At 40.1% G+C, this 121,896-nt stretch overlaps 4 protein-coding genes across 10 annotated transcripts in view; 2 read left to right on the forward strand and 2 right to left on the reverse strand.

The window, feature by feature from the left end:
* Positions 1-3,116, forward strand: part of LOC131231158 (probable E3 ubiquitin-protein ligase BAH1-like 1) — a 9,636-nt gene extending 6,520 nt beyond the window's left edge. The window contains exons 4-7 of one of the 2 annotated variants that reach the window (XR_009164222.1): positions 765-902; positions 1,098-1,156; positions 1,548-2,920; positions 3,058-3,116. Coding sequence is in view for 1 of the 2 variants with exons in the window: in XM_058227264.1 (XP_058083247.1) it covers positions 765-902; positions 1,098-1,156; positions 1,548-1,653 (303 nt within the window). In the remaining variant the exon portion in view is untranslated. Of the gene's footprint in view, positions 1-764; positions 903-1,097; positions 1,157-1,547; positions 2,977-3,057 lie in introns of those variants that run through there. The other variant, XM_058227264.1, reaches the window with a different exon arrangement.
* A 44,896-nt stretch (positions 3,117-48,012) lies between these two features.
* LOC131231461 (kinesin-like protein KIN-13A) lies at positions 48,013-72,200 on the forward strand. The gene is made up of 14 exons (XM_058227654.1): positions 48,013-48,258; positions 48,383-48,457; positions 48,544-48,788; positions 49,551-49,766; positions 52,585-52,770; positions 53,446-53,550; positions 56,925-57,002; positions 57,292-57,373; positions 57,935-58,097; positions 68,340-68,669; positions 68,910-69,128; positions 69,229-69,826; positions 70,046-70,111; positions 71,482-72,200. Exons 3-14 carry the CDS (start codon positions 48,600-48,602, stop codon positions 71,662-71,664), a joined length of 2,415 nt encoding a protein of 804 aa, XP_058083637.1. The 5' UTR covers positions 48,013-48,258; positions 48,383-48,457; positions 48,544-48,599; the 3' UTR covers positions 71,665-72,200.
* A 1,678-nt stretch (positions 72,201-73,878) lies between these two features.
* On the reverse strand, positions 73,879-81,747 carry LOC131230999 (nucleolar protein 16). Its single transcript, XM_058227047.1, has 4 exons — positions 81,593-81,747; positions 81,220-81,425; positions 74,211-74,332; positions 73,879-74,115 (listed from the first exon to the last, which is right to left on the reverse strand). Exons 1-4 carry the CDS (start codon positions 81,715-81,717, stop codon positions 74,002-74,004), a joined length of 567 nt encoding a protein of 188 aa, XP_058083030.1. The 5' UTR covers positions 81,718-81,747; the 3' UTR covers positions 73,879-74,001.
* A 3,683-nt stretch (positions 81,748-85,430) lies between these two features.
* On the reverse strand, positions 85,431-111,161 carry LOC131230283 (ubiquitin-like-specific protease ESD4). Of its 6 annotated transcripts, none has more exons than XR_009163969.1 (10): positions 110,045-111,160; positions 97,392-97,471; positions 97,200-97,293; positions 96,929-97,027; positions 96,579-96,671; positions 96,364-96,483; positions 95,225-95,328; positions 94,759-95,092; positions 87,017-87,089; positions 85,935-86,001 (listed from the first exon to the last, which is right to left on the reverse strand). XR_009163969.1 is itself a non-coding variant. In XM_058226121.1 (9 exons), the coding sequence occupies exons 1-9, from the start codon at positions 110,804-110,806 to the stop codon at positions 85,939-85,941; spliced, it is 1,503 nt and encodes a 500-aa protein (XP_058082104.1). In that variant the 5' UTR covers positions 110,807-111,161; the 3' UTR covers positions 85,431-85,938. The 6 variants fall into 6 exon arrangements, 4 of the variants coding, with proteins under 4 accessions (XP_058082104.1, XP_058082103.1, XP_058082105.1 ...); XR_009163968.1 differs by having other exon boundaries at positions 94,759-95,047; positions 95,174-95,328; XM_058226121.1 differs by lacking the exon at positions 94,759-95,092 and having other exon boundaries at positions 85,431-86,001; positions 95,174-95,328; positions 97,392-97,435; positions 110,045-111,161.
* Positions 111,162-121,896: the final 10,735 nt, after the last annotated feature.

A 121,896-nucleotide genomic window follows, 5' to 3' on the forward strand; every position in this document is an offset into this window, starting at 1 on the left:
GGGATCCAATATGCACATACGGTAGTTCCCCGGGTGGATGGGTCCTGTCCTTAATAATCAGGCTGGCCCACTCATCAGGGAGCGATGCATTCATGTGGATTGTGGACTGTTGATTATCATTTTTCCATCTGGCCATTTCTTTGCAAAATGAGTTGCCTACCTGATAAAATGGACCGGCTGGTTTTTTTAGCCAAGAGATACCCACCACCGGAACCAACTAACAGACACCAAGGTGTTCCAAAACAGTAACGGTGGCCGTAATGGCCACCACCGTTAGCATTATTATACGGGCCATTATGGCTCCCACGGCTGTTACGGCCCCGTATTGGCCGTTACAGCCCTTTTTTATTTTTTGCAAAAAAATTGTTACAAGACTGTTATGGCCTGTTTTTTCTATAACGGCCGTTACAGCCGTTTCGACCCCGTAACGCGTAACAGTTATGACCATTACCGTTACGTAACGGCTGTTACGTAACTGATTTTGAATACCTTGCCAGACACTGCACAAATGGGCCACATTGGTACTTGGTGCCGTTTTGTGCTCGGAACTTGAATATGGGGCGCCCACAATCGGCATTCCTCTCTTTTGAAAGGAATTGGGAGTGCACCCACATTCACAGAAAACACGTACTCATGCACACACACACAACGGAAATCGTTCAAACTGATTTATGGATTGAAGGCAGTTTGATTATCAGGCAAAACTGCTGCCCGTGATAAGGATGATAAATCTGTTTTCATTATATTTTCATTTGGATTTTCAGGACACAGTATTCGATCCGGTTTCTCTTACATGTGGCCATATCTTTTGCTATATGTGTGCTTGTTCTGCTGCATCAGTGACCATTGTTGACGGATTAAAGTCCGCAAAACCCAAATCAAAATGTCCTTTATGCCGTCAGGTAAGTAATCCCCATCTGTTTCAGTCTTTTCATTTTTTTTCACTCTAGGATGTGTTTGGTTGTAGCAAATATCATGAAATTTATGATTATTTGGTGCCAAATTTCATGATATTCATGAAATTTGGTGCATCCAAACACCCCCATGATTCCATATTCATATACAAGTATCCATTGCATAATGTACATATGTTTCAGGAAGGAGTATATGAAGGTGCTGTGCATTTGGAGGAGCTGAGCCTTTTATTGAGTAGACGGTATCTTTCTGTGGGGAACTATATTTTACATGTCCCGCTTCAATTTTAAGAAGTGGGCCCGATCCAGACCATTGGTCTGTTTTGTCCCACTATGGATGAACCATGCCTTGAGAATATTCCAGATAGGAAGATCCCAATGATCATTCTTTGGATTTTTTTTGTTTTTGTTTTTCTGGTGTTGGTATTATCTCTCCATAACCATGGCCACAAATCGAAAGGTTAAAGTTGTCCTATTGATGAGATTTTGGGGCTGTATTCCATCCCTGGTGGGAGCAACAGAGCAATTGTCTGGATTACCTATGGCCCACTTATCAGAATTGCAAGCACACACCATGTTGCTTCCATTCGGTTATGATTACCTTTCCTTACCGCATGGCGCATCTTGTAACAGCTGCCACGAGTATTGGGAGCAACGGCTGCAAAGAGAGAGAGTAGAGCGTGTTCAGCAGGCAAAGAAGCATTGGGAATCCCAGTGCCGAGCATTCATGGGCGTATGAGAGAATTCAACACCATCCGGGCATGTTTTTCTTGTACAAATATTACCAGTGGGAAATGATATGATTAGGATGTCTCTATCATATTACAATGTGGCCTCCCTTCCAACATTCATGTGGTAGGAGCAAGGTGTTCCGTAACGGTAACGGTGGCTGTAACGGCCACCACTATTACCTTTACGATACAGGGCATAACGGCTGTTACGGCCCCATAACGGCCGTTGCGGTCTCTCTCTTTTATTTTTTTATTTATTGAAAAAAAACCCAGAAAAACCTATATCTGCCCTGTAATGTTGATTAAAAATTATGAAAAACCTGTATATGTCCCATAATAGACCATTGCGGGGCTATTATGGCTTTTATAAGGGATGTAACGTGCCGTTAATAGCAATTACATTTCATTGTTTTTTCATAATAGCCATTACGGCCGTTACGACCCCGTAATGTGTAATGGTTGCCACCGTTACCTTTACGTAACGGCCTTTACGGCACACCATGGGTAGGAGGGATGGTAGATCAGGACTGTCCATGTAGTGGGCCCCACCACATGTATGGTCAATGGTTCAAAAGTCACTGAATTAGGGTGATTCTGGATATTTAATTGGTAGCCTAAAAACAATGGAGAAATCCGAGGAAGTGATAACTAGGATTGTCATGGATTTTGAACCGTGGACCATCCACAATAGGGCCCACTAGGTGGACGGTCCCAAATCACCATCAAGGTATTCAAAATCGGTTACGTAATAGCCTTACATAACGGTAACGGTCATAACCGTTATGCATTACTGGGCCGAAACGACCGTAATGGCCGTTATAAAAAAAATAGGTCATAATGGCCCTGTAATGTCCCGTGATGGCTCGTAACGGTTCTGTAATAGTTTTTTCAAAAAATAAAAAGCAGCTCTAATGGCTGATACATGGCCGTAATGGCCGTTACGGCCCGTATCATGACGGTAACGGTGGTGGCCATTATGGCCACTATTACCGTTTTGGAACACCTTGATCACCAGAGTGGAAGGTGATCTATATTATTATATGATAGAGACAATCATTTCCATTTATCGGGAGCCCTCGATGTAGGGCTCTTGTGATTTGCTAAGCTAAAACCATCGAAGAAGATAGTATGAATTGACTTATCAACTGTTGCATTCTACCCTCTTCGTTTGTCGTCGCTGCTGCTTTGTTGCTTCTATATTTTCTTCTCAACCAATCACAGAACTGTATATATTTTGCCCGAACGGATGCAGCGGCAGTGAAGGAATTAGAAAGTGTAAGTAAGATGTTTCTACTTGGTTTGTGATATAAAATAGATTAGCTTCTGTTTGAGTTTTCAAAATCTTTCCTATTCATTTTGCATGCATTTAGGCTTTTCAGGTGTTTTAATGTATCATTTGCTTGAATCTTCAGGCCGTGTTTGGATGCACCATCGAATTGAATTGTGATAATTATGGGTGTTTTTCTTCTTCTTCCTTTTTTTTTTTTGTTCTTGTTGTTTTTGTTGTTGTTGTTGTTTCCTTTGATTGAACTGACTGTTCTTGTGACTGATCTTATTCACTACAGATTGTATGAACCATACAGTTGTAGGGGTAACGGTCGTATGCGTTTGAACAAATGATTCATTCCATACATTTGAGCTGTGGGGCCCACCGGCGATGTATATGTACAATCTAAGCCGTGCATCCTCTGTGAATCCTTGCAATGTACCCAAAGAACCATACTGATCTAAAACTCAAGGTGGTACACACCACAGAGCAATGTACAATCATGCCTAAAACCTTTATTTTCAAGTGGTGTGGCTCAGTTGAGTTTTTGGAGTGGCTGGAGTTGTGGTGTGTCCCTTCATTCTTGTGGGGCTCACCTGATTAATGGGTTGGATGGCATAGTCGCAATACGTGGACCCCATATTTCATCTGGAAGTGTCTATGGTTGGTGTCACTCTCTCCAATCTCTCTGATTTGTTCCCTTTTGTGTGGCCCTCCTGATTTATGGATGAAGCTCTTATTTGGGATCCAGGCCTAACATTAGGAGACACATCTGATCTAATGGATGGCTTGGATGGCATTCGAACATCAGGGTGGACTCCAAACAGCTCAAATGTATGGTTATTGGCACATCTGATCTAATGGATCGCTTGGATGGCTTGGATGGCATTCAAATATCAGGGTGGGCTCCAAGCAGCTCAAATGTATGGTTATTGGCACATCTGATCTAATGGGTGGCTTGGATGGCATTCAAACATCAGGGTGGGCTCCAAACAGCTCAAATGTATGGTTATTGGCACATCTGATCTAATGGATGGCTTGGATGGCATTCAAACATCAGGGTGGGCTCCAAACAGCTCAAATGTATGGTTAGTGGCACATCTGATCTAATGGATAGCTTGGATGGCATTCAAACATCAAGGTGGGCTCCAAACAGCTCAAATGTATGGTTATTACCATGAGTCCGAATTGCTCAATCTCGTTAGTGACTGACTCATTGCTGTGGTACATTTTGTCAATATATGGTGTGATTGGAGCCGTTGATGTGGTGGGCCACTGCATGAATGGGCTGTTTCAGGACAAAAGGCACAGTAATTGGACAACAACCATTCAGCTACTAGTTTTGGTTGTATGCTCCGTTCCTTCGTTTGAGCTGATTTGTCCCTTTCTCAGGCTGCTGATAGGACAAGGCCATCCGTGTGGTGGCCCACCATATGAACAGCATGATCATGGCAAATCATTTTCACGTGGACCATCAGCATTGGATGCTGACACGTGGCATTTCTTTGTTGGTTGGGAGAATGGGCTTGTAGTTGCTGTCAACCGTTTCCACACCCAACCGTAGTTTGAAGACTGGGATGACTCGTTGGGTACTGAGTCGAGTTGGTACTCGCACGAGTCTGGGCTGATTCGACCAGACCCGACTGAGACCGCGGGGACTTGGGTATGCACATGAAATCCAATCCATCCATCATCTGCATCCCCTCATTTCATCCATGGAGCCCAAATATCAGGCTAACACAGAACTCGGATGGGCCACACCATGAAATATCAGCCAAAAACCTCTAAAATCATGTGGTGTGCTCCACCCGTGTTTTGGAATGGCCTGATTTTTTGGGTTTCCTTTCATCCTCCTTTCATCCTGTTGGGACACGTGTTCTGAGTGAATTGGATGGAATTTATAAAATAAGGTGGCGCTGCACACGATCGGAAGGATCTTAGTAATGGCGTCTCCATCAATTGGTTAATGATGTGGCCCACCTGAGTTTTGGATGTTCCTGATTTGTGGTTTCAAGGATGAATTTAGGGGCCTCACATTATGGACGGTTTGGATGTCATGCACACATTGGGGTGGGCCCTACACACAGCATCTACAAAGCTTCACAGTGGATCCACTGCTGGTACGGATATACTTGCAAGTTGTACGCGTGTATTAACTGCATGGGACGCGAGTTGCGTGTGCCCCCGCCTACACGGACGCGGATTTCCTGCAAAGCCATTCGCAGGAAGTTCCTGCGCAAGGATGCTGGGTGGGTCCCACAGAGATGTTTGTGACAAATCCACCCCGTCCGTCCTTTTTTGCGAGCTCATTTTAGGACGTAAGACCAAAACTTTGGTGTATCCACCACTAAAGTGGGCCACACGAGAGGAAACAGTGGGAATTCAGTGAGCACCGTTGAAGCATTCTTATGGCCGTAAAAGTTTTGTATCAAGCTATATTTTTGTTGTTTTCACTTCATCGCATTGGGAATGACCTTATAAAACGGTTTGGATAGCATATAAGCATCAAGGTGGAGCTCAGGAAGGTTTCAACCGTTTGGATAGCATATAAACATCAAGGTGGAGCCCACCGTAATATTTGTGAGATATCTAACCCGTCCATCCTTTTCTCCAACTCATGACAGTACATCAGACAAAAAATGAAGCTGATCCAAAACCCAATCGGGCCACACGATGGAAAAAAGTGGGAATCGTTGAAACATTCATGGGGCCCATCATGATATTTATATGCCATCCAAATGGTTATAAAGTCATTTCCATGGGTGTGGAGTGAAAAGATAAATGTTAGCCCGATAAAAACCTTCCGTGGCCACAGGAATGTTTCAATGGTCGGCGTTTATTCCTTTCCGTGGCCCACTTGATTTTGTATCTGCCTCATTCAGGAGGCGCGGCTTCGGTTGATCTCCGGATCCACCGAGGAGGGTGGGATCCTTGAATCTGGAGCCCACCGTCATATATATTAATTATACCTATGCTTCCTATCCGTTTTGACAACTCATTTTAGGGAATGATTCCAAAAATAAAGAAGATCTAAATCTTAGGAAATCAATGGTGATTAATACCATCATTGAAATTTTCTTGGAGGGCCACTGGAACGTTTATTTGTCATCAAACCTGTTGATAAGGTCAAAGAGCTTGGGTGAAGGGAATACACTAATATCAGCTCAATCCAAAAAATTTGTGGCCTGCGATGAGTTTTAAATGGTCAATTATTACTATTTATTGTGGTGTGGTCCACATGAGATTTGGATATGCTTTGTTTTTAGGATCATGGTATAAAATGAGTTGTCAAGACAGATGGACGATGTGGATGAATGTTTTATTACCCGTTAGGATCATTGTGTGGGAATGTTATTTAGCTTTATTTTATTTATTTTCAATAACATTGTCACATCCGTGGATTCACTTCTACGAGCTTCCAGCGTCCTTTTATCCATTCCCACGAGGTTCTAGTTATTTCTTTTAAATTTTCAGCCATCATTTTTATTCATTCCCACAAAGTTTTAGTTATTTCTTTTAAATTTTCAGCCGCACTCTCAGATGTAGAAATTATAATACCCAAATGTACCTATAGGTTATAATAATAGTGACTTGTGTGTGCGTGCTCGTTTTGAATATCAATTATACGGGTTTGTGAAAGGAATGAGGGTTTGTAGTTTCTTTTATAATTGTTTTTTTATGGGTATGATTAGCAGGAGAATAGATGAGTGTGATGAATGCTTAAATGAATAAATTATTGGAGATGAAGAATTTTGAAATTGATGAATAGTCATAACCATCAAAACTCTCTATGGGTTGCAGATCCCATGAAAACACTTATAAATCCCTCATTACACGTCTAATTTAAGTGATCTTATACTTATTGTAAAAATAATTTGATGATCTTTCAAATGTCTTTAAAATCACCTCATTTAGATATCATTTGATTAGTTAAAAATGCCACAAAGTTATTATGGTTTGCGGATACTCATTGTGGATCACCAGTACTCACCAAGGATTATTTGTCTCACAAAATGGTCATAACTCCTTCTTTATATGTCCGATTTATGTAATCTTGTACTCATTGGAAAGGTAATATGATAAACTTTCTAATACTTTTAGAAATACATCATTTGACCACCATTTGATCACTCAAAATTATGCCTAAATTTATTGCGGTTCATCAATACTCATTATGGATTGTCAATACTCGGTATAGATCGTTGATCCCACAAAACGGTCATAACTCCCTCATTACATGTTCAATTTGGGTTAACTTGCACTCATTGAAAATATAATTTGATGAATTTTCAAATGAATTTACAATCACTTCATTTAAACACCATTTGATTGCTCAAAAGTGAGCATAAATGTTGATTTCTAGGCAAAGATTGCACCCTGCGTATCCCTTGATACCTGGCTTCTAGAATTAAGTTGTCATTCTCACGTTCAAGATATCTGAAATCTATCAGTGGGATGAAATTCATACATCCTGGACAAGAATATATTTAGGCCATCTAAAATCTACCAGTATAGATAAATTTCACACATTTTGTGTTAGACTAAGGATAAGAATAGGTGGTGCATTTCGTCGTAAGGGAAGTATATGTGGCACTGGCTGAACTGGTGGTACATGAAACTTAAAGAATCATTAAACCCAGGTGATTCCCTTCTAGCATGGGTTAGAGGGAACTAGAAAAACACAACTACATGGCAAATAGAAAACAACAAGAAAGCAAGAAAAAATTAAGAAAGATTTTAAAATTTGTAAAGAAAAACAATTTCTAAAACTATAAAACTTGAGAGCTCTCTAAAAACCCTAGATATGCTCTCTAAAAACTCTAAATATCCCGAGAAGTCTTTAAGAAACCCATATTTATAGCCTTATTTGCATAGATTCACAAAACCGCTTCAAATTTACGCAGTTCGCGTAAAATCTGCGTAACAGTTCGATGTCATCGAAGAATGCATGTAGTTTGTCTAGCAACTAAATTTGATTTTTCTATAATTCTTCAATGTTATTGAAACTCCTTCGATGACATATAAGCTTAAATTCTGTGAATTTCTGTATTAATTTTGGTACTTCCTTCCTTCTGCACTTGATTTTCTTGAATTTTGGGGTCTTGAAATCTTTCATCTTGGTCTCTAAAGATCCATTCTTTGCCTTGGTGATTCTTGAACATCAAATCCATGCTTTGAACATTGTTTTCAATCCAAGCTCTTAAACTCACATTGCAACACAAGCATCTATAAAATATACCATTAAGCATTATCATGTTTATAAAACCAAGATATAAATGAAGGAAAATATGCAATATTTGAGTCTCAACAGTGCTCTTTCAACATATAAAATTATCAATCGATTCATGCTCTTAGTCTAGCTAACCATTCACATGTTAAAGGCTTCAATCTAAACTCTCGAGTGTTCAACCTGAATACTTGATAATTTTGCGATGTGTTAAATCCTTCATTGCATATCTATCATCCCGGCTGATATAATCTCAAGCAGTTCAACCTGCAATGTCAATGGCTTACCTGGATTCGGTGGAATAGTTTTCGTACTAAGTGGTGGATTTCCTTGCTCAGGCACCTATTGAACTTGCAACTCATCGTCATGAGCAGAAGGCTCGTTGGCTACAATAGCATTAGTAATGATTATTGAAGCATTATGATCACTTCTTCGACTCATGATTCCGAAAAATTATTGCACCGATAAGTATATTGGTGTGCCAAAAATCATTCTTTTTGTACAATCGGTGTAAACTAATTAAAAATAACAATAATTTTAAAAAAACTAACGACATCCAAGTAGTTTTTTTAGTCCCATCGAGCATACCAAAAATGTTGGCACTCGCCAAAATTATTGCACGGCCAATGCACAATGAATATTTATGGAAAGTAGTTTGTAATTCCACCAGGCATGCCAAAATATTTGTACTTCATAAAACTATTGCATTGTCATGCACAATGTATATTTATGACAATCAGGTAGTTTGTAGTCCCACAAGGCATGCTAAAAATGTTGGCACTTCAAATTGTTTTATGTTGCGTGTGGTATGCGTGTGCATGACAAAATTGATAAAGCAACTCGATCTAAATTGATCAACTTGAACCCCAAGCTCCAAAATAAAAAGATACATTTGATATGAACGTAGATGACTAGATTTTGAGAAAATCAATCGCTTACTCAGCCACTTGCTGAGTTTTATAACGATACGGGGATAATCGGAAGGTGGGGTTCTTTATCTGAAAATGGATTGCTTTATGCCTTCCATAAGAAATGACTTTCGGAATACTGATGAAATCAAACAAAAAGAAAAACTCACAATTAATCACTAGGAATAACTACAAGAATGCGTCTCTTCAAAGAATTGTGTGATATTGGATAGAGAACAAATCTAAAGTATGAGCATAAATTTATATTACAACTAAAAACTATAGTTAAGAATTATTGTTACTGGACTATTGCTACTCCTATGATAAGCTGTGATAAAGTAAATTGATATATTTGTTTGGTTTGATTGGATTTATAGATTATTGTTGGGTTGTTTGCTCAGTTGAATTCCTCTGCCATTTATAAAGTTTTGTTACATCTTATTCTTCCAAATCCTTCTCTTCATTACTGTAATAGTTACAACAATCGAAAAACCTTTTTCTAGATCCTTCTTTTTGTTACATTTCTCTTTTGCAAATGTTCTTCTTTTGTCGCCCAAGCTTTGTTCCTCTCAATTGTCTTTTGTATATCGAACTGCTCGACCACGTTTCTCTATTCACGCGTTAGACTTTTGAGTAACTTAACCACATCATTTCGTAAACCATCCACTCACATGTAAAATTGGATGTACTCTAACTTTTTCTACTTACGTGGCTCACCTGAGTTTTAGATATGCTCATATGCCTCATTTTGGGAGCATATTAGGTAAGACTTGGACTCACCCAAAATAGTGCAGTGCTTACCATGGGGCCTATCTTGATGTTTGTATTTTATATTCACACTATTTATTCGTTTTTATATATCATTTTAGGGCATAATCCCAAAAATGATGCAGATACATTCATCAAGTGGGTCATACTATAAAAAACAGTGGTGGTTACCATTAATGGGCCGCAAAAGTTTTAGATCAAGCTGATATTTGTTTTCTTACCTCTATCCAAGCTTATGTGACCTTATAAAACAATTGCATGGCAAATAAATGCGGTGCACCCTAAGAAGTTTTTAATGGTAGGACGTTCAATCACCCCTGTTTCCTATGATATGGTTAAGTAATAATTAGATTTATTTCATTTTTTAGATAATACCTTTAAATAATTTGAAAAACAAATGGACATCATGAATACAAAATACATAGATCAAGGTGGGCCCCACGAGAAGGGCCACACCGTGTTGGGTGAGGCCGGGGTCTCACCCAATTAGGGCGGTCGACAGGTAGGGTTGGGGTAGGTCTTGGCCCAGACTTTCAACTATTTCGTTCCGAGCCATTGGGCTAGCCCTATTGAAAACTCTGATTTTTATGGCCCGAGCATCACCCATTGACACCCCTACACATAATCCGCTCCCAAGCCTCACCCAAGACGGTGTGGCCTTTACCATGGGTTACTATGGGCCCACCTTGATGTACCTATTATGCATCTACGTTGTCCATTCATTTTTCTATATCATTTTAAGGCATTATCCAATTATGAAGTGGATTATATCTAAAAAACAATATTGATTGACAATTAATAAGTCATAAAAGTTTTGGATAAGTTAATATTTGATTTTTCCCTTCATCCAGGCTCACATCACGGATAGCCGCCCCCACTAGGGAACCGATACCAAAGCCTCAGTGTTAAAAGAGGTATCTTTCACTCAGTCTACCTCTTGAGCTATGAATTAGGGCGTTCATCCTGGCCTTTGTGACCTTATCTTAAACACTATAGAAATATTAAGAAGCTTTTAATAGTAGGGCAGCCAATTACCACTGTTTCTCATGGTGTGGTCCACCTGATGATTAGACATGCTTCATTTTTTAGATCACGTTGTAAAATGATATAAAAAAACCAATGGATGGCGTAAATACATGATGCATACGTCAAAGTGGCCCCCACAGTAAGGGTGCCACTGTACCACGCTCCTAGATGAACCGGGTGAATTTCTCACAAACATCATGGTGGGCCCCACCTAGTTTACCGTTGCAGTTAATCGGCTACCGGTAACACCTAATTGGCAACCACATAGCAGTGGTCCGAATTACTTAATAATGCGTTTTCACTTGTCAGAGTCGGACACGTCAGCATAGCGTCAAATGCAGCCAGCGTGTTTCCTACGGTTCCGTGCCTTCCGCACCTGTCACATTTCAAATTTCAAATAAGCCAGACAAGTGTCTTTTTTACTCGTCCGCGGGATGTCGTGGGACTGTAATTTTTGGAAGCTGAGATGTTGATGGGCTATGGTACAAAAATTCTACTAATTGAAGAATCCAGTGGACCACTTAAAATTAGGAAAGCCTTTTTAACTTTAACATCTGTTTGAAGGTGATGGTGGACCTCCTAAACCAGGGTGCCGCTTTGGTGGATTCCTCTCTGTGGAGCCCACCATGAGCGAGCATGATCCAGAAATGAAATAAATTTAAGTTTCATGTGGATTAAAATATAGGAAATGTTAGTGATTGATCATTAAAATTTTGATGTATAAAAGTTTTGAATTGAGCTGAAATTTGTGTGGTCCGTTCACTCGGGTCTTTGTGACTTTATAGGCAGGTTGGATGGAAAATAAACTTTTCACTTGACCTTTGAGGTGTTCTTAATAGCGGGTATTTAATCACAACCGTTTCCTATGATGTGGTTCACGTAAGATTTGGATTTGCTTTATTATTGGAACAGTGCAAATGAGTTGCCAAAGATGATGGATGGTGTGGATGCAGGGAACATACATCATGATGGGATCCGCAGTCAGGTATACGAGGGCAGATTAGGTGAGACCTGTGACAGTGCGGCCATTACCATGGGCGCCACCTTGATGTATGTATTATGTAACCATGTTATCCATTGTTTCTTCATATCATTTTAGGGGCATTATTTCAAAAATGAAGTACATCCAATCATCACGTAGACCACATCACAAGAAACAATGGTGATTGGCCGTTATCTTGGATCGACCTGATATCTGAGTTTTTTTTTTTTTTCATTCATCCCGGCTTGTATGACCTTATCAACATATTAGTTGGTAAATAAACATTACTGAAACATTAGGGTGTGCCTGAAGAAGTTTTTAATGGTAAGATAGTCAATCACCACTGTTTCTTATAGTATGATCCACCTTATAATTGAAACTGTTTCATTTTTGGGATTATTCATTAAAATGATCCGGGAAAATGGATGGACGGCGTGGATACATAATACATACATCAAGGTGGGGCCCCACAGTAATCTCAGGGTAAGGGCCGCTCCATCGTTGACCCGGGTCTCACTTAATCCGCTCTCCTGGGATCCACCCACCTCATGGATCCACTGAAGTCGTGCCCCCCAAATCAATTATTTTGCATCGTATCCATTCAATCCTTTGGGTTGGATTACTATTAGCTTGCATCGCATATCCAGCCAGGCGGGTGCGACCCCGGCCATAGGGTGACCTCAATGTATGCATTGTATATTCATTCATGCATTCTATTTTTCCCCTCAGTTTAGGACATTGTCCCAATAATAAAGCAAATCCAAATCTTAGGTGGACCACACCATAGGAAAATAGTGGCGATTGAACACCCACCAATAAAACGTTATAAGATCCATTGTAATGTTTATTTGCCATCGGGCCTATTGATTAGGTCACACAAACTTGGATGGAGGAAAAACATAAATAGGAACTTTGATCTAAAACTTTTGTGACTCTCATAAGTTTTTCATGTTTGGAAATCAATCCCTATTGTATGGTCCACCTAAGATATGGATCTGCTTTGGACCATACTCTAAAATGAGCTGCCAAAATGGATGGATTAGGTTAGGGTCGCACCCACTTTTCTGTATCCGGGTCGCAGCTCCTCCGCATCTCTGATCACAGAGGGTGGACCCCCTGTCTGCTGTGGTTTGAACGGAACCATAGATTACTCACTTTCACTACACTCTTTGGACAGTTTAATTTGAATTACTTGTACGCCATGAATGAAATTTCTAAGTGCCTGTGTATCATCCATGACACTCTCCCAGAGCACTTGAGTTTTTCTCTTTCACCACCTAATTGTGTGATGTTATTCCTCAACTTTAAAATGTCCAAATCCAATCCCAATGGTTCCGAATTCCCGGCCCCACTTACTACAAGCTTGTAAGTGGGCCTCACCAAGGTGTATGTATGTCATCGAACTGTCCCAAATGGTGAAAGTGGGATGTTTGAAATAAATCACCCCAAGTTATCATGTGGACCACCATATGACTTTGAAAAATCTTTTAAGCAGCGGTCTACTATTTTCTAGCATGGGGCGTTTGTGCTGGGCCCCACATCTCGAGCCTATTCAACAATTTTCTTTTGCTAGGCCTAAGCCCGGCCTACCAACTTGAATGGCATAAAAACAATAAGATGTGCCACACACCTTAGAGGATAATGGACCACCACCCAAAGCTTCCCATTTGAATTGTGGCCTATGTGATGGTTGGATTATTTCGATTTTGAGGCTATACGTCTATTTACAGGTGGGGACCCTTTTCTATGGGTTGGATACCGTTAAATATCACAGTGGGCTACATGTGGGAGAGTTGTAAAAATAGCTTATTCTACAAACATTGCAGAGGATCCAGCTTCCTGTACAAACACCATTGGATCTCAAAATGCTTGAACCCATTAGATTGTAATTCTAAAGAGTGGCGTAAGGGCCACATTCAATCATGCAATTGCAGCCATTGATTTCTCACCAACCACACACAATTAAACTAGCAATCATGCATTGCACATGTTTCCTTTCCTCATCCATGGATGGTGCATTTTCCGTGCGGCGACACGCACATGTGCCAATCATACATCTAGTTACCTTTCAATCATATGCAATTGCAGCCGTTGATTTCCTACCTACTACGCACGATTAGACTTGCAATCATACATTGCACACGTTTCTTATCTTCATACATGAACGGTGGATTTTCAGCTCGGAACAAGCAACGGCCCACCTTGAATAGCATGCCGGAAGAGTGTAAAATGCCCAAATTTCCACGATTATTAGCATCATAACCATTAGTATTGAGAAAGGAACCGAATCGTAGCCGTACATTCGTATACTAAACAGGATGCTCCACACGTGCCAACATGGCACACCTACATGAGATCTGAGCCGTGCATCGTACTATGGTCTGAAGTGCAAAAATCTATCTGGTCTACTCATTCGTTATAGCACAAATTCGCATTCAATATTCACCATTGATTACCTTCTTTCTAAGTGTGGCCCATCTGTTGGGTGGGCCAGGTAGTTTTTTGACCTAACGTACATTCCAAGTGTAGTCCTGCCAGATGAACGGCACTGATCTTGCATGTAGGCTACTTTTTACACTATGCAAATACAAAACCTTAAAGTAAGATTTTCCTTTTCAATGATGAGCTCAATACAAGCTTAAAAAGGGATATAATACCTAATAAAAAGAAGTTTAAATGATTATATTTTAATTAAAATTCACCCACCATTTTTTGATGAGTCTCTCAACCTACATGCTTTTAGCCAAAGCAAAGCTTTGTTCAAAAGAGTGCCCCACAAGGCATCATGTGATAGAGCTACCACCAAAAGAGGGTTTGGTGGGCCCCACTTTGAGATCCTTCCCAAGCATCCTTCTCTTATTGTGGGGCCCACAACAAAACCCTAAAAAAAATTTGCCACGTGGGAGGGCTTGGGGTGCACCAACTTCCAAAGAAGCAGCCAAATGGAGGAAATGATGATTAGACAGGGCTAAAAATGTCATTTAAAACAGCACATAAGTCAAGTAGAAGAAATCAAATACCCTCTCATCAACAACTAATCCAAGTCATTATCAGAAGCGGATTGCCATGAGACAACTGACCTGTCTCTGTGGGACCCACCTCGATGTATGTGTTTGATCCATGCTATCCATCCATTTTGCTATTATTTTAGACAGGAGCCCAAAAATGAGACAGGCCCATAGCTCAAGTGGGCCACACCATAGGAAAGAGTAAGGATAATGATATCGACCGTTGAAATCTTATTAGGGCCCACCATGATGTTTTTATTACATTGAACTTGTTTGTAAGGTCACACAAGGCCTGGATGAATAGCTTGATCCAAAACATTTTTTTGGTCCCACGGAAGTTTTCAACGGTGATTATTCAATCATCGGTAAATGCATAAAACACAGTGGGCCCCACAGAGTCAGGTCACTCCACGGTAAAATGTCTCGAGTCAATCTGCGTCCGTCGTTATCATCACTGACCAAAGTAAATTACCAAAGTGACCTCTGGCTTTTTTGAATGGCAAACCTGCCGTTTTCTAACAACCATAGCAAAACATGATCTAACCACGGTCCGGATCATTTCCTAATCATGGTCATGGATTAGCTGGTGATGGGATTCATCCACAGCGAATGTTGCTGTGGGTATTCTCGACCAATCCACCAACAGCCCGGATTAGGTGAGGCAGGGGTAACAGCTTAGTATTAGATCATACCAGATTAGTATCAGATCATTTCCTAATAAGGGGCGTTGGGGGCATAGTATTAGATGGGATTAGGTAAGATAGAATTGTATCAGGTCATACCATCAAATCTGGCATTTGGAGAGGACAGGAAAGGTTGAAATTAGGTGGGATGGAATTTTATTTAGTCCAATGGAATTACATTTATTCCCATGCTGGATTCATAAATCCACTACATATGTGGGCCCCTCATTGATCCATGGTTTGATTCATGCTACTCATCCATATGCACTATTTATGTGTGACATTCTGATTATAAACATGTACAATTGAACAGCGTCCATTTTGAATTTGGCTGTTGATTACAATTTTGTGGTCTACCAAACATGATTTTGCTTAATCCAGTGTCTTCTTGTCGTGAAAATTTTATCCCAAACATGGAATTGGATGGCTATAATAATGATATTAATCCCATCTAATACAATACAATACCATCCAATTCCACAGACCAAACACAGCGGGCCCATCCATCTGTTTTGCCAGCTCATTCTTGGGCAAGATCCAAAAAATAGAAGAAGATGAAAAGTTCAGGTGTACTACACCAAACGAAAACAATGATGATTGAAAGCCAACCATTAAAAACATCCCATGACCCACTGTAATATTTATTTGCCATCCAAAATGTTGATAAGGTCACACAGGCCTTTGATCTAAAACTTTGGTAGCCCCAAGAAGCTTTAATGGTAAGAATTCAATCCCTTGGATCTACCTCATTTTTAAGACCATGCCCTAAGATGCGATGTAAAAATGGATGGACAGTGTGGATGTACAAAAAATACATCTGCGGCCCATGGTCAAGGCCTCACTCCAAGCTACAACCCCTGCATCACTCAATCCGTGCCCCATCCACCAGATCCTCCGGAGAAGGAAACCAAGGATGCTCAGTCACCGTGAAACTGTAGGACAGCAGTGGTGTGTTGATGTGTTGGGTGCCGTGGGCCCAATGTGATGAACTTATTTTATATTCACAGAGTCTATGTTTTGTCCTCTCATCTTAGGGCATGGACCAAAAATACAAGCAGATCTAAAGCTTAAGTGGACCACACCACAGGAAAATAGTGGGGATAATAGCACACATGACAAAACTTTTCTAGGGCCCACTGTAATATTTATTTGTCATCCAAATTATTGATAATATCACTAAAGCCTGAACGAAGGGAAAACACAAATATCAGCTTGATCCAAAACCTCCGGTGGCCCATAAGAAGTTTTTAATGATGAACGTTCAATCACCAACGTTTCTTGTGGTGTTGTCCTCTTGAGCTTGGACTGATCGTGGTTATTAGGTTCATGCCCTAAAATGAAGGGGGAAATGGATGGAAAATGTGGATATAAAACATGCACATTGGGTTGGCCCCACAATTCCCAACACACCAACATATTGTAGTTGAGATGCGGGTTTCCGGTGAAAGGCTTTCGCAGAAAGTTCTCATGCTGGGATGCTAAGTGGGGCCCACCATGATGTTTGTAAGAAATTCACCCCCGTCAATTCTTTTTGAGATTTCATTTTAGGACATGCGACTAAAGATACTTTCACATATCCGTATAGCCACGACCCCGATTGATCATCAGTGACCATCGATCTAAGTTAGGGCCTTCCTGGTTAATCGGCACGCCCAATCATCAACGTTTGTGTCTAAACATAGATTGTCTTATGGGACACCCATGCTATGACTTAGATTGACCAATATGTCTTTCATTGGGTCCCATTAGTGGGAAACAACTCCCTATTGAGTTAATATAATGAATAAAGAGCCATTGAGGCCATTTTTATATCATCTGGCACTATAAATGCCATTTCATTTCACACACTTTCTCCCTATACGAATTTTCTCTAGAAATTAGGGGAAAAGAGATAAAGGGAGAAGGAAATAAAAAGAGAGGAAGAGAGAGAGAGAAAGAGAGAGAGAGAGAGAGATTCTTGGTGTTTACTTGCACCGGAATTCATTCAACAAAACCTAAGCTATTACCGTTTTCCTCTGTCGAATTCACTGCTACACACGATCGGAGATAAGAAATGCTTCATACCTCCTGTTTAAATTATCTCATCTTAAATTCTTTAAATATATTCTTACCTAAGTTTTCTTTGATTTGATTAGGAATTTGTGTTTTTCCCTAAAATCCCAACCTTAGAGGCTCCAAGTTTGACGAATTATTGCAAAGGTGCAGACCATTATTTATAGGTTATCTTTTATCGACCCTTAAGGGTCTTAGATAATGATTAGATGCTTGTAAATAAATTTGTGCATGCTAATATGTTAACATTTTAATTTTGCTATAATATATGTTATTGGTTGGATATGGATGCTCACATGCTTGATGAAATGTCTAAGTGATATAATGTGTTGCTTTATCGATGCTCACATGCTTGATTTAATGTTTAAGTGATTGTATTACTTTATACATGTTTATATGTTTGATTTAATACTTTAGTAAATGTAGTACCCTATGGATGCTCACATATTTGATGAAATGCTTAGGTGGTTGTGTAGTAGAACATATGATACAATTTCGTGATGTAGTGTTTATTCCATAACGATGCTTAGGATTGCTACAATGTTAGGTCAGTTGGCTAACTGCCTAAACTAAATGGGTGGCCTGAGTTGGGCGGTCATCCTAAACTTGTTCGATCGACCCGGGTTGAATACGGACAACCAATAGTAGCGGGACTATATGTGATGTTTGCACCCAATGCCAGTTGCAACAGAGTTCTCTCGGGTTAATCAAATTAGTCCACTAGTCAACTAATCATGTATGTTCATAATATATGACGTGACCAAATTGAATCTAGGATACCTTATTCCCAATGGATAAGTCCATTAATAACCGTTAGCACGATACGATCCCATTAAGACGCATAAGTCGGGCATGGTGGTATGGGACACCGTGTCTGAGCTCTCGACCTACGCCGGGGTGACGAGCCTCCTCGTAGTGATCAGTAAACATTAATATAGGTGATAAATCATTATTCAAACGGCCCCCCCGTCAAATTACCTAGCCGATGGTTCCGTGACAGAGTACCATTCGAACGACTCGGGCATGAATGGAATTGGGTGACAAGCCATTTTTCTTATGGTGATTTAATTTTATGTGATATGCCCGCACCTCAGAGCTGAGTGATCATATTGTAGCTCGTATAATCTCCATTTTAGGCGATCATCACTATTGAAATTGTATTTTTGACTCTTAGCCCTATATATATGAATTTTTATTATCTCTACCTCGTTTTGGTTCCGCTAAGTTAAATTGTATAACTCTGATCATTCATGTATGAAATGAATGTGAATCTGAATGAGAACACATGTGTATTTTATTTGGTTAACACCTGGAAACTCGGGATTGGAGTATATATACTCGGGTGCCGATTTTTGAGGCATTACAGTTCCCTCTTGACTTTTATTTCTGATGGGAGTAGTAAATGTTTGATCTGACTATGATGTGAAAATGTGTTTGATTTGGAGTCACCATTAGCCAAATAAAATTTAAAATAGATGGGCGGCTAAAAACCATAGTCGCTTAAAGGTAAATGAATCATGAGATCCTTCTGCTTAAGTGACTCCTGCAATAGATGTAGGACTGTATATTTCAAGTTATGGTTTATGCATTATTTTTTGTCTACACCACATGCAATCTCTACTTTACAGGATTTATCAAATTCTTTTTATAGATTCAATGAGATTTTAACTTTATTACATCTAATCGTACTTCATAGAATTTGAGACTCCTAATAAGCAAAATAAAATAAAAGAGAAAAGAAACGAATATGGGAGTTGTAGAAATAGATAAAAGGGTGAGTGTGCATGTAATTGGTGTTCTAAAATATGTAGATTGAAATGGAATTTGAATTGAGATATGAGAACACAAATGGTAAACCAAACACCATTTTTTCACAAAGATATAATCAGATGTCGCCGATTCAAACTCTACATTTTACTTAAGTAACTTCTTCTGCTGGGAATATTTATTCTTCAGTTGGGCAGGGCGATGTCATGATCTGATTTTTTCAAACTAGGTGCGGACTCGAGTAGATTTAAAATGTGCAGCAGACACTTGGCCATCATACAATTACTCCCCGACCTTAGTTCTCCCTTTAACCAATGCAACCGCTTCTTATAACTCCTTGTTGCGCCATTTTGATGGCTCGTTATTGTGTTGCTTAAATAAACCTTTAACCAGTCATTCAAGGGCCAGTTGTAAGCCATATGTGCTCTTTATGCGCTTCAAGACTTTTTGGGTTAGGTAATCATGATCTAACCACCAACAGTTGCTTTACCAACTGGCCCTTGAAGGGCCTGGTGTAGAATTTATCTTTTTCTATACAACAAATAATATGTAAAAGGTTCTAACGCTTTGGGCGTGGGGACGGGTGAGCACGATTTACTCTTTACCCGGTTTGTTACTGACTGATTAAATCTAGTGATCACTTCTAAAAGGTCTTGGGAATCCTTCTGACCTAACTCGTTTGGATTTTTAGTACCTTTGGAGTCTAGCAAATGTGAACTGATCAAAGTTGTGTGTGGCTAAATTTTCTAAACAACTTGGACAATTTGACGATATCCGTTACTGGCAGCTTGTGGGCCTGCCAATTCAGCTCATTAATCATTCTTGGTCATGCCAAAGCCCCTTTCTATCCAGTCCATATGGATTTTTATATCCTTTTATATTGTTTGAATGCGGCTTATTGAAGCAATGTGCATTTTGAGTCTTCAAGGGGCCTCAGCAGTTTGTTCAATATTGGATTGGGCAAGGTCTTGATTTGCCAATCAGGTCCATTAGTTGTCACGAGATTTGCTTGAAGTATACCTTGCCCACCAGAGATGTATTATCAAGAATCCTATGCAACAAAGGTTCTATTGGGCCCATTGTGATGACTATAGCAAGCTAGTTTGCGCATCTATTTGTCACGTTCAAGTTAAGACCTTAGCAAAAATACAAGACAAATCTAATGCATGAGTGCGCTAAAACACCAAAAGAAGTTAGGATGATTAGTCTACCGTTGAAACCACTATAGCGGTTATCGAAAAATGTTAGGATGGATCCTCTACTATTAAAACTACTTTAGTGGTTCTCTTTTTCTCCCTCTGTGTGTAGCCACACCTAATGGCACCATGTTTGTGTGTAATTAGAATCAACTACCTAGATCGTGACTCTCAGTCTATATAGATTTTAAAAAAATTTAAAAAAAAAAAAAAAAAAACTACACCTATTTAATTATCCAATGAGCTCTTTAATGGACATTTAAAGTGGTAAAAAATTCAATGGATCGATTACAATATAAAAGAAAATACTTTCGAAAAACCCAAATTCAAAATGATGACATATTTATAGCTAGTCTTGCAAATTTGACATTTTATTTGAGTTAATTTATGTCACATATACAAATTTTTAGTACTTGTGTACCAACCATTACATTTTTCAGAGTATGAAATTACTCTCGTTATAGTATGCTTGACACCAGGTGGTTATTTAGCAACTTGGATTTTTTGGAACACTTGGAACTAGAATCCAAATTCGGGCCAAGATATAGTGTTCGGCAATGAGAAATTTTGGGGATTTTGTTGTGCAGATGCCTTGCATATTGTAGGGCACGGTCGACTATGAGAATCCACGGTCGACTATGAGAATCGACGGTTGACTATGACTCACTATGATGTTCACAATCGGTCATGGAATTCCACGGTCAACCGTGACTCGTTGTGATGTTCACGACCGATTGTGATGCGACCGTCAAGTTTTACGATTTACGCGAAACAGGGTATTTAAATCCGATTTTTTCATTAGGGATATATTTTATAGAAGTGTTTTCTTTTAAAGGGCTAGGGTTTGCCAAGGGGGAGAGTTTACTAAACTTGTAAAGGGCTTGGGAAGGATTTCTCAAGGGATCTAAGGCTTTCTTATAGGTGTGCATGCAAGGGGAGATCGGGTACATCTGTAATCGAAGAAAGTAAGTCTACACAACTCCAAAGTTTTAATTATAGTGTATCTCTGTCACTTTATGTCATGATTTTTTCACAAAAAAATTCCACATAAAATATCATGTGTTTGTAAATTGTTTATTTTTATTTAGTTATCATGCATTATTATATTGCTTTATCTTTGTTTATCATGCTTCTGCAAAGCACACAGATTGGTGGTGGTGTTAGGTTTGAATTTCTAGCATCTAGGGTTTTATCTGAGTTTGTTGTTGGCCCGGGTTCACATCATTGTTGTGTGATATAGAGTAGGTGTTGTCAAAACAGATGTCTTAAATCTATCCGGTCCGTGATGCTCGACCAGTTGAGGGGCTGGCTCAACTAGCAAATGTGCCCTTCTACTAGTCGAAGCCCACTTAACTCGAAGTCCAGCCACAATGTTTCTATAAATCACAAGATCCTCGACCAGTTGAGGGATAGGCTCGACCGGTCGAAGGGGTCCTTCGACCAGTTGAGGGTTACGCAGATGGTGCGTGGATTCTGCGTGGACTACATAAATTTGAGGTGGTTTCAGAGAGGTGCGTAAGTAGAGTTTCTAAAATGTAAATAGGGGTCCCTAGGGTCTTTGTAAGTAGTGTTAAGGCTTTCTAAAGGGGTTCCAAGGGTTCCTAAAAGGGTTTTAGGGTTTCTAAAGGGTGTAGCAATAGTGAGATTCAAGGTTGTTCGAATCGGGTAAGTCTTCTCTCTTTATAATTTCTATTTTTATAGTGGAATTCTGTCGCTTTGTGCCGTAGTTTTTTCCTGCAAGGGTTTTCCACATTAAATCTATATGTTCTCTTGTGTTTGCTTGCTACTCTTGGATTGCTATCATAGATCCATATCTGTGATTCCACAGTACAAATCCCAACAAGTGGTATCAAAGCAATCGTTGGGGCACAGATCTGAATCTGAGGGATAGGCAATAATGGTAAGCACTAGGTATGAGATTGAAAAGTACTCGGAAAAAAATAATTTTGAGTTATGGAAGATCAAGATGATCATTTCCTTAATCAAGCAAGGCGAAGATAGTACTCTTGAGGAGCGAAAGTCTACTATGACTGATGATGATTGGAATACTCTTGATAAGAAAGCCTTATCATCGAACCATTTATGTCTCACGGATAAGGTTCTCTGCAATATCATGAGAGAGAAAATTACGGCTAAGTTATGGGCAAAGTTAGAAAAGTTTATGCGAAAAAATCCTCTGAAAATCGCCTACACTTGAAGCGACAGTAATATAACTTCAAGATGGCAGAGGGTGGAGATCTGGAGGCTCACATCAGCAACTTTAATAAATTGGTTTGCAAATTGTTGGATATGGAGGAAGTGATGAAAGATGAAGAACAAGTATGTATGTTGTTGAATTCTCTTCCGGTGTCGTATGAGTCATTCAAGGACACAATGTGTACCACGAATAAAACCCCGAGTGTCGACACCGTTATCTCAACCCTTCAAGGGAAGGCCATGAGAAAGCTTAACGGTGACATGGGGACATCTTCTGATGCACTGTTTACTATGAGCAGAAATTCTAAATAAGGTACAAGATCTTCAAGTTCTGAATCTGAATCTAAATCCAATGGTAAGGGCAAAGGGAAGTTAAAGTGTTGGAACTATGGGATGGAAGGACATGTGAAGAAGGATTATACAAATCTTAAATCTAAGAGAGAAGAATTTGAGGCTTCGTATAAGGAAGTCAATGCTGCCACATCAGATGGATCGAGTGGATGTGATGGTGATGTTTTGTCTATGTCGACGATCAGACACTTTTACGATGATCGAAAGAGCGAGTGAATTCTAGACACAGGGGCATCTTTTCACATGACTCCTCATTGGAGTTGGTTCGCTAGCTACAGGAAGTGCGATGATGGACAGGTATTTATGGGCAATGACAGTGCCTATAATGTTGTGGTTGTTGGTACGATGCGTATCAAGATGTTTGATAGGATAGAATATACCCTGACTAAGGTGAGGCACGTTCCTGACATGAAAAAGAGCCTAATTTCTCTCAGTGCACTCGAAGCTATAGGGTACAAGTTCACAAGTATTGATGATGTCCTTAAGGTATCTAAGGGGGCACGGGTAATTATGAAAGCACAATGACTCAATAATGTTTACAGGTTGATCGGGAGCACTTCAAAAGGTGGAGCTGCAGTGGTTGTTGCGGATTGCACCTCTGCACGTGTGTGGCATGTTAGGCATGGCCACATAAGCGAACAGGGCATGAAGGCTGAGACATGCGGAGAAGGATATAGAGCGGGTGGAGCAGCCACCTGTGAGAAGAATCATACGGCATAATCGCAAGATATCGGCGAGGTACATGGACGACTCCAATATCGCAGGGGATTCGTCCTCTATTCAGATGACTCTAGGTGAGCCTGGTGCCGAGAAGTGGAAGGTGACTATGAGCGATGTGATGGACTCATTGTACCAGATCGATACATGGGAGCTGGGGGAGCTTCTAGTGGGCCGGAAAGTGGTTGGATGTAGGTGGATCTTCAAGAGGATACATCATAGATATAGAGCGAGGTTAGTAGTGAATGGTCATACTCAGAGAGAAGGGATTAGTTTCTCAGAGATATTTGCGCCGGCAGTATAGCAGGTGTCTATTAGATCCGTATTGGCACTGGTTGGCCAGTGCGATCTTGAGTTGGAAAGGATGGATGTGGAGTCTGCACTTCTGTATGGAAAATTGGAAGAGCAGATCTATATGAAGCAACCAGAGTGGTTCAAAGTTTATAGGTGCTAAGAAAAAAGTTTGCAGGAGGTCGTGATACGACCATCGTCCAGGCAGTGGTTTGATTCCTTCATAGTGAGTCAGGAATTATATGTTGATGACATGTATATCGCCAATTTTGACATGTCTGAAAGCAATGTACTAAAGACTCAGTTAAGTGGGACATTCAGGATAAAGGATTGGGGGCTGCAAAGATGGTTCTCGGTATTGAAACTGGAAGAAGAGAAAGTTTTGGTAATCACAGATAGAATACCTTATGTAGGTATTGATCAAGGATATGATGGACCAAGCAAAGCCAGAGAGCGGTCCCTACGCATCTCTCCTCAAGTTTTCCTTAGGTCATATCTCAAAACAAATGAGGAAAAGCAGGATTTGTCTCATGAGCCTTATTCGAATGCGGTTAGTAATACATGTCATGGTCTGTATTAGACCGGTTATTTCACAGGCTATCGGTGTCGTGAGCAAATACCCCAGCAAGAAATATTGGGTAGCAGTGAAATGGTAAGAAGACTACGTCTTTACTTTTTGGAAGACAGGGATAAAGTTGGTTAGGTATGTGGATTCAGATTACGCGGGCAGTGTAGATTCCAGAAGGTTGACTTCAGGTTACTCGTTTGTACTAGTGGATGGAGCAATTAGTTGGATGTCCATGTTATCCGATAAGTTCTTGAGGAAGGAGACGTAACACTGGAGAAGATTCACACCAACGTGAATCCAGCAGACATGCTCACCAAGGTCATTCCTAAAGAGAAGTTCAATTTTTGTGCAACTTCTCTGGGCTTGGCAATGGTATAAAAGAAAGGTCGAGTATGCACGAGAAGCGTTGATTGAAGTTATGATGCGATGCAGAAATAAGAAATGGGGTCAATGAACTACACGATTGAAGATTGAAGACATGATGGAGATTGTTGTCAAAATAGATGCCTTAAATCTGTCTGGTCTGTAATGCTTGACCAGTCGAGGGGCTGGCTCGACTAGTCGAAGGTGCCCTTCGACCGGTCGAAGCCCTCTCAACTCGAAGTCCAACGACAATGTTTTATAAATCCCAAGGTCCTCGACCAGTCAAGGGATAAGCTTGACCGATCAAAGGGGTCCTTTGACCAATCAAAGCCCAGGCTTGACCAGTCGAGGGTTACGCAAATGGTGCATGAATTCTGCGTGGACTGGGTAAATTTGAGGCAGTTTCAGAGAGGTGTGCAAGTGGAGTTTCATAAACTATAAATAAGGGTCCCTATGGTCTTTCTAAGTAGTGCTAAGGCTTTCTAAAGGGGTTCCAAGGGTTCCTAAAAAGGTTTTAGGATTTCTAAAGGGTGTAGCAACGGTGAGATTCGAGGTTGTTCGAATCGGGTAAGTCCTCTATCTTTGTAATTTATATTTTTATAGTGGAATTCTGTCACTTCGTGCCGTGGTTTTTTTCTACAAGGGTTTTCCACATTAAATCTGTGTGTTCTCTTGTGTTTGCTTGCTGCTCTTGGATTGCTATCCTAGATCCATATCTGTGTGATTCCGCAACACAAATCCCAACAGCAGGTTCAATTACAACAAAGCTGTATCAAAGAGTCAGGTGGGATGTTTGTGTTTGAGCGAAGATGTCATGATAAAAAATTAATATACAAAAGTTTGATGGGGAGAACAATTTCAGTTTATGACAGTAAAAGGTGAAGGACATTTTTGTTTCACAAGAATTGAGCAATGCATTGTTTGAAACAAAACCAGAGAAGATGTCAGATGACGACTAGAGCGATCTCGCTGACAGCTTTGAGCACCATCCGTTTGTATCTGTTGGATAAGGTTATGTACAATATCATGGATGATGAATCTTCCATGAAGATGTGGAATAAGTTATAAGGCATATACATATCAAAGTCCCTCACAATAAGTAGTTTGTGAAGAAAAACATTTTCAGGCTGAAATTAAAGGAAGGATTGGATCTCTTGGAGCAAATGAACTTATTTACAAAGCTATGTAATGAGTTGAAAAGGCCCAGAGAGACGGTTAAGGAAGAAGAAAAAGCAATGCTACTTTTAGCATCTTCTCTCGTCATACAACTATCCTGTCACTACTTTGTTGTATATGAAGAATACAATAAAGCTTGAAGAAATCATTGTGGCACTCGTTTCCAATGAGATGAGAAAGAATTTGAGTGACGAGGACTCTCAGGCGGAAGAGGTAGTTGTGAAAGAGGGTCAAGGACGTGGGTGATCCATGAAGCGATCTCGATCTAACAAGAAGAAAAAGTTCATATTGAAGTCGAAGGCAAATGACAGATGCTTCTATTGTGGTATTAAGGGGCAATTCAAGAGAGATTGTCAGAAATAGAATGATGACATGGAAAGCAAAAAGTAAAAGAAAATGGAATATATGTGAATCAACGAGTATAGCAGAAGACAACTTAGATGGAGACCTCCTCTCGGTCTCTTCGGGTACGAGTCGTCTCTCAGACACTTGGATTATGTACTCAGGATGTTCATATCACATGTGTCTGGATAGGACTTTGTTTGATTCCTACAAGTCTTATGGTGGTGGAAGTATTTTGATGGGGAATAATGCAACATACAAGGCCATTGGAATATGGACAATGATAGAAAGAATGTTTGACGAAGTCATTCGGACTCTTGGTGATGTCAGGTATGTCATACACCTAAAGAAAAACTTAATATCATCAGGGATTTTAGATATGAACAATTGCACATTCACTTCATTCAGTGGTGTATTTAAAGTAATAAGAGGTTCAATGGTGTTGACAAAGAGACATAATGTTGGATATCTATACAAGTTGGTCGGTAGTACAATTATGGTCAAAGTCGTTATCACCTCACACATAAAATCCGACACAGATGATACAAATTTGTGACATATGCGGTTAGGGCATATGAGAGATAAGAGCATCATGTAACTTCACAAATGGAAACTATTGAAGGGAGTTAAGGCATGTAATGTAAAATTCTATGAGCGTTGCATTTTAGGCAAGCTGTGCAGGGTAAGGTTCAAGACTGCTACACACTAACAGTGGAGTGCTTGACTATATTCATTCTAATGTCTAAGGGCCAATGACAAAACCATCTAAGGGAGGGGCACGATACTTCGTGAGCTTCATAGATGACTCTCAATGAAAGATTGAGTCTACTTCATAGAGCACAAGTCTAAAGTGTTCACCATGTTCAAGCAATGAAAGGCGAAAGTAGAGAAGCAAATTGGGAGACAAGTCAAGTGTCTCGGGTCAGACAATGGTACGAAGTACAAAGAGCCAAAATCCATGCAATTCTACAAGGATCACGGCATTATAAGGCACTTCTCAACTCCGGAGATCCCACAGTAGAACGGGGTAGCAAAGATGATAAATAGAACTTTGTTGGAGATGGTGAGAAGTATGCGGTTGCATGCGCGACTACCTAAAATCTTCTGGTTGAAACAGTGAATATGACATGCTATATAGTAAATCGATCACTATTTATAGTGCTAGACTATAAGGTTGTAGAGGACATCTAGACAGGCAAGGACGTCAATTGCTCATGATAGAGAATCTTTGGGTGTCCGGCATATGTTCACATGAATAGTGGATAGATGTCGAAATTGGATTCAAATTCTATCAAGTGCATCTTTGTCGAGTATAAGAAATCTGTCAAGGGCTACAAACTTTGGAATCCACTTGCTCAGAAGGTAGTTATAAATAGAGATATCATATTCGATGAAGCGTTAATGCTGAAAACCAACAAGGAAGCTGCAATAGAGAAGTTGAAAAATCATGGTGAGACCGATGGATTATTAGTGCAGGTGGAGCGAGTTAAGCAAGTTATTGAAAGTGAAAATCAACAGGAGGAAGATATTGAGCAAAATAATCAATAGGATGCTCATGAAAGTATAGTTAAGAACAGGGAGAAAAAAACCATTAGAGCCTCAGTTCGGTATAAGTTTAAGGACATGATGTCTTTTGTATTGTTCACAAGGAGTGGGGATCCCTCCACCTTTCAAGAAGTAAATTTTGGAAATGATGGCAATAAGTGGATGTCATCCATAACGGGGAAGATGGAATTGCTCTATAAAAATCAGACATGGGATTCGGTGGAACTTCTTAATGGTCAATGGGCTATAGGGTTCAAATTGATCTATAGGAAAAAAGAAGGATTAACAGAAAAAAATGGTGAAAAGTATAAGGTAAGGCTCATAGCGAAGGAATACTTACAGAGGTAAGGAGTGGATTACAATGAAAATTTCTCTCCAGTTGTGAAATATACCTCAATCAGGGTACTACCGGCGATAGTACCAGAATCCAATTTTGAATTGAAGCAGCTCGATGTGAAGACAACATTCCTTTATGAGAACTTGGAGAAAGTTATTTACATGAGGCAACCTGAAGGTTTCGAGGAGCTTGGCAAGGAAAGCCAAGTGTATAGGCTCACTATATGGACTTAAGTAGTTTCCGAGGCAGTGGGACAAGCGATTCGATTCCTACATGTTTGAGATCGGGTATAACGGGTGCAAGTATGATTATTGCATATACTACGTAGTACTTGAGAACGAGTCCTATATTCTACTAATACTTTATGTAGATGATATGTTAATTACTACAGAGGACGAGACAGAGATACACTTGCTTAAGTCTCTATAAAGCAGGGAGTTTGATATGACGGATCTAACCGACTCACCTTGCATCTGGATTTGATGAATATTCTTTTTGTTGGGCAGACTATAAACTTGACACATTTTCTCTTTCCTTTTAAACTGTATATTGGGCCTCAACCTTGGACCCCACACTCTGGATAAATGTATGATGTATAAATTGGATTTGTTACTTTAAGTTGGATACATTTATTTCAGAGTATTTTACACTGATTATTTTTATGATTACTTTGATATCGGGTTAATCGTACATGGAATTCATGCTTCCACAAAGCAAAAGTGACACCTAGAATACCAAGGATCGAGTTCGTGCTCAACCCTTGAAATTTGGGATGTTATAGGACTAACCCAAGATTTTTGTGATAAAGGGTAATGAAAATAAGGTAAGAAAACTAATTAAATATCTTTATGGGCTCAAGCAAGCTTTGAAGCAATAACGTAAGATGACAAAGTGTTGTTGTTAAACAATTTTGAAATTAATGAGTCAAATAAATGTGTGTATAGCAAGTTATTCGAAAATGCATACAATATCATATGTTTGTATGTAAATGACATATTGATATTTGGTTCTAATATTGATGTGGTGAATGAAACTAAGTCCTTCCTTAATTCACAATTCAACATGAAGAATTTGGAAGAAGCGGATGTGATTATTGGAATCAAAATTATGAAAGATTCCTACGAAATCACTTTATTTCAATCATACCATATAGAGAAAATTATAAGAATATATAATATTCTAAATTGTACACTTGCAAATACTCCATTTAAGCCACATGTAAATTTGTATAAAAATAAAGGTGATAGTGTATCATAACTTGAGTACTTTAGTGTCATTAGTTATTTAATGTATTTAGGGCATGTTTGGATTTGTGTATTAGAACATATTGTATGGTATTAGGGGTCCTGATTTAACATTTATGGTGTTTGGATTGGAATTGAAATGCTTAGAATTCCACGCACGTGGATACATTCAAAATCCAAAATTTTGAATCAGCGGTAGAGCGTTATCAGATGGCTCTGTTGTCGTCAGTACTCTCTCTTCAATGCACTATATTCATGTGCGAGAGGATTCTTAGAAACGCGGAAGCTTATCTCCAGGGGGAGAATGGCGAGTAGTCTACACCAGCAGCTCCTATGATCATCACCCCCATTGTGCATGCCGCTATTCAGTTGAGACCTCAGCACCGACCAGTATCGAGACCTCAGCACTGAGGAGTCACTACCGACTACCGAATCCGAGTCCGTGTGGTAGTGTTGTAGAGGACTCTGTCTCACATTACATCTACTCAAGCGATTAGCTAGCTAGTTAGCCACCTTCTTTGTCAGTCGTTCGAATCCTAGAAAAGCATGATTTCTGAAAGAATGGCGTTTTCTTCTCCATTTTCCTCTCTCCAACTCCTCCCACTCTCAATTCATTGTAGGAACCCTCTCTTGATTTTTGAAAGGAAACTCAGCGATTCTCTTCGATTCCATACTCCTTCCAAAAATCTCACCCATTCTCTCCGATTTCATACTCCTTCCAAAAATCTCACTTATTCTCTCCAATTCCGTACTCCTCCTTCCAAACACTCAAATGCTTCTGTGCTCAGAGACAATCTACCCAACAATTCGAGAGGCTCTTCTCCAACCTCAATCAAGCTACTCCTAAGAGAGAACTAAGTCAGTATTTCTACACTATTGACATATCTAGGCCGTTCATCAGGTCTATCCTATGGTGCATATGCCTTGTCCAGAAATTGGGTCTGGAATCCAATGATATCAACTGACGGTGGGCACCGGCTCTTATGAAATGGACGTGGAATTTTTTTTAAAAATCAATCCATACAAAAGCTATTGTATGTTGTACGATGGTACAATACGCAAGCCTAATACGTCGTATCCAAATATTGGATAGTATAAGAAATTGTATACTTGCCCGAACAATACGTCTTATCCAAACATTGAATAATGGCATGTTGATTAGGATGTATTCTGAAAATCTTCCAAAGTATACATGAACAGTACCCGGATACAATACAATACACCCTAATACACGAATCCAAACAGGCCCTTAATGAACTGTACTAGACTTGATATTGCATATGCAATTGGTAACCTAAGTAGATACACCAATAATACTAGAGAATAACACTAAAATGTCATAAATATATTACTAAGATACTTGAAAAAAACTTGCAGCTATGGTCTTAGGTATACCAGATACACGAGCTCAAAAATAAAGTGTATCCAAAGGTGAAGTAAACCACACCATATGAAATAATTAAGATAATGATGCCACCATTGAAAACTTCATAGTGCCCACCATAATGTTTATTTGCCATCCAACCTATTCATAAGGTCACACGAACCTATATGAAGGGAAAACACAAAGATCGTGTTGGTTAAAAAACTTCTATGGTTAGTGAGAAGTTTCGACGGGAAGTATTTTGTGTACTGAGTAACTCAGTACGCTAAGGGCTTGTTTGGCCAGACGAATCCCATGGGATTAGGAGGGATGGGATGGATTTTAAGGTAATGATGGTGGTGTCAGTGGATTGGTTTAAGATCATTGGGATTGCTATATCCCGGGATAAGTTCACTGAGACTGTTTGGCACGTTTTGCATATCTCGAGATTTTACCTTCCAATCCATCCGTCCAAACATGCCCCAGGCACAATTGAATGAGATTAGGAGGGATGGGATGGATTTTAAGGGAATAATGGTGGTGTCAGTGGATTGGTTTAAGATCTATGGGTTTGCTGTATCCCGAGACAAGTTCACCAGGTCTGTATGGCTCGTTTGGCATATCCCGGGATTTTACCATCCCATCCCTCCTAATCTTATGGGATCCGTCCGCCCAAACAGGCCCTAAGTGTAATGAGTAAACTCAATGGAATCCACTGTAATTTACATATTTTATCCACTTCGTCCATCCATATTACCAAATAATTTTAGGTCTTGAGACAAAAAATTAAGCATATCCAAAGCTCAAGTGGACCATAGCATGAGAAACAATGTGAAATAAATGTTTGCTACTGAAAATTTCTTGGGGCCCATAAAAGTTTTGGATCAAGCTGATATTTGCGTTTTCCATTCATCCATGTTTGTGTGATCTTATGAATAGGTTGGATGACAAATAAACATCATTGTGGGCCTTAGCAAGGTTTTAATGGTGGAAATCATTATTCCCACTGTTTCCTATAGTATGGCCCACTTGAGCTTTGTATATGCTTAAATTTTGTGCTAAACCCCTCAAATGAGCTAGAAAAATGGATTGACGGTGTGGATAAACCACATACATTCACAGTGAGCCAACTAAGTTTACTTAGTACGATAAAAACATACTGAGTAACTCATTGCACCATCCGATTTCGTTTCAATAATGATAGGCTTTCAATCCCCATTATTTTCTATTTCTAGTAGTGTGGTCCACATGAGCTTTAGATCTACCTCAATTTGGGACATTTTTAGCACGTCTCGAAATGAGTTGGCAAATGAATAAACGACATGTATGAAACAAAAACATGACGGTGGCCCTATAGAATCCAGTAACCAAGGATATCCTTAGTGGTTGGCTCACCAAGTAATTGGAAGCAGATTGGCTGGTGTACCACACACCATCGACCTGGCTAGTATGTGTATGTGTCGTGAGAAGCGTCGTGAGAAGCGCTCATGCTCCTCGAGCTCTGAGCTATACGAATGGTTCAAATGAGATCAAAGTTATATGTGCCTCACAATGATGTATCTGTTATATCCACACCGTTCATACATTTGGCAAGATCATTTTAGAGTATGATCTCAAAAATTAGTCATATCCAAAACTCAAATGGACCACACCACAAATAGCAGTGGGGACAATGATTTTCTTCATTAAAATATTTGTAGGACCCACCATAACATTTATTTTCCATTCAATACGTTCATAAGGTCACACAAACTGGATGAAGAGGAAAAACAAATATCATATTGATCCAAAAATTATGTGACCTCCAAGGTTTCAGTGGTAGACGTTCAATCCTCTACTGCTTTTTGTAGTGTGGTCCGCTCGATCTTTGGAATTGTTTTATTTTTTGGCTAAAGCCTTATAACGAGCTCACCAAATGGATGGGCGGTTTGGATATAACACATACCTTATGGTGGGACCCACGAAACTTGGTGAGGTCAACACACTAGTCAGGCGTGTGGTACACCACCCAATACACTTCCCAGGTAATTGGAAGCAGATTTGCTGGTGCACCACACACCTAGCTGGTGTGTTGACATCACCAAGTTCTTTAGGGCCCACCATAAGGTATGCGTTACATCCAAACTGTCTATCTATTTGGTGAGCTCATCATAAGGCATGAGCTTAAAAATAATAGATTTGACGATCAAGTGGACCACACTACAAAAAGTAGTAGGGGATTGAACCTCTACCATTGAAACTCTTTTAGGGTCACATAAGTTTTGGATCAACATGATATTTGTTTTTCCTCTTTATCCCTGTCTGTCTCTATTTTTGTTTGGTTAACTTGTCACTATAAGCCCCGTTCATTCACACTTCACTATTAGCCACCCCCAATAGGAAATGGATACTAAGACATAAGTTTTGGATCAATATGATATTTGTTTTTCCTTTTTATCCCCGTCCGTCTTTACTTTTTGTTTGGTTAGCTTGTTACTACAAGTGCCGTTAGTTCACACTTCACTATTAGCCACCCCTACTAGGGAATGTATACCACGGCCTTAGTGTTCAAATGAGGTATCTTTCCCTCTCGTCTTCCACCCGAGCTATGGATTAGGGTGTATGTCCCGGTCCGTCTACCCTTACGAATAGATGGGATAGGAAATAAACGTCATGCAGGGCCTAAGAATATTTTAGCAGAGAGAATCATTGTCCTACTGCTATGTGGGTTATATTCCACTTGAGCTTTGGATATTATTCCCTTTTGACCTCATCCTATAAAATGATCTGGCCAAATGGATGAACGGTGGGAATATAATAAATACATTATCATGGGGCTGTTGTAACTTTGATGTCTTTTTAACCGTTCATACAACTCGCAGCTCGAGGAGCATGAGATCTCGTCTTCGGACGACCCGTACCAAAGCAGCTAGGTAGGTGGTGCGTGGTAGAGGGAAGCGGGTTGGCTAGTGTACACACCAGCCATCTAGCTAAATGTGTTCACACATGAGGTATGTGTTATATCCAAACCGCCCATTCATCTGACAAGCTCGTAGTAAGGATTAAGATTAAAATTAGACTGATCTAAAGATCCAATGGACCACAATACAAAAAGAAATTAGGATTGAATGTCTACCCTTGAAACCCTTTTGGGGTCAGAAGCTTTGGATCAATATGACATTTGTTTTTCCTCTTCATCCATGTTTTTGTAACCTTATGAACATATTAGATGGAAAATAAATATTATGGTGGCACTACTGGTGTTTTAACTGTGAAAATCACTACCCACTGCTATCTGTGATGTGGTCCAATTGAGCTTTGGATATGATTCATTTTTTTGCTCATGATCTAAAATGATCTCGATAAGTGGATGAACGGTCTAGATATAATAGATACATCATTTTGGGACCATGTAACTTTGATCTCATTTGGACCGTTCGCCCAACTCGGAGCTAGAGGAGCGTCAGTGCTACGACACGTACCCACATCAGCCAATCCGCTTCTCAGGTAATCAGGGCCACCAGACAATCAGCGTCCTTGTATCCCGCTCTTGGGAAAAGGACACCACCTCTGCCAGAATGATTTTAGAATGCAGAAATCTCAGGGTCATTCCTGTAATTTCCGTAGAATGATGGATGCTGCTTGTGATTACCAGAGATCATATATACGTAGAAAGGAAAAGAAAAAATAATTTATGATACTCTGGTCGAGCGTGATGGATGATACGCATGCACTTAAAAATTACTTAAATTTGCTTGGACTTATTACTAAGCTGATGATAGGATTAGTGTGCATTTATTGGACGGTTAAAAAGAAAAGGGGTCATTTGATACTCCGGCTGCTTAGTTTGATTGATGCGCAGGCATTTAGAAATTGTACACGTGGCACCAATTAGTAAAATTGATCAAATGGTGAAACTTACTTTCTCTATGTCAAGGCCCTAAAGTTAGTTTGGTTGGACAATCTTAATTTATGATTATTGGACATTTGTTTTCTAAAATAAGACTATTAGAATTATATATATATATATATATATATTTCCAACCATTTAATAATTCTCCAATTTAATGATAAGATAATCAAATAAGTGTAATTTTAGGCTATGCATCTAAATTTGGCTCTTAGTTTGGACCGATTATTTCAAAATACTCGTATTAAAATTATATAATTTCTAAGAGCCCAGGTATCATCCATCATACCTTATTAGATTATCAAGGTTTTTCTTAAATGAAAATAATGGGACTAGATCGCATGCCAAAGCTGTACAGGCGAAGTTAAGCAGGCCCACTGTGATATTTGCGAGAAATTCATCTTGTTCATCCATATATTCAAATAAGTTCAAAATATCAGTTCAAAATTGTGGTAGATATGAACAACGTTGGAGAAATGACTTTCGTGGAACCTCCTTCCTTAGGATCCATAAGGATGTTTATATGACACAATATTAATAAGGTCATTCACATGGCAATCCGCTGAAAATACCAAATTGTTAGCTTGATCAAAACTTCTGTAGATTTATAAATGTTTTAATGGTAGACATTCAATTATCATTATTTCATATCATACTGTCCACTTGACTCTTGAATCTGCCTTATTTTGGTGCTCATGATTTAAAATAACCTTACAAAATAGATAAACCGAGTGAATTTATAACTAATACCACGGTGAGCCTTACCTAGCTTTTTCCACCAAGTAACTTCATGCAAGGCTTTGGAAGGCCATTAGGATTTGATTTTGGGCGTCGAAAATTATAAAGTGTGAAAAAAGTGCTGGCAAAATAGTCATTAGGATTTGATTTTGGGCTATGATGGTCTCCGGGGGACTCTGCGATTTAGTTGGTTTAGTCCAGGACCTACTCGTCTCTGGCTAGGAACGATCATGGGTTTTGGGGGGCTACCGTGAGGTATGAGTCTTATCTATACCATATGTTTATTTTTTGCCAATCATTTTGGAGAAATTTACAACTGTATGCCCCATTTATGGCCCATTGACCTTTTTAAACCCACTTCTTTTTACCTCTCCAGAATAAGCCTCATACGTTAAGACAACTTCCCAAAGGTCAAAAATGCCCCTGCTTTTCCTTCCGCAAGAGGATTGGCTGGTGCTCGAAGACGGCCGCTGACGCTCCTCAAACTTCAAGTTGTACGAACATTTCAAAGGAGATCAAAGTTACAAGGGCCCCACAGTTATGTATTTATTATATCCACAACGTTCATGTATATTTCGAGATCATTTCGGAGCATTATATATATATATATATATATAAAAGAATCATATCCAAAGATCAACTGGACCACACCATAGAGCAGTGGGAAAATTAATTTTCACCGTTTAAAATTTTATAGGGCCCACCATAACATTTATTTTCCATCCAATCTATTCATAAGGTCACAAAGACCTGGATGAAGAGGAAAAACAAATTTCATAATGATCCAAAACTTCCGTGACCCCTAAAAGGGTTTCACTGGTAGACATTCAATCCTCCCCTACCTTTTACAGTGTGGTCCACTTGATATCTAGATCTATCTTATTTGTCATCTCAAGCTTTAATACGAGTTCGCCAAATAGATGGACGGTTTGGATATAACACATACCTCATAATAGGACCCACAAAAAGCGGTGGGGATTACAACAGAAAAAAAAAAAAGAAGAAAGAAGCAGGAACCTATGGCTACGGATTATAACCATAGCCCTTGCTTTTTTTATATGTCCTTTGATATGAATCGAAGGTCTTTCGATATATACTCAATATGTATCGAAGGTCTTTTGATATGATCGAAAAGGGTCCAGAACTGTCCAGCGAGTTTACCTCAAAAATCCTCCAATTTTCGATACATATCGAATAGTATTCGATATGTATCGAAGGTGATTTTCCCTATGGCTACGAATTATAACTGTAGTCTGTTGCAGTCTGTGCATTTTTTTTATTTTATTTTTTTACATGGAGAACTTTATTCCACTTACATTTTTCTCTAAGACATATTTATATAAATATGTATCTATAAGCATATAAAAAAAAAATCTCTCTGTTTTTTTTTTTCTTTTTTTTTCATTTATTTCTTTATTCATTTAACAAGAATATCTTCTAAACCAAAATTAGTTACTTGATGTACCCTATATGATTTTGGGGTAGGAGAAGCTACTTTAGCCAACCAACCTAGTCATTTTCATAGATTCCATCAGGTCAATGGTCGAAAATCTATTTCATTCACTTTTCAGTCGATTTCAATCAATTCGCGGTCAATTTCAATCAATTCGCCATGAATTTCATTAACTTCGCGGTCAATTTCATTCACTTCGCGGTCAATTTCAATCACTTCATGGTCAATTCCCTTTATTTCACGGTCAATTCCATGCATTTCATGGTCAATCCCGGCGATTCCCCTTCACTTCACGCTCAATTCCATGCATTTCATGGTCAATTCCATACATTTCACAATCAATTCCGACGATTCCCCTTCACTTCACGGTCAATTCAATTCATTTCACAGTCAATTCCTTTCACTTCATGGTCAATTCAATTCATTTCACGGTCAATTCCCTTCACTTCACAGTCAATTCCATGCATTTTACGGTCAATTCCGGTGATTCCCCTTCACTTCACGGTCAATTCATTTCATTTCACGGTCAATTCCCTTCACTTCACAGTCAATTCAATTCATTTCACAGTCAATTCCCTTCACTTCACGGTCAATTCCATGCATTTCACGGTTAATTCCGGTGATTCCCCTTCACTTCATGGTCAATTCAATTCATTTCATGGTCAATTCCCTCCACTTCACGGTCAATTCCATGCATTTCACGGTCAATTTCGGTGATTCCCCTTCACTTCACGGTCAATTCAATTCATTTCACGGTCAATTCCCTTCACTTCACGGTCAATTCTGTGCAATTCATGGTCAATTCCCTTCACTTCAAGGTCAATTTCATGCATCTCACTCCATTCACTCCCTTACAATCAAATACACGTTTGAACTCATCTCCGCCATCCCTATGGAGATTTAATGAAGAAAATGGGTGAAAAGAAGGAATAAGGATAGCAAAGATGAGTTCAGATGTGTATGTAACATCCTCGATTTTTACTTTTTGGATTTCTAAAATTCCTTTAATTTTTTTTATTTAATTAACTTATAATATTACTTATTAACCATTAACACTTAATGTTAGTGTATACAAGGGTGGTACCAGTAAAGAACCGTACCAGTCTGATTAATCAGCCGTAGGAAGCTAATGAATCCGCCCGATCACTTGGACATCAGGTGTAGTGTAACGTCCCGCCCAACCAAAACAATGTCCTGGGGCATCCATGTAGGATTTGCCATAAGAAAGTTCGTTTAATCTACTCGTAGTGAGGTATCACAAATAAATTAGACCAAGATTTGCTCAATTGATTAGGCCAGACGGGTCCTGATAGAACCTGGTACGGGCCTCCAAGCCAGATGACCGTTTACACCTAGCGACAGCCCGTGCGGGCTGTACCGCGACGCGGGAAGGTCAGAAAAATCTAAAAATTTAGGAAACCATAGAGCTCACTGGGCTTGTGGACCATCACGGACCACGGACCCAATGGACACCCAGAAGTGGGATCTGGCACTGACTAAATATACCCCACTTATGCCGGGACCGAAATCTAGCGCTTGCAAATGAAGCTGAGATACAAGGCTATCCAGCCGTCGGATCTCTTCTATATTTTTAGGGGAGGTCTAATGAATTTTTCTACACCCGTCCACAAACTCTGGGACCCGAACGTGGAACGGTGACCGTTGATCGCAAATCGGGCCCGTGCGACCAAACTTCAGATCCGATCGTCCCCGAATTTTGCGTGGCCCTTCATCGGGCCATGGAGCAACTATCCTATGAATTTCATGGCCAGAGGGCCACCAGAAATGCCCCAATTTTCTAAACAAGATCTAGACCGCTCGATGGTGGGCCACTAGTTCCAAAACTATAGAATAATGTCTGTCTCATTGGGCTCGACGTCCATCGCGGGAATCAAACCTGGGTAGTGTCCAGAACCGCTCAACTTGAGCCGAAGGACGAGTGCATGAGAAGTGCAAATACCCTAAAGGAATGAGTTGGAACTTAAGTGAATTGAGTCGTCCACTCTTATGCAAAGTTGAGGATTTCGGACCGTCGGTTTGCGACCAAACTTTACCCATGGAGAAAGGATATTTCCCTGCTCATATCCGTATAGCCGCGGCCCTGATCGACTATCGGTGACCGTTGAACAGACTTCTTATCATATCTGTCGATCGGTGCATCCAAATGGCGAGCCGATCATGTTCATACGTAGATCACCATTAGGGCTAACTATCCTACGGTGTATATCAATATGTATACCCTATAGTGGGCCCTAGATCTTGAAAAGACCCTCCCATAAGTCTAGTATAGTAAAAACCCAACACTTGGGGCCATTTCCACCAAATCTGGCATTATAAAAGGGCCTCATTTGGGCACCCTCTCTCCCCATACGATTTTGCCCTAGAGAAGGAAAGAGAGAAGAGAGAAAAATGAGGAGAGAAAGAGGAGAAAGGAGGAGAAAGAGAGAGGAAGAAGAGAGTGAAGGAGGGTGTTGTTGATGGTGGGGCCCAAGGAAGCTCAACCTTACAATTCCCTATCTCTTCTTCAAGGAAAATCTCTCCACCACAACCACACTATTCATTCCATGATCGTCTAGGTAAGATCATTCATCTTTTTTCTTGAAACCATTGAGTGAAGAAGAGATTTACATGGGGTTCTAACATACAAACGTATGCTTTAGGGATTCCGGCCAATCGACCCAAAATTCACACTCCTAGGTCGTTTCCAAGTCTTCAACGAATTCGAAGGTGCGGACTATTGATCTTAGGTGGCCTAGCACCAATTCTAGCATGAGATTAATGATTTTGATTGCTTGGATGCCATATTAGGAGAATCTAGAGAAAGCCTAGGAATTTTGGGTTTGTTGAAATAATATGGAATTGTTGGATTGACTCTTGTGATGATTGTTCTTGCCTCTCACATGATTTGGTGTATGGATGATTACATGTTCATGCCTTATTTAATTTTTCTATGTGATGTTGCTTCATTAGATGTATGATTTATTGCTCTTGTACATATGATTTCTCAACATGGAGGAAGTGTTAACTTCCTCACCAACCCACACCACACACATACACTTTATTCATGATATTAATAATTGCTTGTTAGAGAAATTTGAATTGTATGTTGAGCAACATAAGAACATGGTGTTGAATATGCTTGATGTTACTTTGGTAGTTGGCATGCTATGAGTCCCTATTCTTACCCTTGGGTTGGTCAGGAACTTGAGGAGAGACGGTAGTCCCATCGGTAGGGCTACGCTATGGTTGGACTTGTGGGTTTGGGCGGGTGTGATCGGGTGGCTGTAGTTCGACTACATGGGACTCTCGTGCCCGATGTCACACGCCTCATGCTCGCCTGACTCGTGAGGTCTAGCCTACCGCCCGACCAACCTTGATTGTTAACCCTGTTTGCTCACATATGTATGGAACCTGATCCACCCTACAACCATTGTAGCCCATCAATAACCCACTTGAAATTGGTCCACAGCCTCGTGAGCCGGGCATGGTGGAATGGGACACTGTGTCTGAGCTGTCGGCCTATGCTGGGGTACCGCGCCTCCCCATAGTGACCGCGAGTGATCCCTTTCTCATGGCACTCCTCATGTGCTTGAAGTCGGGGATGAGGAACCAGACGGGATCACGGACCGCGGGGTCTCGGCCTCACGCATTGGGGGGTCTTGGCCTCGCAACCCGTTTAGGGCATTGATACGTGGGGTGTACCAGATTCTCAAATCTGCTGGATGAATGGACCTAATTAATCACACGGCTAACACGATCGCATGCATTGCACTAGTTAGGGTGGCGACTCGGCAATCGAGGTCGCACTGAGGGAGTGTTGGCATTGGCGATCGTTAGATGGTGTCGCACGAGGGAGTGTTATGGCGAGGGCATACATCATATCATCCTGCATGCATGCGCATTAACAAGACTAGATAGATGTTTATGATTGTCTGCTTTTCATTAAGATCATATTATAATTGATGCATGTGATAACTTAAGACTAATAGCACTCACTGAGTTGATCACTCACTCCCACTCTGGGACGGTGTTTTAAAACACCAACCAGACCCATTCATAGATGCAAGTGACTCGGGACTGGAGGAGTCTGGCGAGACGAGCCTGGACGAGGAGGCGAGTTGTCCTACTTCCAGTTGATGGACGGTTCTCCGCCAGCTTGAGAGGCGGGATTGGATCACTGAGCAGAGGGCTCAGTCCTATTCTTTTGGTCTTGCTATTCTTTTGCGATTTTGTTGGGTAGCATCTTATGCGACCCATGTATTCTTTTGGGCATGTATATATATATATTTGTATTCAGTCTCTTTCATTTCAGTGGACTTGTGTGGATGTACTTCATGTACCAGGAAATTCCAGGCTGCGCATTTAGATTGGATCGCATATTGATGAAAAATTGGCTATAAGTGACCCCAGGAACTCGGGTGTCGAGTATATGCACGACCCCCGATTTTCAGGGCGTTACAGTGTATTTGAGTGTAAGGGAGTGAATGGAGTGAAATTGATAAAGCACCCACATTTTTTACATATGAAATGCTGTCTGGGAGTGGATGCATTGCAGAGAAAGAAGGAAATGGAGTGAATGATGTGAAGTGGACGCGTCGTGTTATAAATACACGCGTTTCTTAGACCGTGAAGTAAAGAGAATTGACCGGGTCGACCGGGTCCAGATGAGGTTGACCCTGTTCCCCCTCAAAGCTCTTTGGGTCATACCTAAGTTATAGCTTTATCCTGTGATTTTGGTTTCCACCCAAACTTGTTGAGAAAACTATAGATTCTTAATATACGGCGATTCCAAGAATTTAACATTAGACCCTCCGAAATTATCTCATATACATCCTCTGCATTGACCTTCATGCCAATTACTTTCAATGGATCCCGATATAAAGAAGAAGTGGAGCCTAAACAGCTTTCAGCTGAACGGGGTTGACCCCATCTAGACCCGATTGACCCTGTGAAATGCATGGAATTGACCGTGAAGTGAAGCAAATTAACTGTGAAATGCATTGAAATGACCGTGAAGTAAAGGGAATTGACTATGAAATACATGGAATTGAGCGTAAAGTGAAGGGGAATCGCCAAAATTGATCGTGAAATGCATGGAAATGACCGTGAAGTGAAGGGAACTGATCGTGAAATGCATTAAATTGACCGTGAAGTAAATGGAATTGACCGTGAAATGCATGGAATTGACCGTGAAGGGGAATCGTTGGAATTGATCGTGAAATGCATGGAATTGGCCGTGAAATGAAGGGAATTGACCGTGAAATGCATGGAATTGACCGTGAAGCGAAGGAAATTGACCGTGAAATGCATGGAATGACCGTGAAGTGAAGCGAATTGACCGTGAAATGCATGGAAATGACTGTGAAGCGAAGCGAAGCGAATTGACCGTGAAGTAAAGAGAATTGACCGTGAAATGCATGGAATTGACCATGAAGTGAAGAGGAATCGCCAGAATTGACCATGAAATGTATGGAAATGATCGTGAAGTGAAGGGAATTGATCGTGAAATGCATTAAATTGACCATGAAGTAAAGGGAATTGACCATGAAATGCATGGAATTGACCGTGAAGTGAAGGGGAATCACCGGAATTGACTGTGAAATGCATGGAATTGACCGTAAAATGAAGGGAATTGACCCTGAAATGCATGTAATTGACCATGAAGTGAAGGGAATTGATCATGAAATGCATGGAATGACCGTGAAGTGAAGTGAATTAACAGTGAAATGCATGGAAATGACCGTGAAATGAAGCGAATTGACCAAGAAATGCATTAAAATGACCGTGAAGTAAAGGGAATTGACCGTGAAATGCATTGAATTGACCGTGAAATGCATGGAATTGACCGTGAAGTGAAGGGGAATCACCGGAATTGACTGTGAAATGCATGGAATTGACCGTAAAATGAAGGGAATTGACCCTGAAATGCATGTAATTGACCATGAAGTGAAGGGAATTGATCATGAAATGCATGGAATGACCGTGAAGTGAAGTGAATTGACAGTGAAATGCATGGAAATGACCGTGAAATGAAGCGAATTGACCGAGAAATGCATTAAAATGACCGTGAAGTAAAGGGAATTGACCGTGAAATGCATTGAATTGACCGTGAAATGCATGGAATTGACCGTGAAGTGAAGGGGAATTGTCAGAATTGACCGTGAAAAGCATAAAAATGACCGTGAAGTAAAGAGAATTAACCATGAAATGCATTGAATTGACCGTGAAGTAAAGGGAATTAACCATGAAATGAAGGGAGTTGACTATGAAATGCATTGAATTGACCGTGAAGTAAAGGGAATTGATCGTGGAGTGATGGGGAATCGTTGGAATTAATCGTGAAATGCATGGAATTGACCATGAAATGAAGGGAATTGACCATGAAATGCATTGAATTGACAGTATAGTAAAGAGAATTGATCGTGAAATGCATGGAATTGACCATGAAGTGAAGGGGAATCGCCAGAATTAACCGTGAAACGAAGGGAATTGACCATGAAATGCATGGAATTGACTGTGAAGTGAAGGGGAATCGCTGGGATTGACCATGAAATGCATGGAATTGATTGGAAAGTAAATGAAATGAATGAAATTGACTACGAAGTGACTGAAATGGATTTTTGACCATCGACCTAATGAAATGTTGGAAAATAACCAGGTTGGTTGGCTAAAGTAGCTTCTCCTACCCCAAAATCATTTAGGGTATGTCAAGTAACTAATTTTGGTTAAGAAGATATTCTTGTTAAATGAATAAAGAAAGAAATGAAAAAAAGAAAGAAATTTTTTTTATATGCTTATATATACATATTTATATAATACATGTATTACAGAAAATTGTTGGCAGAATAAAGTTCTCCATGTAAAAAATAAATAAATTTGCATAGACTGGTACAGATTACAATTATGGTTACAGTTATAATCCATAGCCATTGGGAAAAATACCTTATCAACAATTGCAGGATTTTTGAGGCAAACTTGTTACATACTTCTGGACCTTTTCAATCATATTGAAAGACCTTCGATATATATCAAAAGACCTTATATTCATGGTGAAGGACATCGAAAAAGTAGGGCTATGGTTATGATCCGTAGCTATAGGAAACCGCAGCATTTCTGAAAAAAGTAGGGGCATTGGTTATGATCCGTAGCTATAGGAGACTACAGCATTTCTGAAAAAAGTAGGGACATTTTCAACCTCTGGCAAGTCATCCGTACGTATGAGGATTATTCCTGCGGTGTAAAAAGAAGTGAGCTTAAAAATGTTAATGGAACATAAATGGATCGTAAGTTGTAAATTTCTCATCATTTTAGGGTATAAAACTAAAATTAAGGTAGATTCGTGTCCTTCAGTGGACTACATTAAAGGAAGCAGTAATAATGATTCTCACCGTTTAAACTTATCTAAGGCGTGCCGTGATTTTTATTTGCCATACAAGCTATTCATAAAGTTATATTGATCTGGATGAATATAAAACATAGATATTAGCTACATTCAAAACTTACGTGGCCTCGGTAAGTTTTCAAAGATAAGAGTTTAATCCCCATTATGTAGTTCACTTTAGTCTCAGATCTACCTCATTTTCTACATTATATTCCAAAATGAAATAAAATAAATAATGGACGGTGTGGATCAGACCCAATGGTCAATGTGGCCCCTCAAAGCTCCTGCCCGTTCCCAGTTGGAGAGAGGCGGGGGTAGGTAGGACGCAATCCGCGTACGTTAGTCTGAGCTAGCGCATGCCACGTGTATAATTTATAAGTACATGCATATTAAGTGTCAAACGCTCCCTGAGTAGCAAGTGAATTATATAACGACGAAACGTGACAACGGGCCGCGACAAAACATTAGACGGCTGCGATGCACCCAATTTCCATGTATGCATGATTTAAGCACTAATATAAAAGTTGAACTCTGCAAGTGGGCACACCTGTGATTAATAAAGACCGTTGGATAGGCCGAAGTCACCTCAGATTGAACATGACAAAAAAACCGCCGTGATGGGGCTAATCTCGACCATAAAAATAGGAGCATGAAAAACAGCCGCTGAGTAGAAATGGTCGTACCGTCCATTTTCGAGGCCCTAATGTGAACGCTTGTGATCAACTCATCTGGTTGATATTAACAACACTTGCAATCCACAGCAGATCGTTCCTATCGAATGGAATTTGTTGATTAAAGGTGGGCCCCGCTGGGCCCCACAGAATTTGTCACAGCAATATAGTACGAAGAGTTCGTACAGCATCATGGCTCAATTTGAAAGTTTAAACACATTTATTTCAAACTAAAGCTAATATTTCAAAAGTTGACTAAAATGCCCTAAAACATAGCAGTATTCCACCCCGACGTGTTCCATCAGCCGTCAATATAAAGGGCATTTTCGCCATTTGATATATAGTCTTACAACCATTTTCCAGGGAAAAGAGAAGTGGGCGCGAGGACACCCTAAATAGTGACAGAATGACTATCGTATCTGCTTAATAATAGTACAAAAATCCGGAAATCTGGACCATCCATTTTGTGGGTCCACATTGGATGTGCCTATTATGATAAAATTGCACTGATTGGATGGTCCTAACTTTTCCATATTATGATTATAAAATAAAAAGACATTATTTATTTAAGACGCCTTCTAATAATACCTTATTATTTCTCGAAGCGTCGCTGGCCGATGATATTGGTGCTAACGGTCATATGGACGGTCAGATAATTCCACCGTATTGACACGTGTCATTACTTAATGAGAGGGACACATTCCGGACTGTCCTGGCGGGTCACAGAACCGACTCATGAAGAACAGAGCGCCTCAGGGGTGCTCCTGACTTTCTACACCGCGCGGAACCCGTTTAAACGGGGAGCGGATTCGGTCTGGCCGTGACCGTGGGGTCCACCTTGATGTATGTGTTGTATATCCACGCCGTCCATCAGTTTTTACAATCTAATTTAAGATGATAAGCTGAAAATGAAATAGAATCAAATCTCAGGTGAACCACACCAAAGGAACAGTGGTGATTCAACGCCTACCATTAAAACCTTTCTAGGGCCCACCATAATGATTATCTTCCATCCAACCTGTTAATAAGATCACCCAGACATGGATGAAGGGAAAAAAAAATCAGTTTGATAGAAAACTTTCGTGGCCCACGAGAATTTTTTAATGGTAATTCAATACTATTCCTATGGTGTGGTCCACTGACATTCGTGCCTGCTCCATTTTTTGCAACTTATCCTAAAATGAGCTGGAAAAATGTATGAACGGCCTGGATATAATATACATACATCAAAGTGGGTCCCACGGTCTCGGCCTGACCAAACTTAGGACTTGGACCCGGATCCGGCCGAATCTGCTCCCGTTTAAACGACCATCTCACGGGGGATGTTGCTTTCCATTCCTGAAGGGTAATATGGTCAAAATCTGTCAACAATCTCTATTCTCTTATTGGGGCCATGATTGGGTGATCCGGACCGTTGATCTGATGTCTTTTACAGCGGATGAAACATGGTCAACTTGAAAAAATTGAGAAGCAGTGTACAACGTTCGAACCATGAATCTTGTGACAGAACCTATGCTAGTTTTCAGCAATTTAAAAAATGGTGGCGAGTGGCGACTCTTCATCATCTCGTTTAGTGCTGATTTACAGCTATCCGGACCACCCAAATGATGGGACATTGTGCATGGATCATATCTCTAAAATCACACCAATCAAGAAATCCTGACCATCCAACTAATGCCTATCAAATGGACGGTGAAACGTAAAATATTGAACCGTCTATATTCAAAAGGAAAAATAAAAATCAGATGGTTACCACTATCTTCTCGTTGAAATTTTGGTTGATGCACCATCCACGTCAGCAATTTAGACCATCTGGATTGCCGTAAATTTTCGAATTCTGCACGACTAGTGTCATTAGACAGGCGCGGCCTCGGTGGATGGATTGCTGACTTTTGAGCACAACGCGACTTATTTTCCTTAAATCCACACCGTCCATCAATTTTTACCGATAATTTTAGGACATTCTCCCTAGAATTATGCAGATCCAAATCAGGTGGACCACACCGTAGGAAACAATGGTGATTGACCATTAAAAACTAATTGTAGGCTACAAAAGTTTGGATGAAGCTGATATTTGTGTGGTCCCTTCATCCATGTCTTGGTGACCTTATCGACAGGTTGGATGGAAAATAAACATTCCGGTGGCCCTCGGAATTTCTCTATGGAAGGTATTCAATCATCACGGTTTCCTATGGTGTGGTCCACCTGAGATTTTTTTCTTCTTCATTTTTTGGATATCCAACTAAAATGATCTTTAAAATCGGATGGACGGCGTGGATTTAAGGAATACCCATCACAGTGGGATCCACAGTCAGGATCCACCCACCTTGGTGGATCCCCGCCACGCCCGCATTGGCCTTGCTGGTGAATCTCACGCCGCGCTTCCTGCGGCGTAGTACAATACTTCGTCGAAAAACACTTTAATACTTTGGCAGAGTGCAATGGATAATACGCATGTACTTAGAAATCACAACGTGGCGTATAATTAATTCAAAGTAAACCATCTAAATTAAGGATGCCTATATAGATATATCATGAACAAAAAAAAAAAAGCTTTTTTAGTAACCTGACCATAAGATTAGTGGACATTTAATGGACGGTTAAAAATGAAATATCCATTAATTCTATTTTAACGAACAAGTTTCCACGAATCAGAGTTTATGATTTCTCAGTGGGATCCACAATCCATTCGCTTTAGTTTGAGTTAATGTACGCCACTCGTACTGCATGTGTATCAAGTGCATACTCTGCCAGAGTATCAAATGATTCCCCTCGATGACGAAATTACCCTTGTAGAAGAAGTGGTGCAACCAACCATTTTGGAGGGTGTAAATATCAAATCCCAGAAACTCATATCCCTCCCTCTTTCTCACATAAACAAAGGATATTATTATATCAGGGCCTACTCCGGCGTGCAGGCTCTGCAATCCTCTCTCTAGAAATTGCAGAGAGCGAAGGAGAGAAAGAAAGAGGATCGAAAACCCTTTGCATTTCAGTGAAATTAGGGTTCCTTTTCCCTTTCCCTTGCATTTCTCTCCGATCTGCTTCAGATTCTTGAAGATTCACAGATCTCTGAAAATACTTCGATCGATCACGAGAATCTGGTAACGTTTTTCTTTGGAACGGTTCCGATCCTTTTTCTTTTTTGTGCATTTTTGTTTGTTTCTGGATTAGGACTAGATTCGAATCGAATCTCTTACATTTCCGTCTCCTGGATCGGATTCGCAGATGTGGCGGGTTTAAATCTCGAGGTTTTGGAGAGAAATTGATGTTCTGCTCGATCTCTTATTTCTCACCTCCTCTGTGAGTATCGCGTCGCGATTTTGTTGTATCTGAGATTTTTCCATCCTTTTCATTTTGAATATTTTTAAATTTTTTAATTTTTGCAGTGGTTTCATTTGATTTCTGAAAATTGGCGCCGCAACGCCGGGCGCAGCAGCGCCACATGGGTGGCCAGATGCATCAGAGCAATGCTGCAGCGGCGGCCGCTCTGTACGATGCGGGGCCTGCGAGCAGTGACACAGGTGATGCGGTCATGGCACGGTGGCTCCAGTCCGCAGGGTTGCAGCATCTGGCTTCTCCATTGGCCTCGACTGGGATCGACCATCGCCTCTTTCCCAATCTCCTCATGCAGGTATAACACTTCCCCTAATTTTCCTCTTCCTTTTCCGTCCTAGATTTATGGAATTATTGAATTTATTTGGTTTTTAATTTAATTTTCATTGATGGTTTGGTTATGGTTTTGCTGTCATGCTGCATCATTTATGTGATCTGTCTCTTTTTATTTAATTATTTTCTGGAATTATTTGTGTGCTTGATGTTGATGTTGCTATCCTTACTGTTGCATTGCGCATTCTTCTGCAATTTGGATTACTATGCTTGCAGATATTCACCTTTCATGATTATAGGACCATTTGAGTGCACTGCTGGTTTTACATGAACTTCAAAATAGGACTTTTGGCTCAATTAGGTATTTTGCAGCAGAATACTCGCTTTAATTGAATCAGAATGTTTATTGTTTGCTGCACATGTCAGAACGTTTTGCAACCAATGTGTATTGGCATGTACAGGTTGATACACTGTGTGTACTTGGTTTCAGTTTGAATTTCATACTTATTGTACCGTTTTGACAATGTGGATATGTGTGATATGGGATGGTATTGTAAGGCATGTTGCTATCCTTGCCGCTTCTAGTTGACAGCATATGCTAGCATTTCTAGCATTGACACAGGTGTTCTACAATTTGAATGATGGGTGGGCATGCCTTTGCTCTACCTGTCATAGCTATAAACCCCTTTGAATGTGATGATGGTTCTAAATTAACCCAAAAACTGGAATATCATTTCTCCTTTTCTATTTTTTTTTTTTTTATCTTAAATTTGAACATAATTGCTAGGGTTTTGGAGCACAATCTGCCGAGGAAAAGCAGAAGCTTTTTAAATTGCTGAGGAACTTCAATGGTGAGTCGGGCTCTGAACCATACACCCCAACTGCTCAAAGTTCAGTTGCAACGGCTGCAGTGGATGGTTTTTATTCGCCTGAATTGAGAGGGGAGTTTGGGGCTGGGCTTTTGGATCTTCATGCTATGGATGACACAGAACTTCTTTCAGAGGTATGATGCTCTGGGAAGCCACATGTTGTCCTTTGATGCAACCTGTCTTTTCATTTGCATTTACCTTTTCTCGATCCATCTCTGTGGTACAAAAATTATGTTTGCATGGTACAGTGGAGTTATTTTCAAGCATTTGCACTAACAAAAGTGTTCCATCCATAGGTGTATCTAGATTTCACAAACTAGTAGATGTAGCTAGGATATGGTAATTTTAGGTCATTAAATTCCATTAATAAAATTCTCCTTAAATCTAAAATGCAAGGCAATAACAAATCTAATATAACTCCACTGTACCATGGGTGTTGATGGTCGTCAGTTGATATTCTAATATACTTCAATGCAAGATTATCCTATATTATTAAGTACAGAATACAAGCAGATATGTGAATAGAAATCATCTTCACCATATCTGGAAAATTTGTCTTCTTCTTTTTGCCCTATTGTCATCAGGGTATTTTTGTGGTACAAATCAACTTAGTAACTAGTGAAAATTGCACTTACTAGTGTGAACCAAATAACCAATTATAAAAGCTGAATAACTCAATAGATTGGGTTCATCTTATCCATCTGGTTAGCCTCCGCTACACTCCTTCCTACAGGACTGGCAGTTTGGTTGTCCCTAAATCAATGGGGGTTTAACTAGTTCGGTCCGGTTTGATTCACGGTTGGTTGCAGGTTTGATGTAGTTTGTGAATCAAATCTAAAGTTGCAGTTCAATTTATCCTAAATGTGCTGAATGGAGCTAGTTTGGTTCAATTCAATCTAGGCAGATTGGATACAGTTCCTGAAGAAGAAGAAGAAGAAGATGGTCATTGGTTAGCAGTTGGTCATTGGTTAGCAGTCCAAATACATCAATCAACGAGAAAGGGCAGACAACACAATGTTTCCTCCTGGGTGGATCATAACCTGGAAATGAGATGGGGAAAGCATGATCAATTCAAAGGTTACTTTTTTTTTTTCCCTCTTCAGTTTTTATCAAAACCTGATTGGTATTTGGTGACATAAAAAACAAACTGAATGAATCTACCTCAACTAACTCGGATCCTAACAAGTATTGAGCTGTGAACTCAGGCTGAAATGTGAATCAGGTAACTATGCTCCAAGCAGTTTGGACCAAGCATGGACGTGCTGACAGGAGCCACTGTAAACAATAAACCTGTATTCCAATCTCTGTTAGTATAAATACAGGGTGTTTTAAAACCCTTTAGACTGCTTTCTTTCTTTTTCTCGATCTCAAGTTTACTTGAGCACTGAAGAGGAGTCACTATAAACAATAAACTTGTATTTTTTTAAAGGATTAATAAACTTGTATTCTTAGCTTTGTTATTTATAAATACAGTAGTGTTTGGATACTTTAGCGTGCTTCCTTTCTCTCTTTTTTATCCCCTCATAGACCTTTGGTTACTAGCAAAACCCAGAAGGATCTGCTGGCCACAACCCAAAGGCTACCATGAGATGTGTGGTTGACACTAGAATACTAGATTCAATACCTGGGTCTTTCAACTAGTAGATTGGTGCACATTAACATGGGATTTTTTAGAACACTTGATAGGAACTCAACAATCAGGTTGGAAGTAATGAATCTACATGACTCGTCGGTTTATATACAGTCTTACAGTTAAAAAATATGTAACCTATGATATCCATATGCCTGTGTATGCTCAACTTATTCTGTTGGACACGACACAATACTGATACGGGCACCAGATACTCGTTGGATAGAGTTGGGATATGTTTCCACTAAATCCTATCGTGTTAGATTTGTTATTTTTGAAATCCCAACAATTTTCTTACATTCCTACCATAACATGTGTGTGTACACAGAAATAAAAGTATATGTACCCACCGACACATGTATATATTGATAGTAGGCATTTTGTAAACATTAACAAGTTTTGTTAAGTTTTAGCACGCTAGAAAGATTAAAAAGCAATTCCCATCCTTAATAAAACCAAAAACTAATAGAATGGATCGAATAGTTCTAGACTTCTATTAAAAAATCATAAAACTAAAATATGAATAACATGTTATACACGGGATAAAAGAGTCGTATCTGCTATCCATATCCTGCATTTCTGTAGCCGCATTCCCATATTCATGTCTGCATCATTATCCATATTTGATTATTTTAGACCCTTGTGTACAAATTTTCAAGTGCACCATATGGATGAAGTACAAGAGTACTCGAGTGCGTAATTTATCGTTGTTTAGCAAGCAGACTTGGCCTCTAATCCTTGTCTCATTCAATCGTAATGGATGGATTGATTCTGCAGTTCTGTTTCCTTTTCTTCCTTAATTTTTTACATTTTCTTTGAAATCTCTCTGCCCTATCAGAAAGAAAATTCATTATTGAGCATCCTCTCTTAACATATTAACTTGAACTGATTTGATGCCGGTACAAATGCTAGCATATTCACCTGCTACCTGTAGCCGCATGTAGGCACAAAAAACAAAGATTGCCAGGTGGGCATCAGATCTATCACCTTTGTAAGGAGTTGAGGTTATTTGTTCCAATGCAAACTAGTAAATATGCAGAATTCCGCTTGTCATTTTGTTTTTTGCAGATGCCAAACTGCTTTATGAATTGTCAATTACATTATTTACTAATCACGAGAATGATTTTCATTTATTTTGGTCATGGTTAAGTGAGATGGAATTGCTATTCCTAATCACACTCTTGTATAAAATTTAGTATGAAAATCATAATATAAACATGATTTTCTCTTTTCATTCCGTGTTATTTTCTCTCTCTCTCTCTCTCTCTCTCTCTCTCTTTGTTTTTTGGTTTTTTTAAACAATGTCGTTTACCTCTTCGCAGCATGTTATGTCAGAACCCTTTGAGCCATCACCTTTCATGCCTCCTGTTACCAAGGGGTTCGATAACGACTTTGATGCAACGACTAGCAGGCAACAAAGAAGCCAAGCTGATGCCTCAGTTAGATTATCAACTAGTGAAAAAGAGGCAGGTTCGAAGGAGAGCAACCTGGCGAAGATTAAAGTTGTGGTATGTTGTTTCCATTCTTTACTACCAGCTACTCACCATCTGAGACGTTTGTCCGCTGAGCATGGTTAATATTTTGATCTAGAAAACTTGGTGGTGCTCATATGCTACCTACTTGCTAAATTTTTGTTGGGATCCATTGTATTGACACTATTAACATCATCGTTTCATACAAGAAAGCAGTCTTGATTCTGAATTAACTCTTGAAATCATGGATTTTTTCTTTCTGCATCATACCTTTTATCTGCACTGCATCCATCACAAACTGTAATGCCAACTCGATGTTGGTTTTTTTTATGTTTTGAATATTTCAGAGTGCATGTCAAATTTGTTGAAATTGTCATTTGTGAGCAAAAACTGTTCTGTTGATGCATGCAACTGTTCTGCTGATGCATGCTGAAGTTGATGCTGCTCCTGTTTATTCAGAAGCCCAATGATTTCTGCTGGACTTGTTACCTTATCTTTGATTTTTTTGATCTCTATTGTGCCTGTTGGCCCTTTCATGCCATAGAGGCCTGATGTAGTTGATGCCCTTGTTGCCTTATTATCTGGTTCAATTTCTATTTATGTGATTAAGTGAAGTTTAAGTTGTTCATTCCATATCTCTTTGGTGACTCTGCATGGAATCGTGCATTATGGGAGAAAAGTTGGTTTATGTTGTTCCGGTTTGTATGCCAGGTTCGAAAAAGGCCTTTGAACAAGAAGGAGCTGTCTCGAAAAGAAGAGGATATTGTAACCGTCTATGATAATGCATACTTAACTGTTCATGAGCCAAAGCTAAAGGTTTGATTGTTTATCTGCTGCTTCATAATGCTGTGCCGAATTGTTTTTGTCTCTCCTTTTTACGGTCTCTGATCAATCCTGTTTGTACTTGCAGTGTTCTACTTAGCATGTTGTATCTATAAAGATGTGCACACTTTTTTCTTATGTTTGGAAGTGTAATCAATGCTCTGTCTCAGCCAGTATTCATGACATATTGCATAGACTTGATATGCTTAAATCTATATATTTACATGTTGACAATAATATTGCTTTTTGGCTTCATTTGGGACTTTATTCATCTATAGAAATATTCCATGCTATGTCTTTTTTTCTCCTGTTTCTGGATATCTTCCTAAGCAACTTAGCAAACCCAAGTTAACCTTTCACGTGGGACAGATTCAGCATGCTTTTTCTCATAATTTCCTATTGGGGTCTCTTGCCTTTTTGGGATATGAATCCTTGAATCTGGACACAGATATCCATTTTGTAGCATCCTTCCATGGAATTGCCATGTTCCATGGGCAAGGAATTGGTGCTTAAATTCTTGATTGCTACTCACCCTGCAGTCAAAGATTAGCAAAACCGATTTGCATGTGCCTGTCTTTCTAACTTGGGCAAAATGATTTCAAGGAATGTATTAGTCACATTGTCCTGAGTCTCCTGACACATGCTGTTTGTGTCGCTTGACATAATCACATGCATCACTCTCCATAGAATTTGGATAAGGGAATCCCTCTGTTCCCACTCATTCTGTTTGTTATGTTTGTGTGAAATTGCCAAAGGTGGACCCTAAGTTCGGTAATCACACCTCCTACTGGGCCACCACCACTCATGCTAACATCTTATCTTTTAAATGCTAGCATGTGCTCAGTGGCTGAGTTGTAACATGATGTGGTTGTAGTAGAGTGTGCATGTTGGTGGGTTTGTGTGTGTGCAAGCTCTCATTGCAATGAGCGCTCCTGTGGGACACCGTATCATTTGATGGATCAGGGTTCTATAACTTAAGGAGAGAGCCTTATTCAATCTATCTCAAAAAAATTTCCTCTCACATGCTTCCCTTCTCCTTTCTTCTTCTCTTCGCTTGACCATGGATTTCAACAGTGGGAATTGAAGATGTGAGGTTTGGAGGCGGATTTCTTCCAGTTCCCATTAGGGATGTTGGGAACCTAGGAAGCATAACATGAGTGTGGATGTGAGAAATTTGGTGGTTGGGAAAAATCATGAATTGCAGATGAAGAATATTAAGTCTGTTTGGATAAGAATCCTGCAAAACTGGGCTATCAATGTAGCTACTTGCAGTAGGGGATCTGCAGTTTGGAGGGCTAATTATTCAAGGAAGTCTTTTTTGGACAGGCAGAGGGAGCAGGATCCATTATTGGGAAGATTGATGGTGGAACGGTGTCAGCGTGGCTTCGAAGTGATTCATCTGATCTCGGCCCAAAAAGGTGAAACCGTGCAAAATATGTTTCAAAGAAGGGCTGGAAAAATCGTTTGGGCCCTATTTTCTGTTTAAATCTTTTTGACAACAAAATCCAGATGCTAACATTGATGATGGATGGAAGTGCTTGAAGAGGTTTGCATTCTGCAGTTGGCTGAGGGAAGAATATGGGGGCTGGAATCCAAAGGGGCATTCATGATGCGATCATTTTATCTTTTACTTGCTGAAGGCAGTAGTTCCTTACCATTAAAAAAAAGGCAATAGGGCTTAATGCCCATTGCAACATTCATGGATTTTATATTCATCTTGATGAATTGATTTCAGGATGTAGGAATTTCCTGTCATAATAGGTTTTGCTACCAAATCCTCCCTCCCCAAGTCTGAGTTGACTTGGAACTCGGTCGAGCGCTTGACTGAGACATTTGATTTGCTATCGAGTTGTAGTAACTATGTCTCCCAAATATGGGTTTGGATGTCAAGTACGCGAAAGGATCAGGTACAACGGATTCTCAAGCCAAATCCTTCAGATATGGGTATGCCAAAGATTGGTTAGTGCTCTTCAGTATAATCATGCTAAAATACTCCATAACAATATCAGAAGTTGAGTATTGTCTGTCCAGATTGGCTTTGGAGGAGAATGCAGCAGTTCCATAGCACATTCCTATGTTGTGGGACTAAGAGCATGGTCTCCCACTGATGAGAATTTTGAAGAATTTGCCCATCTCATGAATCTTTTGCAAGAGAAGAGGGCCAGATGGAAGCGGAACCTAGAGAAATCAGTTCGATGCACAATCAGATCTTTTTATCCATATGCCAAGCCTTCTTCGAGGGTGTTGGACCCCAATTGTCATGTCTGGAAGTATTTGGTTCCTCCTCATGTCCGCCTCGTGTTTTGGCCTTTGGATGGTTGGTTGGAAAGGAGACAGTTCTCACAATTGTCTGTTTAATAAATAGACATGATTATTCCAAATGCGTCGTTTTGTGCCTTTGAGATGCGGCTATGTGGACCACCTATTTGTGCACTGTTGCTTCTTACAAAATTGGTCGATTGGTCCTTGATGCAGTAAAATGGTGGAGCAGGAGTCGTGTTGCTGATCCCAATTAGTTGGGATAAGGCTTCATAATGTTGCTGCTTCTTGCAGAAGAATGGTGGTCTTTCTTCAACCTGTTGAAACTTTCTGTGACAAGTTGAGTGTGGCTAGTGTGGTCTTTTAAAAGTCAAGGGGCTTTTGGGTGCTTGAGCTAAATCCCCCTCTAGTTTCATTAAGTTCTCTGTGGAGAGTAATGGATTGTTAGGGTTGTTTTCTATTTGTATTGCTTTGACGATCCCTCATCATCAGTCTTATTGTTCTCTCTCTCTCTCTCTCTCTCTCTCTCTCTCTCTCTCAATAAAATCTTTTGTTACCCCCTAGAAGGTGGGAAAAAAGAAAATTGAAGTTGAAAATTTGATCCAGTTGATACTATCCACTATAAATTTCGAGTAACTAACAAATTTTGAAGCCAAAATTCCAGTAGACAGGGATTTCAAGTCTTGAGGGGATTCCTTATTTCAGTGTCTTAGTATCCGACTTGGTTACTCCATTTTTCTGGAGGATGTAAGTATCCCACTAAGTTAAGATGCAAGTACAAAATCCTTAGAAAAAAAACAATTTCAAAAAAAAAAAAAAAAGCTAGAAATTTTCAGGTGCTCAACCAGTTTTCTTTCAGGTTTCCGATTGATCAAGTTATGGTTATAGGCTGGCTTGCTTGGCTAATTCAACACGAACATGGTCTAGATTTAGTGATTCACTCCATTATGGCGGACGTTATGGTGGTTTCATTTGAACTTTTGCAATAATGTTTTGACAATATCTGATTTCATGATGAATTTACAGGCAAATCAATATGATGGTCATATAGCTAGGTAGTCGGTTTGTAGCACTTATTTGAAAACTGATTGGAAGTCTTGATGTTGAAGGTGGACTTAACCGCATATGTGGAGAAGCATGAGTTTTGTTTCGATGCTGTACTGGATGAGCATGTTTCCAATGAGGAGGTAACAATCTTCTTTTCATAGAGATTGGTATTGGCTTTATACAACTGTATTACCTATTCTTTTTACAGATCCTTCCTCATTTTCTTGGTTTCATTATCTTTTAATTGCCTCAGCGTATGTTGTGTTCCTGCATTTGCCTTGTTCAATGACTTTTAGTTCATTCATGTTCTATTGTTTGTCATTCACTCATTCTATTAACTTCAATTTGTTTGTGGCATACCATGATGGATAGCAACTTTAAACCTCTCTTATTCTCTGACTTTGTTTTCTGTTACCCTGATTTGAACAGGTATACCGTGTTACGGTAGAGCCGATCATTCCTACCATTTTTCAACGAACAAAAGCAACATGCTTTGCATATGGTCAAACAGGTTTGTAGTGATTTGGATCTTCCTTCTGTCTTTTGCGTGCACGCCAACAATTCATTTACAATATAAAATATCTCTCTCCTTCACCGAATACTGCTGAAAAATCTAATTGTTTTTGCAATTTATCTTGATAATTGGAGTTTTTGGACTTGTGTGTTTACGTGAAGTCATGGAAAATGCTAGTCCCCCCCCCAAGTTACTATAACCTAAATTGTTTTTTCCCCTTTGGAACTAAACTACATTTGTCTAATCAAACTTAAAAGACACTGAAGTCTTCAATTGGTAGTTTTCAAAATTTCTTTGCAGTCCTCATCTGAATATTGCCTTGAAGATATTCCGTATTAATGTTGATGTCGCATTGTCCAAATGAATCTGCTATGGGCATGCTTGCTACATGGAGACTGAAGGCGCTAGTTTTTTTTTCCTCATTTTAGTAATTTCTTTCTTCATATCTATTTTTCTGCTATTTTTGCTTGCTATATTTTTACGGCTTCTCTTTGTTCGCGAAACTGAATTGGTTATTGGTAAGGATAATTGAAGTACCCGGATTGATTTTGTTTTCAGGTAGTGGTAAGACATTCACCATGCAACCCTTACCCCTCAAAGCTTCAGAAGACATTGTGAGATTATTGCACCAACCATCCTATCGTAGTCAGAGATTTAAGCTTTGGCTTAGCTATTTCGAGATATATGGTGGTAAACTTTTTGATCTTCTCAGTGATAGAAGGTCAGTATTCTCTCTGCGTTGGCTTTGTTGCTTCTTGTTGTGCAATGGAAATTTTGATGCTAAGGACCAATGTTCGAAATATCGGTATTACGTTGTGTATCGCACCCTTGGGATACGGATACGTATCGGTTATCGCATGAGATATATCGGTTGTATTGCGTAATGTATAGTTGTTGTTGGAAACATGGGGAAATTGGTTGAAATTTTCAATGAACTTCAATAATTATTAAAAAAGACATCAATACACACTTATAAATCAAAACATTATACAAAAAAAAGAAGAAGTGCACATAATAGGTTTTCTTTGTATGGGGTCTTAATCTATTTGCTGTCTAACTGAATTCATGCAAGTATATTCGAAGTCTATTCATATAATTTATAAATGTAAGAAGACGTGTGGAAACACAAGCAATATATTCAAAAGCAAAAGAAGAATCAATAGATTAGGTTACATACATGTTTGATTTTATGTTTGGACACAAAAATTGCAACCGATTTGTGAAATTTTGAGAAATTTTTCAATTTTCTGTAACTCGGCCCATCTCCTCCAAATATCAAAATCAAAGCTCCCAATCTATGATTTTTTAATGCAAAACATGAAAATAATGGATTTGTAACAATTTGACATTGATTTAGCATTTGATTTATTGAAAAAAAAGGATCGAAAATCGAAAATGCTCACCGGATCAAACATGTGGGATATATCCCACTACTCGTGCGTTTCATATTGCATAGGTGGGATGCAAGATATATCATCGGATATATTGGTCGATATCATCGATACTTAAATTACTGCTTAAGACTAATTAGTAGTCTTGCCCCCTTGTATATGTTTTTATTTCTGCTTGTACAGGTTGGTACCTAGGGCATGTTTGGATTGGAGGAATCCTTGGTGTAGGTTTGGAAATCTCAATCATTATGTAATGATTATTTCCCAAGGCACTATGCAAGCATGGATTCCATTTTTAGGGGTCTCGTTTGGAAAGGAAATGGAAACATCATATTTCTCTCTCAATGGTCATCTCATCCAAACTATGGAAACAGCTACTGATTGCCTAGTGGAATCTACCATTTTCTTTGCTATCCAAATAACAACCAAAATCACATTAATGGAAAATCGCTTCCATGTCCCTGGATCTTCATGATTTCCTTGTATCCAAACATGCCATGGTTTACCATCTTCAATAGTTTCTCATTCTGCTTTGCATTATCGTGCAAAGTTGACCACTACCTAACAGCAATATCACTGTTATATCTTAGCTGCTTTTGGCACAGACCCATAGTGCTTAACCATGGTCTTCTGTTGTTTCTTGTGTGTATCGGTCACCTAAACTTAGTTAGCCACGATGCTCTATCTCTGCTTGCCAAGGTGGGGGAGTCCTCACTTTGCATGGATTTCCATGGCCAACAAGATTCTGACAAGCAAGAGTCTAAAGGAAAACTACACAATTCCAAACATGTGTGTCATAGACAGGGAGGTGGAAGAGACTCCAAACCATCTTTTCCTTCAATGTGAGTGGCTAGGGCTGTTTGGAATAATTTTTTAAACCTCTTTGGGGTGGGGGTAGCTAAAGGCCCTCTAGCTCCAAGATAAGTTCTGTGGCAGATGATAGATGCAGTTATGCTGGGAATTTAGAAAGAGAGGAACTGCAGAATCTTAGATGGTAAGGGCCTCAAGATGGAGTCTCTAAGAGATCTAATTTATGGCCCTGGAGTGGGCCATGTACAAATCCAGAATTCAAGTTGGCTCCTATCTCCAATATCCTCACCTCCTGTGATTCATTTTTTCAAGGGAAAAAACTTAGTTTCCGCTTGTTAGGATTAGTGCCTTTTTTTTATTTTTGTTTTGGTTATTGGTGGATGTACAATAGATGATAGCTCATCCTCTCCCCCCTGTTTTTCTTTGTTCTTATTTGTAGCTTTTTTCTTTTGGAATAAAGTGAGTTAATTATTAAAAAAAAGTTACCTAACCTTATGGAGAGCATTATCACAAAATACAATGATCTTAAACGTAATCTCCTCAATAGTCTTTATAATCTGAACAAGAGCTGCTTCTTTATAATCTGAACTAGAGCTGCTAGAAGTGAATCAAATATGTCTCTTAAATGTTCGTCATTGTTTATCAGTTCTCAGTGTTTAGATTGTTGTTTCCTGTTGCTGTTTTTTAATCGGTCAACATTAGTATGCTGGAAAATCAAACAACTAAGGAAATCGTGTAAAAAGTAATCATATCCTGTAAAATTTTGGTTTAGATGAGTCTGCTATGAATCTAGTTGAAGTTTATTAGTGCAATCTCATTTTCAATCTCACCTTAGGCAGAATAAAATATCCGGAAGTGAGAATGTTTTGGGCAGTATATTCTCAATAATGACTTGAAACACTATCAGCACACGGATCCCATCAACAATTTAGATATCAAGTGAGAAGGTTTTTATTATTTGCACTAGTTAATTATATATTTTTCCATATATGGCAGTTGTGGAATATTATTATTATTATTATTATTTTTCAATCTTTGTGGGAGTTGTGTATTATTACTGCAGCAGAGCATGTCCTTTCCCTTTTCTTTGCTATTTAGTAAATCAATGGAATGTTGAGCAGATGTAAATAAATGGGTTGGACCATCCATTCAATTTCTTAACCCCTGGATAAGTTATCTACTACTCTAGCGACATGCTTCCATGTATCATCTCAAACTCCACCTGGTAGTGATATTCCAGCCGGTCCCAAGCCCTGGGTAAGGGGGGTTTGGTAAGTGGGAAACCGTTCTTGAACTTTTTCCAAGCAATCTTGAGAAAAATCAACCCCAAATATGGTTGCCCTCCATGTTGTTCTTTGGTCGACCTGGGGCGGAAGGAATGATCGGTGCTATTGTAATAGGAATCCTTCGGTTAAGGGGATTCTCTGCTTAAGGGGATTGTTAATCGGATCATGTTGTTAATCAGGGGAGTGGGTTCCCCCTGATGGGGCTCTCTCTCTCTCTCTCTCTCTCTCTCTCTCTCTCTCTCTCTCTTGTGTTGTTGTTTTTTGTTTTTTTTTTTATTTTAAAACTTTTTCTTTTGGTTTTGTTGTTTTGTTTTTGGCCCTTAACAAAGTGCATTATCTTAAATAAAAAATAAAAAAAATCAACCCCAAATAGTTTGGACAATGTTATGGTGGTGATATTTTTTTAAAAATTTTTTTATAGGCATTTATGTTGATATTCGATGGTGATATTTCTATCATATACGTTGACCAACGAGACTAAAGTGGTAGTTAATGTAAAATTAGAGGTTTGGAAGAAAACTTTAGAGTCTAGATGTTAAAAAATTAGCTGACCAAGATAGTACCTGGAGTGCAATTTTAGTAGGAAGAGTCATAGATGCAGTGTTCGAAATATCGGTATCGCGCAATGTATCGCAACCTTGGGATACAGATACGTATTGGTTATCGCACGGGATATATCGTTTGTATCGCATAATTTATCGCACTTTTTGGGAAACATGGGAAACATTAGCAAAATGGTTGAATTTTTTTATGAAACTTCAGAGATTATTTAAAAAGACCTTAATACACACTTTTAAATCATAAAATATCGAAAAAGATGTGCACATAATAAATTTCCTTTGTATAAGGTACTAAGTTATGCATTATCTGTTTAAGCTAAGGTAAATATATTTAAATATGATGCATACCATTTATAATGTATAAAGATATGCATGAAAATGTGTCATATCCAAACCTCAATTGAAATTCATTTTAACATATCATTTTAGGGCATGACTTGAAAAATAAGGCAGATCCAAATCTGAGGTGGACCACACCACAAAAATAGTGGTCATTGAATGATCATCATTAAACTTTTTTGGGGCAATAAATTTTTTGGATAAAGCTAATATTTATGTTTTCCCATCCAGGTTTGTCAAATCTCATGAATAGATTGGATGACAAATAAACAGTATGGTGGGCCCTAAAAAGCTTCAATGGTGGACATCATTGCCACCACATTTTCTTGTGGTGTGGTACACTTGATCTTACATCTGTCTCCTTTTTGGGCTCATACCTTAAAAATACTTATGAAAATGGATGGAGGGTGTGGATTGGCTGGTGTACCACATATCAGTGAGGTATGGGCATGTGTCGTGTGAAGATGGGACGCGGATTTCCTACTAAATCCTTTCGCAGGAGTGGGGCACACCGTGATGTTTGTGAGAAATCTACTCCATCCATCAGTTTTGTGAGCTTATTTTAAGACTTGAGGCAAAATTTGAGCAGGATCCAAGACTCAAGTGGGCCGCACTAAAGAAAAAGGTGGGTAGGTAAATTCCTGCGGTTGAAACCTTCTTGAGTCGACAGTGATGTTTACATTCCATCCATACCGTTCATAACGTCATTACTACTGGGATGAATTGAAAACCCAAATATTAGACTAATTCAAAACTTGTGGCCCCCTGAATATTTCAACTGTGGACCTTCAGTCCTCACGTTTTCGGCCCACTCTAGTCTTGGATCCGGCTCATTTTTTGGCCTTATGTCTTAAAACGTGCTCAAAAAACAGATGGACGGAGTGGATTTCTCACAAACATTGCGGTGGACCCCACCTAAGTTTCCAGGGCATGAACTTCATTCGAAGTAGTGCGAACGATCATCCACCACCTCCAGTTGTATAAACAGTTCAAAGGAGATTAGAGTTACATGGCCCCCACAATAATGTATTTATTATATCCACACCGTTCATCCATTTGGAGAGATCATTTTAGATCATGGGCCCAAAAATGAGTCACATCCAAACCTCAATTGGACCACACCACAAATCGCAGTGAGGACAATGATTCTCACCGTTATAACATTTGTACGGTCCACCATGACGTTTTTTTCCATCCAATCTGTTCATGAGGTCACAAAGACCTTGATGAAGAGGAAAAACAAATATCATACGATCCAAAACTTTTGTGACCCCCTTACGACGTTCAATATCCTGCTACTTTTTCCAGCGTGGTCCGCTTGATCTTTGGATGTCTTATTTTTTGGCTCAACCCTTACGACGAGCTCGCCAACTGGACGAACGGTTTGGATATAACATATACCTCATGATGGGACCTACAGAACTTGGTGACGTCAACACATCATCCGTGTCGGTGGTGTGCGGTACGCCAGCCCATCTGCATCCCGTAAAAAGGGCTCGGTGCCCTTTTTTTTCGAAGGAGAGAGGGTTCCGGCTTTTCGGAACCCTAAAATCTCTACCAAATCCATCATTTCGCCGAGATTATCTCCGAATTTCGACGAGAATTTCTCTGGATTTCGCGATTTCTTTGGATTTCGACGGATTTCGCCCAAATCTCTCCCAAATCAGAGATTTTGTTGCTACGATTCGAATGGCCCTTCAAATACAAGGCGATCTCCTCTATAGGTATCGAAATCTACTTGTTGAAAGGTTTTTTTTTTTCCGAATAATGAGTCTGTTTGTCGATTTCCGACAATAATGGAGGAGGAATATAGCGCGATATCGACGATATATCGTGCGATATCTGGATTTTGAGATTTTTGTATCTTCCTAGCGTTATCGAACGGGTTTCGTCTCGTTGGGGGCTGATAACGATAATATCGGCCGATAATATTGATATTTCGAACACTGCATAGATGTAAGGCTTTAGTTAAATGCATGAAAAGGGATTCCTAAGAGCTTATTGATGTGGTTCAATCATGCACTAAGAAATGCATAAATGGTCTTGGTTAGGAAGGGACTTTGTCCTCCCTAAAAAGAGGACAAGAGGGAGACCTAAAAGGGACTTTGATAGAGGTCTTGAGACCAATGTTATCAAATGGCAAGGTGATCACGTGCGATCGTACAATTGCATAAGCGATCGCATAGTTTTTTTTTTTTTTTTGGAAAAAAAATGGACAGTTTGCGATCGTATAATCGCATATGCGGTCACTTTATGCAATATGCGATCGCATACCATCCATACGGCATATGCGACCATCGCATATGTTGTATGGATCGCATTATGCGATCGCTTTTGACAACATGGCTTGAGACGAGATATGAAGAACTTCTCACGCGCTAAAAACATGGCATTACATAGGAAGTTTTGGTGAAATAGGATTGGTACTATTGACCACAAATAGATGGGATAGGGCTATGGTGATGATGTTGCTTTTATTGAGGTTGTGATGTAGGGGCATCTTGGTGCAATTCCAAGAATGCATTGTATCTCCACGCTAGGGGTGGGGTGGCTCACGAGGTGGTACCTATTGTGGGACCGTGCGATTCGAGGACCTATGCGATGTGGGGGCTGCCCACGGGGAGGACTCGCCTAGGTTTCCTAGGAGAACTTGAATATAGGGATAAATCGGAGCTCCTCCAATAGCTCTAGAGCTTTTGGTGCATTGGCCGGTTGTTCGCTATCAAAGTGGGAGCCCAGGGATCGAGTTTCCTTACTAGTGTGGGTGGATGATGCGGGGGCATCTTGGTGCAACTCCAAGAATGCACCGTATCTCCACATTGGTGGTGGGGTGGCCAACGAGGTGAGGCTTGTGAGATGCAGGATGGCCACGAGGTGGGACTCATGCAACACGGGGGTTGCCCATGGGGAGGACTTGCCTGGATTTGCCCGGGAGAAATAGAATATACGGATAAATCGGTGACGCGGGGGTTGCCCATGGGGAATACTCGCCTAGGTTTGCCTGGGAGAACTGGATTATAAGGATAATTCAATGCTCCCCCAACAGCTCTGGAGCCTTTGGTGCGTTAGCCGGTTGTCCACTATCAGGTTGTATTTGTCCTCTAGGCTGTTGGGAGCTCTTATGGCAATTCAAGAGTGCCCGACATTGGGGAGGTATCAAAGGATGAGCATGGTGCAATTACATCCACTGTTTTGGGGCCAATGTAGATAGAAAATTTAACAAGATGTTAAAATTGATGTGGAAATATTTGTCAGCTGAGTAGGAGGGTCATTTATGGTTGAGAGGACTTAGCTTTTGCATTTGCATGGGTGTCAAGAGAGTGCATCGCTTGGGAGTTTTTTCATCTGCTTTTTGAATGGCAACCAAATTTTATTCAAGGAAAAAAAAAATGAGATACAAATCCTGATAAAAAAAAAAGGGGGATGTCAAGGAATCATCCAAACAAAGAGACCAAACACCCTTCAAAAAGGGCACCACATGCCATAAATGAGGGCCTGAAACAAGGAAACAAGACAACAGATTATAACTGGAACTATGTCTCCAAATTATCACAAGTCACAACTCATCCATTGCAACTAACCCACGTGGAGATCCCCCTGAAATCCAGAAGCAACAAGCCTCTCTTGGAGTTTAGCCTTTATTCTGAACAACATAATGCTCCAATCCAGATCTATAGATGTTTGCTTACATCAATCTCTATGGAGGCCAATTTTATTTCTGATGCTTTTCTTTGTATGGGGGACTCCTAATCACTCCTTTTCGGCCTTCCTAAAAAAAATATGACACTTCTATGCATATAATAACTCTTTGGTTATTTTGCTTAAAATCCTTCATCCCAGGGTACCGACTTTTAAATGTCTTTTGTATTTGGCGGACCAATTTGTGGACCTGTTCTGACCCTTATCCTAGCTAAGGTGTTCTAAATTGTCTGAGTGTCCCAATCATTCACCCCAGCTTGCCAACTTTGAAAAGAAGGTCCACATCTCTAAAGTTATATTGCAAGTTACCACTGTAGTCTGTCAACTAGCACTATAAGACACCTGCGCCCTTTCTCACCTTTTAGCCCTTGACTAAAAAAATCATGTTCTCTTGCAGGCTATATATATTATTGATCTTTTGATTACACCTTTTTATTTGTCGTTCTTATTCAAGCGGGGTTGGAAGAATGGGGATTTGCAACTTATATTCTTTCTTATGAGCTGGACTTGCTACAATTAATACATTTCTATTGAGGGAGGTGACTCTTCAGATCTCTCTTCCCTGCTTGGATTGGAAAGGAAATGAAGTGGAACCTGCGATAGCAGGCATTTGCAGCTGCTGATGGCCTCTCCTTCATTTGTCCTAATGTATAGGAGATAAAGCTATTTGTGTGTGCTATTGACCCCTCTGAGGAGAGAGGGATGGACAGTGCCGCCTCATTCCATTCAGGCAGGAATGGCAGTGAGCAACCGTCGTTAGCAGGGCATAAGTCGATATCAGCTGGGCCGGATCCATATCCTTTTTTTCAGATGAACAAATATATATATATATTGAAAGATGAAATTTATTAAGGCCAAAGGCCAAGAAAGCAACAAGAGAAACCAGAAAAAATGAAAAAACAAAAGGAAACAAACACAGGAAAGCGACAACCAGAAAAATCTAAGAACTACCCTTCACGGAGCCCACTCCCTGACATACAAAGCAACTTCGTTGGAGACCCGCAGGACAACACCCACAATTACAGAAGCAACGACTATTTCTCTCCAGCCACAATGCCCAGAAGGATGCCAGAAGGGCAACTCTCCATTTCTTCATGCCAAGAATAGCACCGTTGGAAGCGTGCTAATATCGAAAGAGGGCTTCGACTGACTCTGGCATCACTCAACTAATGTCAGCTGTCTTGAGAATGCTGGACTACACAATGCGAGAGAACAAACAATGAATGAATAGGTGGTCGGCCGATTCCTCCACACAAAGACACAACGGGCATCTGTTTGGAATGATCAGCGACTTTTGTGAATGCTGTCAATGGTAAGGATCGCCCTGCTAGCGATGCGAAAGCCAGCACTTTGGGAGTAACTCTGTAGGACCAGACATAGAAGGTGTGGCTGGTATCTTTACTGTAGAAGCAGACAGGATCGAGTAGAGAAATCAGACTGAGAACACACTGCTCCTAGAGTGAATCCAAACCAACGAGTCCTTTTCACCTTGAACAGGAGCAATCCCCTATAAGAAAGAAAGGAGAGACCGGAAATCACGTAATTCTGTTTCTGAAAGGTTTCTTCTGCAAGGGGGGAGCCAAACTTCCCCACTATCTTGAAAGCAAAAGCAGCTTGCAACAGAGATGTCATTGTGTGGAGAACAAATTAAAACTGAACCACTGTACAATTTGCAACTGCTGGCAATGGTTTGGTTGGCTACTCCTTTCCTTCCACTGTGGGATGGCAAGTTTCATATCTTGCGATAGCTTGATTCCCTCATCTCATCTCCCAACCATTGTGTAGCGTCTTTCTATTCTCTTTTGGAGAAGTTGTCCTCAGATCTATCTTTTGGCAACTAAACTGGAAGTTATTAGGACAGGACTATAGAATTGGATGCACTTGCCTGGTGATAACGACCTGCTGCTTCCAAGAAAAGAAAAGAAAAGAAAAAGAGAAGGGTACAACAACAAAACTTTGTATGGTAACTCTCTAGTAGTTTTCTTCTTGAATGGTGATCCCAAGCCAGCTAAATTGCAAACAATAAGGATCGGCCTGAACCTTACTAAAGACCTCGTGGATTTTTATTTTTATTTTTTCTGGAATCATCATTGAAGGCTATTCCAAGAATGCTGTGTTGCATTGGTTTGGGTTCTAAGCTGCTTCTGTGGAAGTGGCAGTTTATTGTAAATGAAACAAAGGGTTGATTTTCTTTGCATTTTTGTTTTTATTTAATCTTATTTCTTGAGAGGCTATCTTTCTGGCTGATTGCCTAGCCAATGGGGTAGGCCTCTTCTCATTGTATGTCAGAGATACCCATCCATCCACCTTTATGTATAGCATCTCCTTTTTCCCTTTTATGCAAATCCTTTGCTTTTCAAACACACATTTGTCCTTGAATGCATTTACAGATTCTACTGAATAGTCCTGTGGTGCACTGTTTTATGTTTCAGGAAGTGTTTATTAGTAGTCAAAGCTAAAAATTAAAAAATAAAAATAAAAAATAAAAATAAAATAAAAATAAAATCAGTTCATACAATATTATTCTCTAGCAATAACTATCTTGATCTGTATTACAGGTGTATCACGTTATTATCATTTTGCGCCACTTAACTTTTTGGTTTGTGTAATATGAATTAACCACTTCATTGTCACAATACCTTTTGCACTTCTCTGTACCACGTGTTCATAGTGACAGATGTGAGAAAAATAACCCTGAAACATCCCCCTTTGTTGAGGGCTTATGCCCACATCTCAATGGTAGACACTGCTTGTTTCAATAATGAGGTCTAGGGTTCAAGCCCAGTGTACCTAGCAAATAAAAACCCTTGTTGAATGCTTTCAAACGAATTTTTTCTTACCAGATTTTAGCAGCTAATAGTTTTCTATTCATCAACAGGAAACTGTGCATGAGGGAAGATGGCCGGCAACAAGTTTGTATTGTTGGATTGCAGGAGTTTGAGGTTTCAGATGTACAGATCGTTAAAGAATTTATTGAGAAGGGGAATGCGGCAAGAAGTACAGGCTCAACTGGTGCCAATGAGGAATCTTCAAGGTCCCATGCTATTTTACAGCTTGTTATTAAGAAGCACAATGAGGTCAAAGAATCCAGAAGGCACAATGATGCAAACGAACCGAAGATTGGAAGGGTTGTTGGAAAGATCTCTTTTATTGATCTTGCTGGTAGTGAGCGCGGTGCTGATACCACTGATAATGATCGGCAGACCCGGTATGTATATTCCACTGATTTTTCATCTCTCTCTCTCTCATGTTTTATGTATGTGTTGCCTATGATCTTCGAGCTGAGATCTTGGCTGGATCTCAGACATTCTGTGAATGATTGTGCCAGCCATTGATGCTTGAATTGGAAGCAATGAGCATGTTTAGGTCCTGTGTGGGTAATCGAGTCTTATGTGATGCTAGGAGTGAATTTTGGCAGTGAGAAGTTCTTATTGGTTTCTTGTTGCAGAATTGAGGGAGCAGAGATCAATAAGAGCCTTCTGGCACTAAAGGAATGTATCCGTGCTCTTGACAATGATCAGATTCATATCCCATTTCGTGGGAGCAAACTCACAGAGGTGCTTCGTGATTCTTTTGTTGGCAACTCGAGGACTGTCATGATTTCTTGCATTTCCCCAAATGCAGGCTCCTGTGAACATACACTTAATACCTTGAGATATGCTGATAGGTATGATCATTCCAATTTTGAACCAAAACTAATTTCATATATTTTTGCAGTGATGATGTAGAAGGCAAGTTTTAATAAATGACAACATTTGTGCAAATAGGGTTAAAAGCCTCTCTAAGAGTGGTAATGCTAAAAAGGATCCAGTCCCAGGTCCCACTGCTGGCAAGGAATCTTCATCAGCATCGTTGTTACCTGTTTCTGTGGAGTTAGAGGATCCTTTTGACCAAAACCAAGAGGTTAAAGTGGCTGATCCGAGTCGGAGAGTTGTAGAAAATTTCTCGTATAATTCTACTGCTGACTTTGATAGACACTCTTCCAGCTTCCCAGCGAATTACCCCTTTAACGGAAGGGAGGAAAGCGGGGCAACTTCTAGTTCTCTAGATCGGGAGAGGGTCGATGTGAAAAATAGCTTTGGAGGTTCGACTAGTAATAAACCATTTTCATCTGCTCAAAACTCATATGATACAGCAGAGGATGAGAAAGTGCAGAAGGTGTCCCCTCCTCGCAGAAAAGTTTCAAGAGAAGAAAAATCTGAAAAGCAGAGCAATTGGACTAAGAAAGATGGCATATCTGATCCTCCCACCATCAGTTACAAGCAACAGCCTATGTATGATTCTAGCTCGAACAATGTTGCACCAAAACAATATGAGCATGAACCTCGTACAAGTCATGATGGAGAAATCAATGCAATACTTGAGGTAGGTTTATTTTCAGTCCAAGCTTCTTTTCTGTCATTTCTTCATTTTTCTGTAGCCAGTTATCATAAGGCATTTTCTGTATGCAATGTTTTTTTTTTTTTCTAAATAAAAAAATAAAAATTATATATATATATATATATATATATATATATATATAAAATTAATTTTATTTTTATCTTTTTTTGAGTTTGGAACTGTGTTCTTGCTTCACTTGTGTAGGAAGAAGAGGCTCTCATTTCAGCTCATAGAAAAGAAATTGAAGAGACGATGGAGATTGTGCGTGAAGTAAGCCTGTCCTACATCGGCTCTTTGCTACCTTTTTAATTCAAGATCACCATATGTTTCTCAATTACTAATGATGCATGACTTGTGGATTCTAACATATATTATTGATTGCAATTGATCTTCCTTCCATCCTCATTGCTTGTGGAATGATTGATTTCCAATGGATCTACTTTTGTGGCTGGAATGCTTTTATGATTTCCATGAGCAATGCTCCTCACTAAAGTGTCGTTTTTACTAACTGTACTGTTTTGCAGATTGCATTAGTATACAAACTATATTTGATCGTGGTGTTTCTCTTATCTAGAATGTTTATGTTAAATAACTCCGAGACATGGTTTCTTACTTCTTCGGAAACTGGTACATGATAGCACGGCAGCATTACTAGTTTGTGCATGAAGCTTTCTTTTCCATCTGCTGAATTTTACTTTATTGGACCCTTGGGTACGAATCTCTCAAGTCTAGGAACTACACCAACCATCTGGTGCGGGAAAATAATCTTGTTGATGGGGTTTGTCGAACTAAATTACAAAAATAGTTGTTGCAAAAATACATCGTTTTAGTTTGCAGTGTGGCCAATGCTGGAGGCAGTTTGCACAAGAGGTTCAAGAGTCAACTAACGGCACATGCCAATGTGGCGCAGGTGTGCAAGATCCAGTCATGTGTGCAGGATCAGCTGTCACGTCTACTTTGAATATAGGATGTTGGTTACCTTTTTTTCTTTTTCTTTTTAAACCATCCATCATCGTACACGTGGCCCAACTGACAAGCAAACTGTCCATCATCCTAGCAGCTACCACCTGATGACAGGATCTTGCACCTGTGCCATGAAATTCTCTCTTTTTTATCCTTGAATGAATCACACCAGAACTGGTAATGGTCGCACACTATGATGTGGACACAGTGCATGATGAGGAAAACATGCAACACCTTCTGCACTGTTCATCTAGGGGTTCTCTGTTCAGCTGCAATTGTAGCATATGACTGCCACATCCATGTCAAACCGAACTGTGGATTGAACTAATAAATTACTATTTTGCAAGCTAAAGCTCCCAATGTTTGTAATTTAAATAAAGCTTCCATTCGTCAACACTCAGAGCCCAATGATCTTACTAAATTGTATTTAGCCACAATTGAATTTGATCGCTCCCATTTACATGCGGCTTATCAATTTATATATTTGCTTCCAATATCTGTTAATAGATCTTCCTTTAGATTTATGCCATCTGGTGTACGCTACATGATTGGAGGGGTTTGCATGAACGGGACCCATGATGGGAAAGGCCTGTTTAGTAAAGAGTAGGAAGCAGTTGCTCAGCCAACTAATTCTCGAGTCATTTGATACTTACATTAACATGGTTGTATTGTATCAGGAAATGAAGCTACTTGCAGAGGTGGACCAACCGGGCAGCCTGATTGATAATTATGTGACCCAGCTAAGCTTTGTGCTCTCGCGCAAGGCTGCAGGTTTGGTGAGCCTCCAGGCTCGCCTGGCAAGGTTCCAGCACCGTCTGAAGGAACAAGAGATTCTCAGTCGGAAGAAAGTTCCCCGTTAGTCTGCCGCAGACCGTGCCGTGAGTCTCTCCCTTCCTCTCTAAAGCCCCACTGGTTCTCTACTATCTTAAGGCCCTGCTTCTGGTCTCAACTGAAGTGGCTCATCGTTGATCTTTTTTAATATTTTTCATGTATCTTCTAAACCGTATTGTTTGTTGCTATCAAGATTGCAATCATACATATTGAATCTCCCAATGGCGGAGATTTTTGTCAGACTTAAGGAGGCACTGATGCGTTTCTATTCTCATTTCCTCAAGTCTCTCAATCAATGTTGGAGGATGGGTTTTGGGTGTGTAGGGACTGCGGCAGGCCATCTGTAGAGGTAGGTTCAGCCATTGGAGATTTGAGTTGGGTTGGCTTTGCTATGTATTTCATTTGTATCGAGACATGGGTTCTGCAATCTGCAGATAACAATGAGGACACATCAACTTTGTTGAATTGTGACGGGAAATGATTTAACAGAACAAATCCATTTCTCCACAGAAGGAAAAAAAGAAAAGAAAAGAGAGAATGCAATCTAGAGTCTTATTTCCAGTTATTTTCTTGTTCCTGTTTGTTTCATTATCATTTGTCCATGTATTATTTCCCTGTTATTTCATAGTAGAAGGTGAAAGAGAGAGAAACATGTCAGATATGTGGAAATTACTGAAAAGGAGGGCAAGCTATTCTGTGATGGGCAGAGTATTCTGACAAGCTTTTGAGATGTTGCTTTGGTTCTCAGAACAAACACTGCCAGTTATGTTAATCGTGTAGGGGCTGGTGGATAGTGCAATCAACCGATCTGGACTGTCCATTAGGCCCGGCCCACATTTCATACGCAGTCATGGATGATTCTAATAATCTGATCAGTGGCATATTAAATGGATGGCCTAGATTGATTTTGGAATAGGTCCGATCAACAATTTGGTAGGACCAATTATGGATTGCTCGTAGTTGTGAAGGTCAAGGCCAGGCTATCGGACACGTGAGTTGAAATTGATAGATGCTAAAAAGAAGGGCTACTTAAAGAATCAGATGGATGGAATCTTCTAGTCAGTATTTTTTTTTAAAAATTTTTTAACTTAAAAATAATAATAATAAATTAAATTAATTAATGTATGGCATGTTGGAGCTGCACCTAATGGATAGATGAATTGATTGGATTGTTCACGTCCACATTATCCGAATGGAATCCTAAGACCATAAGATTGGGCGCATGTATACAGAACCAGCATACCATGCGTTGCGCATCAAGTGGACCCCACCATGGAGCGGGCATAGATCAGTTCTTGGCTGATTCGTTTGACAACCTTCTGTTTAAATGCCTTTACATCAATGTTCCATCGATAACAGCCTGAGCAGATAAGGTGAGGTCATCTGGCCAATGGTCCAGATGGAAACATAAGTATACAAGGATTGCCTGATCACTAATCAGACAGCATTTAGGAAATGGCCAATCCACCACGGGAGGGCCATCGGATGAATGGTCTGGATCACAACATGAGTAATCCAAAGTGCAAGGTTTCTTCCAAATACTCAAGATCAACATGCGACAGATGAGCTGAAGGAGTAATCCACAGTGGGAGGCTTCTTCCAAACACTCAACAAGATCGACCAAAACATAAGCCTGCCTCATGTTTCCACTGATATGAAAGGGGGATTTCGCATTGACTGGGCCTAGGCCCAGGAACCAGAGTGGCCACATTAACCATATGCTGTTAATATGCTTTTCATGGAAGAGGGAAAAAAACACACTTCCAACATTCTAGTGGGGTAACACTTCCAAATGGGGCCTTGCTATTCATAAATCCTAAGGTGAATCTTGATAGATATTCTCCGGTCATACTATGCACTTAGCAGCATTTAAGAATGGCAGTCATTCTCCTCACAACATGTCGCACAGCAATCCAAAACATCCAAATTGCAGTTACCATGTAGATTGGGGTGCAGTCTAGAATCATGCTTGTGAAACGCTCGTAACCATCTAGGTAGTGTGCCATCAAATGAATGGTTTGAAGTAAAACAGTGAGAGGTCCAAATTCAGAGGGAAAATTTGGATGGCTTACATTATAATCCCAGTGCAAATTTTCAGTTAGGATCCAGATTGGATTGCTGTACCAACTATGGCCATGTGTGCAATGGTGCAAAACAAAAACTAACATGCGAGTTTAGCCCTAAAACTGATTTTCAGGCTAATCCACACAACTCAATTGAAAGCTCTGGCAGAATGGTCTTTCTTGCTTCTTTTTTTGAAACAAACATTGTGACTGGTACGTCAATGAAAAAGAACCGTATACAACCAAAAAGTTGACCACTTTGCCTCTTCAATGGCACAACAGCCTAACCAAAGAAGAGGATTCCTATTTTGCTAAGAAAAGTTTTCCCTGTTTAGCATCATGAAATCTTTTGCAGAGCTTCTGCAGAGTTGCCACCGAGTGCTGCATTGCATTCAACTTCGTGTCCATGAACATACTCTGCAAAAACATAACAGATGGTATTTTTATTGGAATATGAAATTGTAGAAATTACCTAGATGTGGTGGATGTTTGAGATAAATGCATCTCAGTACCTCATAGTCATCACCATATTTTTCAATCAATCGACTGACATAAATGGATTGCATAGTAGTCAAACGCTGCAAAGGGGCTGTTTTTCCATCCCTCCGTTTCTTCCCCAGCACTGATTTCAGATCTGAAGAGCTCAAAGCAACAACAAATGCACTGAAGTATTAGAGTTTACATGATTCCAGTTTTTCAACACAAGCAAAAACTGCTGGAACCTCTGTGGTTCTAGTCATGCTACTTCACAAGAGAAACTGCCTAAAAAGCAGTCTGGAAGCCTGCTCAAATTGGCATTGGATTACAGCTGGCAACCTGCTGGGCCTGCGGTGAGCAAAAGCTAAATTTTGAATGAGCCTGGCCCAATATCAACAGTTCAAAAGGTCAGGCCTGATATCTTTCCAGGCCCAACAATTGCCAGGAGAATATTTGATGCACCTTCTCAGCAGAATTAAGTTCACGTTGTGTTTGGGTCCTTACTCTTGCTGGGGTGGTAGACTCTTAGGAGTTTCAACACCTGGTCAAGAGTTCGAGTACCCATAGGTGGTGAAATTCCACTAAGGCGTGAGTGTGTGGGGGTATGTGTGCATGTGTAAAAATAATAATAATAAATAAATTTACGTTGTGTTTTGGGTGGAGGGGGAAATGGGAACAGCATTAATTTTCAGTCCACACTGCAAATTGTCTTTGGAATGGAACAGTACTACAGTTTTTTCCCTGTGAGCTACAGTATCTTTTTTTCCTATGGAAATTAAGGGTCACAATTAGTCAAAATTTTCTTTATATAAAAAAAAAAAAATTCCAAAACCTATATTAGCATAAAGGGTGAATCTAAAAAATTCTGGAAATCCCATGTATCTAGAACTGACTTCACAATAAAAATGCCCTTATGGCCTATTTTGACTTCTAGGAAAAAAAATGGAGGAACCAATTCTCATGAAGAAATGCTCCAGTGCTCTCAGAGAAATGTACCCTATAGTGCTCCCATAATTGTGCTCCTAGTTGCATTGGTCAACTATGACAATCTAAATAAATCCAGTTCATTGATCCATATTTGTACATTAGGGCTCGTTTGGGAGCTTGTATTTGGTACGTATTGTAATCCAAGTCACAATTATTGGATCCATTATAATTTAAAAATTGTGTTTGGCAGCTTGTAATTGGAATGCATTAGAATTCTACAGTATATTTACAAGAACTTGAATTTCAATAAATCAACTTTAATAGCCCAAAATAGTGTACATATATGTGAGATCTGATATAATTATTGTAATAATTAATAAGCCCATTGAAATATATACTTGACCAAAAAGGAGGAAATTTTGAGCCTTAGGTGGGCTGAAAAAGTGAGCCCACTAATTCTGGAATGTTGAATCAATACCAAAAAATTTTGGGCCCACCTCTCTATAACATGCCTCCCATGACATATAAATTACTAGTGCAACAACCGACAAATACCACATAATATTTGTTTTGCAGCATTAGAATAAAACTGCACGAAGATTGTGCAAATTTAAATTAGAACACCTCCCAATAATAAGATGAATGATGCAAAAGAAGAATATAAATTGTTTAGAGCTATAAATGTCAATAGTGCAAAAGTAACAAACATCTAAGAAAACGATGAAAACAATATACGTTCCGCCCTCAATCTCTTAAAATTTTTAGCAGAAACTCATGTCTCAATTCACGAGGCATTCGAATGAAAAGCTTCACTAATAATGTGTGTAGTGAGATATCTTAGTGTTTTCCACCTAAATGCTTCAGTATTTGTTACACTCATCACATACTGCAATAAGTATGGCTCAAACACATTGTTCCCATGGGCAAACTCCTTCTGCATCTGCACACAAAGTTATTTATGGCATTCTCGATACCCTTCATTGTGTCCATGCAATCCTTCATAAACAGGGATATGTCATCTATCTTGTCTACCAGTTCCTGTGTAACCTGGCCCTACTTTTTCTTCTCTTGTGGTTTGGATGAGGGTGGTCCATTCTGCACACTCTTAGACATTTAAAAATGGGCGATACACCAGTTCGGAAAAATCAGACCCAACTCTAGCATACTGGGTATATTCATATGGGTTCAATTTGAATGCATTCAAAGTGGGAATCACAAGGTTTTCGGGCAATTTGGAAGGTGCTTGTGATGTAGAGCCAGTAGCAAGTAGCATGTCAGAACAAAGTATTCTCTCCCTAAACTTTCAAAATGAGGAAAGGGGTTGTTCCACGGATCTTTCGCTTCATTGTGCCTCTGTAGCCATTCAAATAGAAAATCATATTAACTATAATGTATTTGCAAGCAATAACTATCATTACTTCGTATGAAAGTGACGTAGGGATGGACGTGATGAGGTCAAGCACCGTCTTCCTCAGGGGATAACTATTCTGAATCCATGGAACTTCTCTGGACTCCTCACAAAGATACCTCGAATCCACGAGGAAAATAAGAAAATAGAAGTAATTTCTAGAAATTTGTAATAAATTGATTGATCATAAAAAAAATAAGCTTACAACCTCTTAATCGTAACATGAACCCTAGGAAGAAGTTTCGGAATCAAACTACAACTAAAACTCCCAGAAATCGCGACTTACTATAAATAGTAAACTTACTATTTATAGACAGTCATGATTTCTACTAGACATCATGGTTTTCGGCCAAAAACAGTAAGTGTCCTATTTGGCTTAACCATGCTATTCTCCTAATTTTTCTAAGCACTTTTCTTCTAAGCACTTTTCATGTTGGACACAACTCCTAAAGCCCAACGGATGAAGAGTTACAATCAAACTAAAACTTACTATAAATAGTAAAAACGAAAATAAAATGGGTTTTTAACCGTCGATCTGATGGAATCTCGCAAATTCAGCGGGGGCAACCCAGTGTAGCAGGGTTGGGTGGCTAAAGTAGCTTCTCCCACCCCAAAATCATATATGGTACGTCGAACAACTCATTTAGGTTTGCGAGATATGCCCGTTTTAAGGTTCTGACGGTCCAAATCACTTCTGCCTCCGATTGGGCCTTCTCTGGTCCATCTTGACCATGAACTTGTCCGCAACCCACTCTACATCAGAAAGTCAGATTCAATAAATTCAGTAGTAGCTATCGTCTCATCCAAATGCACTATGCTCAAGCAAGGTCTTCATAATGTAGTAATTATTCTTCAAAGTACGAATTCGACTTCTGCAATGCTTGGCACTTAGCTCAATTCCTAATCTCTCCTAGATACAATTAATTATTGCATTATATGATATGGGTTTGAATGCATTGTTTTCATAATGATAACAAAGAGAGGTGCTCCAACAACATGTCAGCCATACAGTTATCAATCACTAAATTCCATTTTATTGTTCTCCCACGGCCACATGCATTATATGGGGATGACATTCCTGACAAATTGTAATTGAACATGCAAAATAAGATGCATTAAACAAAGATACTTTTCCTCACTAATTACAGTATATTTGCATAACAATTGTAAATATATACCAAATATCTAGCTATCCCTCAATATTAATATTGTATTTATCGCACATAGCTTCTGCGATAAATCACGAAACTAGTTCCAAGTTTCTCTTTCTCCCTACTACTTGGTTGTTCAATTTGGAATTCCTCATCTGACACGTCGCCATCACTTTCATCGATTTCAACTGTTTCGTGGTTAGTTTCATTAGTGGGTGGATGATCTTCTTCATCTGAATCTACATCGTTGCTTGGATTGTCAACGTTATTGAGAAGTGCATCATTCCTTTGATTCACAATATAATTACATATGATACAACATGCTATTGCAATCATCACATGTATATCTATCAGATATGACGGGGCACACTTCAAAATAGGGAACCGCGATTTCAAAACCCTAAACGTCTATTCAATGGCATTTCTTATAGACGAAAAATGAAGATAGAATAACTCCTTTTTGCCCCTCGTAAGTACAACCTTGCTTAAATTCCTTGAGATGGCAATGAATGCCAGGATAAAATGCTAAGAACCCAAGGGTATTAGGAAAACCCGCATCAATTAAGAAGTATCTATAATGCAGGACAATTAACCACTTGCTCTAAAAGCTCGAATTGTTGGAGTATGGCGAATTAATCCCTTTATCTCATAGCCCAGGCCCCACATCTTATGGGTTGAGGACCTCGGCCGAACCCCCTTCGTGTGCCCCAAATCACATGGGCCGCCCACCACAAGTGTGTCCCCGCATCCCACAGGCTACTCCACTCAAGCCCGGTGTGAAATGAGCATTAATGACCCCCAGTGAGGAGTCCGAACACGAAACCTCCCCCATGGGCTCCAAATCACATGGGTCACCCACCCCGAGTATGCCCTTGCATCCCACAGGCGACCCCACTCGAGCCTAGTGTGAAAATGCCCCAGCATTAACCTACCCTTAGATTGAGGCAATTTTCCTTCCCGTGTGCATGTAGATGTTAGTATATGTGAATACAAAGATCCTTCCCAGCTAGCAAGCACGTATGTAAATGTCAAATCAAGGAAGCAAGCGACCAAAACATTTTGGAAAATGTATATGAATACTCAGTCACCTCCAACCGATCAGTCCTCTTATATATAAGCTTGTAACTTTTTGTTCCTTGTAAATATCACATTACTTTCTTCATAGCTTTCCAATGATCCATTCCCACATCACTCTATTAGCTCCCCAACATGGCAACTATGCGAGTGCATATCCAAGCATATGTCAGGCTACCTACTGCGGAAGCATATAAAAACCCTTCCATTTGTTCAGGTTCCAAGTCGTTCCTTGAGTATTGCAACATGCTAAACTTATCACCCCTCAATTGGTACATCAATCGATGAACAATTCTTCATATTGTATCTCACTAGAACTTTACATAAGCCCCACTGAGATAGTTCTAACATTCCTCAAGATTTATCACGTGATATCTCGATTCCAATCACAAAAGGCTGCCATAGCCATATTTTCCATTTCAAAGTTCGCAGTGAGAAACAACTTGGTTTCTGATAATAACCCCAAGTCAATTACTAGTAAGCAAGATGTCATCCACCTACAATATCAAGAATACAAAATTACTTCCATTGACCTTCAAGTATATACACCTATTAATGGTGTTTTCCTTAAATTCAAAGTACATAAAAATATCAATTAACTTAAGATACAACTAGCAGGAAGCTCTTTTAAGACTGTATATGGACTTCTTATGTTTACATATAGATGTTCTTGCCCATCTTCCTAAAAGCCGTTGGTTGTTCCATGTAGACTTTCTCATGTAGATTCTCATTCAAAAAAAGTTGTTTTCACATCCACTTGATGTCACTTTAGATCCTATGAGCCATTAAAACCATGATTATTCTAAGTATATCTTTCTTAGAGACGAGGAAATATCTCTTTACCATCAATGCCCTTAAATTTGGCATATCCTTTTCCCACTAATCTGGTTGTGGATCGTTAATGTTACATTTGGAGTTGCACTTGGTCCTGTAGACCCATTTACAGCCGTCAGTTGTGTTTGATCCTATGGACCTATTTACAGCCGACAGCCTCATAACCTTTGGGTAAACTCGACAAGGTCCCGGATTTTATTCTAGCTCATGGTTTCTAACTCTTCTTTCATGGCATTGATTCATTGAGTAGAATCTTGGCATTCCAAGGCTTGCGAAAAGGTGACCGGATCATTACTATTAATGCCCATATTACATTTGGTACATACATCACATAATCATTGCGCATAGCAAGTCTCCTTACTCCATGAGATTTCTTTCTTCTTCTTTTGTGTGTGTGTGAGGATGCACAAACCACAATCCAAGGTTTGTGCATCCTCACGAAGCACATCAATGTCAGTCGGGTGTGATTGTTCCTGTTATTGGTGTTCCACATGGTCAGTGTGGTTGACCGGTTGTGGTTCTTTGGATTTACAAGTAAAGGCACTGAGGATCGTATTTTTTTCAAATACCACTGAACAAAGCCAGACATTCATGCATGCAGTCCTCAAACAATTCGGATTCATTACCAGTGTTTTAAATAGATTACACTACATAGTGTGTCGCTTACATTATGTACCATAAATTCCCCTTCACGTTATGTAGCTCATGAAAATAGCTTCATTAATTCGTGGTTATTGCAAATATCCACTTTCAGTTCGTTTTTTCTAATGGCTGTCAACTTTTTTGGCATATCTTGAAAAATATAATGACATAACTAACTCTACCCTAAAACTTCTCTCTCCAACTAACAAAAATACAATTACATTATTCTGGTAGGTTTCATATGGAGGAGAATTAATGGGTTTATGTTCTTCCCATGGAGGAGAATTCTGTGGTATGTTCCATATGGGACATTTTCGTCATTTTCTAACGATTGCCAATGGAAGTTGTGAAAATTAGCAGAATGTCAGTATTTAAAAATGATATATTTTTATGTGGCCATTTGCAAATAGGGGTCGTTTGGATGCCTGTATATGGGGCTAACTGTAAATGATTTACAGGTGAATGGTTTACAGCCTGTGTTTGGATGCTGAAAAATGCCTGTAAATGACTTACAGGCTGTAAATCATTTACAGCTTTCAGCCCCATTTGATTTACAGGCAAAAGGCTCTGATTCCATTTACAGGCTCTCCATTTACAGCCCAACGGCTATAAATGGAAAGATTGACTCTCCATTTACAGGACTTATACAATTTACAGGCTATCCAAACACAGACAAACAGTTACCTGTAAATCATTTACAGCTTACAGCCAAACAGGACAGTATGTAAATTATTTACACCACTTTAACCATTTACAGGCATCCAAACGACCCTTATTGCGTGGGAATCTGCAAAAACCCCTTTCAGATACTACTAACCAAAAGCAACTCCCTAGTAGTAATTTATCTTTTTTTTAAATTCTCCAGCCCTCAAAACCATAATCCCTAAACCCTAAAACCCTAATTATCTAAAAATCAATACAAACACCCTTGCAAACCTTCATTTTGTCATATTAGATCTAGAAAAGAAGAAGAAGAGAAGAAAAACAAACTTCAAGAAAACGACATACCTTCTTCCTCCAGGTCGCTGCCGCTATCAATCGGGTCGAACTCGGACAACTCAGTCCTGTACTCGGCCGGGGGAGGGACCTGCAGCGAATCGCTCTGGACAATGTGCGGCGTCCGAGATCTGACGCCGAGAAGGTTAGGGTTCGAGACGACACCGAGCGATTTGTAGTTGCTGATGACGCTGCCCTTCTCATCCCATTTCTTCCCCCTGCATGAAGGAATGAAAGAAAAATAAAAAACAAAAACAGAAATGAGATGAAATGAAATGATTTTTTCTTTTTTGCATTTGTGTGGTTTTGGCAGAAGAGGAGAAGGAAGAAGAGAAAGGAAGGGTAGATTGGTAAATAAAAGGAAAAGGGAGGGTGGAAGAATTACGAGGTAAGAGAGCGGAGCTTGGGAGGGACGGTGAATGCGGGTTTGAAGACGTGAGGGTTCTTCCTCGGCAAACCTACTCGCACTTTCGGATGGGATTTCTTGTATTTCCGCCGCGACCGACCCATCTCTCTCTCTCTCTCTCTCCTCTCTGTCCGTCGCTCTCGTTTCTTGGGATATTTATATGGCGTGTTCGTGAACCGGCCGGTACGAGCCCGGCTCGGCTTTGGACCGGGCTTAGACCTTGCAAGCATGACTTGATCAATTTTCAGGCCGGGGTCGGGTTCAAGTCATCCTTAGATCGGTGTAACCTGACCTTGTATATACATACCTTATGGGAGCAGATTGCGTAGAGTAACTCAGTATGACTATACGAGTAAGTTCTGTGGGGCCAACGTGATGAATGTGTCTTATCCATGCTGTTCATCTGTTTTATTAGTTCATTTTAGGGCATGAACACATTATTAAAGCTCAAGTGGACTATGCTAGAGGAAACAATGTGAATTGAGCTCCTACAGCTGAAAACTTCCCAGGGGCTGTTATGGGAACATATAGCCCAACCACCTCCGAGGACCGGCTCGGGCCAACGAGCGCATATTCCCACAGCTCGTCCGGAAGAATTGAGCTTCATACCAGCCAAAATGGCTTCAGTGTGATCAGCTCAACATATTGATGAGTATATCCTTCTGCTCGGAATAAGGTAATAGCCGGAACGAATGGCGATTTGGTAGTTGCCGAGAGATGCAGGACTTCTGAGCTCTTCTCAACAATCAACCAATCGACACGGATGGCTGAGGGCTCAGTTCGGCTCGACACTAGAGGCTCTCGGAGATCAAATTGAGGAGGGCAGCGATAGCATGCTAGATGATGTTTGAAAATGTAAGGAAACTCCTCGACCCATACCAAGCTGCCTGAAAATCCCCCTCCTCGGCATATAGGAGGCCGTGCTGACCTGTTTCCTCAGCCCGGCAAATGATCGTCTCCAAATGGGCGCAAATTCAGGGTAACCGCTGGCACCCATCACTTACACATAACCGTTCATTGCGCAGTTATAGGGTAACTGTCAACATCCATTACTCGCGTATATTTCGCCTGGATGACTAAGATCATGCCTAAGATGGCAGGCCACCTTGTCTCACAAACATTATAAGTAAGGGGAGCCATTGACATGAAAAGGTACGCAGAATTTCTCGCTTTAAACCCTTCAACACAACTAAGACCTAAATTCCTGGCCTGACTTTGGCATCAGAGGGTCGCCAGGGTCTCATTTGTCTTCTTCCTGTATAGGTACTCGGAGGTTGAAAGAGGGTGATCCAGATTCTTGTATCAACAAGGGCCATAGAAATTTTAAATCAAGCTGATTTTTATTTTCCCTTCATCCACATCCATTTGACCTTATGAATAGGTTGAATGACCAATAAACATCACTACGAGCCTTAGGAAGGTTTCAAAAGTGGACTATATTATCCCCACTATTTCCTACGATGTGATTTGGTCTTCTTAAGCTTTGGATGTTCTTTAATTTTGGGCTCACCATTGTCAGTTGGGAGCTTGAAAATGGAGGTAAATGAATTACCTAGTTGTGTTTGGATGAAGTAAATGAAATGTATTTAAAATCCTGTTTAAATAAAAATAAATGGGAGAAATTTGAATGCATTGAAAATTTTCAATATATTTACAAGAACATATATGAAATCTAAAATTTTCTTTAATATTTCAAATTATTGTATGTATGTTATATTTAACTAAATGATTATAATAAGTCATTGAAATATATACTTTAACTAAAATGAGAAAATTTTAAGCATAGGGTGGGCCACAAACGCAAGGATTACAAACAAATAACTTGCTAACATTTTTAACCATTCATTTAAATGACCAACCTTTGGACAGTTTGAATCATTCTATAAGTGTGATTGTAGTGATGTATCTAATAATTAAATTATTTCAACCTATCATCAACATGGCATGTGTATGGTGGACATGTGCGTAGTGGCACCTTAGGTTACTAGTGTAGCTTTCTAAGAGAGTTAAAAAGCATTTCATCACATTTACTTCAAAATCATGTCTCATGAAAAATGATTTTATTTACGGGCTCATTTACTCTCATTTTATTTCATTTCTATGCATTTATTTTCATCCAAACACACCTCAAAATATCATTTACCTCCATTTACTCTTATCCATATGGCTCCACAATGGGTCCCACAGAGTTATTGCAATTCGCTTCAAAGCCTTCAAATATGTACATGCTCTGTCCTAATTGTTTATTAGGCAACCCATACATCATTGATTTCATCCTCTAGTTGTGTATTTATTTGTACACCGTAGCCTACTTAATCAACAGATGGTAGAAATGTTCACTATGGAAATAGGGATTTTTATCATTTTCATATCTAGTTGGGCTGAGTTGGGCCAAGCTCAAGTCCAGTAAAAAAAATTGGCTTGAGCTTGGGTTAGCTGTGCTTGGCCATTCCAGCCTTGACCTGGGCTCAGGCCTGAAAGCTTAGTTCCGTGCCGGTCTGGGCCAAGTAGTCCTAAGCCCAGCCCAACTATCTGTGCCCATATTCACTGATCCAAACTGTTGATCTAACTTCCTCAAAATTACTCAAGATCAGAAAATCTTAAGACTTTTGAATGAAAGGCCCATAAAGCAACAATGAAAGAGAGTCCACATTCAATAGATTTTTATTTTTAATAATTAGAGTGCTAAACTATAATTCGAGAGTTTCATTATTATATTCCATTGAAGGTGAGGCCCATCTTTTAAACGGCTTGGTTTAAAACTGCTCTGATGTAATTTAGTAATGCTTAATTTATTAATTGAAAAAACCAATTTGTGCAAGAAATTTTTTTTCCAGGCAACTCTCCTTAGTTAAGGAGATGATACCGTCTTTGACTCAGAGCCAGACCATGAATAATCATCACTAATGGGCTTGGGCTGTTTGTTTTACCTTGTCGCAGCCTGGGCAGGACTCTTTTTTTTTTTTTTTTTTACACACGCACACACCCCCACACACTCACGCCATAGTGGGATTTCACCACCCATGGATACTCAAACCCTTGACCAGGTGTTGAAACTCCGGAGAGTCTACCACCGGAGCAAGAGTAAAGATCCCCTGGGCAGGACTCTGGCCTGGGATTTACTCTACAGATTGGGCTTCGACAGACCTCACCCTGGTTCAAACCCAGCACATTAAAAGCCCTCTTTTTATTCCATCATTACATATTAGGGTGCACCCACACAGATGAACATTGGACAAAGGTACATTAATAAGATGACCTGAGGTATCAAATAGATGGAACTTCTAGGCTAGATCTCTTTCTTCAAAGCTTACAATTGACAATTGTTATGAGATGAAAGGAGGTGTTTCTCTTCTTCGTCGATCTGCTGAAGAAAGAGGCGCACACCTAAAGATGAGTTAAGAGTCTTGTCACCTGCTTCAATTGCCAATAAAAGCCAGATCTTACTTGATTCATTAAAAAATATGTAAAATCAACGGGTTTCAATTATTTGGTAACGGTGCCCCGGTCATGTATATTAGCTCTTCACATGGGCATTGCACAAGCAAAGAGGCTGAGGACTTAACAAGTCCACGACGCAGCTCTATATCTAAAATGGCATGCGGGGTTTGTACGGACAAGATTTGGTCGGTTGCCGATATGGCACACACAGTGAATGAGTTGCCAGTGAAAGTGCGGCCCGCCAAACAGATGCCCCCGTTGATTCACAATCAAAGCAGTTGGTCAAACACATTATCAGTAGGGATTGAGTGACAGAAATACGTGTGTGTGTTTATGCAATTTCAAATATTTCAAAATCCATTGAAGTCGGGGAAAATACCAACGACAAGTCTCTTCTTTCCTTTTAAAAGAAAAGATGCCAAAAACAATCACTGATAATAATCCTGCCAAAGTAGAAGACAAAAATTACACTGCCAAAAACACCTCAAAATTCACTCACCTCTGCCAAATCTGAGCTCTTCATACTGATACATGATGTAAATGACCCTCTGCATCTCGCAAGCACACCTATGTTATTATGAGTGACCTCACATTCAATGTGCATGATGACTGGCACGGTTCAGTCTACTTGGACGAGAGCTCTTCATAGGTGGTGTATATATTCGATAATTGTCCACACTTTACACAGGAACCCAAGTAACCATCGCTGCCCAAGGGCCCCACACACAAGGACACCTCTATGGAGTCATCTCTCATCATGGCTCGTATTGCCCTATTAAAGAGATCTCTGAGACAGTCTGCCTTTATTGTATCCACATTCACCCACGGCTCTGCATGCCCATTGTGATTGAAAATGGAACCCATGAAGAGACTCATCTCATGGTTCACTCAGCTTTCAACATCAGAATCTCCTTGGCTGTTCTCCTCCTGAAATATGGCATGTGTTCCTAGAAAGAGAAAGGAGCAGAGTCGGGCTCAAAAACTGGTATTGACTATATAAATAAAAATTACGCACACGCTCACACCCCTCACACACCCACACAGGGACCCAGTGATGTTTTCACATAATCCAACCCATCCATAAGATGGGTGATGCACCCCCTCAAAAAACCCAAAGGGCCCAAAAATCAGACTGATACAATACTCAGATGGCCACAGAAGGGAACATATTGAGGGGGGAATGCCTGCGCTTGATTAGTGTTGGGGGGGGGCCCACCATATTGTGCATATATAATCAAGTCCATTCAGACCCTTAATCTTGTCCAGATGAAACCTAAATTCAGGCTGTTTCGCAACTCAGGTGGGCCCCTGTGAAATTCAAGGGTGGGTGTTCCCTCCCAGCTCATTCCCTTTGCTGTAGCCTGCCTTAAGTTTTGGGTCCTAGGGATTTTCTGAGATTACACATCTGATAGACAGGTTGGCTGGTGTGAATACATCAGGTGGGTCCCACATTTCCTCGGTACTACTGTAAGCCCTTGAAATTGATGCAGAAAGCAAGAGTTCTATCCGCTGCAACCATAGTTTACAGATGCAAGAAGGCCAGTGAATGAGATACCATACAATGCTCAAAAAGGCAAGTGAAGGAGATACCATACAATGCTTGAAAAGGCCAGCTAGCATGACCCGAACTGTTCATCTGGTTGAACCCATCATGGCACAAGCCATGCCTCAAGATCTCCCCCGTCAGGTAATCCTAGCCTGCTGGCTGGGATGGTCACGCCGTTATCTGACAGATCCTAGCCATCCAATTGGTCACTTCCAAATGGACACTCACAGCCAACCGTACATGTAACTGGGTAGTTCTCCAACAGTTGGGATCATTTGATGGGGAACATTTTTGAGTATCACACATCCACAATGAGGTCCAGATGAATGATTTGAACCACCAAAAGGTGGGCCCCAAATGCACAGCTTCTTTGTCATTGCAAATTGCTCAAACAAAAACACCATATGTCCTCTTACCTGACCGAAACACAGATCCAAACCTCTGCTGTAGAAGTCCACATACTTGATCATGAACATTCCACAGTCATACCTGTTAAGATTGTAAAAGAAACATCTTTGAGACTATTGTAAGAAACTAGAAACCGGTCGCAAGACAGCCCTAATTATGATGCATGCTCATGGAGATAATTAAACAGCGGAAATAAAAGGAATAAATGATCTAAAATTCTAACAATAATCATCATAACTGAGAAAATCATAAAGGAAACATGCAATGGAGCGGGCCATCACTACAACCATGGAGTATGGAATTCAATTACTACTTAGGTTGGATCCGGCGAGGGATGAGACCTCCCGATCTTGCATGGTCACACACAATCGATCAATGAAGATCACTAGTCCGAAGAACCAAGAAGTTTCTCGGATTAGGGATTTGAGAATTTGGGGATTTAGGGTTTAAATCGGTTCTCAAGATTTTGATCGAAGAGGAATTAGCCAAAACAAAAAAAAATAGAAGAAAGAAAGTTATTACCTTGAGGAAGTTGGAGGGGCACAAGAAGAAATTAGAAGAAGAAGATCAAGGGGAGAGAAGAAGCACCATTAGAGAGAAGAGAGGAAGGAGGCAACCAAAGGGTTTGCTTTTCATTCATCAATAGTTGAAATTCGTGTTTAGGGCTTTACCCCACTTAAATAAGCAAATAAAGACATAAAATTACTAAAATACCCCTAGGATAAGCAAATAAAGATATAAGATTACTAAAAGACCCCTAACTAAGTCAAAAAACGTGCAAATAACATAAATATGGGAAAGTTTGGGCGCTCGGTCTTCTTTCTCCAATCTTCCTTCACATGTGTCTTCCCTAAGTGGGGTCTTCTATATGTCCAATCACATGTGAAAGGTCTTCAGCTCCTCAATATTCGCCTATCCACAAGGACGGCACTTGTGGTTGGCGCTTTCTTCGTTGGTACACCTTGAATGCACCTGTGTCCGCATCAATTCCCCTCGGGTGAGAAAAACTCGACCCCGACGAGTTGAAACTTTTGTAGCGCTCAAGTAGATCTGGATCAATACCCTGCAATGCGTCGCCCGACAGTTTCAGACGATGGTTTGTTTTTCCACCTGACAAGATACCTTTGGAAACCCCCATCTCTCGTGGATACTATCTCGTCATCCAAGATTTCCTCAATTGCTTCTTTATGGGTAATGGGTGGAGGAGGGGGTGGAAGGGGTTGGGTAGCAAACTCAGAAAAAGGCCATGAAAGGGACGATGTATCAACAATGGGAGTATGGGCACGGACTAGATCTTCCATATTAAAAGTTGGATTAATGCTCATTTCAGGTGGAAGGTCAACCCGATACGCGTTGGACCCAACCTTTTGTAATATCTTGAATGGTCCAGCACTACGCGCTTGTAATTTCTTTGCAGATCCTTGAAAGAATCGCTCTGGCCTTATTCGCACCATTACAGTCTCCTTCTTGAAATTCTTGCACTCTACGATGAGAATCAGCTGAAACTTTATAATCATCATTGCTCTTATTTAACCGCTGTCTAATATGTGTATGCAAATCATGAATATGGCGTGCGAATGCATCAGCTGACTCAGAAGACCTTTGGGTAACAGACATAGGTAAGAGATCTATGGGCATTCTAGGTTTATAACCACTTACAATTTCAAAAGGACTCAACCCTGTAGATCTATTAACTGACCCATTATAAGCAAGTTCAACAGTTGGTAAAATTAGGTTCCAAGTCTTAACATGTTCACCCACTAGACAACGTAGAAGATTTCCAAGGCTACGGTTTACCACTTTAGTTTGACCATCTGTTTGTGGGTGGTAAGCAGTAGAAAATGGCAAACGAGTTCTCATAATGTGCCACAGTGTCTTCCAAAAATCGCTAGTAAATCGAACATCACGATTAGACACTATGGTTTTAGGTAACCTATGGAGACGCACCACACCATCAAAAAAGAGATGAGCAACATGAGACGCATCTGACGTCTTCGAACATGGGAGGAAATGCGTCATTTTAGAAAAACGGTCCACAACGATAAAAATGGAATCGTGCTTTTTTATAGTCTTGGAAAGCCCGAGCACGAAGTCCATACTAATGTCCTGCCACGGAGTATGTGGCACTGGTAATGGCGTGTACAGCCCAGTATTTTGCTTTCTTTGCTTTGCCAGCTGACATGTTCGACACTGCCCTAAAACTTTGGCTACGTCTCGCTTGAGGCTTGGCCAATAGAAACGATTTTCCACGAGGGCAATGGTCTTATCACGACCAAAATGGCCAGCTATCCCTCCTGAATGAAGCTCCTAGATGAGGAATTCATGAAGGGACATACGGGGAATACAAAGTCTGTCTCCCTTGAAAAGAAAGCCATCTTTAAGAACATATTCACCCATAATATGCTGGTCACTAGAGAGCGACGCATAAGTACTCCCAAAATCAGGACATATGGGGTATTCATCTTTCAGTTGCTCAAATCCGACTACCTCTACACTCAAGGAGTTGAGCAACGCCACTCTCTTACTAAGGGCATCTGCTGGTTTGTTTTCAACCCCGGCCTTGTGTTTTAAAACAAACGAATATTCCTGAAGAAACGCTACCCACTTGGCATGCCTTGGGTTGAGTTTCTTCTGAGAATGCAAATATCTCAAAGCCTCATGGTCAGAAAACAAAACGAATTCTTGCGGTAGGAGGTAGTGTCGCCAATGTCTCAGGGATTGCACTACCGCATAAAATTCTTTGTCGTAAGTGGAGTATTTTTGTTTTGCCTCATTCAGTTTCTCACTGAAATAGGCCACTGGGTGTCCTTCTTGACTCAACACTCCACCTATACCGACACCAGACGCATCGCACGCTACTACAAAGACTTTAGAAAAGTCAGGTAGATGCATGACAGGAGCTTCCACCATCTTGCCCTTAATTTCTTTAAAAGCCTTGACGGCGGCTTTAGACCACATGAACTCTCCCTTTTTCATGCACTCGGTAATGGGAGCCATGATCGTGCTAAAACCCCTAATGAACCGACGATAAAAAGTTGCTAGGCCGTAAAAACTTCGCATCTCATGAATGTTCCTTGGTTCTGGCCACTCAACTATGGCCCTGACTTTTTCAGGGTCTGCGCGCATTCCTTCAGATGACACTATAAATACTAAGAACACAACTTGGCTAGACATGAATGCACATTTTTTAAGATTAACGTACAACTTTTCCTTCCTAAGGACACTACAGACCTTCTTTAAATGTTCAAGGTGCGATTCCTTAGTGGTACTATAAATAAGAATATCGTAAAAGTACACCACTTGGAATTTTTTCATGAACGGCCTTAAAGCTTGTGTCATCACTCACATGAAAGTATTGGGTGCGTTAGTCAAGCCGAAGGGCATGACCAACCACTCATACAGCCCATCTTTCGTCTTAAACGCCGTGTTCCACTCATCTCCTGGGCGTATACGGATTTGGTGATATCCACTATTGAGGTCTATCTTAGAGAATATAGTGGACCTGGTCATCATGTCAAGCATATCATCAAGTCTAGGTATCGGGAACCTATACTTGACAGTAATTTTGTTTATGACACGACTGTCCACACACATGCGCCACGTGCCGTCTTTCTTTGCGTCAACAATGCAGGCACGGCACACGGGCTCATACTCTCTTGGATGAAACCCTTTTAAGAAGCTCATCAATTTGCTTCTTCAACTCTGCATGCGGGGGGTTCATTCTGTAGTGAGGAAGGTTCGGTAAAGTAGACCTTAGGACAAGATCAATGGCATCCGTATGTCCCTCATAGGTGGCAACTCATTCGGTAAGTCTTCAGGAAATACATCACCGTATTCCTTCAGGACCGAGGTCACCTCACGGGGCAACTCGATGGAACCTCAGGTGTAATTTCTCTAGCCACAAGGGCATACACCATAGAATCCTCCTTAGCCTCTTTTTCAAACTCTCTTGCGCTGATTATATGTAAAGACTTAGGTTTGGATTTTCCCATTTCTCTAGGCTCACTTGCCTTCTCATCCTTCTTCTTCCCTAGTGTATTCTCAGGTGGCATGGGATTAAGTTTGATCTTTTTACCATTATACATAAAAGTACACGCATTCGAATGGCCAAAGATCGTGACATCATTATCGAATAGCCATGGTCTACCTAGGATAACATGTCCCACATCCATAGGTAAAACATCACACCACAGAGATTCTTTGTATGACCCAAACTCGATGGGGACTAGACATTGCTGGGTGACAGGTAAGGATGTCTTGTCAACCCAAGAAACTTTATACGGGTCTGGATGAGGTGTGGATTTCAGTTTTAAGCGATCTACGGTGCTAGTGGAAATCACATTCTGACAACTTCCACTGTCCACTATCACCTTACAATTCTTTTCACCGCACTTGGCAATAGTGTAGAAGATAGTGCTTCGACGCCAGTCAGCACTACTTCTAGACTGAGCTAACATACGCCTGACTACTGCAAGCGTTGCTTCTCCATCCACTTCTTCTTCATCAGTAAGTCCTCCTTCAGGGTGATACTCTTCAACTTCATAATCACCCTGGTCATCTCTACCCTCGTGGGACTCCCCTATAATTAAAGCTCTCCCACGGCTCTTCGTAGGACACTGATTAGACATATGGCCATGGTTGCTACACTCATAGCACCTCACTTAGCTCATGTTACTAGGACCGGCACCAAGAACCCCTTTGCCCTTATCCTTCCTAGGCCTAGGCGGAATAGTTGCCTGTGCCCTAGGTTGACTACCAATATTAGGTCTAGTTCCTTGGGAACTAGACCTAGCATTGGAGTCTTGGGACTCAAAACGACGAACGACAGGAGCCTTCAGATATTGCTCTAACTCCCGCACGACTTGATATGCTTCATCTAAGTCCGTTAAGGGCCGAGTAATAAGCTCGTGCTGAAGATCCGCACAAAAACCCGTCTTAAAACGCGAGAGCGTTACTAGAGGGTCTTCTCGGATATCACATCGTATCACATACTTTTCAAATTTAGCGATGTAGTCAGTGGCAGGCATTGACCCTTGACGTAAGGATTGCCATTGGTCAAGGAGCTTCTGACGGTATGAGAGAGGAAGGTACTTCTCTTTCAACTTCTCTTTCATCTCATACCAATGTGTGATAGGGGCTCTACCAACTCTCTCTATCCTACGCTCGGTGTTGGTCCAGAAGAGCTTGGCTTGACCCACAAGCTTCATCTTAGCAAACCGCATTTGACGGTTTTCTGACATGTCATACCACTCAAAGTAGTGGTCCATGTCAGCAACCCAGTCAAGGAATGCCTTGGGATCCAAGCGTCCATCAAAACTCGGGGCCTCAACTCTCACACTCTTCATCGCACGCTCATCTGGATCATAACGGTCTTGATGACCACATGTGGCTCGTGCCTCTCGCACCACACCACGACCGTTACCACGATCTCTATCCTCACTACCACCACGTGTGGCAGCACGTTCTTCAATGATTCCTTCCACTTGGGAGTGCGCATCTTCCCCTACAGCGGGGTTTTCCTTTTGGGACGCCTTTGACCCGCTTCTAGGGTAGTTATCTTTTGTATCAATTAAGCAAGTTGCTCAGATAACTGCTCGTTATTCATGGTAGGTTGAAGTCCGAAACCTCTACCTCTTCTCGTGGGCATACAATGAAGACTTGAACCAAACTCTACCTAACTAGACTACTAGGTGTTATGACTTTCAAGATGAATGCAATGAATGCAAAACTACTATGAACTGACACAATTAAGTTGAAACAGGAAACAACTCAAATCTGAAAATTTTCCAGATTAGGAACTTTCTAAAATTGGAAAGTTTCTAAAATTGAAAACTTTCTAAACCTGAAACTTTCCTAAGTTAAACCTAAAAATCAAAACCCTAATTTGATAACTCGATCTAGACAAAAACCATGCAAACCTGGCTTTGATACCAAATTTGACGCAGGACAACCCTAATTATGATGCATGCTCATGGAGATAATTAAACAGCGGAAATAAAAGGAATAAATGATCTAAAATTCTAACAATAATCATCATAACTGAGAAAATCATAAAGGAAACATGCAATGGAGCGGGCCATCACTACAACCATGGAGTATGGAATTCAATTACTACTTAGGTTGGATCCGGCGAGGGATGAGACCTCCCGATCTTGCATGGTCACACCCAATCGATCAATGAAGATCACTAGTCCGAAAAACCAAGAAGTTTCTCGGATTAGGGATTTGAGAATTTGGGGATTTAGGGTTTAGATCGGTTCTCAAGATTTTGATCGAAGAGGAATTAGCCAAAACAAAAAATAGAAGAAAGAAAGTTATTACCTTGAGGAAGTTGGAGGGGCACAAGAAGAAATTAGAAGAAGAAGATCAAGGGGAGAGAAGAAGCACCATTAGAGAGAAGAGAGGAAGGAGGCAACCAAAGGGTTTGCTTTTCATTCATCAATAGTTGAAATTCGTGTTTAGGGCTTTACCCCACTTAAATAAGCAAATAAAGACATAAAATTACTAAAATACCCCTAGGATAAGCAAATAAAGATATAAGATTACTAAAAGACCCCTAACTAAGTCAAAAAACGTGCAAATAACATAAATATGGGAAAGTTTGGGCGCTCGGTCTTCTTTCTCCAATCTTCCTTCACATGTGTCTTCCCTAAGTGGGGTCTTCTATATGTCCAATCACATGTGAAAGGTCTTCAGCTCCTCAATATTCGCCTATCCACAAGGACGGCACTTGTGGTTGGCGCTTTCTTCGTTGGTACACCTTGAATGCACTTGTGTCCACTAGAAACCGGTGGTGCTTTCCTTTGAATACATAAAGGAAAAATACAAAAGAAAAGAGATAAACTACGAAGTCCTGTATTTTGTAATCTTGTCATAGATATCTCATCTATGCTTTCTTAATAAATTTTCTGAATAGATAAACTACGCGACAATTGACCACCTATTCATCCGTTACCCCTTTGCTAGCTTCATTTGGGCTTCTATTCTCACTAAGTTTCGCTTGCTTTGGTCCGTGGCTTTGGATGTGGGAGATCTCCTAATGGCTTGGCATGGTCAGCATATGGTCAATTTGGGGTGAAAGGAATGGTAGATGTTTCCGTAATGAAAGGGAGTGGAGTGGGTTGCTAGCAACGTGTGGCTTACAATGGTTGAGTGGGCTGTGAACAAGGGTTGGACGGGGGATTTGTAATTTCTATTTTCCTTTTGTTTTGCTTGTGTATTCTTTGTTTGCAGTCTTTGGTGCTATCTCAGCGCCTCTTTTAATGAAGCTTGTTGTTATCTTTCAAAAAAGAAAAAGAAAAAGAAAAAAACTGTTACTTGGGAGGGGGGTGGGAAGAAAAAAGAAAGGAGGACTTCACTGCATATTGTTTAACTTCTAAAAGATTAACACACCTCCACTGGAAATGAAACAATTCTTAACTATCATAAGATAAACCAGACGACAAACTCCCGGTATCAATGCACCAGACAGTTCCAAGCTTGGTAAAGGGGTGAGGGTCGATGTCAGGTAAGCAGCCTTGTTCCAAAAACAAATGCCAGGTAAGCAGAACAGGAAGGTAAACTTCTGCTAAGCGATCATGTGAAAATAATAATGATAAAGCTGCCAGCTAATAGCTGGCATTAGGCTACAATGATGATGGTGGTAACACAACGACAACAATGATGTTGAGAAACATAGATGAAATCCCACCAAGTATATAACGAAAGACGAGATTTACAATCTGCTATAGAGCAGAGCCCAATCAGTTACCAATAGCGTAGAAGCAGACTCCTTAATGCATTTGTTGAGTTAATATATATCCAGCTGGGCAGCAACTGACAGAGCACTTGAAATAACAGCTTGTTGGTTGAAGTTCAGAAGAGAAGCTAATCCTACACATGCATGTAGAAAAATAAAAATAAAAATGCCCAAAATGCACTTTGAATGGGTTATTTAGGCATTCAGCCTGTATTAGAAAATCATGCTCGGACCCGTTGGTTACGACTCCCATCTGGATCAATCTAACTGCGTCCATGCAGGCTCTTTTTTCTACACGCACCTGTAGGATTAGGACTTCTCCACGTCAAGTTCTTGTGCAGGAACTCTACACATGTGGACACAGCCACATGTCACAGAAGTAGAGTTGCAAATGTCATCACATTCAGCAGGCTAAATCCTAGCTTACCCATGAAATATAAAAGAAAAGGCGCAAGTAATCAGGAACAAGCAGACGCACCCATTCAGCTGTTCAGGAAGATCGTCAACAAATTCTTGCTTCCATGAACTTACGTTGACATCGTTACCACTCTTGTCCTTTACTTCATCCACGAAATATCTAGCCTGACATATTTAAAAAATAATAATAATAATAAATAAATAAATAAAAATAAATCAGTATCCTGGTTTTCAGCGTTACAAGATCACGAAGAATCAGTCTAATTATTACCCATGCTTATGGCGTGCATTAGCATTTTTTGTCCCCTGCTAAACTTAGAAATAAACTCCTCTCGATCAAACCAAGCCCCTAAGTAGGTTATGGTAAGATGTAAAAGGAAAGGCTAGAAGAAAGTTATCAGTAGTGCAAAACTGTTTGTTGTTGCTACTCAGAAAATACAGAAGTAAATGCTAAGACAGGGCCGTAAGGTCCAAATTCCAAAATCTGCGGTTCCTTGAACCAATATGCATGTATAAACCACATGGCACGTGTTTTGAACATCTGAGCTGTCCCCCCACCATCTAGATGACATTCCTCAGAAATTGGCCAGCCCACTCATCACGTGGACCACTGTTTGGTGCAAATTGATGGCTAGCAAAAAAACTTGGCCAAGTTTTTTTAGCCATCCATTTCTTTCGAACATTGTGGCCGATCTGATGAGGACCAGCCAGCTTTTTTGGCTAGGGCATCTACATGATGAGACTCACCTGACAATGGCTAAGATCTCACACACATGTGACACAATCGCACATGTGCTGGTGCGTAGAGGAGTCTGTGTTCTACATAGAAAGTTGTGGATATGCTTTAAGGGGTCAAAATGATCTCCTTGTCTCTTGGAGACATTCCTTGGAATGATGTGTTCTGCACGCTCCGTTTTCTCTTAATAAAAATTCCATTATCATTAGAAAAAATAAAACTCTTTAAAGATTGATAGGTCGAAAACTGTTTTGTAGCTTTACTTTCCCAAGTAAAATTTTAATGATGACAAAAAATATATCAAGCTCTATCTGGTCACATAAAGGAGAGGACCTGGTAATGTAAGATATAAGACCTCAAGATGATAACTTAAGAACCATGATTACCGCTAGAATCTCAAACAACTCTGTTTGACCTGGAAAAAAATGAAATAATTCTTCAAGATAATATGCTGCTAAACATACCAATACTTTCAGAACTTGGTTATTTCTGCCTTTAAGTGAATCAAGGTATTGGAATTTTTCATCCTTTACATTAATAACTGCCAAACACCAATGTATGCTCCCGTGTATGGGAACAAATATCTGCACATGATCAGTGAAACCCCGTTTAAGATATAAGGGACGTTGAACTAAACAATTGAAAGGACAAAAACAAAGGTAAGGGCACAACAACTTACTTTGTCACACTCGATAAGGCCATAGCCTAGCTTCTTTTGGGTAGTCCATCTTTTGACAGCCTTGTAGTTGTAGCCACTTCCCTCGCAACTCAGCTAAATTGTATCATCACAAGAAAAAATGGAAGTCATACAATCTCGACAAAAAAATTATTTGCTGGTCCAAGACTAAAAGCAAACAAAGAATATGGCATGGAAGAAGGAAACGGGACAACAAAAAATGTGGATAAAGAGCAGCAAACAGAAGACAAATGCAAAATTTTGAGATCAAACAAGAAAGCTAGCATGCACGTTTATGAGTAGCATACATGCATGGACATCATGAGGAAAAAGAAGGGAAAAAAAATGCCAACCTTTTGATAGAAGAAAGTGCTGAAGAAGTGGCATTTCAAGAACTTCTTCGGGTCTCTTGTCTCCCTCTCCTTTAATAACTCAAGGTACACGTTTATGACCTACAAAAGCAGAAAAAGAATGTGGATTTGAAAAGAACGCAAAAGGATACATTCAAAAGAAGAAAGCGAATCCAAAACAGAAAAGAACAAATAAAGATATACACTCATTGTGCAATTAGGGTTCATCAAGCGTTGGGAAGCAGAAGCTAAGGAAAGGAGAAGAAAGAATCACCTCGTCATTCAACCAGGCAGTTGGTGTCAAGCATTGCAAGTCCTTTCTTGTAATCATAATATTAGAACTCTCATGTGTAACTAAGAGTTCCCTCCTGCACGAATCCACAATCATTACCAATAGCTATTTGGCATTGTGTGCTAGACCTCAACACTATATCAACAAAAAATTACATAGAAAATATAACTGTACCTATTGAAGCCACTCAAAGCACAAGTGACAAGGTCCTCTTCCTCCTGGGTAAGTGGAACAAAAGGTTCACGAGCTACACCCTAAGTGTTTCATAAATTATCAGAACAAATAAATACAAAAGCCAAATAGAATGGAGAAATAATCATGAATTTCATAGCATTACTTTCAATAATTACATAGATTAAAACAAAATGCTCGACCTTTTAATGTTTTTTTCTTTTGAAAGGTTACGAATTTTATTAAGCACGCAGCTCAAAAAAGAGGAAACAACAAAAAGGGAAAGTAAAAAAGACAATTGCCAAGGCAGTGATCCAGCTAACCAGCTAAAAAAATCCAAATTACAGCCCTTGGTAGTGGAGAACTGCCAGCTTTTTAGTGTTGTTGAAGCACCTAGCAGTCCTCTCCTCCCAAACCACCCACCAGATCGCCAGTAAAGACATCCTCCAAAGCGCCTTCTTGAGATTTGAGAGCCTCACCCGGTGCCAAGCTAGTAAGCAAGAATCAACCAAGTTTGGCATTGACCACCAAATTTGGAAACAGCCAAAGATAATCCGCCCAGATCAGCTTTAAAAATGGACAGTGCAGGAATAAGTGATCCACAGATTCTCCATCTTACATGCAGATGCAGCAGACATTCAGAATAACCATAGCCATTTTTCTCAAGTTGTCAATAGTAAGAACTCTCTTCCTGCCCACAAGCCACCCGAGTGCTGCTATCTTCGGGGGAATAGGATAAGACCAAATAAAATTAATGCAACTCTCCCCAACAGGATTAGCAGGCCTGCCCGGAATAGAAAGACTTCACCGAAAACTGGCCGGAAGAGTCAGCTTTCCAAACCCAAGTATCTGCTTCATCTTCATTAGGAACACATAAGTGAATGTGCTCCCCCCTTCTAAGATCTCAGTGTTTACTTGGTCAGTAAGGGAAGAATTCTGACTTTTGATAATCTGAGGAAAAGGGGCCTAGCGATTGTCAATGCTTGTCCCTATGCTTAAGAAACGAAGAATCAGTGGACCACCTTCTGTTGCAATCATTGTTGTCCAATGCGATCGCATATGCGCATATTGTGGATCAAATCACATATGCCATGATGGCATATACGATCCTGGCAAGTATGCCATGGCATACTTTTATATGTGACCAATATACAATCACATATGCGAGTATGCGATCACATACTGCATATGCGATCACATATTTCCCAATAGCCAGAGTGAAGCAATTTTTATCTTTTTTCAATTTGGAGAACTTTTGCTATAAATAAGCACTCATATCCCCTCCATTTTCACAATTCTTTACTCCAAAGCTCTAAATCTCTTACTCATTCTCTCTTACACCTCTTTCCCTCTTACTCTAATCTCTCTACAATTATTTCAAGTATGTTTATTTTTTGTATTTTATAAGTTGTGCTTACTTCTTGTAAATTAAGTTGTAAGTTATAACTTGTAAGTTGTTCCAAGTTATCCATTTATCAGTAAAATTTCTTTGTTCGAAGTTTTTAATAATTAATTCTCTTTTAACGTAGCTTGTTGATTATTTTGTTAAAATTTATATAATATAATATAAGTAATTAAATATATAACTTAATGAAACACTCAAACTATAATGAAATAAGTAAAATAACCCAATCCAATCACTTGTACTAATTAGTCAAGTTTTTCCTATTTTTAAAGATTTTTTTTCTTTTTCTTTTTTTAATTTTCCTTTTTTCAAATTTTTATTATTTAAAAAAAATGTCATGGCATATGCAATTGTGCAATCGCATATGCAAACAGCATATGCTGATCGCATAAGATCGCATATGCGATTTGACAACATTGGTTGCAATGCCTATTTGCCAACGAAGTCTGGTGCACCTTTTTGCCTTTGTTTGGGGTCCCCATTGGTATTTCCTTCTTCAGTTGACAATCTCCTAGCCCGGTGGCATGGAAGTGGCATTGGTAAGAAGGGTCGTCTTATCTAGAGATTAGCATTGCTAGTGGGACTGGTGCATTTGGCTAGAAAGAAACAACAGATGTTTCAAAGATTCTTCTAGGGATGCAAAGTCGATATTCTGCATGGCGCGGTCTCTTATTTCATGATGGGTAGCCGTGTTCGACAAACTTGCAGATTGTTCCCTTTCTAGTTTGGATTGGTCATCTCTTTGATTTTCTGTTTTGTGTATTTTATTGCGGCTTGCCGCCCTCTTAATAAAAAAATTGTTACCCTTCAAAAAAAAGTGAATAAGCTCCAAAAGGGCAACATAGCTATCAACTTCCTCATCACGAAGAAAATGCCTACAAGGGGGATCCCAACCAACCATCACTCCCAAACGAGAAAAGTAGTTAGAGATAGAAACAAAATGATCCGACGCTAAGTTGAATATGGATGGAAACTCATCTTTTAGAGAGTAAGAGCCTGCCCACTCATCTTCCCAGAAACCGATTCTCTCCTTTGCCTAACAAGAATTCAATTCCTTACAGGAAAGCTTCTTTGATATAAGAAACATCTTTCCATAAAACAGAGGCCCTGTAGAGCGACAAATCCCTTGTCCCCCATCCACCACTCGAGAGGCCATATTTACAAGTGAGGACTTCTTTCCAAAGACTCCCCATCCTCCACCCCAAACCTCCAAAGTCATTTCCCAAGCAATGCCATGTTCATGGATTTGAGATCTTTTATACCAGCCCCTCCCACTTCAAATGGCTTGCAAACCTCATCCCACTTAAGGGGATGGAACTTTCTCACATCTTCCTCGCCTTGCCAAAAGAAGTCTCGCCTTAGCTTCTCAATTCGGTCATTTAAAGAGTGACATGAAGTGAATGGGTCGATTGGATAAAAGCGCCTTAATCAAAGTAATGCAACCACCAAGGGATAGGTATCTACTTCTCCATCTAGCTAGAATATGCTCGACTCTCTCCACCAATTTGTCCCATAATTGCATTGTCGGTTTGCCCACACGAAGTGGAAGACCCACAAAAGTAACCGGGAGTGCTCCAACCGCACAACCGAAGATTGTTGGTGCACTCATTTTTGCACCCTGGTTTGTCAATCACGTGAGTCGTTGTGTCAAGTAGTCGGTTGAGCCTTTAAAAAGTGAAGACCAAAGACACAAACGAAGACGGAGCATCAAGCATCAAGAATAGGTAAAACAGGCGCCTTGGTGACCCCTAACCCTTGACCCAAAACAATCTTATAACTTCTAGATGATCTTGACCTAATAGGAACAAAAATTTGATCATCCCTTAGCCTTAGGAGACCAAGAAAAACATGATAAACAAGGCTAGAAGATGTGCGAATCTGTTATGTAGAAGATAGCCCAAAATAGCATATTCCAGGCCATGTTCAATGGCATTGAGCTGTCATCGAAGACCTGGCCGATGGAATCGATCGAGAGTCAGTTTGGTCCAGCAACCAAACTAGATTTTCAACTGAAATTATCGATGGCATCGAAACTTAAATTTTGATGGCATCGAAGTCCCCTCAATGGCATCGATTTAAGATCTAGAATTGTCCAGCAAGGTTTTGGATTTTTCCACTAATTCTCTCAATGGCATCGAAACACGATGTTCGATGCAATCAAAATGGGTCCAGATTCAGCAAGCAAACACCATTTTTGTCTAGAAATTTTGATGACATCAAAGGTATCCTCGATGGCATCGATAGAACTGTTTTTTACCCGTTTTTTTACCGTTGGAGCTCGAACTTTTTATAAACGAGAATCGACTCTTGGGCATTTGAATGGGTTTTTGGAACAAGCAAAGGTGAAGTGATCCCATATGCATATCCTCCATCATATGCCTCTATTCCTGTAAGTTTCAAGCAATCTCCCTTGAAATCTCAACTCTAATGAGGATTCCAACCTCACCATTGGGGATGTGCTTAAACTCTTCCATTTCCTAAAGATTAGACTTAAGCATCTTGGTAAATCTTTATCCAGATCTTTTAGAAGAGCCATCTAGTCGAATCCCCTGGGATGAAAAACTACTCATTAGTTGTAGGAGATTCGACCCACTCCCATCGCCTTGGTCATCTTGAAGAAGCATCAAATGCAAGGAGATTGATCGTGAAGCTTAAGCCTTAGCGAAGCTATGGCAACATGATCGAGGGAGCATCGGGGAGCTGATTGAAGCACATGAGAGCGGAGATCAAGCAACCCAAGAGGAGCATAAAAAAAGACTCAATCCGATAAGTGTCATGTGTAGGAGTCCATGTTTGTACTCCTTTCTTGTGTAGGTTAGAGTGCATGAGTTTGTGTTCAAACTCACATAGGTTCTTCCGTAGGACCTTTGTACTTTTGTAGGACATAAATCCGTGGTTCTTGCGTAGGACCGAGGTTGTTGGGTAGCCTAAGGCAAAACCAATAAGAAGTCCTTTCATAGGCCTCCGGCAGGAGAATACGTATCGGGTTCTTGTGTAGGACCCTGACTCTTGTGTAGGGCCTAAATGTCTAGGTTCTTGTGTAGGACCTTGCTCTTGTGTAGGGCATAAATCTTTACGTACTTGTATAAGGCATAAAGAGTTGGGTACTTTGGTGGGACCATTGTCCTTGTGTAGGACATAAACTTAGAGTCTTTGTGTAGGGTTGTAAAGGTCAGAGGTGAACCTGATTTAAAACCTCCGATAATGAAATCCGGTACACTCATGGGTTGAGTGCGTCCGCCGAGAGTGGAGTAGGTATGTAGCCAAACCACTATACATGATTGTGTTTAGGATTGTGATTTGCGTATCTATTTAATTATATTTGTATGTTGAATGTTTAATTATATGCATGTATGATTAGATGAATGCTAGGATTGATAGGTAGCACAACCCACACACACATGTACACTATCCTATAGACTAGTTGCTTATCATTTGTAGTCTATTTGTGATTGGACCCTCTATTGGCTTGGAAGCCTTAGAATTACATTGCTTAGTTTAGTTTAATTGGCAAATAGTTTAAACTAGGCAATTGTTGTTTTTAATTGGCACAATTTTTAATTAGTCCTAATCCCCCCCTCTAAGACAACCTACATTCTATAGCTCCACCATACTTCCGCACATAACGCATTGCGGCCCAGCCGGTGCAATTTCAAAGATCACCACCAACCCTTCCACTTCATAAGGATCCATTCGCACACCGAACATCTTGCTTTTAGACAAATTTATTTTAAAACCCAACACTACTTCAAACACTTCACAATGGTGCATATGTTTGCAAAATAGAAGAGTATCATCCGCAAATTGACGGTGAGACTTGAGAGATGGGAGAAGACATGCCTACAATCAAGAAACCTCAAATAAAACTTTCCCGATGAAAAAGCTGGAAGTCCTCTTCTCTTTCTCTTGTGTTTATGGAGAATGTAGTGTGAAACCTCACTCGGTGTGAATCCAAATGAAAACTACCTTGGTGTGAAGCCTTGTTCATCCATCTCTTCTCTCTTTCAAGCTCCAAAGGTATTTTCTCTCATCTCTTCTCTCTTTTCCTCTCAAATCTTCTTTTCCTTTATTTTTTTTCCTTTTCTTGTTAAACCCAAAGCATCCCAACCTATACCCGAACAAAAAGTCGAGTCATACGTGTGAATCTTTACATTCGTATGACTGTACAGACTGTTTTGTGGACCTCACTTCAGCTCTTTTCTTACATCCTTCCTTATTCTTCTTCTTCAACCAAACCCTAACCTAAAACCTTAGATTCCCCTCTCAAATAAGCCCTAATTTCATATTTCCCCAATTTTCAAAGCCTAACCCAAATTTCCCTAAACCTAGAATCCCTTTAGGACTCAAGTGATTATTCCCCTTAAAATACTTCTACCCTAATGTTTTGGATGGAATTTCTTAATTCCATTAAGCCTATTTCGAATTAACATCTTACTAGTTCCTTCGTACGAGCATGTGGTAGCCTAGGATTACATGTAATTGCTTATTTGATTAATTGTTTGGTTTATGATGAGGTTGCTGAAATTTCAAACTTTTGTTGCTCATGTTTTAAACTGGAAATCTAATTTCATTTATCATCCTAGGTTAGAAACCCATCCTGCATCATTTCCTCTTGGTCCCTCGGGATCATATTGCTTAGCACCTCCATAATCATGAGGAAAAGAAAGGGAGACAATGGGTCTCCTTGTTAAAGACTGCGGGAGCTTCTAAAGAATCCCTTCTGGGAACCATTTATAAGAATTGAGAAGCGAGTCGAGCTTATACATTCCCGAATCCGGCTCCTCCATGTTAGACTACATCCCAAACAAAGCATAATGTAATCAAGGAACCTCCAATCAACGTGATCATACACTTTCTCAATATCTAGCTTGCAAACGACGCCTTTTTCTCCCCCTTTATGCCTAGAATTGAGGCATTCATGAGCAATAAAGGCGCAGTCCAGGATATGTCGTCCCAAGAAAGGCATTTTAGTTCGTTAAGATGATGTATCCTATGATGTTTCGCAACCACATGGCCAAAACCTTAGTTAAAATCTTGTGGGCCACCTATAAGGTTGATTGGACAATAGTCCTTCAAAGATTCCGCACTTAAGACTTTCAGGATAAGGGCAATAAAGGAGGCATCAAGCTCTGACAATAGTCGGCCCCTATCATAGATTCGCACATAACACCCATGAAATCGCCTTTAAGCAATTCCCAAAAGACTTGATAAAATGCCACTGGGCCTGAAGCTTTATCCCCCTCTAGCGAATTGATAGTTGCTTTAACCTCTTCTTCCAAAAAGGAACCCTAAGCAAATCAGCTTGGGATTCGGAAAAACACTTGAAATCAAGATTGTCCAACATCAGCCTTTTCCACTCCTCCCCATTGAGCAAGCTTTTATAAAAACGAGGAATTTGGACAGCGATGTTACCCTTGCCTTCGATCTGAGATCCATTTATGACTACGCTACTAATTTTGTTGATCCTAGCTCAAGCACTCGCAATGGTATGGAAGAACCTTGTGTTCTTATCACCTTCCTTGATCCACGCTATCCTAGAACGTTATCTCCACTTTGTTTCATCTTCTTTCACCCTAGCCGCATAATCTTGAGTAACCCTAGTTGCGACTTCCTCGGGGGAAAGCTCCTCAGTTTCCACTTTAATGTCTAAAACTTTGGAGCTTGAGGAGGATCTCTACAATTTCTGAGTCTCTACTAAACATAACCTCTTTCTTCAATTGTATTATTTCAGACTTTAAAAGATGCAGCTTGCGGGAGAGCTTGAAACCTACGAACCCCTCCACCTCAAACGACAACCACCAGTCCTTAATCTTTTACTGGAAACCTTCTATTTCTAGCCAACAAAGTTCAAATCTAAAGGACTTTAAGGCCCAATTCTCTTCATCCACTTCTACTGGCAGTAGACAGTGATCAGAGATCGGCTTTGGCAAGGCTCTTTAAGAGACCAGGAAAGAGATCTAGCCACTCAAGAGAAACAAGGAAGCGGTCAATTATGGACTTGATTGGATTGGCCTGACCATCGAACCACGAATACTTCCCATCATCCAACGGCATATAACTCGTGAGCATCGATCCAATTAGAAACATATCACATTTTGCTTATGACCCGATCCCATTCGATTTTTTTGAGGCATTTTGAGTGATATTAAAATCCCCTCCCATGCACCAGGGAGTACCAAACTTGGATTGATTAGCATAGAGCTCTTCCCAGAATTCAACCTTTTTTCCTCCCGATTAGGACCATAAATTGAAGTAAACAACCAAACCTTTCCAGAAGCTTTTCCTTAAGCAAAACTGATACAGAAAAAGACATGTGCCACCGCTCCTCTTTTGACCAATGAGATGAATACCATGTGATCAAGATTCCACCTAATCCCCCTGTAGCATCCAAGTGGACACAATCCGTTGAATTATTCCCCTAAATGCTTTTCAACTGAACTTGTTTGAAACCCTAGACCTATGTTTCCTGAGGCGCTAACAGTTGCGCCTTGTACCTCTTGCAAACATCCTTTTTTTACACGCGCACTCACACCCCCCACAGACACCCATGCACTCACGCCACAATGGGATTTTACCACAATGGGTACTCGAACCCATGACCTCATGTTGAAACTCTTGTGAACAGATCTCCCCTTCCTCCCTTCAGAAGCAAAATTCATATTAGAATATAAGTTCACCAATTCCCTACGGCTGCTGGCTGATCTAATTCAAGCCATACGAGACCTTGAATTATCTATTGGACAACCCCGTTCTTCGACAACTTGAAACGGAGCTTGATAGTCCTTCGATCAATCACCAAATGACATACTTATCAGCCTTTCGAAGTGGCCCATCTCCTCCTTTATCCATCACTTCTCTCTAACTACTTCCACTAGAGCAGCCCATTTAGGTTTCGTCTTGTCTTCGAGAAGCATAACATCCCCTTGTGCACCAATTACAACTGCCTATAATGGGGGGATGTCAAGAATTTCTTTAGGATCGCCCTCAGACCTCTGAATTTCCCCTAATGAAATCTCGCTCCTAAAATAGGTCTCCCACTGCTTGCAAATCAATCGATTGATTATCCGCAATGGAAGAAGCACCCCGCTCCAACTCTGATTCCCTGTTGTTAGATGGGGCAGTGGATATCGTCTCCTCGGAGAGCGTCTCAAAGGGCTGAAGCGTTTCTTGGAACATAAGGACCTCGCGAGAAATAAAAACGAGCTCCAGCAGAGGCATGAGTCCACCACACGTGTTCGAATATAAGTTATGGAGCACACGTTTCGGATCTTTACAGAAATCCACACAAGTGCCTTAAAAATCCAATCCAATTGTCACCCATACCTTTGCTCGATCATGTTTGTGCTCGAGTCTAATCAACAAGTTGACTCCTATACTACACCTCCAGCGTTGCTAGTCTTGCAATTATCCATCCCATCCGAGCTTGGAAGATTCAAAGCCGAGGCATCCTCCAACCCCAAAAGGCTCTCCCGAGGCTCCCCTATGTTGACACCTACCCTATTCTGAGTTCCACATGTCGCAACCTGCGTCAGGGCTATGTCACCTTGCGACAAATGGGTTGCGCCAAAGGATGGAGAAGCAACGGGTGTCTCCTCCATTCGCCACATGTCGTGTGTGGTAAGAGAGTGACTCTGTTGATGATGCGTGTTCACCCCTGGGTCTCATAGTCCGCGAGAGCACCACGCCGAAGTTCCTTCTTCCCGACATAGTCCCGAGATCACCACCATGTCCAACAGCCTCTTACTGATTGTCGAAACTCCTTTGCAGAAGCGATCGCAACTATTACCCTACTCTTCCTTGCAGATGCATACCTCCACACTCTCATCACCAACAATGAGGGCCTTTCCAAATTAAGCTTCTTGCGATTTCTCCTAACATAGATATGTTCCCAACGGATTTCGGTCCTAGATAAGGTCTCTGGAGCGATTGAGATAACCTCTCCCAACCATTCCCCTATGAGAGCAAAGGTTTCTCCCAACCGCAACTCCAATGGGACTCCCGTAACCCTAAACCAGCAAACCTCCTTAGCCAAAGGGGAGAAATCGAACCATCTCAGCAACTCCACCACCAAACCACCCAAAGCCGAGTGCCCAAGACCTATAATCTGATCTTCCTGCCGTTGCAACGGGAATGAGATCCAAATTTGATTATCTTGAATTCTCCTGAAGTCTTTCTGAAGAAGTTCCACAACCCCCAGATGAATCAACCATGGAAAGATATCCTCGAAGGTGGCCCCTCTGCTAGCTTTTACCACCAGACTGCAGTTTAGAGACAACTTAAAGAAATCCAGAACAGACGGATCAAACCAGACCACTGGTTTGCCACAGGAACCTTCCTTCCACAAGAGTTGTTCTAGGAATTGCATTCAATCCCTCGAAATAGCCGCGTCCTTTCCAGCTCAACTCGATAGGAGGTGTCGTGCCTCAAGCTCCCCACATCGAGCCCAGGGAAGCGAAAACAAGGGCATCCTTGCCCCCCTTTTACAACCACCGTCTCTGCTCGTGAGACATGTCTCCCTTCAAGATTCCTTTCACAAGGTTTACCCTCTGCAGTCCAAACTGTGCTCTTTGAACCGATAATGATTGACCGCCGAACCGTCTTCCATTCAGCTCAGCGATTGCCCTTTCGATTTCCTCTTTACTCTCAATGCGAACAAATGCAAAGTCGTGTCCCTGTCCAAAAGATTTCGCACTGAGCACAATCACCTCACAAACCTTTCCAGCTTGCCCAAAGACCCTTCTAAAGTTATTTTCCGACCAATCGGGAGGAAAGCGTTCAACAACAGCGTTGGTAACACCGACAGAGTTGACCGATTGGCAGAAGCATATTTCCTTTCTTCAAAATAGGAATCCAAGGTTCTGAATCAACACCTTCTCCCTCAAGCTGAGGATCCTTGGAGGAGGAAGTACAATACAAACATCAACACCACCGGCTCTTAAATCCTTTACCGGTATTGGGTGCCTGCCCTCCATCGATCTGGGAGTCACTACTCGCTTTCCCACTATTCTCTGTTTCACTCCGTATAGTGGGGTTGATGTAGATTTTCTGGTGGACAGTTTTTTTCCTAATTCTTGAGAATGAGATTAGCAATGCTCTTGTCTTCATCTCATCTTGAGAATGACCTAAGCGAAGATATTCTAACACAAACTGGTGCATTAGGATGTTCTAGTTTTGATGCATCAATGTCCTGGAATTTCTCTGAGGCTAGACCTTTTAATGTGTTTAAATTTCTTTTAATAATGGCACAACAAGTGAAGCAATTAAGTCGCTAAATTTAGCTAAGGCCAGATTTGGAACCTCTAGGAGTATATAATTCAGTATAAACAATAGCTAACCGCCACTGAATGTTTTCTCATGAAACATTTTGGCATAAAGTTGCCCATTTTCTAGAGTGGTAGGTAAAGATGGCCTTTGTGGGGCTAAACAAGCTAGAAATGGGGTCGTACCTTGGCCTTTGTGGCTTTTTTTTTTGGTCGAAGAATTTTGGTTTGGGGGAGAGGGGGGTTCGCAAGAAGCGTCCATTGCAAATGCAGGCCCCAAAAGCCCAATTTGTGTTTCCTGCAGGAAGCCAGGTGGGCCCCAGGTACTCAGTTGTGCTTAGAGGTTTTTAAGAGATGGGGATCCTTTGTGTAGTTGTAGCTCGCGTTTTTAGAGCCTTAATTAAGTGAGATTTGGAGGGATTTTATTAGGAGTCCAAAACTAGGTATCTTTGGTTGTCTTTAGCAATAGTTTCCAAGTATATGGAGCCTAATGTGTCATTAAGTACGAAGTAGTTTCCTGTTTTAAGATATTTGTGTCTTGAGGGATCTTTAATGGGATATTAAGATATTAATGGATTGCTATTTTGAGAGACTTTTGCCTTAGTATATTTTTAATAAGATATATTAATATCTTGGAGGATCTTCATTAGGATAAAGTAAAGAGAAGCATAAGACAATAAAAGGGAGAGACTTAGATCCGTGTGTGGTATTTAGCTTAGTTGATATAAGGCTTGGTAGATGATGATACGATGTGTGGTATTTTAAGGTTATTTTCTTAATTTAGAACAATTGAGTTTTCACAAATACATGTGTATATGTGTGTGCACACGCACATGGGAAATGATTCCATGGTAACAATACCAACGTAATTACAGTGGTAACATTTTAAAATGGGCCACATGTGATCTATGTAGGAAATCCACTCCAACAATCATGCATGCCCTGCCTTGTTTGACCGTGGACCCAAAAATCACACCAATCCATGACTCAAGTGGGGCACACCATGGGGAACCATTGAGAAGGGACATGTACCCTTGATTTTGTGGACGGCCCACTGTGTTTTGTATGTGCAATCCAATCCATTCATCGGATACACCTGCCCCACGTGCAGGGATGCTGCAAAAATCAGGCCATTCAAAAACTTAGATGGGGTGCAGTGCAAAGTAATGGTGGCCATCCTCCTCTCAACTATTCCCTTTTTATCCTCTTAACTACCCTTTTTTTTTTTTTTCAAGGCACGCATACATGTGCAAAAAACTGGTCTTTCCCTCTTCTTCTTCTTTTCACGCAAATCTAACACCAAATTGACAGAATATTGGGCAGTTAAAGAGCAACATGTTCATAGGATGAGTGTAGCTGAAATGAGGATGTTGAGATGGATGAGTGGCAAGACGGGGAAGTATAGAATTAAAAATAAATGCATTCGAGGGAACTTAAGGAGTAGTACCAATAGATAATAAGATGAAAGAAAGTAGACGTAGATGATTTGGTCATGTGCAATGGAGACCAGAATCAGTTAGGAGTGAGTGGGTGCAAGACGAAGGCTCTAAGGGCAAGGAGTAGGCCCAAAAGGTCATTAGCGGAGTTAATAAATAGAGTCTTGATGACCTGTGGTCTAACTAAGGAAATGGTCCTTGCTAAAGTGGAATGGCGGAACAGGATTCGTGTAGCTAACCCCAATTAGTTGTTACATTAGTTTAGATGTAGAAACACGCACTCTTTCTGTTATACCACCTTAATATAGATGTACAAACACACACATGCCCATGCACACGTGCTCTTTCTGCCCGACTGCTGTTATTATACATAAGATGCAGGAGCACAAACAAACAAAACATGCACGCACACATAATTAAACAAATTGCATAGAAAGACATACAAATCCTCCATAATCAAGATAAGTAATGATAATCTGCCCTAGCACTGTCATTATACATATGATGCAGATAATCAAATCAAGGAAAAAATGGAGAGGAAGAAAAACCAATTACCTCCTTTTCATCCTCTGCCCAACGCATGAATTTGAGGACCGACATCTTCCTCTGGGCTAATCTCAATTCGAAATCCAACATCCTTAGCTTCGAATCCCGCCTCTTTGAAGAGGCATGCAATTCTCTATACAGCGAATTCTTCACTTCCACTCCATAGTCTGCCAATGGAGAGTCTACCATTTTCCCCTCATCATCAGAATCAGAGATCAATACGGTCAAACCGGACGCTGCTGGGGTCTTTGGCTCGCTCGCCTGGTCGGAAACCACTGAATGACCTTCAACCAATCTCTTGTACTCTTCCACACTCAACACTTCAACATCCACATCCATTGAAGACTTGTTATCCGATAATTCAACAGTCTCAAGCTTTCCCAAGAAACTCAAAGCTTCTTCCTTTGCGACTTTCACCCGTAACGAACGTTCCGCTGTGGTCGAAAGATTCCCCATCTCGCTTGCCCGTTCTTCGTCCTTCTCTTCTGCCCGAGATTTTCTAACTGAATACCCAAAAACCTTCAAAATTCTCTGGGGAGCATGGATTGGCCGAGACAGAGGCGAAGGAGGGGGGAACCTGTGGATCTTGGAGACGGAGATTTCGGGCGTCCCTAATGGCGGAAAGGGGAGGTCGGGAACGGGTGGCATTGTTGTAATTCGGGCCTTTTTCAAGGGTTCAAGATCAACGATGTGTTCGGGATCGAGAGAGTAAAGTGGGGGGGAAGCCGAACTCAACCTGAGACGCTTGCGGTTTTGAGTTAGGGCGCCCATGTAATTGACTCAAATGCCCTTGGGGTTGTTCCTATTTACAGAAACCTGCCATTCCATTAAAAGAAAAGAAGAGAACAGGAACCAGAGAAATCTGAATTTTTTCGTGGAAGAAGAAGAACATGGAAATTGCCCTAAAAGGACTTGGAAATTACAGCGAAACCACCATCAGGAGAAGAAGGGAAGAGAAATGACCAAAGGAACGGTGAGATACTAGGGTTGTCCGAGCGTCTGGTTTCTGAGATAGAAAAAGATAAAGAAAAACCCTAGAAATCGATTTGGAGAGAGATTTTCGCAGCGTTCCCGCCTTGGAGAGAGTGTTGGGGTCCCGAGGAGACGCGAATTTCTGTGGAACTGCAAAAGCAGTGTGGGTCCCACCTGATGTGTATGACATCCAGTCCGTCCATTATTTTTAGCCGGTTCCTGTTAAGACGGCGCAGAAAATATTTGGCAGATCCAAAGCTGAAGTGGGCCACACCACAACAACGGGGATGTGGACGCCTATAATTCAACCTTCGGCCCACCCTAACGTTTATATGAGATCCAACCCGTTCATATGGTGACTCCCATGACATGAGTAACTGAGTAAGCTCCGTGGGGTCCACCGTGATTTATGTATTTTATCCACTCCATCCATCCATTTTAACATATAAATTTACGCTGGAGCCTAAACGTAAAGTATATCCGAACCTCAAGTGGACCACACCATGGGAAATAGTATGAATTGAACATTTACTGTTGAAAATTTCTTGGGCCACATAAGTTTTGGATCAAGCTTGTATTTGTGTTTTCCCTTCATCCATGTCCGTGTGATCGTATGAATAGGTTGGATGAGAAATAAACATCAATGTGGGCCCTAAGGGCGTGTTTGGACGGGCGACCTGTGCTGGAGCAGGAGGTATTAGGTTGGATAGGTTTCTGGAATCCACCCTGTCCATATTGCAGTATGTTGGATTGAAGTGGGATGGGATTGGAGGCTGGATTCGGATGGATTTCGTGCTAGATTGGGGATTTCGTTGCTGGATTTCTCGCTAGATTGGGGGTATTTCCCTGCAACATGCGAAATCCCGTGGATCCAACGTGGGATTGTGATCCTTCTCGTAGCCATCCACCCTAATCGCCTGGCAACTGTACGGAGATAGCCCTTGCATTTACAGGGGGGTGGGATTTGGGGTTTGGCGGGAGAGATGATGGTGGGAGTCAGTTTTTTTGGCAAGTATTGGGGTTATAAGAACCACCATCAGGTTGCGATGGCGGTCTTTAGATGACCGGATCCAGCCATCGCGAACTGACGGGGTTATCTGGCTGAGGTGGGTCCTATGCCATGGTGGTTGAGCTTTGATAATGGCCGGTTTTGTGTTGCATGTTCTAGTAATGCCTGATTTCTATTACACCTGAGAGGTGCATGAAGGTTTTGTATGCAATCCTTCTATCCTAACCCTTCGTCATCGGCCAGACGGGCCCTCTGAGATGGAGTTGGCCTGTGTGGCTAGCGGCGGCGAGTTCGTTGAAGAAATGATATATACGGGGGTGGATATGTAGGGATATTTTTGAGTTCTAATGTTATTTTCGATCAACTACAAAAAATCAATCTGATATCTGGGGATTTTCTCTTATTTGTATATCTTGGATGGATTTTCTGTTCTTGGTATAACTTGGATAGATTTTCTGGTGTATTTCATGTGGATTTTTTGTTGTTGGTATATCTATTGCTGGATTTTCTGTTGTTGGTATATCTCAGATGGATTTTCTGTTATTGGTAATTCTCATTTGAATTTTTCGATATATTTTAGATAGATTTATTGTTGTTGGTATATCTATTGCTGGATTTTCTGTGATTGATATATATCAGATGGATTATCTATAGTTGGTATATCTTAGATGGATTTTCTGGGGTATCTAAGATGGATTGTCTATTGTTTGTATATCTATTGTTGGATTTTCTGTTGTTTGTATATCTCGGATGGATTTTCTAATATTTATAATTCAGGAGTGGATTTTCTATTAAATCTCAGATGGATTTTTATCACTTGGATTAGAATCCTATTATCAAAAATCAAGTTTCAATCGTCTGGAGCCGTTTTGTTTTGTTGTATTGTTTGTATGTATGTCTTTCGTATGGATTGTATCAAAATCTTGTTATCAAAACTCATGTTTTCCACTTTTGGAGCCTTTTTTGGTAGGCTGTAGTATTTTTTGGCACGTTTTCTAATATAGATTTGTTTTAAGATTTCCTGTGGAATTTTTGGGATCACATTGAGTAGAGAGAAACATCAATATTTTGAACAGGTATCGTTTGGGTTATATTTGAGTTGCTAAAATTGTGGATTTATAGACTAGCCTGACATTAGAGTGAGTTATTTGCAAATTAACGTGGACATTTGTATATTGTTCAATTGAGAATGTTATATAAACAAACACAACCTGATTTTAAGTACATATGGACATCACAGTTTCAACAAGGCTATTTTCATTTACTGATATTTGTCCATACTTTGTTCTTTCATATATCAAATGAGAAGAAGTCAGATTCCCCAACCAATCTTTGGTTTGAATGAATATGACAAATTTGAATATCTTTCAATCTATTTCATTTGGGTTTTATTCGGGTTACATAACAGTGGATATTTGTATATTGTTGTTGTAAGAATAATTTTTAAAGCAAATTAAAGCGGAGAGTTTGATATCTCCTTTTGAGATGGGACTGTTGGCTTGAAATGTAACATGAAGTTGAGATTTTCATACTATTTGTAATAGACCGTTGTTCTGAGATTTTCTATTTACATAGTTGGAGTGTTACATTGGTATATATCAGATGGTTTCTCAATTATTGGTATATTATAGGATGGATTTTCTGGTGTATCTAAGGTGGATTCTCTGTTCTTAATATATCTTTTTCTTGCATTTTTTGTTGTTAGTGACATCTTAGATGGATTTTATGTTGTTGGTAACTCTCATATGGATTTTTTGTTGGATCTCATATTGATGTTCAAGGATTGCATCGAAATCTTGTTATAAAACATCACGTTTTCCAAACCTGGAGCCTTTTTGTCTTTCAATATTGATTATCAATATGTTTATTATATGTACTGTATCACTTTTCCTGATATCAGAACTCCTCTTCCCCACAACTGGTGCCTTTTCTACGGGCTGTAGTGTTTCTCATGAAGTTTTTTAATATAGATTTTTTTATATTATAGTTTGTGGAAATTTTGGGATCATATTGAGTACGGGCAAATGGTTTTTATCTCTGGACTTGTACTATCAAGTTATATTTGAGATGCATAAAGTTGCATTATGTAGACAGTTATTCTGATAATGGTTGCATTGGAGAATTGTATGAATCATTTGGAATTCTTGTTTTTGGTCTTCCACGCAATCCAGTTATGAATTTTTCAAATCAATATGACATGTACAAATCACATTTTGATGCAATACTATCTTCAGATGATGATATCTGTCAATGCTTTGTTTTTTCATGTATCAAATGTGAGGAAATCAGGTTGTGTCTGTTTTTTTAATTTCACATTGAGTTTGACAAATCTGAATATTATGTCCAGTTGTATAATTTAGAATGTTACACACAGTGTAAAATCCACTCCTATTTGCAATCGTCTACTATTCTACGAGTTTCCCTGTACTTAGTTGGAGTGTCACATTGGTATATCTCAACCGGATTTGCTGTTCTTGGTTTAGTTTGGAATACAGTTATGAATGTTTGTGATTTATTCGGTTTTATTTGAGATGCATGAAGTTGCGTTTTCTAGATAGATCTTTTGAGAATGATAATGCGAGATTTGTATGTATCATTTGGATTTTCTGTTATTCATCTTCCATGGAATCCAGTTATGAATTTTGATGAACCAAAATGACATTTACACATCAGATTTTGATGTAATCCTATCTTCATTTGATGATATCTGTCAATGCTTTGTTTTTTCATATATCAAATAACAGGACATCAGGTTGTGTCCATTTTTTAATTTCACATTGAGTTTGACAAATCTGAATATTCTATGCACTTGTATCATTTGGAATGTTACATACAGTGGAGATTCTTGGCCTATTTGCAATCGATCTGTTCTTCTGAGAATTTCCATATACTTAGTTGGAGTGTTACAATGACATATCGCAACAGGATTTGCCGTTCTTGGTTTAGTTTGGAATCCAATTATGAATTTATGCAGATGATATATCTCAACAAATTTATGCAGATGGATTCCTTTTTTAGCATGGAACTTCATTTCTCACCTTTAAGTTAAGGTGTCACCTTGTTTTCATGTAATGTTTTTTATTGCTCGCAGGATGGTTGGTTTTCCTTGAAGATCATTGGTCTCATCTCTAGGATCAGTTATATATATTTGGTATGGTTTCTCTCATCATATGTGCATTACTGTTATAGGATGGATGGTAAATGTACATAGGTCTCTTCACATTGTTTGCTATGGAAGAGGTTTTCTCTTAGGTTTATATACATATATGAAGTATTGTTTTTTTTTTTTTTTTTTTGATTAATTTATATGACAAATATAGTATTTTTTTGTTTGAAGATTATCCAACTTCATTTAATCCAGATATGTGCAGTGTATACGATAAATGTTGAGTTATTTCTTTTCTGACAGTGCATTGGTAGGGCCTGGCATTGCAGCACTGGTGACGATTCAGATATCTGTAAATTGCAGAATCTGCAAACCATAGGTGAGGTCATATATTTGTACTTTTTTTTTGTTCCTTTTGGTTCATCTTTTTTTAAAAAAATAATAATTTTACTTGTCTATTTTTTTTTTTATTCTACAGGAGAAAAAGGGTCCTGCATCAGCACCTCGCTGGTTTAACTTTGCATAGGAGCTTGAGTCTCTGTCATCATGAGTAGAAATTGCTTATATAAACATTGATTTTTATGGTCTTAATGGATGTGATAACTCTGCATAGGTTTTAAGTGGACCATGCTACACCATAAAAAGCAATGGGGATAAGAAGCTCACCGTTGAAACCTTCTTACAGCCTACTATGATGTTTATTTGCCAACCAAAATTGTTTTTAAGGTCACATTAACCAATACAAAGGGAAATCACAAATATTACATTGATCCCAAAATTCTGAGGCCCACAATGAAGTTTTTAAGGGCAGGTTTAATCCCCACTACTTCCTATGGTGTGTTCCACATGAGTCATGAATATATTTCAATTTTAGGGCCATGCCTTTAAATAATCTCATAAAATGAAGGGACAGTGTAGATATAACATATAGATCATGATGGAATTGATCATATCAAGGGACCGAGGTGCACCTCACGCACTCACTTTCCTTCTAAACATGCATTGACATCGGCAAGAGCATATGACCTAATTAAATGGTATCACATCAGGTCTTCAAGGATAACTTTGGTGATTTGGTTATCGTTAATCAACTTTTCAGTAGAATGTTATATAAATATACCTTCTTGGTATAAAAGGAAGCGTTTTATATTGATAAATACACTACTATTTATCTTGTTGGAAATAACCTTATAATTGATCAGACAACACATATATGCTACAGTGTAACCTGAAGAAGGTTTTGATGGTATCATACAGTGTAAACCTTAAGAAGGTTTTGATGGCATGCACGCATCTTCAAGATTAACATTGAGGATACCGTCCCTCAATTGTTGAATCATGTAGCATTGAGGATACTATCCCATGACGAGTTAGGAGAGCATTCACTTTTAAGATTAAAGGCGTGATATATATATATATATAATATTAAGATGTTCCTTTCATAATTTATATTTACATGATGTTATCATATTTGGGAAATAACATGGAGGATTAATAATGTAGTGTAACCAATAGATTTTCACTATAATGTTGAACAACCGTACGAACCTGATAGTGTTGGTTATCAGTCGGCGATGGAGAGTGAAGATTCGGATCAAGAGGTGGAGAAGGTTATGGTTGCTTGGGCGGTGATGTCTTGTGTAGCGGTTGTCGGGGAATACTGTCGTTCTTACATGTTTAAACAACCAGCTCGTCATGGAGATGATGAGCGAGCCAGGTTCATCAACTCTATCATTAGGGCCAGTGACCGGGATTGTGTTATGCAGCTTAGGATGAATTAAGAGATATTCTTCGAATTATGTACCCAGCTACGGGAAAAGACAATGTTGCGTGATACTCGACGTGTGAGTATTGAAGAACGGATATTTATTTTCCTACACACATTGGGGCACAATGTTCGGAATCGTGTCATTGGTCATAGATTCATGTCATTGCAGATGGAAAAGGAGAGGTACTATGTTGTCTTGGTGGGACGTCGGCCAGGTATATATCTGACATAGGATGACACTCGGTTGGAGGTGGAGGGCTATTTAGGAGTGAGACACCGTGCTTTTAAGAACATGAAGGAAGTCGTTGCATGTTGGGACGGTCACTTCAGTAAGCCTTGTGCACCGTCGACTCCTCGCACAGAATCTTATGCGTTTCAGGTTGCTGCATTTTTTGATGAGCTGGACATCCACTGTTCTTCCTCATCGTCTATCCGACAGACGATGTAGATGATGCAGGTGATGTAGGTCGTGGTTTATAGGGCCACGTCGACTAATAATCTTCCCTCATCAGATCGCGAGATATTATGTGCACTGTTGGTTGGATCCCTTGTTCTTTTTCTTGAAACGATTGTTATTTTTAAATTCTATCCCAGCATGGATTACTGTAACTTTTTATATGTGACTTGTGAATTTGTTTTTGTTTTTTTTCTTGCTGTATGACTTATCTCCGAGAAAAAACTAGTTTCATTTTTGTCATTCTCATATATGTTACATTTTTTGCTGCCACATTTTGAGCTGGATATGTATCACACTACTGTCACATAGTGTGGTCCACTTGTGATTTATATCCCTCTAATTGTTGGGATCACACCGTAAAATGATAAGTTAAAATTATGGGCTCATGGGCTAAAGTGAGGGGCCAAAATAGATGGACGACATAGATAAAACATATACTCATTGTCAGTATATAGATCTATTCAAATTATAAAGTCGGCTGGAGTGGTCACTTCGAATCCTAGTCTGAATGAGAGACCGGTGTTGTCGACCGCACCTGTTTCCTGATGAGTATGTAACACCCGTATATTAGGTGAAAACCCTTATTTAAACCATAAATACTAAATATAGATATGATCAAAGATTCCTATTGGTCACACCAATGGGAACGATGTATAATTGCTCTAAATGTGGCTGGCCTGAGTTTTTTGGTAAATCATTTGAGTATGTTCATTTCATCGCTTATGATATACGCCAGATTAGTCTGTTTGATGAAAGATATAACCATGTCGCCTCATGCACAGATCCATGGTTGCAATTCCATTCCTGTTGTTTGGATGGTGCGGCGCGTTTGATTGTAGACGTGGCTTTTACATATACGCCGTGGACGGACAAGATCATCACACGTAACTGAAGGGATCTATTTGTAGTGTATCTCACGGGATCTGTCGTAATCCCATGCCCGTCAAAACACAACAAGGGCTGGATTGGACAAATCCCGTCCGCCCATCCAAACATGCCACTACCTGTCTCGCTGGATATAGCAATCCCATGGGATTGCATGCAATCCACTGATGCAGCCATTATGACATTGAAAAGGGTGCCATTCACCAATACTGCCATTCACCCTAATACAGTCCAATCCCATGGGATTTGCCCGTCCAAAAATGCCCTAAAAAGTTTCAACGGTGGAAGTCAGTATTCCAACTGTTTCAATGGTATGGTCCACTTGATCTTTGGGTATATTTAAATTTTGGTCTCAACCCCTAAAATAAGATGGAAAAACGGATGGACGGCGTGGATGAACCAGATACATTCATGGTGGGCCCAATAGAGTTTACTCAGTACTAAACTGAGTAGCTCAGTACGCAATCCAATTTCCTCGTGACGAGGTGAAGGACAAAATCAAATCGGCCTGATTCAAAACTCCAGTGGGCCTGATAAGGTTTCAACGGGAGCCATGCTCCCATTCAAAGTCATATGAGTAAACAAAAGTGCTACTATGCTATACTTTAATAATACTTCAAAACAATTTAATTATTAGCTGCATCACTAAAATTATTTAATAAAATGATCCAAACATTTAAAGATCAACTGTTAAAAAAGCCTAAACAAGCTTGATGCTTACATTTGTGGCCCATCTAAAGTTTAAAATTTCCTTATTTTTAGTTAAAATATATATTATAATCAGCTTATTAGATTTTATTTTATTTTTATCAAATGTCATGTGTAGACAATAATTTAGGATATTAAAGTTGATTTGTAATATTACACATGTTCATATAAATATATTAAAATAAAAATAATGTATTTTTTTTTTTTTTTCAATTTTACTTTTATTCAAATAGAATATATAAATCTAAATGCATTTCATTTTATTCCGGTCCAAACACAATTGAATATGTTGTCTCATTCATTCACTTTGCCGCAATTATATAGCTACTCAAATACTTAGTAGATGGTGTTGGGACTTTGCGGGATTTGATGAGCCACATGTTGCTATCATGATATTCAGTTAAAAGCTGATTAGGTGATGACCAGACTGTGGGGCCCATTGTGATATGTGTTTTATCCATGCCGTTCATTCATTTTGACCATGCATGCATCCATTAGGGTCACCACACCATTGTTGAAGGCGGTATGGGCCTGACCATCTGATCCACATCCCTTCAGCAATGGTACGGTGATGTGGTGATATGTGATTGGTGGGGCATATGCTGTTAGAAATGCACTAGTCTTTTTTTTTTTAAATATATTTATTTATTAAAAGTTTTTGGCAGAAATTGGCAGGCCTTGGTGGGCCCTGGCAATCCCACCAATCACATCTCTCCATGTCACCACACTAGCGGATGGTCTACCTAGTGTTAGGTCTAGAGCTGGGCATTGAGTCGAATCGGACTGAGTTAGCGTTGACTTGACTTGATCCGATTTTGAAATAGAGTTGACCCAAAATTGATCTGACTCGATACCGAGTCTAACATGCTTGACTCGATCTAAGTCCAGTTTGGGCTGGACTGATCCGGACCGAGTCCGATTTGGTCAAAAGTACTAAGTTAGGTTGAGTTGGCACCGAGTTGAATTGAGAGATGAGGAAGGGAGGGACCGAGAGAGTAGAGATGAGAGAAAGGAGGAGGAGGGTGATGGTGGTGGTTGTTGCTGGGCTTGGAAGATGAGGAGGAGGAGGGAGGGAGAGAGAGAGGTTGAGTTTGGAAGATGAGGACGGTGAGAGAGGGAGAGAGATTTTGGGATCGGGTCAAGGTAGGGTGCAATGGGTAGGGTTAGAGAGTTGGGTCTAATCGAATTGAGTTTCGAGTTGAGTCGAGTCGAGTTACTAGGTAACTCGAACTCGACTCGATTTGAGTTCGGATTGAGGAGAAGCCTACTCGGTTCTAACCAACTCACCCATTCGGTTCGGGTTGAGTTGGATCTGAACAAGTCGGACGAGTCGAGTTAGCCGGATCAAGTTGCCTGGCGCCTATTTCTAGTTAGGTCATCCCAAATTCACATACCATTTTTTATGGCCCATAGTTTTTTTGGGCCCACCATGAACATGAGGTGGCACAAATGGGGCATGGCTTTGATGGATCCTTGATTGTGGGGCCTATGATATATGTGCCTTATATCCATGTTCATCTATCTTTTGACAACTCATTTCAAGGCATGATTCCAAAAATGAAACTTTTTATACACTAAGTTTTGAATCAAGCTAATATTTGTGTGGTTCCTTCGTTGGGGTCTTTGTGACCTTATCAACAAGTTAGATAACAAATAAGCATTCCAGTGGACCCAAATAAGTTTTTAATGGTGGGCATTCAATCACCACTATTTTTATGGTGTGATCAACGTAAGACTTGGATGTACTTCAATTTTGGAATCATGCCTTAAAATTAGCTTTCAAAATGGATGGACGGCGTGGATTTAAGATACATACATCATGGTGGGCCCCATAGTCAGGGAACTGACCGTGGCACATATGATGCAGAGAGTGGATGTCATACACACATCACAGTGGGTCCCACAGAGCTTGTTGTTGCTCGTGCTCCAGAAATTCACATCCGAAGGTATGAGTTCCCAGTCTCGCGTGAGTCGACTCATCAAACTAGGTTGGTTCTACTGAGTCCAAGTCGCATAGACTCGTTCGAGGATTAAAAACATTTCATGAGGATGCTCCTTTGGGAGGATCATAACGTCAGCCATTGGATGATTTGAGAGGGCTGCGATGAAGCTATTAAGGTGCCTTCTGATGATCAGATCAGGCCCACCTAAAATTGGGCCATGTTTTAACAAATCACATCGGTCGGATTACGTAGTCACTGACGGGAAGACTTGAGGGAGGTCCAACCAAATGCTGACATTCAACTGACAAGAAAAAACCTCTGATCAATGGCTAGGATCATCCGAATTATGTGATTTTTGACACAGGGCCCACCCATGGTAGATTACAAAATGTGAACGGTATGGATCTTGTACATGTGTGTCACATCTACTTGAAAATTGAGTATTCAACTTGGTTACTCCATTTAGCATTTGATGCTTTTATTCTTGTGGAAATCAGTCCGGATCGAAATTGCAATCTCAAAACACTGAGGCACGCCCTACATCATGGTAAAAAGGGAGCAAAAGGAGGCATTTTCTTGCTTTTAATGGTCTTTGATTTAAGCCTCTTTTCTATTTTTATGTTTTCTCTATGATAGTTATAGCATGAATGCTTGATGGCCCACTTGGTGTCACCTAGTGGAGATATCACATGACTTTATCAGGGTTCTTGATTCTTAGGCATGTAATTCTTTTGGTGAGAAGTTATTTGCTGACATTAGGTGGAAAATGCCGAAAAATACGTCAATTTTTAAAAGGGAAATGGTATCATGAGGTTAATCTCATGGGAACTTTGCATGAGGTCGAGTTGTGTGGGCCCCACCATGATGTGTGTCGAACATCTACCCCATCAGCCAGGTGCACCATTCCATGCTAGGCCATGGGCTTAAAAATCAATTCAATCCATGACTTGGGTGGGCCACACCACATATAACAGTTGAGAGGGGTTATCCGCCCATTAAAACGTTCATAATTA

Source organism: Magnolia sinica, chromosome 17, assembly GCF_029962835.1.
Source record: "Magnolia sinica isolate HGM2019 chromosome 17, MsV1, whole genome shotgun sequence".
NCBI lineage: Eukaryota > Viridiplantae > Streptophyta > Magnoliopsida > Magnoliales > Magnoliaceae > Magnolia > Magnolia sinica.

Coding starts and splice junctions, on each gene's coding strand:
- LOC131231461 (XM_058227654.1), top strand. CDS start 48,600: ATGGGTGGCCAGATGCATCAGAGCAATGCTGCAGCGGCGGCCGCTCTG. Junction 57,003..57,291: donor AGCATGTTTCCAATGAGGAG/GTAACAATCTTC, acceptor TGATTTGAACAG/GTATACCGTGTTACGGTAGA. Junction 69,129..69,228: donor ACCTTGAGATATGCTGATAG/GTATGATCATTC, acceptor TTGTGCAAATAG/GGTTAAAAGCCTCTCTAAGA.
- LOC131230999 (XM_058227047.1), bottom strand. CDS start 81,717: ATGGGTCGGTCGCGGCGGAAATACAAGAAATCCCATCCGAAAGTGCGA. Junction 74,333..81,219: donor CAGCGACCTGGAGGAAGAAG/GTATGTCGTTTT, acceptor TGAGCTCTTCAG/ATCTGAAATCAGTGCTGGGG. Junction 74,116..74,210: donor AATATGGTGATGACTATGAG/GTACTGAGATGC, acceptor ATGTTTTTGCAG/AGTATGTTCATGGACACGAA.
- LOC131230283 (XM_058226120.1), bottom strand. CDS start 110,806: ATGGGCGCCCTAACTCAAAACCGCAAGCGTCTCAGGTTGAGTTCGGCT. Junction 97,294..97,391: donor GCTTTGAGTGGCTTCAATAG/GTACAGTTATAT, acceptor GGATTCGTGCAG/GAGGGAACTCTTAGTTACAC. Junction 95,329..96,363: donor ACCAAGTTCTGAAAGTATTG/GTATGTTTAGCA, acceptor TAAATATGTCAG/GCTAGATATTTCGTGGATGA.